The following is a 123,834-nucleotide window of genomic DNA, read 5'->3' as shown; positions in this document are numbered from 1 at the left end:
AATTTGTATCTATCTATCAACTTTAAAATACTTATATCAAATTGTCGGAATGAATATGTAGCAATAATGAAATGTCATTGCTAGCGAGAATGGCTTGCAATAACTCCCATACATGTCAAAGAAAGGTTGGGAATTAAAAGGTCTAAGAGTCCATGGTATTATAGTATTGTTGTTAACAAATGATGGCTAAAATTTACATCATGGTTCAGTACCATTGTCACACTTGTGCCGACTTTCACAAGACCTATCTTACAAAGTTGTGAGTATAAACAATGGGCAGTGTGTGCAAAGCATTTGTGAGCAACTTTTCTTGCAGCAGACTCTTATTTCAAATGAGTTCTTGAAACGAACACTCTGCTCTTGATCTCACACTTTGGACTTCATCTCATTGAGTTGCATAGCTCAACCATTTCGTTCTTATGGAATTTGTCACAATTCAAAATGAGGATAGATCTTTGCATATGTTTGTTCGCACTTCCGTAGGTAGAGAAGAGTTGTCAGAGATGGTGCTTGCTAGCCATTTTCAATTCACACTTGGGTCCATATCTGTCCATCAACACTTTGGTGATAATGGGTCTGATTTGACAATGGAGCTACAATACAAAGTCCATGACGACGGATACAAAATGTTTTACCTTGATGTGCAATTTGGTGATATTTTCACCGTGAAGGGAGAAAGATTCAAGCTTGATGACAATGAACTTCAAAAGACTCTAGTGCACGAAAACAAAAAAGATTTCTACTCTATTTGCAACAAAAATGATGAGGCAAGGAAACATGATTCAGCTGGCAACATTGAGAATGACAAACAACATAGTGTCATTGAGATTATTATGCAACTACCTATAAAGAATAGATTGCGTGAGGCCTATGAGAAGGTTGAAATGCACGTCATTGTGGATGAATTGCCTTTTACTTATGATGGTGATGTTTTCTTTGAGCTACCAGCTACTTCAATGAAACATCGCACAAAAGGTACGGAGTCAAAATTTCATGGTCATGTTTGGAGTGATCCTATTACAACAAATATAGTATTTCTTGGTGTGGTTCGTAGAAAGGAATGTGAGGTCACCTCCGTTGTATAAATGCAACTTGTGGTTATAAAAAAAGAATTGGGATAGAGAATGAGACACAATGGGATGGGAGATTGATTAGAGTGGCCCCAGCAAATGTGTCAATTGAATCATATGGCTCCTTATCATGTATACATTGTGGTCGTCCACCAATTTGCTTAGAGAGATGTTACTGTGAAATGTTACTCTGCATGCCAGAATGTAGAGATGGTGTGAATCTCACTCGTGCAGTCATACACCATGGCCATCATAATCATCCCATTGGAGATGGTTTGACTAGAAGAACAAAGGATGCCATTAAAACCAAAGTTTTTGAAATGGTGAGGGCTGGTGCTGCTGTATGCCGTAAAGGGATACAAAATATAATTGTCCAAGACATTATTCTGGAAACTTTATTGTCTAAAAAAGTGCAAGATGGGATTAAGACGTTGGATGTTGAGCTACAAGATTTCCTAAAACAATGTGAACCTTTGCTCGACAAAAGAAGGTAATTACCATAATATTTGTTATTGCATTGGTTTATTAGATTATGTCATTGACAATGAATATTGACCAACTTTATGTCTGTGTATAGATTATCAAGATGGATTGAGGAGGGTCAACGTGACTCTCGACCTATGTCAAATGGGCTAGATGGAATTTTATACTTGAAAAGACATTGTAGATATAATTATTGTCAAAGTGTAGTGTTTCCTGGACAATTGCAACATAGCTCATTCAGCAGGTGTCATGTATTTAAAATGTCTACCCAAGGTTCTGGTTCAGGGGTTGATTTGGTAAATAAAATGAGACTTGGAGGAGAATTGGGTCATTGTTGGGTGTTGTTTGACTTTGTGAAGCTAATGAAAGATTGGACTACCATGGCTTGCCATGTGTATAATCCTTTTATCCAAGAGTTGCAAACAATTGCAACTTGTGACGTCAAGGTGGAAGATACTGATGCACAAATTCTATTTAAGGATACTCTCAACAAAGTAATGGTTTCAGAAGGGTTTAACAATGATGAATTCAAAGGGTTCATGGCAGATGAGGCCCAATCCAACTGGAGAGCTGTACGTGCCACTTTCAATGGTGGCCCTGACAATATAATGGAAGGGAAAGAGCATTCTTGCCTTTTCCATTGGGAGCAAAGTCTTCATTCCCATGCAAAGGCATGTATAAAAGTTGGCAACTAAGAGGAATTTAAAATCCGATGTAGAAGCTGGAAGGATGCCTCTATAGAGCAAGCTGCAGAAGTCGAAATGAGAAGCCTAAGGGCATGGTGGAATGTAGGCCATGCAAGTGATTCAGACTTGCCATGGCTTGAAACTTGGTTTGCATGGTGGCATGCTAGGATTTCCCATTGGGGCCACTACATTATAGAGGTTGGTTTTGTATTTCTCTTGAATTTTTTTTTATCATGTTAATAATGTAATTTTGCCATTACAATATCTCTGCAATGCTTGGTTTGCAGAGTATGTTAGATAACGAGAAGTACTTAATACCTCGAACAAATCTAGCAGAGTCTATTCATGGTAGTTGGAGGGCTGGATTGAACCATGTCAAATATGTTGGTCTCTACAATGCCTCTATTAGTGACCTCTCAAATGCAATTTAGAAAGCTCTAGATACACATCTTTTTTTAAGGGATAGTTTATCGGAAGTGGGCCGAGTCTAGAGACCTTAAAAAAAAGATCTTCAAAATCTCAAATTGACATTAGTACCAAAATAGTTGTTGATCTAACAAGTAATGTTGCAAAGGAAATGGGTGTTGTATCTGAAGTATGTTTTAATGATGGAGATGAGAAGACTGTGCGAAGGAAAAGGCCAAAGTCAATGCCTTCAAATATATGTGAGGATGATAGTCACCGCCCTAAGTACAGTTATGCAAATAAGAAAAGATACATGTCTCCAAAATCTAGTACTAAATTTGCAACAGAGAGTTTTGAGGATGATGATTCCAAGAGTGTACAAGAATATGAAGTACATGATGCAAATTGGGCATTATGAAGAGTTCTTGTAACAAGCCAAGTCCGTTGCCAGGCTTGGCTTGGACAAGGAGAAAAATGTAACAAACTTGTCAATATAAAGGATCGTGAAAATCGACATGGAGTTGTTGAACCATCATTCTTTGGGAGGATTCAAACACCAATTGGAGTGCGCTCCCAAATGAATTGGTTTTGTGGAAATGATGTAACCCACACATGGAAGCCATCAACTAGAATTACAGGTATTCCAGGACCATCACCAGGAAGGTGGAAGGTTCAATCAGGAACATCCTTGATAAGTGTAGAGATTGCCAAGTTGACAAGCTCAGGGTTTGTCATATTAGGAGTGTCAACTTCGATGGTGGGTGCAAGTTGTGCTTCACCAATTCAAGCCCATGATGAAACAATAGTATTGCATGAAGATCGACCTTGGCGTCGAGATGGCAAAGCAATCAGATGGCGAAACAAAATCGAACCAAAGAAATGAAAGATAGAATTCAGAGGTCATTGGTCATGAAATGCATTGTTAAGGATGCAACAGTCGTGAAGGCCATGGAGCATGCTGAGTTCATTGTTTCTACAGAAGGATCAATGCAAAAAGGTATTGAATACAGGGTTGACATTTCTCCATTTCCTTCTTGCAATTGTGAAGACTTCATTGGACGATCATGCAAATTGGATGCCTACATTCCATGCAAACATATTTATTACATCTTCCTTTCATACCTTGGATTGGATAGCAGAAATAATATGTTTGTTCACCAAGCCACCTTGAGTAAAAAAGAGATATTCCAGGCATTGTCCCGCATGCCTTGAGGTTTAGTTTTTGGAGACTGTACTTTCGTGATGGTCAACACAAAATGGAAGGGCTATTATAATAATCCTTTTTCCATGAGGATTTTGAACCACAAAAATGGTATTTTTTTGAAGATTGAACCTTCATGATGTTGAATACAAAATGAAAAGATATCTATAATAATCCTTTTTTCCATGAAGATTTTGAACCACAAGAATAATGTTTTTGGAGCCTTTTCCATTTCTCCTTGTATAAAATTTTGGTTTGTTTCTCTACTTGTTGATAATTGTGGTAGGACGCTTTGTAGGAAACTTATTTGAAATAACATGAACTCAACACATCTAGTAGCAAAATACCAAACTATGAGTGTAAAATATTGACTTAAAATTTGGCTATATTTGTTACATTTCCTTTTGTACCTTGGATTGGATATAAGAAATCCTTTTTTCCATGAGTAATTTGAACCACAAGGATAGTGTGCTAATTATTCTCCACTTGATAATTGTGGTAGGACATTTTGAAGGATGATTTTACATCACAAAAGTTTGAACATGTCTTCTATGTGATAAATCATGTCTTCATTTTCATTTGCATAGGTTGAGAACTTATTTGAAATAATATGAACATGTATTGGAATATACAACAAATAACAAAATAGAAAATATTATGAGTGTATTTGACTTAAAATTGGGCTATATTATTTACATATTACTTATATGGATAGAAAAGATAATATTTTTTGTCACCAAGCTAACTTGAGTACAAAAGAGATCTTCACAGCATTATCTTGCATGCCTCAAGGCCTGGTTTTTGCAGATTGCACACTTTCATGATGTTGAACAAAATTTGAAAGGACTATTATAATAATACTTTTTGCGATGGAGATTTTGAACCACCAAAATAATGTTTTGGAGTCTTTTTCATCACTCCTTATGGAAACTTTGGGCTATTTCTATACTTGATACTTGATAATTGTGATAATTGTGATGGGACGCCTTGTAGGATGATTTTACAATCACAAAACTTTGAACATGACTTTTACGTGATAAATCATATCTTCATTTGTAGTGATGTAGGTTGGAAACATATTAAAATTGTCAATATAGAATAATTAGAAAACTATGAGTGGAAAACATTTTGACTTAAAATTAAGCTAGTGTAACAAAGATGCAGAATACTGAATTTTGCTAAGGTCGAACGTAATTTTTTTTTTTTTTTGTGGACTATACATCCCTTTTAATCAAAAAAGGGGTCTAGCAACTTCAAGATTTGTTTTTTGGTTATTGGTTATTGTGGTTTATTAGTTTACAAGGATAACCACTTCTTTTATTGAGCAATATGGACCCTTCATTTACAAAACGGTTTCATAATCATGGCATCATTTCATGAACTTCAAGAGTTAGAAAACTTATTTAGTCAGAAATGAGGATATCCATTTCTTTAGCAATATGACCCCTTTATTCACAAAAGGGGTCCATACACTTGGATTGTTTTCATAAACTTTGACACAAAAAAACTACATTCTGATCCAATTTGCTCAAATGCTCAGATAGTTTTGCTCAAAAATTAGAAATCTCCCATGATGACAGGTGATTAGCCCATAGACTAGGCTGCGACGGTGTTCAGAATGATAGATTGTGTCTAATTATTATGCCAAGAACGAACGCGATGATCTCTCCAAGCCAACCTTCAATTTTAATGATCTGCATGGGTGCGGTGCCCAGTGATAGGTGGCCAAGCTGCAACAAAAGCTTGCGCGATGATAAGTGGTCAGGCCGCTTAGGCCAGAGACTACACTGCACGAAGTAGTGCAGAGATGCTGTGTGTCGAGCTATGCGATGTTCATAATAAATAGATTGCGTCTCATTATTACGCTAGTACATCTTCATGACATCGGAAAAATTTCGACGAGAGCACGAGTCCGCTCAAAATTCAAATATTCACCCAAAAGTGCATCACGTCACGACCCCAAAATGACTCTAAAAATAGTTTCACAATTGGCTACACCCAAGCACACGTTGACCCACTAGGCAAACGTAGAAAACTTAAGAACAATAAAAATCATTGAGTTACAAACTTGATATGCATGTTGATACATTGCAAATGGTAGTTGAGTCCCACCTAGATGAGAACATGGATTTTCCTATTTTTTATTCTAGCTCAACCAGTGAAGAACATGGATCATATATTTTTTTCTTAATTCAAAAAAATGTCTTATAATTGACACTTTAATTAGCAAAGAGATAGAAAATGAGTAGAAAACTATGGTGCTAAACATGTATAGGCTAATTGGCTTATGTCATTGAGGGGAAAAAGGGGGAAAATAATGATGGCTATTTTGGATGCACTTTGGATGCTTTTCCCTTGGAGGAGCCTAATTCGGATGTTTTTCCTATGATGCATGACATAATGATCCAAGGGAAAATGAGACATGCTATAAAGGAAATGTCACGTCAATGGTTCTCAAGAGTGTGGGAAATAGCACCTTGAGGTCTAGAGCATGGAGTGCTATTTCCCACCTTCCTTCCATGACATAAGGCCCTAACATGCAAATATGAATAGGAACATATCATGAATTGCTTGTGATGAGCTTGTGATTAAGCTCATGCCACAAAAGAACAAAGCCACTATACGTACTCTTAGGCAAATAATACCTCTAGTGACATAAGCCCATCCAACCATGATTGATATGGCGACCGCACTTACAATGCCATAAAGGCCATTTTTGTTTGATGGTCTTATTTCTTCTGACTTGAAAGGCCATATGCAATCAAGATAAAGGTACCGAAACTATGCTTTCTAGCAATCACACTATAATGACATCATAGATTGGGGTAGGGGGAGTAGAGTAGAGCATAGTGTTAAATAAAATACATGGCCCATCGACATTTTGTTCAAGCTTTGTATTTTTAATCTTTGTTAAATCTTCGTGTTTTAACATCTCTCATCTTCTAGTGGCCGTTCTCGAATCTTGATAGCAAACAAGCTACGTCTGGATGATACAAATCCCCCACCCTATCACATAGTGATGAGCTTGAACATTCTATTTCTAAATGTGTCGTCTTCATGAATGAATTAATAAAGTAATGACCCTTGTGAAATGACTTCCTCTGTGATATAGTGGAAAACGGGGCTATAGTGATCTCTTCCCGAACCTTGCAAGTTCACAACAAACACAAATGCCTTCAAAGATTTGTCTTCCTATTGAGCCTTGTACACGATTGTTTGGACGAGAAAAAACATGATCAAGCTTCCCATGCGATTAAAGTCAGTCCAAATCTAGAGATTTGAGGACCTAATCGCCAGCAAGGACCTTCTACTTGGTAGTGAAGGGATGGTCACATAGCAGCTATGACTGGTTCCAAGCAAGGAATCAGCCAAGACATGTAGACAACCCTCAAAGCACTAAATGGTCAATTCCATGGCAATCTTCTCATCATCCACTCTCAAACACTCTAGTGGCACTACCCATGTAGTTGATCATTAACCCTCAAAGCACTAAATGGGTCGATTGCATGGCGTTCTAAGTATCATCCACTCTCAAACACTCTATGTATCACCCACTCTAAGTGGCACTATCCATGTAATATATCACCGACTGGCGCTAGCCATGTAGTAGATCGAGCTTAACGGTTAACTACTCAAAGGAGCTTCAAAAGGTAAGCTTGGTCTCCTTCGAAGGGGTGAGCACCATTGGGTTTCATCAGAGACTAGCTAACTGTTCTCGATAAGCACGTAACAACGCGTATACCACGCCAAAATTACAGACCTGAGATGTGCGTTGAAGATTGCTTGTACAACTGGCCACGGACGTTCCTCTCGATGCTTGAGACGCTGGCAGCCTGGCACGAGCAAACCGGTTTGCAAATTGCAGGCTAGCTGGGGGCGGAAGCTTGGATGGAGGAGAAGACGCTTGTAAGTTTGCAGGCCTTTCAAAACGGAGCATGCTGCAATTTGCAAATCACGAGACGTGTCATAGACTGAATCATGGGTACAGGCGTGCGGCTGAAGGAGTGTCACTTGCGTGATCGTTTGCATGGTGAAATTTTGCAAATCGCCAGACGGGTCCTACACTGCAAATCATGGCTTCAGGCCTGGGGCTGAAGAAGTGTGTCTTTGCATTTTTGCCCATGTGGGAGTCTTGTCAGATTGAGCCGTTTGTCTAATTGGGCGGAAATTGGAATTGCGTGGACAGCGAAAAGGAAGAACGTGTAGACAGTAGCGGTCCAGCAAATAGCCAACTTCCAAGGCCCAAGCGCGACAAAAAAGTGGCATAGATATAGAAACACTGCAGCAGAGAGAGCATGAACGATGAGACGACGCCAAATCTCTAAAATCGAGCTTTTCATGTTGCAACTTGCCACAAGATTGAAGACAGAATAAATGATGAGACGACTGGGAATTAGCTCGGATCGAACTGCACGCGCACAACGATGAAACCGACGAATGAGCCAACCTGAGCCATGAAAGAGCGAGTGGAACTGTCACCTGTGGATTCCGGAAGTGGGGGCTGGATCCAGCTCCAGTTCACGGGAGTCGGGAGAGACCAAAAGGCTGGAGCGTAAAAAAAGCAGGGCCCTGGGGAGTCGACTTTTGAGATAGAATTGGATGGTGATGATGATGATGTTGCGTGTGAGACTTGATGCCTGACTGATTTAAACGTTGGTCACGGGTCAGCTGATCCGAAATTCCGAATCCATGGCAGGGAAGAGCAGCAGCAGCAGCCACTATCGATAATATGTCATAACAGATGGATGGATGGATTGTCCATTGTAATTACGTACGTACATTGATTTTGGTATCAATGTAATCACAGGTGAACGGATTCTCAATGGTAAAGTTGAAATGATTTTGGTATCGATCTAAGTTGTATCGTCAGATTCGTCACGCCAGATAGTATCAAAAGTTGAACAAGACGTGCTGGACCTGGCAAATCTGCCAGCGCCTTGGCAGTGGGCGGCACGGCCCAGCAATCTTCTGTGATGGACCAGACGTAAAGAACTTAAGGGCCGATTGCAGGCTGGACCCTCTTCTGTGAAACCAAGCATGCAGTTCTTCACGTCTTGTTCATCTTCTTTCGGTAAAGCTGACGTAACGAATCTGACGATACAGATACCCGCAACGTAAGAAACTTACGACATGCTTTCTCGCAACGTTTCCTCGGCTTTTTGCCCGCGTCTATCTCGCTCAAATTTTTCTGCACCACCCAGCTGCCTGCAAAGTGCCTTCTGCCACCTTTTGTTTCATCCCCTCCACCTTCACTTCATTGCTTCTTCGCTTATTCTCCATCATACCGTTGCAGTATTCTCATGTCACCTACGTCCCTTCCCCAAGCTCGCCTTCACCCAGCATCCTCCCTCGGACTGCCCAAACCATACCTATCTTGTTGAATGACCCCCCTCCCCTCTTCATCCTCCAACAATGTAGCTTGCTTAAGCATCATCGACCCCTTCATCTATTGAGCAGCCTACACCGAGTGGCCCTTACTATCGTATACTTTTTTCTTCCCGCGAGTTCTCCCGCCGAAGCGACCGCCTTCGGCCTCGAAGCAATCCACAGCCGACTCCACACAAATCCACAAGCAGTCCTGAGTCGAGTCCACAAAATCGTACATCGAAAGTCGACTTTTCGATGGATGCTATCAAAGCCTCACAAGCTTTGATCAAGTAAGACTCGGGACTGCCAGGAGTGGGAATGGGTATTTTATGCTGCATCTGCATTGCTGGTTGCTCCTGGCCAACAGTCCTCCAAACTCAATGGAAATGTCGATGGGTAGCTGTAACTCTCTTGGGGATCTTCTGGGTTGCCTTTCTATTAAGGCCAGCGGATGGTAAAGATGCCATGTTCTCACGGCGCTCCGGTTTTAGTAGTTTTCATAGGACTGCCTCATCTTCTACTGAGCTCGTTGGTGGAGCGGCTGTTCCCGTCGAGCTGACTCTCGTCCATGCTGCTAGCCAAATTGGAGCAGGTTAAGACCTGGATCCTTTGTTCGTTACACGAGCGAGAAACTGAATGTACGCGTCCTCATGCACAAGACCAAGTTGCGTTGGATGCCATAGCTGCAGGAATCTCTTGTGATACGCCTGTGAAATATCACGATTCTATTGTGATGCTAAATCTCATGCCTGTCTTCTATTCGTCCGGAATGGCAATTTAAGCACTCAATATAGACAACTTTATAATGAGCCCCTATGAAAGTAATGAAAGCAGCGCTCTCACTACCAGCTAACATTGCTTTGAATAAGCTTAGGAGAAGAAGAGTCTGTCCTCTTCTAGAAAGGAAAGTGAAGACCGGTTTTCATGTGCAGTTTGCCTGGATGGAAGTCCACCAGGTTACCATTTAGATCGAGGCAGTGGTCCTGGTTTGAACAGATGGATAATCCACTTGCAAGTAAGAATGGCGTCCTTCGGAAACAATAAAAGTTTTGCTTCGGATGGTTTTGTTCAAGAAAAGGGGAGGATGGAGGGACACGTATAACAAAATGTCGCAATTGTTCTTCAACAAAGACTATATGTAGTGTATTTCGGTAGAATTCAGGCTTGTTCTTATCGATTCGTCTGCTTTGGCTCACGATGGTGCTTTATTGGATAGGAATGCTGAGAGGCGATTAACGTCACGCTTTGGTCGCTATCCTGCAAGTTTTTCGTCAGAGAAGTAAATCTGTTCATGCGTTTGAGGCAGGGTGGAGCATGGTGTGCGGATGACCTATCGTGTGCAGAACGCAGTCAAACGTCACTAGGCTCATCACATTATATGAACAGCTCGATATTTCAAGGGATTTTAAGCAGCTCACCTGTGGAGAATCCATGTTAGTCTCTGACCAGCAACCACTCTGTATCATCCGGTTGACTTCTTTATTGCACCCGATGGAAATATAAAACCATCTCCATTCCGTAAGCATTGAATTTATTTTTTTAACCATTTGAGCTAGGTACCCCAACATTACGCTCTCTGTTTGAAATGGCCTTGATGTCCATGGATGTCAATTGTGCATGTTTGAATAGCAGACTGGCGACACTCGTTGTCCATAAACTTCCTCGTCTACACGCAATCTCAGAATATAAACTAAGTAGCAGTTTTCTCTATGAATCTCTATATATGCAGATTTCTACAACTGGAATCGAGTCAAAATCAGGTACTGTGATGGAGGATCCTTTAGTGGAAACGTGGATTTGCCTACACAAGCACGGATCCCTGGAACAAATAGGGTTTGATGTTCTTTAGCCTCATACATTTGATTGAATTTAGATGTCTGTTTATGATATAATTGTTGAAATAGAGATTTGACTTTTTAGGATGTCAGAACGCTCTCTTGTCCCAGCTTCATAATCGTGCTCTGAATCTTACACGTATGCAGTTTCAACTCCTTTTTTATCGGGGACAAAGAATTTGGCTTGCAGTCATTGCAGATCTTCTTTTCAAAGGCATGACTCATGCCGTGCAGGTAAGCCAAAGAGGAAAAATAATTTGAACAAATATGCACTATTAAGTCTGTCGGTTGATAATCCTTGCAGCAAGGTAATCTGCCCAAGTACCTGGATGTTGTTTTTCTAGAGAATCTTCAAGATTGGACACTCTTGAACCAAAGCAGTGAATGTCATTAAAGCGATTAGGAACTGCTAGTTTGCTTTTGCAGCCAGTTTCAATACTACAAAGCTTGTTCCAAAGGACTGTCTGACCAGGCAACTGAATGTTATGTGTAGGCAATTCTTTCAGGTGAATCTGCTGGAGGTCTTGCTTCATTCATTCACTGCAATGCATTCAAAGAATTGCTGCCTGTACATACAGATGTGAGATGTATCAGTGATGGAGGGTTTTTTCTTGACATGTATAGAACTTGTCCTGTGCCTTGTAGCCTTATTTTCTGTATTGTGTATATGCACAGTCAATCACCTACACAAAGTCATCCGCTCAGCTATCTGCAGATGCCAGAGAGTCTCATAACTTATATATGTCTACTTGAATGATTCATTAAGATAAAAATTTCCATCATGGACATGCACATGGACAAAGATTTTTGATCTTTAGAACAACAAAAATTCTAAATTTGTATGATTGGACTTATTCTAGTCTTACAAAGGTATATTAACAAAATTTCCATCATGGACATGCACATGGACAGACCCCATGTATGTCTACCTATGTCGTGCACGCATGTGTGCACCTGTACGTATGTGTCAAAAGAAGTGGCTTTTGGTCTGTGAATGATATGATATAGTACCCGTTGAAAGATTTAAGTGTTATATCTAGCTCACGTCAGGGTACCCTGCACACACTTACAGAAACCTAGTGATGACCAAATAAGCCTAAAATAGTTAACAGGCCTATTTCAGTTGAAGAAGTGCGCTTTAAACCTGTTGCTATTATCTGATTTTGCAGCCTCATATCATACCAGCTCTTGGAGTGTCAATATTCTTACCATCAATCTGAAGACCCAAACCTCTGAATCAGACTGTTTTGTCAAAATAAGTGTCAAAATATTCTTACAGGGATTTCTGCTGAGGAAAGGCTATTTCAAATGATGAAACCTTTGAGAATTCTGGAAAACCTGTCTAACAGAAGACTTGACCCTAAGGAGAAATGCACAAGAATCCTTCTGCGGCTCCTGCTCAAGTTTCTTTGCTTTCTTTTGCTGAGGCGACATTCCTATTATTTTTGTGCAGGTGTGTTAGGGAGAGACAATAGCTACAAGTCGTTGTCTCCTGTTGGTGGTGGCATTTCACATGCAAAATGTTCATCCTGAATCTATTGGTCTGTGTGTGCCTCATGTGCCTACTCGACTTATATTTTACAAGTCAGACAAGTTGCAAATTAGGAAATTGGGAAGGTTTGCAGTTGCAAGCAAGGTTTGAGAAGGTGTTCAACACCGACAGGGTCAAGCTAGGCATGGACTGTGTTATAAATCCCAAGGTCATTAGGACCTGGCATTAATGCTCCATGCATTGGACTCTTTTAAAGGGGTGAGTTAGTATACCCACTGTATGAGTGCCATCGGACACCCGAGGGTAAGTTATATAAGTGAGCTGTGGGCTCATTTATAAGGATCGCTGGAGATGGACTCCTTGTGGGATACTGGGGCCTTGAGCAGGCCTATGTGTAGTTTGGCTGAACACGTGGATTGGTGGATTCCCATGGTATGGGACACGGCGGGTTGTGGTCATGGACGCAGTGGTGCTTGGCTGACCTCAAGCTCAGAGGGTGATTCTTTAAATTGGATCTATGGCTGGGAGGTGAGATTGCTAGCTCCCCCTATGCGATCTTCCAAAATCTGTAGTTGTTTTGTAGGTCTAGTCGTCAGAGTAGAACCTGGAATTACAGCCAAGCTTGGACCGGGCTAACCCTCGCCTTGGCTGGCCGTTTCAGATTGGTATCAAAGCCACTCTGTTGCTAGAATTTAGGCATTTCTCCTCGTTTGTCTAAGGACTTAACTATGTGTGATCAGGTCCATGTGAGAATTCTTCTCCCAGGTGTAGCAAAACCTTGAGGTGTTTCTAGAGGAATGAGGATTTGGTGCGTGCGCGCACAAATCTCCGTATGATGAAGTCATGGATTCGACTTGAGTCTAGAAAGAGAATTCTGGATACTAGTCTGTTTGAATCAGGTGGATCCGAGCTTCTTTTAGTTCATGAGCATAGGTCATCAACTGCATGGAAGACAGTCTGAGCCAAATTGTTGGCTTGGTCAGGCTATATGAACCAGTTCTGGGCTGTTTCGTCAGCTCAGTCTCGACATTTTTGAGCTGTTTGGCAGATTCACAGCCTGGATTGGCTGTAGCTGGTGACGGAGCAGCAGATTGCTGCTGGTTGCTGGGAGATCCATCTCTGGAGTATATTGAAATTCCTAGTGGGAAGGGTTGGTGAGCCTTGCAGTCTGTATGGAGGTTTTGACAGGCTGTACAGAGGTTCCGACAGCCTGTATGGAGGGCCTGACAGGTCCTGGAGGGTGTGACAAGCTTTACGGAGCTTCCGAGAGAATGTACGGATTTTCTGACATGCCGCATAGCAGTTCTGACGGTCCCTACGGACATTCTGAAAGGCTGTACAGAATATTTGACAGGCTGTATGGCAGTTCTGAGAGGCTGTGTGGCAACTTGTTATGCTCATGGGTAGACGCTGCTGCAGGTTCATGCTGGTGCCTGGCTTTTGGAGTTGTTACATGACATGGACACGCGTGCATGCTTTGCTGGCTGTGCATGTAAGGGCACAGCAGTGAAACGTGGCATGTGCAACAGCTTGCATGTCTGCTTTGGTGTCACATGCGTATGCAAAGTCTATTTTTGGTTACATGCATTGGTATTCTATAGCTTGAATGCTCAAGGCTGGAAGCCAGGCATATGGAAGGATGTGACATTTCAGTCCATATAGCACCTTTCCTAAAGTTCGCATGAACACGAAACTGTGTGTGGCACATGTCCAAACTACTTTGATAAAAGGACAAAATGGATCTTCCTTTTTGGAAAAGTCAAATTTACTTTTACACTCCAGTGGGCTTTAATTACTATGCCAGGTTTTATTTTTTTATTGTCTTTGGTGAAAAGCAAAGGTGGCCACCAAATGAGGAGGTTTGTGGCTTGCATAGAGACTTTTCTTGCCACAAATTCAAGGGATGGTCCATGCTTAGTTTGAGTGCATGGGACAAATCGGTCAGAGTTCACCCGTAAGTACGAGCTCCTCGCCAAGTCTTGAATATTCTTCAAGCACTCTTGTAGACAGATCCCTTGTATTTTGTCTTCCCTTACTCGCTAAGCGCTTCCGCTTGCCTTGCACTCAGTTTTCCTAGTCTAATTATTCAGTAAACAATTCTCTTGCTCTAGCCCTATGGTTTCATCTTCTAATCTCCCACATGTTCCAATGGAGGGTGTGCAGCCGTCTCTGAGCCATCCATGTCCCAGATCATGTCTCACTTCAAATACACGAGTCACATCTGCAACAGCAAAAGCAACAGCATCATTTACAACAGATTGTGATGCCCGCTGTGCCACAGGGGCATCCGCCATGCTCTCCTAGCTCCTATGTAGGGGTCTTCCACCAGTGGAGAGTGAACCATAAGATAGAGCGAGCTCATCCGGTTTTTAAACAAAAAAACCTTATGGGCCAAGCGTCAAAGTACAGGATGAAATTACCAGACAATTGTCATAATGTCTGTATGGGACGTACTTGTTCTAATAAATCTCCCAGGGATGCACGAGTTATTTTGGTGGGTAAAAAGGAGAGTACCATGTGTATGTGCGTGGATTGTAAAGGTTTCAATAAGGTGCTAGTGAAAAATAAATATCTTTTACCCAGGATGGCTGACCTCATAGATCGCTTACAGGAGGTAGATGTCCCTGAGATGGGGTTGTGTACACAGTACGGGTATTATGAGTTCTTGGTGCTACCATTTAGACTAACTAGTGTTCCCGCTAGATGATGAACGATATATTTTGTACATATCTAGGAAGTTTGTCATCATTTTTCTGATGACGTATTGGTGTACAACCATAGTTTATCCAACCATGTAGAGCTAGTTTTGACTATCCTTTGAAGAGAAGTTAGTATGCAAAGATCACTAAGTGTGAGTTCTTCAAGTGGCCACTGTTGACGATATCTGCATTGACCGTGCAAAGGTTCTGTATACTGTCATGGAAGTAAGATCCTTTCAAAGTTTCACTCAGCTTCTATGTTGACTTCCATCTGTGTGAGTATGAACGTAGTGCGTTGTCCCGGATGCGTCAATTTTACGAGCAAAAACCTATGAGAAGGTTTATCCGAGCGTGTTTTTCAAGAGATTTTTAAAAAAGTTTTTCTTTAGGAAACATGGTTTTTACACTTTTATTTTCACTAGAACTAGATCCCTTTATCATAAAAATATACAGACTAGTCACTCATTCATTTTTACACAACATAATTTTCTTATTTAGAGACATCCCTTTGTACCCCTGTTATTACCTTTAAAAAGTGTTGATTCCTTTAAGAAACATTCCTCATAATCACTCTCAATGTAATAATACTATGCATATATAATTACTTATTAACACATTTATATCATATGGCAATATCTTTTTAGTGTTTTTATAGCATATTTATAGACATGTTTCTAAAGAAGTTTAAATTACTATAAATAAGTATTAACTTGGGCTTATATATCACTCTCATAAAATACATGTAATATTTAATACTATATATGAAAGATTTTCCAAAATATAACTCCATAGATGTGCTCAAATGGGGTGTTCCGATCAATTTGAGTGGTTGAATGACTATATTTGGACATTGGATATGAAAGTTATGTCACTTTTAAAAGTGCTGTCCAAGGTAGTTTCGCCAGCGAAACTACCTTGGGAGACTTGCTTCAAAGGGGTTTCGCTGGCGAAACTACCTAGATGGCTTGTTTCAATGAGTTTTCTTTGAAGAAACTCTTTCATGAAGATAGGTTGAGAGAGGGTTTTCAATGTCACCCCCTATTAAGTAAAAGTTGTAAGAAGGATCATAAGGGAATTTTCATAGAGAAGTCTACTCTACATGTGGGTTTCTTCAAAAGCCATCCCATTATGCTCTCACCATTCCTACAGATTCACCTAAAGATTCTTGTATAAAATAGGCATTGGTATAATACTTTGCATATTTCTAAGTGAAACTATGTTTTCTTCTGATCGATTTTTGCCATATTTATGCATAGTTGGAAGCTTTTTTTTTCCTTCGCTCGGACGCTCGGAAGATTTCGCTCAGAAAATGCTCGTCCCCCGTTGTCCCTCTCCAAGCTTTTGAAGGGAGTAGAAAATGGAAGCCCTTACAAGCAGTCAGATATAGACCTGTTGTTTGAATGGATGCTGTGGATGCATGCTTTAAGGAAATGAAACATGCTGTGACTGTGGCCATTTTGCATATGGATCCACGCAAACGATTTGTGGTGAAATGAATTACAGTGAGTGTGCTATAAGGTGTAGCTTTGTTCGAGGATGTTCAACACACAGAAACTATCCGACAGATGAAAAGAAGCCTTTTTGTTGTAGTTCATGCATTGAAGAAGTGGAGGCATTATTTAAATGGCTTGGAATTTGTGGTTATGTGGATCACTTAAGTACTTCTGTAGTGCTTCAAACCTATGTGGCCATAAGGCTAGATGGTTTGAGCTAATGCAAGATTTGATTTTGAAATCTAGTACAGAAGGGGGGCCATTAATGTGGTGGCTGATGTGTTAAGTGGAATCGGTTTTGTGAGCTTTGAGCTTCACAAAGATCTGAATTGTTCTCTTAGATTCATTCAGATGTAAATGGCAACAGGTCCAGGTTGGGCATTGCACAGATGAATGAGGTTGCTCAACTTTAACTGGGAAAGACTTTCAAGATCAATATTCCATTCAAAAGGGTCTCTTGCGCCGGACATCGTGGCATCCAATGAATGTTGGCTTGGTCAAGCACGAGTTTTATTGGCCAAAGATGCGTCGAACAATATGTCCAAGAATGTCAGCAATGCCAAGTCAATAAAGCAAAACGCTTGGGATAAGGTGGCTTTTTACATCCATTGGAAATCTCAGATTAATATTTGAAAATCATTTCCATTGATTTTATGGTTGATTTGCACTCGAATTAAATGTGGACATGATTCCATATGGGTAGTCATGGATAGACTGATCAAGATGGCCAGTTTATTTCAACCAAGACAACAATTCTACTCCACAGCTGGCACAGGTGTTTGTGCAGAAAAAGTATAGTCTATATTGTCTTCTGGCTGAGATTTCAATGATCATGATCGAGTCATTTCTAGTGTGAAGAGCATGGATTCATTTGAACATCCAGAGTTAGATGGATAGAGGGAGCGAGCTAACAAAATTGTTGAGGATTTGCTTTGTGCATATGTCTCTCAAAAGCATTTTGATTAGGTTGGAGTATCTTCCCATGGCTCAGTTTGCAAAGCATATAGACACTGAGCTTAGTTCATTTGTTTTCATGTGCCTAAGCATCCGTGGACCATGGGTCTGCAAAACACAAGGGTATGAGCAGCTGCTGATTTTCTGCAATTGCATCAGCACAAGTTTTTCTTCACAGTTTGTGAAGGAAAACATTTGCAATGAGCTTGATAGAGCTCAAACTTTATGCAAGGTGAATTTTATAAGCTCTCAACTCGTTGTTGTGAACCTTTCAAGGTCATCTGTGTAATCAACAATGCCAGCGTATGAGTTGGAATTACCTCTTGATGTAAAGATATTTGGTTTTGCATGTAAGTAGCTTAAATGAGAAATCAGGCAAGGCTGATAACTTACTTCAGCAAAGGATCTGTCTGATTACAAGGTCTGTCAGTTGATATTCCTCATGAGCCAGAAACAATTCTATATTTTAGAGAAAGGTGGATCATAAATATGGTGGTCCCTGAACTTCTTATCAAATGGAAGGACAGCTCTATTGATGAGAACTCTTGGGTGTTTGTCATGTCTGCCAGCAGCAATTTCTTGCTTTATTCCTAGTATAGGTTATTTTGTGATGGAAGAAATGTCATCGCCCCAAGGTCACAACATGATGTGGCATTATTAGTGGAGTTAGGTCAAGCGTTGGACCCTTTAAACCGGGTCAATTGGCAATACCCAGTGTATGGGTGCCCTTAAGATAAGGATACCCCTAGGTAAGCTGATATATATAAGCTATTGGATCATTTACAGGGATCCCTCAAGATAGACCTTGTGCAGGACTATGCCTAGTTTGGCCAAACACCTGGACTAGTGAGCTCCCGTGATATAGGGTACGAGGGTTGTGGTCACGGATGTGGTGCGGTGCTTGGCTAATCTCAAGCTCATTGTGTGGTCCTCTATGTTGGATCTATAGCTGAAAGGTGAGCTTGCCAGCTCCCCCTATTTGATCTTTTATTCTATGGTGATGTCCTGGGCCACAACTCTCATTATGTTGCTTCCTATGTGTTATGGTGCAATCTCCTAAGATGTCCTTGAGAGGCCTTCCAATGCATGTATTGTTAAAATACATGGAAACTTGATTTTCTTGCTACTGCTGGTTATTTCAGGCAACTTGATGGGAAAAGCTTACCACACTGAAACTTTGCATACTGATTTGCTGGTTATTTACACCTCTAGTGGGTGCTGATGATGTTGGTGGGGATGTCATAGTAGCTGTTCCCTATGATTGAGCTTGTGGTTTCAACCTTATGAGATGGAAACTGTACTATGTTATGTTTTCAGAGGATGCCTTTGGGCATGTCCTGGATTCATCTAGACTGTGTACATGCTGATATATACATGCTTGAATTGGACCTGAAATGAGGTTTGCTCAAGGCAGATGATGACAACTGCAGCGTTTACTACTAGTCTCAAAGTTAAGCCTTGAAATAGGCTGCTATTATTGTTCTGATCAGGGTTATACCTCTTTATGACCCATGGTATGCCTGGAATTTCCTAGATTTTCTATTTAAAATTACTTCTATTAAGTATGAAAGAAAACTGCAGAGCAAGCTCAATAATGCGAAAGTACATCATGTCAAAAACATGAGAGAAATCCAAGCTCAAAAAGAGCAAGTAAATAACCAGGGATGAGGCTGAAAATGCCAAGTCAACCCTGAGAGAATCTGAGAAGAAAGGAGATCCCCTCCAAACTCTGTTCCTCCTAGTAGAGGCTGCTCTTGATGACCCCTGCATACTCGCCGAGATAGCCATCAAGGTATGTAGTCCAAATACTGGCCAAAGTTTGAAAGGGGTGAATCTGGGATCCATCCAATGCCACTATGCATCTGGCTCTCCAAGTATGCCAAGCTGCAATACTAGCTAGAATTCCCCAGGATGTGTCTACCGAAGCATGTGCAGCTCTGAAAGGAGTAAAAGCAACACTCAGTAGGGAACATGACTCAACTAAGTGTCGGTGAACCAAAAAAGCCCCATCTGAATCATGTCCCTTGAAAAAAACTTGAGGCCCTGCAAGAGAAAGCCAAGCATTGAACCCCAAGTCATGAAGAAGGGTGAAGTATGGAAAATTCATAATATCCCCGCAACACCCTTCTAGATCGTCCTCGCTCGTGTGCAAAATAAAGACAATGCTGAACTGTCTCAATTGGAGAATGGCAACGAGGATATGTTGGGTTAGCCTTAAACTTGGACCTTCACAGATTCACCGCCGCAATCCCTCCATGAATAGAAAGTCAAAAGAAAAGAGTAATTTTGATATTCCTGAGGGGTTTCCAGAGTCTCCTTCAAAAGTTTTTCTGCACATCTGTAGAAATGTGAAAGCTGTCCCAATAAGGAGATCTAGAGGGCCTCCAACCTCTACGACTAAGCTGAAATCTCTTTGCATTTCTAACCGTGTAACTCCAATCATAAGCTTTCTCAAAGTCAAGAAGTAGAATGGCCAGCCTTGTGCCACTGTGCATGGCCCAATCAGAAGCTTCCCAAGATGAGATGATGTTGTCAAATATGCTCCTATCATGTACAAAGCGCATATGTGAATCATGAATGAGGTCTAGAAGAATGGGCTGCAAACGAAGGCTGATTGCTTTCACCAAAATCTTGTACAGAGTGCCCAATAGAGTGATAGGTCTCCATTGGGACACTAAATTCCTGCAACCTCCTTGATGAATGGGACATGCCGTAAGGGAGTCAGGCATCTCACCGGGGTCCCAAATGCCCTGCAGGGCTGAGGTAATGTGATCCTGAATCTAATCCCAAAAAGCATTGAAAAAAGGAGTCAGTCCATTTGAACCTGGACACTTGCCCTTGTGAAGGACAGTAAGAGTAGTCCTGAATTCTGTATTGGTGAAATGTGCATCAAGTGAGACTCTCATATTGGGTCTCACCAACATAGGTATACACTGCCAAATAGCATCCATAGCATCATCTTTGGCTTGCGAGTCTGGATTAACTGTAAGAAGGGAGGTATAAAAATCTGTAGCAATATGCATGACAGCATCAGGATCTGTCTGTAGAATGTCGTCTAAGTCAATAAGCTGAGAGAAATTTTTTCTACTATGTCTGGGGAAGAGTAGAGAAGCAATGCTTATTGACTCTGCCTTCGATCTGAGTTTAAAATGACTCTTTGGCATGAAAGGCATACTTTGCTCTCTGATCTAATAGTGTCTGAAACTGAGCCCTTGCTGTAGCAAGGCGCTCTTGAACCCAAGCATCTGTAGGCCGTTTCTTCTCTCTGAAGGGCTGACGAATGCCAACCTCTCGCCTAAGAATCTCACATCTCCTAGTGTGAGCAACTGAGTGATAAAAATTAATAATATCAGTGAGGGCTAAAGCCACATGTGACGGGTGAGGTTGTCCATCCTGTATGTGAGAATCCCAAATCTGCAAAACAGCCTCCGTGAGACCCTCCTTTGCATAAAAGGCATCTAGAATCCTGATACTGGCAAAGTGTGCTCTCATCCGAGGCTATGAAACCATCAAAACAACCGGAAAATGGTATGAAGTGGACACCCTAGTGCTAATGCATACTTACCCACCTCTATCGAAAGCCCAATCATCCACATAAAATCTTTCAATCCGTGCATGGATAGGCATCAAACCCTCCTGTTTGACCAAGAAAATAGGAGTGAGTGTGGCTGAGTGTGAAAAGCATCATCATGCCAAGCATCTCTGCCACCAAACTGAAAAAGGAAGGCATTTCATGTTACTCTCTCCAAAAAGTGACTCCCACCTTCTCTGCGGCCTTTTTTATTTGAAGGCATATCAACCATGTTGAAATCTCCTCCAATAATCCAAGAATCCGCAATAGGACACGTCCCCTCTATTGCTTGGGGCGTACATGTTCAGCAAGCCAACCTTACATCCCCCAATAAAATAAACCACTGAGCTCTAGGGGGAACAATAACCCCATGTCCAACCACTGAGGGGAGCATTGCAGAAGAAACAGAAATGCAAGTACCTCCCTTGGTACCGAAAGCAGGCGACCAAAAAGTATGACGTGAAAGTAACTAGCCTGACTTAGCACAATCTTTGGCATCCAGTTTGTGTTCGTGAAGAAAGTATGTCTATAGAACCACGTGCTACACCTAGATGAAGCTAGTTGCGAATCAAGTACCTACGGCAGCTATGTGGCACACCACCTAGGCCCTGAACGTTCCTCCCCTGGTAACGAAAGCAGGCAACCAAAAAGTGTGACCTAAAAGTAACCAGCCTGATCTTTGGCGTCCAATTTGTATTCCTGAAGAAAGAGTATGTATATAGAACCACCGGCTATACTTGGATGAAGCTGGTTACGAACTAGCTACCTATGGGAGCGATGTGGCACACCACCTAGGCCCTAAACGTTTCAGTTGACAATCCTCATCGATGAGAAGAGGTCGGGTAAAAGACCTTACATGACCTGGTGGCGGAGAGAATCCTCTTTTGTGAAAAACCCCTCATGTGAAGTGGAGGAAAATCAATAGGGGAAAGAAGCCCACACCTGCAGAGGGGGAGGCTCTGTCTATATGAATCCTAATAACAGCCTCCCCCAAAGTGGAGGGAACAAACTACTCCATATCAAAATCTGCCATTTCTGTCTCAAAGCTGCAAAAGAGTTTCTGTGAGCCAAGTTTGGAACGGGAGTGTGAAGAATCCGTGCACTCAGTGGTGTGAAAGAGATAACCCCCTTAACTTTGTCAATAGAAGTAACATGGCGATGCGAAGAAGAAGGGGGCTGCTGAGGTGGAAGGTCAGGGGATTGACTATCAGTGTGACTGTCAGCTTTGACTCTCTCCACAGGTGAACCATGAGTGGGTAACCCCTCCTACTCTACAACTGGGGGAACATAGGTCACCACATCAGCATGAGAAACTATGAAAGGGATGTCACGTGCCTGCAAACATGAATGGTCAGTGGCACCAATGGTGTCGTCCTGTACAGAAATAGGAGTGACAACCCTCACTGGTACCCAACGGGGGATAACAGGAGTAGGACGTGCTGGTATTGACGGTCTTGGGCGAGTAGTTGGTGCCGAAGGTCCAGGACGATCTATCAGAGATCTGGTAGCATGTGTCAAAGGTGCGGGACGTGCAGTCTGTGCCGAAGAGGTGGTACGAGAATGAGCTGCACCAGAAGACCTTTTAGGTCTTTTCTTTTTCCTTGGGCAATCTCTGGCGAAATGCCCAGGAATCTTGCGAATCCTGCACTGGTCCTGTCTTCTTGCTACCTCTATTCTCTATGAAGAATGAGCCATCGGGGCACTGACGCATGATATGGTCATCCATCATGTTAGAGTCAGAAACAATGACCCTAACTCGTGGCACCCCATCAGATCTGACTGCCTCTGCTGTCGAAGAGGGCATGCCAGAGAGGGAGGGGATCTCTGTGACCAAAACGATCACGGTTCCAATAGAGGCAAGGAGTCGATGGTACACCTGTAGGAGGCCAGGGAATTTGATGAAAAGAGAGTGACCCGACTATCCTCTTCTAGAAGATCAAAGCCGAAAGAAAAGGGCATCAAGCAGAACTGCTAAAACTCCATGAGTATAAAACATGTGTCTCAACTGAGCCATGCGAGGCTGATGAGAACCCAACATAGGGGGAGAGGGCGGAGAGGCTAGGAAGGGGTAGGAGGAGAGGCCAGGGAGAGAGGGTGGAGAGTAGGGGGTAGGCGGAGAGGGTAGGGGTAGACGGAAAGGGAAGAGGGAGCAGTGGGGCTGAGAGGGGAGGCTGAGGGGGTTACGGAAAGGAGAGGAGAGGACTGGCGGAGGGGAGGAGCTGGGGCGAGTGGAGAGGGAGGGCTGTATGGCTGAGAGGAGAGGAGAGGGGCTGATGGGGTACGGAATGGAGAGGAGAGGGCAGGCGGAGGGGAGGAGCTGGGGCGAGAGGAGAGGGGGGACTGTATGGCTGAGAGGAGAGAGAGCTGAGTGAGGGGCTGAGAGATGAAGGCAGCTCATCGGTCGAGGAGGAGCAGCAGCTCACTGATTGACAATTTGCCACTGAATTTGTTTTGATTTCCTAGATTTTCATATTACAATCATTTAAAAATAATAAACAGTAAACACAAGTCCCATTATTTAAATCATGTCGTTCATATTCTTAAAAACAACTGGGCACTTACTTGTAAAGAGGCCATTTTCCCCTTTCTAAATCATACTTTTTTCATTGACTGTATGCAGACCAGACATTGATGGTATTTTTTTCTGTATGCAGACCAGACATTGATGGTATTTTTTCTGTGCGGTCTTATTTCGAAAAACTTGTAACACTGCAGGTAATATAATAATTTGCACTTTATCACACTCCATCCCACCCAAATAATCCCTTTCACCCTCTCTTAATTACTTTTTGTATGGCTCTTTTCTGACACAACACATTATCGTGAGTTGATCTCTCTCTCTCTCTCTCTCTCTCAGCAAGAATTCTCCCTTTCAATTAAAGTGTTATATTTTCTTTAGAACCAATCATTCACCATCATGTAAATCATAATATTATGTCCTAAAAATATTTGGTGTTTATTATGAAATTTCCAAAAGAACTGATCAATTAAAAAAACTTTTCACAAAAAGTATAAATAAAAGCTGCAGTATTGTAGCATACTAACTCCACGCACTACCAAATTTCAAAATGTTGAACAAAATATGAATACAAGAAATATATCATAATTTGAACAGCCCGGGATAACTTTTAAGTGCACCTTCAATGTTGTAGAATTGGGTGATTTTGCAGAATATAAGCAGCAGTCTTCAAAAAGGTTGCATTGCTAAAAGACGTCCTGGACAGGTAGATCCCCCCCCCCTCTCTCTCTCTCTCTCTCTCTCCTTTGCGTGCATATACAAATGCACACAAACATATCCTACCTTAGATGAAGACTTAAAGGTACAAAGGTGCGGATAGCAGAGTAGCTTCAATGCATTTAAAATAGAAACCAAATGAAATAAAAAAGAATAATGGAAGCGATATGGGTGGTCTTCAAGGGAGAAGCAAGGAAAAAGCTAGTTATGGGTGGTATTCAAGGAGGAAGGCTATATCATAAATGAAGCTTGCTATGCAACACAACTAATGTACAATAATAAGACTTTCTATTAAGGCCATGTATGATTTTTTTGATCCCATGGATGGATCATATCTAGTCTTCAATGGACAATAAAATTCAATGTAGAGTCAGATAGGGGAGGCATTGGGTCCTAAGAGAGCCCCAAATATAAAATGTTCTCTCTCTCTCTCTCTCTCTCTCTCTCTCTCACACACACACACACATGGAGACCACACCCCCCGCCACAATGAGAGACGTCTGGGCAGACATAGATACGACATATTTTTGTAGCTCACAGGAGAGCCACCATGGCACCTAGCTATGTATTCTGACTAAGATTTTGTATAGCTTCTAGTTTTGAGTTTTTTGAGTTGAGCTTGAGCATGAGTTACTTTGATATTGTACTTTGTCTCATAGGCTCGTGAGGCCTCCCGAAGACGGTAATACATCTTTCTTTCATTCATTCTTTTTCTCTGTGTGTGTGTGCTTGCGCGCGTACGCACACACGCCAAGATAGTCAAGCTGCTAGTATTTTGATAGGTGACATTACAATTTACAGGTCATTGGGATACTTTTTTGTTCAGTATGACAGGGCTATCCTTTGAGTGCTTTGCTCTATGCCATTGCTACTCATCCCAAGCTACAATACATTTTACTTGCTACGGGTGCCTTGCATGGTTTGGAGATTACTGGCAGCAAAGGTATGCCAAGCTACAATACATGGATCATTTACTTGCTACAGGTTCCTTGCATGGTTTGGAGATTACTGACAGCAAACCTTTGAGTGCACAAGCATATGCCGATGATTCCTTTTTTTTGCCTAGAAACACAAAAAGGGATCTTTCATGCCTCATGCGTGCTTTAACTTGGTATGGTCTGGCTGCTGGTCTGCATGTACATTTTCAGAAATCAAAACTTCTTCCTCTACATGACAAAGCTTGGCATCATATCTTATGGCTTGGATAAATAGTCTTGCCCACATAGCTTGTATGTCATCTTGGATACCCATTGGGCTGGTCTGTCACTCGAAGACAACAAATGGATTAGGTGCTCGGCATGCTTAAGAAGAATTGGAATATTGGAAGTTGGCAACTTGGCCATTACATATCTCTTATCGTATTGTTCAATCGATTCTGGTTGCATATATCTAGTTTTATTTTTCCCTTGATAATGTTTACCAAGAAGCATATCTCTTTCTTTATGTCCAATGTCATGGAGCTTTCACGCTTTCATCGGAAAGATCTTAGGTTGTTTTTTGTAGATCATATTTGCTCGCCTAAAATGCATGGGGATTAAATATTCTTTATATCCACATTAGCCATGGATATTTATGATGCAACATTGGATTTTGCACTTAGTCATGTATAGCTTTTGGTAGGTGGCAGCCCTTTCACTGGGATTTTCTTTTGGGACACATTGACGCTAGAGTAAATGGATGCCTTTTTGTTTCTCACATGCTTTTTGATTGGAAGCATATACTCTCCCATCCGAAATGGAATGATAGGGATACTCCTGTAGGTAACTCCTTGCGTGGTGAGAGCCTTCATTGGTCAAAGGTGTTCTCACCTCCATTGGCTTTGCAGGGACCCCATTGCTCTTATTTTCTTTGGACCAAAGGAATCTGTTTTGTGGATGTGATTGATGCAGTTGGTATGGTTATCTCTTTTTCTACAGCTGTCAGACAACTTGCTTGGGACAATATTATAGGCCTCTTTGGTCCTTATTATCACAGATGTTGCGTGATTATTTTCCCAAACCCCATCTTGAGATGCTGGAACACCTTAAAGATTGGGTTCTACAATTGAATGATCGTGTTTTTCCGTCCACTATGGTTGGCTGATATCACGGTTCCATCCGTATATAAGGACTTGTTGCCTCCCCCATGGGTTTCTTTTCATGCCAATTGCATTCGGTTTGTTCACACGCTTCTCTCGGTGGTGGTGCCAAAGATTGCAGTATATTTGAGATTCCAAACTTGCTCTTCGGCAAAGTTGTTCTTGTGGCGAGTTTTACTTGGAGCTCTCCAATTTGGACAGCTTCTGGCTCATCGTCATATTGCTCCTGCCACTTGTCAGTCTTCGCGAGAGTCTGTGCCCCATATCTTTTCGTATTTCCCTGAATCTTATGATTTCTTGTCGTTGCTAAGGCAAAGGCTTTAGGCTCGTTTTCTTTGTGCTTGTTTGGACAAGCATTTTTGGCTGTTTGGTTTTTATCCTATAAAGTAGGGCTATGATCTTTTCTTTTATTGGTTTCGTTTTTGGGAACTATGGACTCTATGGAAAGATCGTAACCATTCAGTTTTTGGTGATCCTACTCTAGGTGAGTATGAGTTCTTTCGGGCATCCTCAAAGCAATCATTTTATGATTTTCTACATGCGCAAGATTTAGATTATCTTGCCTTCGTGTCATATAATGCTATCTTTTGATGATTTGTAAGTGACTGTCCCTTTTCATGGGATTGTTCTATGTAATACAGGGACAAATAGATTTTACCCCAACAAAAAATGTGTGTGCGTGCACACTTTTGTGTCTGTGCGTGCGCATGCATTTATGCTTGTGAATCTAGGCGCTCGTATTTTGTTTCATGTGAAGGCATCACTATCGTTAGTGATGTACTTCATGATGATGCTACTTTATTGTGTTTTCCTTTGGCGGCCAAACAGTATGGCTTGGGCATGCATTATCGACCCCTCTGGCTTCATTCTTTTTTATGGTTGTCCAGGTTGGAGCTTACGTATCGTCTGATCGACTGGTCCTTATCGCCTGGGTTCTTCTTCCCCCCCCATTATGCCTGGCTGATATATCAGTGGCTGGTCTGTACAGGGTTTTGTTGCCTCCTCCTTGGATATCGCATCATGCGAATCATCTTTAGTCTTTGAATCGCAATGCTAAATGGTGGCTGGTGTTATTCCCTTCGGCCTTCTCTTGGCCTCTGTAGACATATTGCTCCTACTTTATGCCACAGATATTTGGCTCCCATGGAATCCTTGCTCCATCTTTTTCAGCTTTGTCCTATCACTCGTGACTTCCTGTTATTTCTTCAGGAGCACCTCTAGGCTGACTTTCCAACTGCTTCCTTTGGGAAGCTTTTTTGGATCTTTGGCATTCACCCACGGTGCACAGAGTAGATCTATTTTTCATGTGGGTTCGTTATTGGGCACTCTGCACTCTGTGAAAAGAGGAACCATGCAGTCTTTCGAGAGCCTACTTCTTCCATGTTCTCCTTTTTTCGGATGTCACTCAGGCAATCCTTTTGTGATTGCTTATCTGTCTTTCTTTTTTTCATGAAAGAGAGTTATTATAATATAATAAGTATGAAAAAAACCTGCAGAGCAAGCTCAATGCAGAAATACATCATGCTGGACATGAGAAAAAACACTCTAGAAGAGTAAGCAAAAACTCAAAAAGAATTGGAGAGAAACCAAAATGCCACCTCAACCTTGATGTTGTCTCTAAGAAAAAAGGGGAGCCCCTCCATTCCATGAGGAATATAACCCTCCTGGAAGAGGCTACTATGGAGGACCTTTCACACTCCAATGTAATTTCTTCTTGCTTATCTTCGAATCACGGGCACGGGCACTTGGTTTCTCCTCCCAGCCAACCTCGTTGGTAGCAAGCTCACAGATAGATTACGTAAAAGCTCATGCTTACCAATTCCCAATGAGCCCCAAAACTCCCTAGATGAATGTAGTATGCCACATGTCATAAATGTAGGGTTCTTACTTAATGCATTATTTACCCCTCTCTTGGGATATTTTTAAATACATTTGCCCCTAGGCACATTTAATGCATTAAAGTCCCTTAGCCTTAGATCCACCTAGTCTATTGCCTTGTCACCCACACCAAGGACCTTGACCTTATTCCTCTGTTATCTTTTACATGAAGCCCAAACAAATATAATACAAATATTGATCCTTTAAAGGAACATGCCGATTGACCCTTTCGAGATCATGTTACCTCGACTTGAGCGTAACATTCCTTCCCTCTTCAACATGAGCGTCCTCGATGATAAAGTCTGGGAACACTCTCCGTAACTGGTATACGGATTCCCAAGCAGCTTCTGATAGAGGTAGACTATGCCATGCAACCAACACCGTGGGTATCTTCGGGTTGCGTACTTGCATTGTTCCTCGGTCCAGGATTCCTGTTGGTTTGCGTCTTACATTATCCTCTATCTTCTGAAACAAAACAACACCTTCGATTAGTGAGTCACCTGTATGCAAAATTTTCTTTAAACGAGAAACATGAAACATTGCGTGCACCTTACAACCCTATGGCAATTCTAATTTATAGGCTACCTTGCCTATTCTTTTAACCATGGTCCACAATATCGAGGTGATAACTTAGCACACTCTCCTGCAGTCAAAGACTTAGAGTGCGAAGGAACTCTGAGAAAAACTTTTTCTCCTTCCTTAAATTCTTTAGTGGATCGATTTTCATCCGCATACGCCTTAGCTCTATCCATAGCTTGGCGGATGTTAGCTCTCGCAAGTGCTAGTATCTCCCGCATCTGAACCACAAAGTTCGCGGCACTAGGCACTTTCTGAGGTATTCCAACTATAGTTGGATTCGCTGGTCTATAACCATAGTTCAGCTCAAACGGACTGAACCCTGTAGAGGAATGTTTTCTATCATTGTAGGCAAACTCTAACAATGGCAACCACTTGTTCCATGTATGTTGCCTCAATGACACATATGCTCTAAGCATATCCTCTAAAATTTGGTTGATTCTTTCCGTCTGAGCATCCATTTCTGGATGATCCCCACTACTCATTCCCAACTCAGTCCTTAGTTTCTCAAACACCGCAGTCCAAAAATGACCGGTAAATTTGACATCCCTATCTGACACTATGGATTTGGATAATCCATGCAAACGAAATATATGTCATAAACAAATCCGCCACTTGCGGAGCACTAACAGACTCTCTAGTTGGAATGAAGTGAGCCATCTTGGTAAAACAATCAACCACCACAAGGATAGAATCATATCCACCTTGTGTCGTAGGCAGCCCTACAATAAAGTCCATGGAAATGCTCTCCCACTTACTTAGTGGTATCTCCAAGGGTTGTAAAAGTCCGGGTGGCTTCACCCGTTCTGCCTTAGTTACCTAACACGAAAAACAACGTGTCACATATTCATGAATATGCTTTTTCATCTTTGGCAAAAAAAAATCTCGTTTCACGAGATCATATGTCTTTTCGACTCCTGGATGTCTTGCACATGGGCTATCATGGTATTCTTGAATGACTCTTTGTCTAAGATCATTCTGGTTAGGTACTACTATCTTGCCATTTCTTTTTTAGCATACCATCACTTATGGCATATCTTGCATAAGTTTGGCCTTTTCTGAATGCCAGGTCATCCTTTTCCCCGGGTTTTAATACATGAGCCTTAGGCCATAGGCTCTAGACGAACTCGTCCACCTTTTGAGTTCCTCTTATCTCGGTCATTAGAGCACTCTCTTATACCGTGAAACTCATATTATGCATAATGCGTGACAATGTATTAGCAATTTATTATCCTTCCCTCTTCGGTAGCGGATCGTCAAATTAAACTCCTGCATGAGTTCTGCCCATCTAGCTTGGCGGCCTCTCAAGTCAGGTTGTTTACAAAAATATTTCAGAGTATCATGATCAATATCCACATAAAACTTTGATCCATACAAATAATGTCTCCATGTTTTCAAAGCATGGACAACAACATACAACTCTAATTCATGAGTTGGCCAATCTCATTGAGAGGGAGAAAGCTTCTTGCTTTCAAAGGCTACTGGCCTTCCCTCTTGAAGGAGAACTGCTCCTACCGCAATACCACTTGCATCGGTTTCAAGGAAAAATGGATTCTGGGGATCAACTACTTTTAACACTGGTCCTGTGACCACAGCTTGTTAAATTTATGGTGTTAAAACTTTCCTGTTGATTCTGTTCCCATATAAAATATACTTTATCTGAGGTCAGATCAGTCAATGGCGATACTATTTCGGAATATCCTTTGATATGCCTTCGATAAAATTGGACAAATCCCAAGAATGATCGCAAAGCGGTCAGACTCTGAGGGATTGGCCAAGTCAGTATCGCAGCCACTTTCTTTGGATCCATTTCTACGCCCTCAGGAGTAATTATGAACCCTAAATATTCAAGTCTTACCATACACATTATAGTTTTCTTTTTATTTACAAAAAGACTGGCTTTCCTCAAAGTATTAAACACTATTCTTAAGTGTTCATAATGCTCAGTAATACTCTTACTGAATACCCGAATATCGTCAATAAAGTGTACTACAAACTTTCCGATATACGGACATAGTAAATCGTTCATAAGGATGATGAATGTAGCTGGAGCGTTGGTAAGTCCAAAGGGCATTACCCAAAACTCATAATGTCCAAACCTGCTTCTAAAAGCGGTTTTATGCACATCCTCGGCTCTAATACGGATCTGATGGTAGCCACACTTAAGACCTATCTTACTGAAAATTACGGCCCCATTTAATGCATCTAGCAAATCATCGATCCGAGCCATCGGATACCTGTGCTTAGTAGTGATATTATTCAATGCTCTGTAATCTATACAAAGACGAAAAGTATCATCTTTCTTCTTCTTTAATATCACTGGTGAAGCAAAAGGTGAGAAACTTAGTTGAATCTGCTCCAACTTGAGGTATTCTTCCAGTTGTCTTCGCACTCGTCTCTTCAGTAAAACTCAATCTATAGGGAGGTCTATTTACAGGTTCTGCCCGTGAGATTACTTCAATCTTATGCTGAACATTCCACTCTGGAGGTAATCCATAAGATAGCTCATCCCTAAAACAATCAGAGAACTCCTCTGTTATTTGATCAGCCAGCTTGGCCATCTCTCCATTTTGAGCAACATCAGCACGAACCGAAGAATCATCAATTGGCTCTACCGATGCTGTACAAAGATGAGCTTTTTGAATTCTCATCACGGAAACCAACGGTCCTTGAGGTATATCCCTTTCACCTCGTAAGACATACAGCACATCATTCATCTTGAATTGATAAATGTGCTTTTTCCAATCTATGGCTAGATTCTTCCTAAAATGCCAAGCCTTACCCAGGGCTATGTCTGCATGAGCAAGCTTGGTCATTTCAAAATCAAGCTTCTCAGCATAGTCCTGAATTCGAAGCTCCAACTGGGTAACCCTTTGGTCCCATACTTCAGTTGAACTTCCATCTGCCATCTTGATTGTATATGCATAGTCAGATGGACTAGTTTTTAGAACCAGCCTCTTTACGAGCTTGGAGTTAATTACATTGTGCGTTGACGCTGAGTCAAACAACACAATGACCTGATGATTAGGTACTTGTCCTTTCATCTTAATTAACTCCTTATCACTAAAGACTGTATACCTCGTTGTTGTGGGCTTTGACATGATATTATCAGGTGCACTAGTTACTAACTTAGCAACAGACACACATAACAAAAAAGGTACTGACCTTTAAGAAGATCCCGCGAGCTGAATCTGCATCTGTTTTTCCTCTGGGACTTCCCTCCATTTCCACGTCGCATTCTGAGACCATCATCTCAGCCATCCGACGATCTTTGTTCCCGATTAATTTCCCTAGTCCTAAGCTAGCTGCAGGTTGACGAACAGAATCACGATATAATTAATTACAAACTAGCCCATGCTCACTGGCCCTTCCTGCGATGTCATGGAGTCCTGAAGGTAACCACCCGTAATCCTTGCATGATACCAAATTATAAGCCTGCAGCTGTACGCGATCCTGCTCTCTTGCAACAGTGCTGACCAACCGTTCCTACACCTGTGGTTTAGCTGTCTCGTCCTCTGTCACCAGCACTACGGTGACGTGCGTAAATTGTCAGTTGCACCATCACCTGCGGCAACTAATCCCGTGACCTCCTACGTGAACCGTACGCTCCTGCGACAGTTGCATCATCGCCTGCGGCAGCTATTCCCGTGACCACCCGATAGCCCTTGTCGCGCGCCGTTCATCCACGCTACCCATACTGTCCGTCGTCACACGCCCAATACAACTTGCTCGAATGGGACGACCTATGTCTTGTCTTGGTGCATCCTGAATTACAGACTCCCTTTCATATGCAACTCGTATACCAAACGTATGAACCCCATTATCCAGCCTGAGCGCTCTGATACCAAATTTCACACTCCAATCTAATTTCTTCTTGCTTATCGTCGAATCACGGGCACGGGCACTTGACTTCTCCTCCCAGCCAACCTCGTTGGTAGCAAGCTCACAGATAGATTACGTAAAAGCTCATGCTTACCAATTCCCAACGAGCCCCAAAACTCGCTAGATGAATCTAGTATGCCACATGTCATAAATGTAGGGTCCTTCCTTAATGCATTATTTACCCCTCACTTGGGGGATATCTTTAAAACAATTGCCCTAGGCACATTTAATGCATTAAAGTCCCTTAGCCTTAGATCCACCTAGTCTAGTGCCTTGTCACCCACACCAAGGACCTTGACCTTATTCCTTTTTTATCTTTTACATGAAGCCCAAACAAATATAATACAAATATTGATCCTTTAAAGGAAAATGCCGACTGACCCTTCCAAGGTCATGTTACCTCGACTTGAGCGTAATAGGACCCTTGCATGCTCGCACAACTGGCCATTAGAGTGTGAATGGTATCAGCCTAAATACTGGCCAAGGTATGAGAAGGGTGGACCTAAGATCCATCAATGGCCTCTGTGCATCTAGCCCTCCAGATCTGCCAAGCAGTAATACTACCTAGTATCCCCCAAGGCACTGGTCTATATCGAGAGATAGGCATGTCCTCCAGAGAGCAAGGCTTAACTAGGTGCTGTCGAATAGAAATGGCCCAAGAAGCAACCTACCACTCGTAGAACATCTGAGGACCTGATAACGTTTAAAGAGAGCCAAACCACTGATCCCCACGTGATGAAGAAATGAGAGGGGGAAAAGTGCTAAGAATCCTGGCAGCCCCCATCCAAATGGCTCTCGCATGTCTAACGACTTTGTTTCTGGCATGCATACAGTCATAATTCCCCATGATTTCGTGATCACATAATGAAGCAAAATCATCACATTCTTCCGTGTAGGAGTGTTTCCTAAAATATGCACACGTATGTGGACAGAAGACATGCGTGCAGGCACACACAAGTACATACACAGGCATGTACACAAATTATATTCACAATCATGCCCACTGCAAGCATGCACATGTGCACACATGGAACCAAACATGTAGCAAATGTAGGACATCAGAACGACAATTATGAAGGCATACATTCAGGCTGCGTGTTCGTCATATGTACCTTCCCATGTTTTAAACCATGACAAAAAGTTTCATCAAGCATAGAATAGCTGATAGTGACACAAAGATGAAAAGCACCCCATATGCTTGTGAAGGTTGACACTGCTGCAATCTGTGTACAGGATAAAGTATCTCTCTTATCACAGGACAATGATTGTATTTCCAAGTTCCTTTTTTAATGTTTTCAGCTGAGTTCACAAATTCATTTCTTCCCTGCTCTTTGACATCGCATACCTGTGCTTTTTTACGAGCTTGGAGTTAATTACATTGTGCGTTGATGCTGAGTCAAACAACACAATGACTTGATGATTAGCTACTTGTCCTTTCATCTTAATTAACTCCTTATCACTAAAGGTTGTATACCTCGTTGTTGTGGGCTTTGACAGGATATTATCAGGTGCACTAGTTACTAACTTAGCAACAGACACACATAACAAAAAAGGTACTGACCTTTAAGAAGATCCCGCGAGCTGAATCTGCATCTGTTCTGCTCTGGGACTTCCCTCCATTTCCACGTCGCATTCTGAGACCATCATCTCAGCCATCCGACGATCTTTGTTCCGTGGACAATCTTTCCACTGATGAGGCTGAAGGCAACCAAAACACAAGCCTTCTCTCCTCGCTTTTTTCCTTTGCTCTGGGTTTAAAGAGGACTTCAACCAAGCCCAGGCTGCCATTGGTGCTACTTTTCTTTTCATTCCAATGGTGGTACTTGATTTAGGAGTCTCAATTGGTTTCGCCTGCTTGGCTTGACCACTAGACTGTGAGGCACCCCCTTTGCTAATCCACTTCTTCTTAAACCCAGTTTTCGTCGGGTACCCATACTGAGTCCCAACCTGCACAAACCCACTTGGTCTGTTCCCTTTTGCATCTTCATAGTTCAGGGCTATGGCAATTTCTTCATCTAGTGTGTTCGCATACTTAGCCCGAACTTCCATCTTTATCCGATCATTCAATCCAAAGATAAAATCTTTTACTTGGATTGACTGAGGTAGGGGTTCATCAACCTTCATTACACTTTCTCTAAACTTATTAGTTTATTCTGCCACTGACAAATTTCTCTGACGAAGGTTTCGATACTGATTCCAAGCTCGGGATGCTTCATCAGGAGGTAGGAAGTGTTATCTAAATTCATTTTTAAATCCCTCTCAAGTAGTGGATGCTACTCCATCTTTCTGCTGTTTTATCCACCACCTATCCGCTGCCTCATTAAACATATGGGTGGCCTCGCGGATTTTCTTCATATCATTCCTGATTTCACAAATGGCGAAGGCCTTGTCCCATTTGTGTAACCAGGTCTCCGCTTTTCCCTATACTAGGGAAACTCCTGCAATCTAAGTTGACTCAAGCCCTTAAATCCAAAAGCATAATTTCGCTCCCAATCCAGCTCACATACCTCGAAGCTTTAAAAATTTAAACAAAAATTATAACAGAGGGAGGAAAAAGAAAATCGAAAGCCCCCTGGTCATTCAGGCAGCATCGAAAGATCATGTTGTTCTTGCTGTGGCTCAGCTACCCCCTCGTCAGAGATCCAATTTCTCCACGCAGCCCCAATGTCAATGATCTTTTGCCTCCAAAAAAATAACATGATCGTTTACCACGTTCGCATGTCTTTCAACCAGCATCGAATTCCACGTTGAAGGGCCTCCACGTAACGTAGATATCCCGATTAATTTCCCTAGTCCTAAGCTAGCTGCAGGTTGACGAACAGAATCACGATATAATTAATTACAAACTAGCCCATGCTCACTGGCCCTTCCTGCGATGTCATGGAGTCCTGAAGGTAACCACCCGTAATCCTTGCATGATACCAAATTATAAGCCTGCAGCTGTACGCGATCCTGCTCTCCTGCAACAGTGCTGACCAACCGTTCCTACACCTGTGGTTTAGCTGTCTCGTCCTCTGTCACCAGCACTACGGTGACATGTGTGAATTGTCAGTTGCACCATCACCTGCGGCAGCTAATCCCGTGACCTCCTACGTGAACCGTACGCTCCTGCGACAGTTGCATCATCGCCTGCGGCAGCTATTCCCGTGACCACCCGATAGCCCTTGTCGCGCGCCGTTCATCCACGCTACCCATACTGTCCGTCGTCACACACCCAATACAACTTGCTCGAATGGGACGGCCTACGTCTTATCTTGGTGCATGCTGAATTACAGACTCCCTTTCATATGCAACTCGTATACCAAACGTATGAATCCCATTATCCAGCCTGAGCGCTCTGATACCAAATTTCACACTCCAATCTAATTTCTTCTTGCTTATCGTCGAATCACGGGCACGGGCACTTGACTTCTCCTCCCAGCCAACCTCGTTGGTAGCAAGCTCACAGATAGATTACGTAAAAGCTCATGCTTACCAATTCCCAACGAGCCCCAAAACTCGCTAGATGAATCTAGTATGCCACATGTCATAAATGTAGGGTCCTTCCTTAATGCATTATTTACCCCTCACTTGGGGGATATCTTTAAAACATTTGCCCCTAGGCACATTTAATGCATTAAAGTCCCTTAGCCTTAGATCCACCTAGTCTAGTGCCTTGTCACCCACACCAAGGACCTTGACCTTATTCCTTTTTTATCTTTTACATGAAGCCCAAACAAATATAATACAAATATTGATCCTTTAAAGGAAAATGCCGACTGACCCTTCCAAGGTCATGTTACCTCGACTTGAGCGTAATAGGACCCTTGCATGCTCGTACAACTGGCCATTAGAGTGTGAATGGTATCAGCCCAAATACTGGCCAAGGTATGAGAAGGGTGGACCTAAGATCCATCAATGGCCTCTGTGCATCTAGCCCTCCAGATCTGCCAAGCAGTAATACTACCTAGTATCCCCCAAGGCACTGGTCTATATCGAGAGATAGGCACGTCCTCCAGAGAGCAAGGCTCAACTAGGTGCTGTTGAATAGAAATGGCCCAAGAAGCAACCTACCACTCGTAGAACATCTGAGGACCTGATAATGTCTAAAGAGAGCCAAACCACTGATCCCCACGTGATGAAGAAATGAGAGGGGAAAAAGTGCTAAGAATCCTGGCAGCCCCCATCCAAATGGCTCTCGCATGTCTAACGACTTTGTTTTTGGCATGCATACAGTCATAATTCCCCATGATTTCGTGATCACATAATGAAGCAAAATCATCACATTCTTCCGTGTAGGAGTGTTTCCCAAAATATGCACACGTATGTGGACAGAAGACATGCGTGCAGGCACACACAAGTACATACACAGGCATGTACACAAATTATATTCACAATCATGCCCACTGCAAGCATGCACATGTGCACACATGGAACCAAACATGTAGCAAATGTAGGACATCAGAACGACAATTATGAAGGCATACATTCAGGCTGCGTGTTCGTCATATGTACCTTCCCATGTTTTAAACCATGACAAAAAGTTTCATCAACAAGCATAGAATAGCTGATAGTGACACAAAGATGAAAAGCACCCCATATGCTCGTGAAGGTTGACACTGCTGCAATCTGTGTACAGGATAAAGTATCTCTCTTATCACAGGACAATGATTGTATTTCCAAGTTCCTTTTTTAATGTTTTCAGCTGAGTTCACAAATTCATTTCTTCCCTGCTCTTTGACATCGCATACCAGTGCTTCTTTCCACAATATTTCCTGGAGGATGTTACTGTTCCTATGTTTGTTATACAATCAGCATATGACACATACCAGGTGAAATTCTAACCTTTTGAAGATATTTTCTGTTTTGATGCCATCATTTTTTCAAATATTAAATATGCCTGCCTGTGTTCAATAAACTGAGATTTTGCTTTTGTCAGATTAGGGATGGACTTGTTCCATCAACTGAAGATCCATATGGTCTATGGACTCTGTGCAAAGAAAATCCAACCAGATGTTCTACACATGAGCTGAATATTTTACAAGGTCCTGCTAATATGTAGTTGCACGTTTAAATCATTTAATTTCATGTTGAACTATGTGATTTGTTCTTTCAAAGAACGTGTTGCAAACCCACCCTTGACTGTACGGAATGTTCTGTATAGAGCTCTGGATCATGGATTTTGTGGATGCAGGTTTTCGAAACAGTATGCTAGGTGCTCTACATCTGATTGAGAGCTTTGATAGCTGGGGCTTGTTTCTCATATCTTGTTTCTATCATACACAATCGCAAGGAGACTACTTGTGGAATGGGCCATCGAGAGTCGAAAACATCGTGCGTTCTCTCTCTCTCTCTCTCTCTCTCTCTCTCTCTCTCTCTCTCTCTCTCTCTCTGTCTCTGTGAAAGCCTGTGCTTATATTTTGCCCTATCTACTTCGTTATCTTTCACCTTAGAGTCTAAACCTCTGAAAATGAGCACTAACTTTGTGTACCTCTTATCACCATATAGTAGTGAGTGCATCATAATTTGCCAAATCTTCTCCCTGATTTATCTTTCTCTTCTTTTTTATTAAATTTTCTGAGTCGTGAAAGCATTCTCTATTCAAAGTGGGATTAAGTTAGTGGATGGGTATGTGCTTAGACAGAGTACTCTGAAGCAGCTTTATTGATTAAAATGAATCTGAAATTTTCTTTGATAATTCAAATTCCTTCACAATGTCAGCTAGGCACTTCTGTTTTTGTTTGTTTTAGATATGCTATCTATTGAAAAAAAAATTAATTGTTTATACAGAAAAGAAGTATCTATTAATGCTTGAAAAAAACAACCATACAAATCAGCAATCCGTGTGGCGCTGAAGGACCAAAAGGAGAAAACACTGGCTGTAAGAACCAGCCTGTTTTAAGAGAACCCAGTTCACTACAAAGGGAACCTCTGAAACAGGGGATAACAACCAAGGTGAGGGATTATACATCCAGCGAATAGCTCACTTTGTGAAGACACAGAAGACACGTGCAGGCCAAGCATTGCAGCAACACACCCGTTTCTTAGCGGTCGTCTGAGATCTTAATGCCTTGTGCTCTCATATGGCGCGAAGGGTGGATAATGCCTTGCCACATTGCAATGAGGGTGGCTGACAGGGGGAGCTGATTATGGACACCGTCTTCCAAATATTATCTGCCAGGGAAGAAAGAGGGCACTGCCAAGGAGGAGAAGTTGCATCCTGTAGCTCGATCCAAAAGACCCTCTGTTCTTGGATCTTGTAAGCTGGTGTAGCCGTGCTAATGGAGAAGGCGTGACCCCCCCTCAATTAGTCAAGCTGCCATACCCCAGGTGAATTCTCACTACATCCTCTTCAACCTCGCTATTAACAGAAGGGCCCCCTGCCAAATCCTCTGTGATACATGGCAGCTCGAGAGAGAGAGCAGGATCATCTTGATCACTATCTGGCACCTCACATCAACGTGCATCATCTCTAGCCATGGGATGATGGGCAGACCCAACCATCAAGAAAAAATAAGTAATCTTCGATGGCCAATGGCTGGTCCACAAGTGCGACCCAAATTTGGATGACCTTCGGGGTACTTGCTGCAAGATCTAATGTGACTCTCTCGAAGGCACTGAAGCTGCTGCTGCTAGCTGAAGGCGATGACCAATGCGTGTCGTCTATGAGAAGAAAGGCACCTCAACAATCCTCTCCGCATGCCCTACTTTGGAAGGCCAAAACCACTCGCTCGAATCCCATTGTACCTCATGGAGGTACTGGGCCTCCCACAACTAATGACGCTAGTATTAGGTTTCTTGATCCAAAGTGTTTGGTTCTAAGTCGATTTGCCTAAACAGCCCACTACTTTGATCCTCTTCCACTCAAGCAAGTCCAGGGCCCCATCCAAACTCTAGGTATCCGTTTGACTTTGTCTAAAGACCCCCCCCCCGCCCCCCCCCCCCTTCCCCCCGATCCCACACTGTGAAGCTCGAACTGGAAGGATCCAAGGGCTTTGTGCAAATATTGGATCCTTAGGGGCACCCTTGTGCTAGAGAGTTGATTCACTTTGTAACCCATTTGTTTGCTATGGCCTTCTTTTCTTGTGGAAGGTCACATGATTCCCAAGTGTTGTTTTTGTACAAAGCATTCATTTCCTCATTCATAGTACTTTGCCATCCCGGCTTGTCAACTACATCCTCGAAGTACACTGGCTCTCTTGTAGCCATGATGGTAGTCATAAGAGCATAATTGGTGGTTTCAATCTGAATTGCTTTGCCTTTTTGAGCATGTCTATCTGGTTGGTGGTCTGCTTTCTCTAGTAGACCATTTGAGTTGTTGCTCTTCTGGTGGATTCTTTGGCAATTCTTGCTCTTCTTCATTAACTATATTTGTAGGTGACTGAGTAATGGGTGTGTCTATCTCTTGTGTATTTGATGTTCTCCATTATGCTCGCCCTAAGGTATGTGGACCATATCGAACAAATTCCAAATATGGCACCATGGTGAATGATGAACAAGAAAGGCTCTTAGATGCAAGATTCATCTATGAGATATAGCATACCAATTGGGTTTCCCCCCTGGGTCTTCATCTGAATTTGCATCAATGTTATCTTTGCCAGATTCATCATAATCATCATTCTCTTGTTCTTCATCAGGATCGTTTCTGTCATCAGCCTTATCTTGATCATTCTCTTCATAGTCATCTCCATGAGAGTCGTCTTCGTCGCCATTGCTTTTGTCTTCTGGATCTGACATAGTGGAAAAACGACTCCGTGCTACGAAAGAATTGGTTGGGTCACTGTCCCACTACACCCAGCGAATGTGCATCCACTATCCCGGCATGAGCCCCTCTTGATCTCAAACCTCCGGATGCCATAGCAAGGACTAGTGCTCATACTTCTCTCGACATCAAGGGATGACCAAATAAGTCTCCTAGATAGTCGGTGCCAAACTCTATGTAGGCTCCTGATCAGCAATGAGACCTTACTAGGAAGGCAGACTTTTTAGAAGATCCACCAAAACGATTGTTGCCACGATCCTCCAATGCAAGGGGTGTTTTTTGAGAATATTTCTTCGGAAGCAAGAGCTTCTAGGGTTGTGAGCCTGTGGTGAGACCACACAGTAGTAGCTTACTCAAAAGGGCATCGCTCTGCTATGAATCTCCCTAAGTTTGGGACAAAGATCACCTTGTGCCAGGCAGCCTTGGCTCTAGTGTTTCTCATGCCATCCGATCTTGCCCACAACGAGTTGCACACCAAGTCGGTGAGTTGTCCCATGTATCTTATGTGAAAACACCAGCGCGAAGCCATGTACCAAGCCGTGGCCAAAAGAGCCTAGCTGGCCACTAGGGCCTGCCCCACTAGGGAAAATTTCTTGAGCTCCAATACAAGAGCTTGCATTGCACACTCTCGAATATCGAGGCAATTTGTTGCTCCGCTAAAACGTTGATGCCCATTTGGGAGACTAAGTCCCTCATTGTCTAACCTTGTGGGATCCAACGGAAGCGAAAATAGGCTTCCTAGTCCTCAATCTCCTGAACCTCCTCAATCGCCATGCCGAAGCGGACCGATTCGCAATCCTGGCCTCAGATGATGTCTAGGATGTTGCGCTCCTGAGCAATCTAAGTGTCATGGATGATGCGAGCAAGATGGAAATGCAGACGTAGCCTCAAGACCTTAGCTAAGATCTTGTAAGCGGTGTGCAAAAGGGTGACCAGATGCCACTGAAGGATATCTTCCCGTCTCTCCCTTTTGGGATCAGGTAGATCTAGTTGGTATCGAGTGACTGGGAGAGCATGAGGGAGTCAAAAATCTTCTGAAAGGCCAACCCCAAGGGAGTATGAGTGCACTCCCAAAGGCACCTGAAGAAGGCTGGGATTAGAACATCCTCTCTTGGGCACTTCTATAGTGGGAGCACCTTGAGGGCATGCACCAAGAGCTTCTCATCTGGCAATGGGGCATCCATCTGTTTGCTCGTGCCGTGAGGCCAAGGGTGAACTAACCTTTTTTCACTACTCTGGAGCTCCTAATGGCCCCCCTAGTGTAGAAATACCTATATAAGGCAGCCCTCACTTCCATGTTCTTCATCTCTGGAAGTTTAGCAAGCAATCTTGCCATGCCGCTAATTCTTGTAAAGGATTTGTGCTCAGCATTGAACCATGGTCATGAGGATACTTGCGAGTGAGATGACTAGCCATGATTATTCTAGTGGAGTAACCTTCATTTTAAAAAATTTGTAAGGGTGTACTTTAACTTGTAATTTACCCACTATAAATCAAATGCATTTGCAATCAACCTACCAGCAATTGGTATCTGGCTTCATAATGGATCCCTCTTTCAAGTTCAAAGTTATGCTTCCGGATTAGATAGTGAGCATGCATGGATTCTAGTTCTCAAGTTCCATGCATGTTACAACCCATCCCTTTGCTAAAATTATAACCCATCTATGTTTCATTCAATTGGTACTTCACATTGGGCATCTTAAGTGCTCTCATCCTCTTTTTTTGGTGCTTAATGTGGTTTTGAATTTTTACACGCTCTTAGAAAACACAACAGAAAGACATGGGTACTTATAGGCCTTGCTAGAACTAAATGGATCATCAAAGGTTTTTGCAACCTAAATCGATTCACGAATGAAACCAAAGCTTTGGATTATACAATATAGTTAGCTTAAGTGCTTACAAAAATCCCATTCAAATCCTATCTCACTTGGAAGTCATGGACACAACCCGCATTTTTTTTTAATTGAATAGAAGAACAAGATTCAACTTCTTTGAGTAGTGTTTGTTAACCGGTTTTACGTTGAAAATAATTGTTATGTTGTGAATGCCTCGAGAGGTAGTGGTACGAATAGTAGAGATTTAATGGCACGTTTAGAGACTATGATGATAATCTTAGATCATCCCCAACTAGTGCTTCACCTAGGGCAGCCCTGTGTTGTAGACTCCCGAAGAACGGGGTGCAAATCTCTGATGCATTGTTGCAAGAGGAGGAGGTTCAGCAAGCCATAGCGTGATCTCGTAGCAGCATGCCTTGCGCCCTTAGGATGGTTGGGCCGATAGGGTAGCAACAGAGATTCGGAGGAGTAGCAAGGAGCTACAGTCACAAGCATTTTAGAGGCGGCACTCACTTCATATAGAGGAGAGAGCAGTGCGGTGTGACCTGGCTTCCATAGAGAGACTTGAGGAGCAAGACCCAACCTTCTAGTGGCTTGCAAATAGGTATGAGAGCACATGCCTTGACCTTCAAGACACAGAGATGCGCCAAGTGGAGTTCTAGTACCACCACTCTAAGGCACCCTAGGTCAAGCAAGGGAATAGGATGGCCAAGCAGTTTTTTCATACCACTGACCTACAATAACAATATATACCTAGATGAATCCACTGACCCACAATAACAAGAATCGAGCTCCAGTGGGTGCTATGCGATGAAAGTGACCAGATTCGTTCAGACCCCGAGGAGATTCTGGAGCTGACCACATCCTTCTATCACCAACAATTCTAGCCAAAGGAGGAAAACCTCACAGGTTCTTGTAGCTTGAGCCTTCATGTGAGAACATACTCCTCCAGAGGTACATGATCCCCATGGTGTGCCCTACACTCCTATCCATCATTCCATTAAGGAAACGCCTAATCCACAAATGTTCGGTCAAAGGTCTATGAGGACCACTCATCCTCGGCTATTGTACAGAAAAAAGCCCAAGCCTGTGGACGGACCTTGCGGCCCAAGGCCCCCAACATATCCCCTTTCCAAGGTGAACAAAGATGACCGATATCTTTAGAGTGTGAGGATAGCTGGGAAGAATATCCATGTAGTTTCATGTCCAACTGTCCAAAAATACTCATACAAGAATTGCCTTGCAAAGGGAATTCTTGCTGATGTGAAGGAAGATAGCATGTGGGCTGCAGAGATTTGGGGGGTAGCTAATCTTGGGGGGTAGAAGGGGAGGTGTAGGAGGGAGTCAAAGAGAGAGTGCTAGCGGGGGAGGGGGTGGAAGAGGAGTGGAGGCCTCGGCAAGGCAAAAAGACCGCAACGGATGCTACTCATCAATGTAGATGTAAATTGTGCATTCCACATAGTATCACACTTCTAGAGTTTGTAACAAGACCGCAACTTACTCATCAATGTAGATTCCAAAAAGGGTGAGTGAGGGTGGGCAAGCATGCTTCACACCCATGGTGCTACCTCCCTCCTTGAACATACCCTATGTGTGCACATCATAAACGATGTCAACGTAGGAATATTAAATGCTCGAGTCCTAAATGGGGCATGGCAATGTCCTCTCCAAGATTTTCATCAAACAATTCTTAAAATGAATGCTATAAAAGGTTAAACAAAAAACAACCGATAAAGGAAGGTTAGGATAGAGGAGTGGCGGGACACATTCATGGCCTCAGCCCACCCGACCGGGTCCAAGCAAGCTTAGCCCTAGAAGGTGACCACATTCAAGATGTTACCATGTATACTCCAGTTGAGTTCCCCAGACACACTTAAGCATTAGTCCAGCAGTGTCTGGACCTCATTTCATTTCCTTCATCCCTTGGTACCATGGTGTCATAAGGGATGGTGGAGATGACAAGGCCTTCCAAAGGAGTATGGGAGTGATGGAATCTCAAGACTCTGGTCGATCCTTGGATGACCCGCACACCCTCCCCGAGGAGCTACTACTTAGAACTTGATGGAGGAGTCCTCAGACAAAGGGTTGAGATTCTAGGCTTACTAGGGTAATGCCTACACTGTAGACATATGGACCTGGTCACGCCCATGCTTTTTGAGTCTCTCATCCCCTAGGCCTACGCCCTCACTAGATCACCAATGGGATGGGAAAGGGAATAGGACCTGTCAAGATGCATGACATAGCCTCCTCAAATGCAAACCGCTTGGGTTTCCCCATCAAAGGAGATTCATTCGTACTAGAGTGGAAGGCAAGAAAAGCAACAAGAGACCAAAAAAGAATCACAGAGACAGGCCCATCACAGGTAGTAGCCGAGGGTGAGATCTCAAACAGAGTCCTCACAAGGAGAGAAATTACCCATTTAGAGCACCTAGTCTCTCCTAGAGTTCTTTGATCTTTCTTGGGAGGTGAAGCCACAAATTACAGATCAGGAATTGCCTGGTATAGTTTCAGTCAGCTATATGGTCAGCTCAAATGGTTGCTCCTACTTCCCCTACACATGATTCCGTGCTTCCTTTCCCCTTCCCAATTCTACCCTCAGCTCAGCCCTCTCCTCCTTCCTTGCATTCTCCCACACCAAAAGGAAAACAACACCTCCTCCTTTCATTACCTTGGTCACTCTCCCTCCTTCTAGTCTCATCATCGTCCCCCCCCTGCCCCCCCCCCCTCCTGAGCCTCCTCCCCTAACCCTCCCCTTTCCTGTCTCTCCTCTCTTGCAGAGCCCAACCCCAACTTCACCAAGCTTTCCCTCCCTTGGATTTGGCTCGGTCTCTTCTTTAGTTTCACAAAACTCTGGCCCTCTGTTTCTGTTTTCAAGGAAGAAGCCTTGCGTAAGTCAACCAATCCACTTTTGTTGATCAAAAGGTGAACTGAACTCTGTTTAGGGTCTCTAGGGATATGATTTTGACTGGCATGATTGTTTTGACCCTGTAAGCCCTTACTTAGATACCTATATTCAACCTGACCCTCGCGAATATATGCTGTCATGGGGTTTAGTGTCGAAACTATCATAACAAATCTACAAACTTCACTTCTTCACTTAAGATGAGAAACTGGCAGCCATCAAATAATTATTATCTCTAACTGGCTCCAATCTAAGCTAAGCCCACCATGAAGTAATCATAATTTTTTTTGTGAGATTTATGTGGAGATCAATCTATTTGATTGGGATCAATGGTCCATGACACTCAATTAGTCAAGATCTATGCAGCTTGGAGGCACAAGGTGAACGTTGAGAAGGTTTCAGGTTCTCTGGATCCATATGCAAGAAATCAGTGTGAGGATCATAAATACGATCTGAATATTTAGGTGAATAGATGGGAAGCTTAATCCAGTAATTAGAGTATAGGCATCCTAACTAAGTTACAGATTTGATTGCAAGCAAGAACTTTGAACTATGCAGATAGAGTCAGAGCCAGCAGACAGAGATTCAACGGATAATGGAGCATTGGACTGGGAGATGAATGCAGTAAGCAGAGGGCTGCCACATGGGCAGCAAGTACTGACTGTATGGCTGGAAGTATAGCCAGCATAAGGCTACGACAGGCCCCGAATTAGGGCTGGGAATAGCCTAGGATATGGAGCAGAGTGGCTGGGATCCATCCCAGCAGTAGGTGGCCTATAAAACGCCAGATATATGCCCTGGAATGGTCCAGTCAGGTATGAGAACTGCTAAGTAGATATCGACAGGTACATATTTGGTCGGCATTACAGTCCAGGCCAGTGGTGGAGTGCCACGTGGCAGAGTCGGAGTGGTCAGGATAGCAATACACAGACTGGTTGGCCAGTCTGTGGGTCTGGGTGGCAGCAGCAAGGTCGGCCTGGTGAGGACAGCAATACACAAACTGGCTGACCAGTCTGTGGGTCTGGTTGGCAGCAGGGAATCTGGTTGGCCAGACCTAATGGGCATTTGCACTATATAAAGGTCCCCATAGGGGGGTATTGGCATCAATTCAGAAGTGCCATGTTGTGTCCAGTTTGTTAGAATCCATGGCACGAGAGAGAGAGAGAGAGAGAGAGAGAGAGAGAGAGAGAGAGTAACATCCGCAGGAGGCATCGCGGGCCTATGGGACAAAGTGCAGAAAACGCCAAAAAGGGAAAAAAACTCATACAAGTCACAAAGGGCTGGAGCAAAGGGTGCGCTAAGGCCCTTGCCGAGTACTATACTATGCTGAAATAAAAAGAGCTCAATAGCTCAAGTGAAATCGAAAACAAAACATGTTGTATCATGTCATGTCATGTCATATCATGTGCTATCTGAAGTGGGAAGGAGAGAGCTGGAAACTGGAACTGGAACTCAGAGTCCGAAACCCGACACTGTGGTGGCTCGTCTATGAGCAGCGAAGGTATCCCCAATCTGCATGGTCTCCTCGATCTCTCGCCGCCTCACTTTGTGGTGGCAAAGGAGGGCGTGGTCTCCTCGATCTCTGAACCCGCTGAGCTATGTTTAGAGTGACCCCCATCTCGGGCAATCTCCTTTGAGGAAAGTTGTGATAGGTCGGACCTCAATCAAGTGTGCTCTGGTCATTCTCCGTGTCACAGGTAACCTCTGCAGTCCTCTCTCAGCAATCCACACCGCCCGCATATCAGCTATCCCTCCTCGTCCTCCCCACTGTGTCCTGACAAAAGCATAGAAATCTGTGAGATGTCGCTGTGTCTACCCAGCCTCTGTATCCTGTGGTCTGGTCCCCTCCTGCTGCTCCCTAATCTGTCGTAGCAAGGTCTCCCTGTGGCGGCGGATCTCAACTAGATAGAGCCCAATGCAAACCTGGTCAAGGAAGTGGATCAATCGCGATAGACAGTGGTATTGCCCCCGGATCTCATAGTAGGTTGGGCAAGCGCAGAGAAAAAGCTCCTTTGTCTCAATCTCTCCTAGTGTGCATAACATGCAGATCCGCTGCTCTTTGGGTATACGTGCTGCTCTCCCTGTCTCAATCCTCAGCTAATGAGAGGAAACCCTCATCTGCCCAATGGCGATCCTCAATGCGTGTGAGACTCCCTTGTCCTCGAGATACTAGGGTCTGATGATGAATCCCTCCTTCGAGACTCTCAGGAAATGGTCACGGTAGAACTGGGTCTTGGTGGGGAGCGCTTGATCTCCCCCCCTAGACGTATGTAGCTGAAGGAGGTCTAACTGCATGATACAGTTAGTCTTATCTCGTCGAATCGACTCAGGGAGGGGACCTGTCCATCTTAATCCGGTGTCTGGCAAACCATGTAGATATACGTGCATACCATGTGTCGGCCCCGCTCTCAGCTAGTCGTTGGGATGATTCCAAAGCCAGCCTTGGTAGTCTCCACTGGGGTAAGTCCTAGACTCTGTGAATGAAAGTCACTGTCTGGAAGATGGCATGAGTCTGTAGTGGTCATTGCAAACTCTAGCTGTACTATCTCATGCAGGACTGAGGGCGTGCTCCGAATCATCCTAGATTCCATAGTCACTTGTAGCCACTCAAATCTCCTCCACTCTGCTATCGGTAGGTCACATCCCTAGAAGGGTGCTGGGTACACGGTAGCCGGCGGCACTAGCGTATCGAAGAGCCAACACTTCGTCGGTGCATCTTGAAAGTGTGACTAGAATCACTGTCTCTCCAATGGGGCTAGAGCGCCTCCGTGTGAGCCATGCATGGGCTGCATGTGTCATAGTGAAAAGGGATCCTATGAAGACTGCTCCTAAATAGGTGTAAGAGTGGCTCGTCTCGATAAGTGAAGCTGAGTCAACGGAGCACTGTATGTGAGGTGTTGAAGACCATACCCTTGGTCTTCCCAAGGTTGACTGTTAGGTCTCTCTCTCTCTGCAAAACACCTCTAGGGCCTCGAAGTGTCTCTATAGCCCCTCTATAAGGACTATGTCAGCGGCGTATAGCAATATCTGTATCATGAGATCGGCCAGGGTGATCCTTCGCCTCCCAAGCGGTCTGTGTAGGAAGTGATCTCATCAATATAAAGCCCAAAGAGGGTCGGTGAGAGGGGGCAGCCCTGCTTCACTCTGATCGTGCTCTCGACCCAATCCAATAGACCACCTGGGGTGTGAACCCTGCCTATGAATGACTCATATAGGCTCATCACACCCCGTATCAGTGTCTCTAGAATCTGTAGCTCCGGTAGTCTCCTAATCATGCGGGACCGCAAGACAGTGTCAAAACCCTTCCCAAAGTCTACAAAGCATGTGTAGACCTTCTGGTGTTTGGACCTCGCCTCCTCAATGATAGTCCTCAAAGTGAAAATGTGATCTAGTGTAGAGTGTTGTCTCCAGAATCGTGCTTGCGCTACTAGCCGCTACCCCTGAGCCTCTGTGTGGTTGCTGAGCTCACTCTCTGAGATTGATCCATAAATCTTGGCCAGAGTATGGCCTATCATGAGGTGGTAGTTCCTAGTCTCCACAGGGTCTCCGGCTTTGTGTATCGGTACAATAGTGGTAGTGCTCCAAGTAGGTGGGAAACGTGGCACACAGTTGATTGAACATTTGTGCTAGGATCGGTGCTAGGATCTCCTGCCCATGTGCAAAGTGCTCGGTCCTTAGGCCCTCATGGTCATGCGCTCTCTGATTGTGTAATCTGCAAAGTGTTGCTCGTACATTCTGTGTGGTGAACAAGTATCAAGTAGTGGGCCTGAGCATAAAGGACATATTTGGTGGTGTCTGCACCTGGGCATCATAGGTCGGGAGCCCCTTGGCTAAGTGGCTCATGTACATTGGGTCAAGGACATGGTAAACGTGGGTCTAGATGTGTGCAGGTATTGGGGGGGGGGGGGGGGGGGGTTCTCCCTATGATGGTTGGCATAGTAGCAAAGATATGGAAGGCCAAGTATGAGTGGTCAGCTCCTAGTGGAGGGGGAGGTATGACAAAGTTGTGTATCCGTGAGACAAAATCTAGTGGGCCTAGTAGATAGATAGTCCACCGTACTAGATCCACCACTATGTGGGAAGTAGGTGAGTTCTCCTGATGATGGCCATCTTTGAAGACCATTATAAATGATCAGGTCGTGGTTGTCCCTAGCTCAAGCAAATGTCGTCCATATCCTGTCACCTGTGGGGCATCTGCAGAGTGTCTCAATATCCTGAGCTCAGTTGCATCTAGTTTTTGCACTATATCTAGATCTTTGTCATCGGTGAAGTCAAGTAGGCCAACTTGCTTATTTCCGGTCCGTGCATTGAAATCCTCTAGTAGGAGGGTGTCTCCCTCTCTGGAGAACTCCGTAATGTCATCTTGAATCATCTCATGGGCTATGTCCGTCTGTAGAGACTCTCGTGCATAGAATGACGTGTCTAGAATTCCCTTCCTCCTATGTTCTTGATAGGGGGGGGGGGGAAAGAAAGAAAGAAAGAAAGTGTATTATTGTCCACTAAAGGCCAAAATGGGCCCATGAGACATCAAGAACTCTGCTTACAAGATAGCACAAAATCAACGTGCCACAAAGAAGAGGCATCGTCGAATATCATCTAAGTGCTACGCAATACAATGCCAAATCCGAGCCTAAATACAAAGTAAGCTAGATGCAAGGAAACCGCCCCTGGGTGCAAAATGGGGGGATGAGTACAATATGTCAATGCAAAGATACAAGTCCATGTATCACGGAGTCTGATAACCAAAATAATACTGGAAATCCTGTCCATCGACTCTGCCTCCTGCTATGAGAGTACAAATCTGAGCAAAAGTGAGGTGAGCGGCTGGTAGGGCGAGATCTCCATGAGTAAGTCTCCTCCGAAAAGCTGCCATCATCCTGGATCGTCTGGAGATGAAGCGGCGAGTACGTCCCCTATGTAACAAGATCCTGCGGCGTCTACAAACCATCTCATATGTACATCCACAGGGTGGAGGCATGTGTCCTGTGTGAGCTCTGACCTCCTCGTGCTCCTCCTGATACCTGTCATCTGGTATAGCGTGTGTCTGAGCTCTATCGGGCTGGGCTCTATCACGCTCCGGTCTGTGCTGATGGTTTCTGAGGTAGTGTCGTCGAAGCATAGTGGCCTCCCTGACATAAAGAGCTAGGCAATGCTGATCCTCATAATCCATCACTCGTGAGAGAGGTCCAAAGCCATCCGTGAAGAGATAGTGGAATCTCCCTCTGATCTCATAATATAGCGAGCATCTGCAAATGAAGTGCTCCTCTGACTCCACCTCTCCCATGGTGCAACAAGGGCAGATCCTGGTCTCTCGGCCTGGACGCCGTCCATCCTCCATGCGTCGCATCCTACCAGCCTCTATCTCGAGCTGATGCGAAGAGACTCTAAGCTGGCCAAGGGCAATCCTCAGTGAGTGGGACATGTGGATACCTGTGTAGCCTGGTGGAATGACAAATCCATCCTCTGAGATCCGAAGGAAGTGGTCACGATATGTGGCCATCTTCGTCGGAAGCTGCGTGGGATAAATCCAAGTGCGGTACGTATGAAGCTGCAGCAAGTCTGCTCTCGTGACCTGACTAAGCTCGTGGCGAGTCAACTCGAGATGAGGGGCATCTATGCTGTATCGGAAGGGAGGCAGTCTATCCATGTCTAGTCCAAGAGATGTGAGCCACCTAGTGAGTCTGAAGTACCAGTAGTATCGGGCCCCAGATCGTGCCAACTCCATAGAAGATGCAAGTGCTAACCATGGCAACCGAGCTCTGCCTGCTACTGAGTCTCCAAACTCCCTAACCCTGTGCAAATACATGACCGACTGAAACGCTGCATCCAATGCAAGGGGAGTAGCTCCAAACTCTGCTAGCATGATCTCGTGCGGAACTGTAGCCTTGGCCCTAATGAGCCGAGAGAACATGATGATCTGTAACCTCTCTACTCGTCTCCAATCTGCAGCACCAAGGTCTCCTGCCCAGAAAGGAGCTGCATACATCGCAGCTGGTCTCACCAATGTGTCAAATAGCAGGGATTTCGTATCGGGATGCTGAAAGTGGGACTGAAAACACTGAAAGTGGGAGAGAGAGAGAGAGAGAGAGCTGTGATAACATTGAGAGATTGTTTTCCAGGAATGATAATAAACCCCTGAATTATAAATATTCTATAGGTTTAGGTTATAAAAACCCTAACCCAGAGCCATGGGGATTTGGGCGCAAGAGTGTAATCATGTTATACGAAAGAAGACAATGATGCCAACACCACACGAGTCTACACAACAACCACCCCTCTTGCTCTAACAGAGCTATGAAAGGCCTAATAAACCCATTTCTAGAAATAAGGCAAACAAAAAACAATCATTTCCTTGCAACGCCTTAGTGAATGAATTTGTCAAGCACCATAGCTTAGGCTAGGGGAGGCAAGGTCAAGCCTCGTATTGCACAACAAATTAGCCTTCACATCTTGTTAATTGAGTGTGGCTGCAAAAGGATTTTTGCATCATATCTATTGAGCTTCAACTCTGTATGGAGCAAGTATAGCTACCGGTTTGTTGGTGTTCATCTTGAATTTTTGCAATAGTTACATAGTAGATGTCGAGGTAGCTTCTTCCTAAATTCATTTGAATAGTTTCGCTGGGGATGTCCAAGTTGCTTCTCCCTAAGTTCATTTGAAAATGTGCAAGATAAGGCAAAACCTTGGGGCTGCGGTTGTTTGGAAATTCACCACGATACCTTCCACCATCCATAATGTTGTATAAGCAATTCAAGAGTTCGAATGGTGGTCATCTTGGCTATAGAAGAAAAGGATGCCTCATAGTTGATGCCATACTTGTGAGCATACCCTTGTTGCTCATACCCTGTTACTTTTATAGTCCTCTTTTTTATCCATCATAAGGTTTGAAAAATACAAAATCCAACAATCTGTGAGGCATTGAAAAAGGAGTGCTGGCTATCTTGGAGCCTACGTCTCAATGTCTCAACTCACTGCCTAGCATACACCAGAATTGAGCGCTAACAGTCGGGATAGGGAAGGGGTGGTGAGGGGGAGGGGGGGGGGAGAGGGGGTGGAGAGAGAAGGGAACAAGTATAAACAACCATTGATAACCAACGGTTATCTTTATTCGTGGAAATATAGGAGATTCTCGCTGATCTAGCTTGAACTGCTCACGCCTTTCAATGGTCTTCCTAGAACCCTTTGGACCCTATTCCTAGCTAGCTTGCAAAGTATAGATGATATCATGCGAAATACTGATGAGGATGGATGCAAGTTTACTTTTCTACCCCTTCCATCACAAAACTATTTTGTTTGAACCCAGATTTTCCAAGTCGTGATGCTGGTCATCTTCTCCCATATTCTTTCCTTTGGTAAAAGCCCTTTAGGCACCACCTAGTCAAAGGGTAGACCTCCAAGATAATTAATGACTTGCTCCCTAATGAAGGATCCTCCGCACCCTAGTGAGTATCTTGAGAGAGCACTAAATTCCCTAAGCCAAAGGGTAAGGCAATGTGCTATCGTCTCCAAGTTTCCCGCTGCATGATAGGTCCCATCTCTCCTCATTGACACTAACCAAGGCTGATGGTATCAACTAAAAGAAGTATGAGATCTTGCTCCATTGGAGGCTAGTCTGGAGGCGAGACCAAAATCTAGTAATGACCTCGATGGAAACCTACTACTCCAACCAATGGGGCTCTTGTGAAAGGCTCCAAGGCAAGGCATCCAGCCGCCATAGCCATCTGCCAATACAAGTGGTGTAAAAGCAAAACTCCACATCCACAATCCTATATGAATGCATGATCTTGGATAGCTAAAACTACTCACCGAAGTCCCAATAGATCTCTCAAAGCAATCAGCCCTTCTAGAGCCATAAGCGCCACCAAAGAAACTATGAATTGAAGGGTGTCTGCACCTCAAGGCTTGGGCCTACGATTTTACCCTCAAGGATGGCCTCGCTATCCAAAGAGCCAACCATCTTGCTTGGAGGCATCCTCGCTAAGCTAGATTTGTTTGATAACTTGATGTACCTCCTCCTCCTGAAAGGGAGTATCAAGGATACTCCGTGTGAGGAAGCCCCTGACGGTAGGGTTGCTGTAACTTTAGAACAATGGGGGAGTGATTGGCCATCGTTGCACCTTCTAGGATCCAATTGGAACCCTCCTAAGGGCAAAGCCCAATCTCCTACATAAAACTAGCTCAGTCTCTCCTGGAGATTCCATCCTGACAATCCCATCCAAAGGAAAGCCCCCTGGATCCTGAGCTCCCCCAAGCGTCACATCCTTGGATGGAGAAAATGAACTACTCACAAATGCCTCTTTCTTCCATGGGCATGCCAGAGAAGGAAGACCCCTCTGTTGTCCTTCTCAAACTCTAGATGGTGAAGTACCTTGTTCCCTACCTTGCTTCTTTTTGGAGAGAGGAGCAGGGGGGTTTACACTTCATAGGAGTGCTCGATTGCTTCCCTACGTACTGTCATCTACTCGCTGTTGATTTGTGTAATGCTGGTTTCTTCAATTTTGGGGTGGCATCCAAGCCATGCCATGAGGAGCTTGTGAAGTCGTGCCTTGCATTGGTGGGTGCTGGGGTGCCCCAGTCTCTGACACTGTCTTAAGAGTCCCACTACCTCCACCTGCTGAAGCGCTAGACCTCCAAAGAGAGTCTCCAAATAAAAACAAAAAATAAGGAACGAGGGGTCCATAACTACCATCAAAACTCCATCATCCACGAGGATTGAAGCCGGGCTTCAAGGCCATACCAAAGTTGGGATCTGATCGTGCATCTCCATGTCATCCATTGTGAAGCAGTGGTACTCAGGGATAAAGTAAACCAAGTGAGGTCCAATGTAGATGAGGAATTTGTGTAGAAGTGTCCAAGCTATCTCTAAAATGGATAGCAAGATCACAAAAACACCAAGTCCTAAATCATCACCTGTTGTCTGCCATCTCTTTCCAACGTACAGCTTGCTTGTACCGTTCGCAGACCTATCGTCTAGTAGGCAAAAGATCAGCAAGGCACCCAATGATTGCTTAGTCACTGAGCTCATGTACTGCACGCCCAACTTGGATTTGGTCCTCAAGTGAAGGCATTGTGTGATAAGTTGTGGGAGTCAAGGATGCTGCCATGCAAGCTGCTCTGGCTAGAATTTGAGAAGGTCCGCTTATCCACTACGACCTCCTGGGATTCGAAATGCTAGCTTTCAAGGAAAAGGGGGGGAGGGGGAAGCAGAGGGAAACGAAAGAAGAGAACTCCTGGGATTCGAAATGCTAGCTTTCAAGGAAAAGGGGGGGAGGGGGAAGCAGAGGGAAACGAAAGAAGAGAATGGGAAGGGAAAGAAAAGATAGGAAAGAGAGAAAGAAAGGAGATACGGGGATAAATGCTAAGGGGAAAATGAGGGGGATGTAAGAAGGGCCAAAAGGGCCTGGCCGAGGGTAGAGAAAGGTGAAGAGGAAGGGAGTGAGGAGAGAGAAGGGGATGAGGGTAGCCGCTAGGTAGAAGAGAGGAATGGAAGTGGAAGAAAAAGGGGTGGAGAAGGAGGCCACAAGGAAAGGCGCTAGCTGCTAGGCGTGTTGGAGACCCGTGAGCTCTTGGGTGACAGGCTGAAGAGGCTGGAAGAGAAGCGGAAGGAAAGGGAGTGCTGGTGAGAGGAGAGGGAAGGGGCAAACAAGGATAAAGAAGGGAGCTACGAGCTCGAGCAACACTCTATTAGTACTTGAAAGAACAATTGTAAAGATTAGACACGTGAGCACATGATGTAGGAGGAGACGGAAGTTCAAACAAGAATGGGGAAGGGAGCTAGGAGCTCGAGCAACACTCTATGAGTACTTGGAAGAATAATTTTGCCATGTGGAAGATGAGACAAGGGAGCAAATGATTGTGCTCAACAGTGCTGTCTTTTCTAACTTCTATGTAGTAGATCGATAGCTGTTGGGTGTGTGGGGGAGGGGAGAAGGATAGTGAGACATGACCTGGGACTTGGCAAGAGCATAACATAGCAATCTCCTCTGAGGAATCAGAGGGTTCACTCGTGTTTTTGTCATGAGTTCTTTTCTCTGCTCAAATAAGAGGCATACAAAGGTACCTAGGATACGAGGATTACTATGGCTGACCTCAAGGATTTGGGATTGATTGGTACTTTGCATGATCAATGATGGAAAGTGCACTCTAATGTTGGCTTAGACTGGGCGTGTGTGTGAATGACTGTTTCTAGACCAGTCCATGCTCCACTTTCAATGGCCAAATAATGAGCTCTTGTGCAAAGAAGTGTGATAGTATGCCTTTCCTTGGATGGCATGGGAATGGAAATATGTAATTTGATGTGAGTGCAATAGTACTTTAGTTTGTTATTATTTGCATCCTCTTCCCATTTTTTATGATGCATTAGAGAAAATTTGTGGCTTCTTTGCCGCCTGCCTTACTTACCCAGGTGCGAGCTGAACCAGACTGCCCTATGGTGGAGGTAAATAAAAAAATGATCATTTCTTAGAGCATATAGGTGTACCTCAGCTCGTGTCTGGATGAATAACTGCTCATCTGGCTGAATTTCATCAAAAGCATCAAGCCAACCACAAATAGAGAAGAGGCATCGTACACATCTGAAGTCGAATTGGATCTACCATGTGATTGGGTTGTAGGAGGTAGGCATAACCACAGACACTAGGAGTAGACTAGTTATATGGTTTTGACCCATACCATGTCTTGCAAGGGCCCCATATAGGACAACTATGGATGATGTATCCTGCTGTAATCATAGCTTTTACCCAAATCTTTCTTACCTTTTTTCCATTAGAGAAAAAAACTTCTGTTAAGGCTTGTAATCATAGCTTTTACCCAAATCTTTCTTACCTTTTTTCCATTAGAGAAAAAAGCTTCTGTTAAGGCTTTACAAACCAACCATACAAATGAGCAATCCGTGCGGTGCTGATTGTGGGAGAATCAAAGGAATGGAAACTGGCTGTTAACCAGTCTGTTTTCAGAGAACCCAGCTCATTGCCTAGGAATGTCTAGGCCAGGCCCGCTCGGTCGGCTGAAATTGATCGGTTGCACTAGAGACACTTTGCTTGTTGGGGGCTGTTTGGAAAAACGGGAGATGAGGGTAGCTGCCAAGGGGTGTGGTGGCCTTCCATTACCAGGGTGTCGTGGGTCACCCAGATGTTCCAAGCAACGATGCTAGACACCATCTCCTAAACATTGTTCTTTGGGGAAGAATCAAGATGCTGGCGAGAAGGGCGAGTCACATACTTTACCTCGATCGAGAAGACCCTCTGTCCCTAGATCCTAGAAGCTAGGGTGACTGTGTCAATGGAGAAGGCATGGCCCCCCTTATCAGCCAGGCTGCCATCTCACAAATCCTGCTGTGCATTCGAGCCACTATCCAGAGGGCCTCCACCAAATCCTTTGTGCTTGGGAGCAGCTCAAGGGATTGTGTCAAGGTCTCTATCCATCAGCAATGGCAGCTCCCATCAACATGCAACTTCTCTAGCCAAGGGCCAATGGGTAGACCCACATGGGCAACCATCCAGAAAAAATAATAACCCTCAATGAGCACGACTAAAATGTGGAGATGACCTCGTGGTGCATGTGTTCCTCAATCCAACGTCGCTCTCTCAAAAGGTTCTTTGTGGAGGTGATGATCGATATTGGGTGGTTCATGATATGTAATTTCTCTATATCACATGCATTTGAGGCCTAATTTAGAAGTCCCGTATCCGTGAATTTTCATGAATAAGACACACCCTTTTTCTATTAAATCTATGAATACCCCCTTTAAATGGTCTTCTTCTATATGTAGAAAATGTGAAGAAAAAACATTAAAAAAACCCCTCCTATTGATCCCACATGCTACGCTTACATATTTATGAGTGACCCCCTTGAGCTATTGATGCGTGTTGTGTATGAGAAAAAAGGCACCTCGCCACATCTCTCTGAGCGCCCTACTCTAGACGGCCCAAACCACTTTCCAAGATCCAACTATACCTCATTAAGGGGGCAACCCTCCCTCAACTAGTGGTGCCATCATAACTCCTCCAGCTCCGAAGTGACAGTGTTGGGGTCCCACTATTTGTGGGTCTTCATTGGGCATCTAGTTGGAGAAGCCTCCTTGGACCCAAGCCCAAAGCTTCCTTAGTTCTGGATAGCAAATAAGTGAGCAGTAGTAAATTCGACTTACTTTTATTCTAGTGACTAGACAAGACACATGCTAGTTATCCAAGTCAAGGAAATACCATGTCAATATCATTGCATGAAGTCAAAAGGATCTTCAAGAACAAAGGTACAATGGACTTTAGACTCTATCATTTTTGAAAGATTCAAGACAAGAACCATTATGCATAAGATCCAACCATGCAACTTGGCGTGGTAAAGAAAGAAGAACCCGCGAATGATCTCACTCTCCCTACCCCATCTACCTCCGAGGACATAATACCATATTGTCAATGGAGTACAGAACTTTAGCATGGTCTACCTGTATATAGATCAAACTTTTCTATTTTCTCTGTCTGTTAGACTAAAAATAACATATATGTCCAAGCTATTGATAATTATCAGGGCGATGCCATCATTTTTTGGGGCTTATTGTACAAGGTCCTCCTTTATACTTTTAGTTCATTTCATTTTGGTGGCTTCTTACATGCGTAAATTGCCAAGAGCACATTTGAAAGCTAGACATAGATATAGGCTAAAGAGCTTCTTCAACTTTGAAGAAATCCCCCCTCTTATTACCTTCTACAAGCTTCATGGTTGCCAAGCTTAACTTAAAACAATGTCACATACAAGTTCTTCCTACAACTCATAACTCAATAATGTCTAAAATAATCACCCAATTGTTGACCAATAGGCTTTCAATTCTTTGTTGCACCCAAGCTCAAAATTATAAGCATGGATCTTTCTTTGAAGTGATCGTGGATCTTGAGAGTAGACTCTTCTCCAACAAAAGGCACTGTCGTCACGAGCCCACATGAGGTTCAGGTGAAAACCCCAATTTGGATTGGACGTCTTAAACTTGGGCTTCGTTGAGAAAGGCATATTTATGTTACTTGCTAATACAAACCTTCAAAGAGCCAAAAACTTTTCAACAATTGCAGTGTGAGGATGAACTCCTTACGATTGTGTGGACGTCTCTATATTTCTCATGCCAACTAAACTATTGCGAATATGTAGTGATCCTATAAATCCTCTCTGTTCAGTGAACTTGGAACGTCTTGACCCTCCATATCATGTAACTCAACCTTTATCCGGATGCTTTGCAATATGAATATGCTAGAAGAAAATGGACTTTGTTTTGATGTATAATTGAATATTTTATTGTATTTTCGTCTCATGTGATTTTTGAGTCTCTACATTTGAAAGTTGGCATGGACATCTCTTTAAAAATGCCTTTTGGGATTGTTGTGTTGCAGTCTGTTGTGAAAGCGACAGGGGATTGGATAACCAATAGAGCAAATGGAAAGTATATCGATTGTGCATACCCATGTAATCCCACTTGTATAGGCGTACTATAGTTGGCCTTCAAAATGGCTCATTCATTCATTGGCTAGTTCTATTTTAATAATTTCCATTCATTTAGATGCACACATTCACAGGTAAATTGCCAAGTAGTTGTGAAGACGTAAGTGTGATAATAAAACAAAAACAAAGCACAAACTCACCCTTTTAAGACTCTTGTGATCTTGATAGGTAAACTATGAAGAAAAAATTAGAGTTTAAATAATACATTGAAATTGTCATAGTAACATGGGACTCTTGTGGAAGTGATTTTTTTTTTCCATTTACTTAAATAAAGAAAGTTCCCCCTCAGTGTATTCAACAAGAGTTAATATTAAATAAGTGTCTCACACAATGTGATGCAACCTTGAGTGTATCAAATATTAGTTTAAAGATATGGTTATTATATCCTATCAACCTCTCAAAGGCTATAAAGTATCATCACAAAAGAGTTCATACATCACTCTTCTAACATGTTGCTTTTGTAATTTGAAAGGAATTTCCAAAATTATTACCATTAGAGAAATCAAAATGATTGAAACCTTGAGCGTAATTCCTAGTGGCATACTTATGAGGCAAGGTAGCATACGAAAGAAAGTATGCTCCTTTTATTTTATCACAAAAATAAAGTTTGTTCACATTGTATTTTTAGCCTCGATTGCAATCAAACCACATTCATAAGAATCTTTGCAATCAAACCACATTCGGAAGTTAGTAGAACTATTTGCCTCCTTTTGGTAAATACATTTCCATGGTGTTCTTTAAATTTACTTTCTTACCTCCAAGACATCCATACTTCGTCCACAGCTGAGAAAGAAAATTTTGTAAGCATGTCTTCTATCTTATTTGAAGTCATTCATCAATTTCCTTTGCTCAAACCAACCTCCTCTCCTTTGTCTGGTTTAGCATCTAATTTTTTGTGGAGATCATTCTTAGATTCCATGCCCTTATGGATGTGGGCTCGCTATTATCCTATTGCCAAAACCTCTCAAAATGGCATTGGTTACATTGGGCAAGAATGACGAGTCCCTCCTCTTAATAGGTCGGCTCCTCCCAAGCATCTTGACATGACTCAAATGGTTGGTGTTATGGTAATGATCAAGCTTTAAGAGAAAGGAAGAACATAGATGAACCATCCATGTCATCCCTTGTTCCTTAGTATCCTATTATGAACTTTACAATGTTGAGCACTTGCTTATTAACTTAAACACATCATTGGTAGTTTTTATAAGTATATTTTGTTGTGTACTTGAAGGCCACTTATCAAGACCACTTATCAAAGGGCCTTACATTATGAAATCAAGAAGAATTTATTAAAAAAGTTACTTCTAAATCCAATTGTCATACCTAGAAGTTGCATGGTATGTTTTTTCACAACAAATGTATGCTAGGTTGCACTAACCTGAACCTAACCTTGCATATCTATAGAGCTACTACTTCATGTAGGTTGGCCATCTCCTAGGTATGTAGAAGTGCACCAAACATTCCAAATGATAGTTAACTATGGTGTCATACCTTTTCGTTGGAATTCACGACATATGTGTTAATGGCTCATATGATCTTTTCCTCTTTTGAAGGGAAGATATATTTGCATATAATTTTGTAGCCCATTTTCAAGTTGCTAAGCAATAGGTAGGGTAGCTAGTCGATGGCATTGGATTTAATAGTGGTTTAGCTTTTGCTTGTATTATTTGAGGGTTTAAGGTAATACTCAGTCTTTCATTTCTTTTGCTCGTTAACATTATTGAAATATTGGCTTCTAGAATCCTCACTCATTAAGTAGTTGTACCTATATTACTCAAAACCAACACTTGTGAGGCCAATTGATGAAACCTACACTTTTGGAGGTCATACATGTTTAAGTGACTAAAAAAAGGTACAATAGGAGGCAAGATAAGCACTACTCACTAAGTTACTCAAGACAAGCAATTTGTTGAAAGCATGTAGGAAGGACTTGCATGTTGAAAGCATGTAGAAAGGTCTTGCATGTCGAGAGCATGTAGAAAGAACTTGCACATCATAAATGTTGCGAAGATAGTCTAACTTGTGGAGAGAAAATCGTTTAGAGGCTATGCACTTAATGCCAAATATGTTTGACTCGTATTTCACTGCCAAAGGCACATGTTGCAATAGGGGCCAATTGATGCAATTGCAATCTGGCTTTCATGTGCAAAATGCAACCCCAATTTTGTAGGGTGAAGTTTTGCACACTAAATTGCCATCTTTAGCTTTGACATTAGTTCCTAGTGGCTTCATTGTAGAATCTAGAGCAATACGGCCCTTGAAAAGATGCTCTTCACAAGCCAAATCTATGAACTTTATTTCACACATAGAGCTCCCTTGCTTGTAATTAGATGTAATAAATGGCTAAAGTGAATTGGGCAATGAGCCCACATGAACAAAAAGGAGAGATCCATGGCAGTCCCATGTGTATAAGCACTTAGTCATGAGAAATGGGTGGGGTGCTTTGATCCTAAACACTCAACATGAATGCCCTAGTGCAAAGTGAAAAAGGATATTGCTCATGAGTGTGAGGCTCAAGGAAGTTCCATAGAGTGCAATGATGTATAACAAAGCCAAACGAGTACTTCTACATAGTCCAAGGTTTGGACAACAAAGAAGGATTTCATTAAGCTCAAGGCGATGGGTCCCACTACATGCCTATACTTGTAAGAGTAAACATTGGTAGGTGGATTAATCAAACTTGAAAACTTGAACTACTCTAAATTTAGAATTTATAGTTTAATTTTAGCTTACTTTTCTAAGGAGGCAGTTTATAACATGATATCGAATTACAAAATTACTCACAATATGTCCCTCGAATTGAAAACATGCATCAATTAGTGAAAAAGGGAGGAGGGGAAGGCTCCTGAATGGAAGGAAGAGTTGTAAAGATGAGAGTGATCAATGCAAACTTTTCTTTATTTATGAGGGAGGTGGCCTCCTCTCTCATTTATGGGGTTAAGAATTACAAACACTTTAGCAATAATTTTTTCACACAATCTCATGGTCTGGAGTGCAACTGGTTATGTACTAGTCTATTTTCAGAGAACCCAGCTCACTACCTTGAGAATGCCTAAAATTGGGGCCAATAGCTAGGGTGATCTATAAGAAATACCTTGCTCAATGAATACATAAAAGAAACTTGCAAGCCAAGCCTTGCAAAAGTGCTTAGTAGTTGTCCCTAATGTTCACATCTCACTCTCCCATATGGCATGCAAGGTGTAGATGATGTCTTGCCAAATGATAACGATGGTCGTTGCCAATGCAGCTTGGTTCACTAGGTTGTCACTGGTGACCCTGATGTCCCAAGCAATGACACTAGAAACCATCTCCCAAACACTCTCCTTTGGGGAAAAATCAAGATGTTGTCGAGAAGGGGGAGTTGCATATGGTACCTTGAATTGGAAAACCTTCTATTCCTAGATCTTGTAAGCTAATCATTTGAGAAGGCATGGGACCCCTTCATTAGCCATGCTACCATATCATAGGGGCACTATCCAGAGGTCCCCTTGCCAAATCCTCTATGCTAGGGGGCATCTCAAGAGACAGCGGTGTGGGATCGACTCATAGTCTCTATCTATGCAGGGATGATGGCACTTCCCATCAACATGCATCTGCTCTAGCCAAGGGCCAATGGGTATACCCACATGGCGAACTATCCAAAAGAAATGAATAATATTTTGTGGCTTGTTAGGATGACCAAAATGTGGAGATGACCTCTTGGGGCACCTCTTCCTTAATCCAATGTCCTCTCTCGAAGGGGTCTCTAGATGGCCGCCTCTAGCTAGAGGATGCATGTTGTGTCTAAGACCAAACCACTTACTAAGATCCCACTATACCTCATGCCCTCCCACAACTAGGGGTGCCACCATATTTGTTTGCCTCTAGCTAGAGGATCTATGTTGTGTCTAAGACCAAACCACTTACTAAGATCCCACTTTACCTCATGCCCTCCCACAACCAGGGGTGCCACCATATTTGTCTTACTCCAAAGTGACTAGCGTTGTGGTCCCATCCATCTCTGTTTCTCCCTCAGGCATTGCTTGGAGACATGCCCAAAGCTTACTAAGTTTAGACATAATTGGATTTCAAATAAGAGAGCAATAGTAAATTTGACCTATCTTATGCTTCTAGACACATGCTATGAGCTCCTGGGCCCATGCCCAAAGCTTACTAAGTTTAGACATAATTGGATTTCAAATAAGAGAGCAATAGTAAATTTGACCTATCTTATGCTACTAGACACATGCTATGCAATTACTCTATTCAGAGAATTCAAGGAAGTACCACGTCAATATCATTGGATGTAAGCAAAAGGATCTTGAGGCACAAAGGTACAATGGACTTTGGACTATCATTTTTGAGAGATTTAAGACAAGAACCATAATGCACAAAGTCCAACCATGCAACTTGGGGTGTTAAAGAAATAAGAACCAATGGATGATCCCTCACTCTCCTACCCCATCTACTTGCATCTTTGAAGAGGACATACCACCATATTGTCAATAGAGTAGCTCATAACTTCAGTGTGGTCTATTGGTATATAGATCAAACTTTTCTACTTTTGTTGTCTGTTAAACTAAAAATATCATAAATGTCTATGTTATTGATGATCATCAGTGCCATAACATCATTTTTTGGTGCTTATTATATAATCTCCTCCTTTATACTCTTAGTTTTTATGTAGCTCATTTCATATTGGTGGCTTCTTGCATACAAGTACAAGTATCCTATTTCCAGTAGACTCTCTTTTGCATTATACCTACCAAGAGCACATTTCAAAGACATAGATATAGGCTAAAGAGCCTCTTCAAAATTGACAAAAACATCTTTCCTATTACCTTCTACAAGCTTCATGGTTGCCAAGCTTCACTTTACATACAAAGTTCTTCCTTCAGCCCATAACTCAAAATAATCTCTAAAATAAAACCCAATGGCTGACTAGTAGGCTTTCAACTCTTTGCATCACTCCAAGCTCAAAATTATAAGCATGAATCTTTCTCTGAAGTCGTCATGGATCTTTAGAGAAGACTTTTCTCCAATAGAAGACACTGTCTTCATGAGACCACATGAGGTTGGTGTGGAAAAGCCAATTTTGATTGTATGTCTTAAACTTGGGCTGCAGTTGAAAGGCATATGAATGCTACTTGCCACGCATGAAAGACTTACAGACCTTGAAACCATTGCAATGTCCACATAAGTCTCTATACTTCTCATGCCATTAAAACTATTGTAAATGTATATTGATCCTACAAATACTCTCTGTTCAGTGGTATTGGAATGTCTTGAACCTCCATCTCACTTAACTCATATTTGGGTGCTTTGAAATATCACTTGCTAGAAGAGCATCATAATGGGCTTACCAATCCAATAGTTTTGATGTATAATAATTCCATATTTTATTGTATTTTAGTCTCATATGATTTTTGAGTCTTTACATTTGAAACTTAGCATGTACCTCTCTTTAAAAATGCCTTTTGGGATGGTTGTCCTACTGTCTATTGTGAAAGCGACAAAGGACTGAATAACCAATAGAGTAAATGGAAAGCATATCAATTGCGCATATTGGTGTAATCACACTCGTATAGATGTACTATAGTTGGCCTTCAAAATGGCTCATTCATTTAATTTATCATGTGGCTAGATCTAATTTAATAATTCCATGTACTCCATTGCTTCTCACTTGAATGAATTCAATATTATTTTCATCCAACTTCAAGCTCAAAAGATGAATTTTGATGTGGAGACTAAGGCAATATTTCTCTTGTGTTCATTGCCATCCTCATGGGATACCTTCCGTACAGCTGTCAGTAACTCTGTCCCTGGTGGAGTACTGAAGTTTAATGATGTTGTGGCTAGCTTGTTGGCTGAGGAGATTAGACGAAAGTCTATGGACGGCAACAAGAAAGATGTAGCCTTAAATGTGCAAAGGGGTGGACCACAATTCAGGGGGAAGTCCCAGGCACGGAACATTGAGTGTTACCATTGTGGAAAGAAGGGCCACATGAAAAAGGACAAGATGAAAAGAGAGCAAAAAGATAAGAAAAATAATGCAAATTGGGGTGCAAATAAGAAGGAAGAGAGTCCCAAGGAGGACATAGGAAGAATGAAGATCGAGGAGATCAATGCAGTCATCATCACTGATAATAGTGACAAGACATTCTCTTCACGTCTAGTCTACCTACAGACTTGCTTACCACTTCAAATGATGCATATTCTCAGGATTGGATTTTGGATTCTGGTGCTTCATTCCATGTAACTCCCCATAGGGAATGGTTCTCCACTTGTGACAATGGAAAGACAGGTTGTGTACATCTTGGAAATAACTATGCATGTGACATAGTGGGAGCAGGTGACATAAAGTTTTCTTTTGCAAATGGGTCTGTATTTGTTTTAAAAAATGTGAGACATGTACCAAAGTTGACCAAGAGTCTTATTTGAGCGGGTCTGCTAGATGATGCTGGTTTTCAGACCACCTTTGGTTTTCAGAGTTTGAAAATTCAGAAGGACTCTATGGTTTTGGTAAGAGGTGCCAATTGTGGGACATTGTATCCCTTACATGTATCAGGGCTGTCTGATCATGTTGTTGCAATAACCGGGCAGCCAAGTACTTCTTTGTGGCATTATTGGTTGGGGCACATGAGATTAAATGGAATGAAACTCTTATGCCATTTGGGTTATGTACCACATTTGAGTTTTTTTTACTTTGAATTTTGTGAGCATTGTCTCTATGGGAAGCAAACTAAATCAGCCCATAAGAGAAGGGGAAAGAAAGAGCTTGAAAAGCTTGACCTAGGGCATTCAGATGTATGTGGTCCCATGCCTACAGGGTCATTAGGCGAGGTCGAATACTATGTGATATTCATTAGTGATGTAACTAGGAAAGTGTGGGCTTATGCTATATCTTAAAAGAGCGATGTTTTCTAGGTATTTCAAAAATGACTGGCTTTGGTTGAAAATTAGTCAGGTAGACTGCCTACGGGCTGACAATGGTGGAGAGTATCTCTCATGACTTTCAGCATTTCTGTGATACATGTGGGATGAGCGTGGGATCAAGAGGGAGCTCACGTCCCCTTGTACTCCATAGAAATATCCAGTTGCAAAACATATGAACCACACCATTCAGGAAAGGTTGCAATGTATGCTTTCCAATGCAAGTCATCCTGGTGTTTTTTGGGCTGAGGTAATGAAGACTGCAGTACATGTGATCAATAAATCACCTAATAAGAGTTTGGATGGTGGTATTCCTGAAGAGGCATGGAGTGGCAAGAAGCCCTCTTACTCGCATTTGCATATATTTGGGTGTGAACCATATGCCTATGTGCCAAAAGAGCTTCGAAAGAAGCTAGAGCCTAAGTCTAGGAAATGCATCTTTCTAGGTTATGGTGAAATTGGAGAGCTGGGCTATCATCTTTGGGATCCAGAAGCAAAGAAGATCATACGAAGCCATGATGCGGTCTTGAATGAGAAGAAGATGCATAAGACACCCATGAGGATGTGAAAATGAGGAGATTCACTTTCTAGGATGTGAATCCACCCACATATGTAGATATGGAGCAAGCTGTCCATGCACCAAATGTGTAGGAAATGGTGCCACCATGTACTCCCATAGGTACACAATTAAGGGTAGATGATGGATCATCTATTAATAGAAATGATGAGCCAAATGTGGCTGATATGCAGGTAGGACAGCAAGCTGAAATGCGCTTGAGAAGATTAGCTAGAGTGTCTAGATTGCCTGAGAGATTTGTTCCAGAGGCAGACTATGTGATGCTTACTGATTGCGGGGAGCATTCTTGCTACAAAGAGGCTATGATGCACGAGGATCAATGCAAGGGGGAGTATGCTATGCAATCAGAGATGAATTCACTCATGAAGAATAAGACTTAGGACTTGAAGGTCAGAGGTGATGAAGTGCCTAAGTACAAGGCCCGTTTGGTTGCTAAAGGGTTTAAGCAAGAGAAGGGTGTGGACTTTGATGAGATCTTCTCTCCGGTTGTGAAGATGACTACACTTAGATGCGTCCTTGGACTTGTGGCAGCAAAGTATATGGAGCTTATGCAAATGGATGTCAAGACAACTTTCTTGCATGGGGATCTGCATGAGAAAATTTACATGGTACAGCTAGAAGGTTTTGAAGAAAAGTGCAAAGAGCATTTGGTTTACAAGTTGAAAAAGAGTCTCTACGGCCTTAAGCAAGCGCCTAGAGAATGGTATCAAAAGTTTGATGCTTTCAATCGGTCCTAGGATTTGAGAAGAAGTAATATTGATCACTGCTTCTACACTAAAAGGGCTAAGGATAATATCCTATACTGCTTGCACTTTATGTGGATGATATGCTATTGGCTAGCAAGAACACTTATGAGCTAGATGCATTGAAGGACAAGTCGCATGAGGCCTTTGACATGAAGGACTTGGGACCTACATGACTGAACTAGGAAACTCCTTTGGCTTTCACAGAAGGAGTATGTTACAAAGGTGTTGCAACGTTTCAATATGGAGGGGGGAAAGGTAGTAAGTACTCCATTGCCTCCATATGTGAAACTGAGTCAGGCATATAGTCCCAAATCAGATGAGGAGAGGGCCATGATGGCCAAGGTTCCTTATTCATTAGCGGTTGGGAGTCTTATGTATGCTATGATAGCTACTAGACCAGACATTGCATTTGCAGTGGGAGTTGTTAGCTGATATATGGCTAATCTAGGAAGGAGGCATTGGGAGGTAGTTAAGTGCATCATGAGGTACATGAAGGCCACCAAGGAGATGTGTATCCGCTTTGGCAGAGGAGAGATGCATGTACTTGGGTACACAGATTCAATCTATGCAAGCCATGTGGATAACAAGAGATCCACTTCTGGTTATGTGTTCATCTTTGTAGGTAGTGTAGTAACGTGGATGTCTCGCTCACAAAAGTGCATTGCTTTTTCTACCACAGAGGCCGAGAATGTTGCAGCTATAAAGGGTTGCAAGAGGCTATATGGCTTGATCGACTAGTGGAAGATTTGGGGATTCATACAGGAGTATTGACATTACATAGTGATTCCATGAGTGCTATTCAGCTAGCATGGAATCTGGTCTTTCATGCAAAGACCAAACACATTGAGGTGAGGTACCATTTCATCAGGGAGGTACTTGAGGACAAGCGCATAGAGCTTATCAAGGTTTATACAGATAATAAACTTGCAAATATGTTGACGAAGAGTCTACCTAGTCAACAGTTTGAGTATTGTCGTGTATTGATGGGTATTGGATAGTATGCTCAGTGGCTATTCTCCCTTAAAGGCACATTGGCCTTTAAGTGGGAGGTTGTGGGGGTTAAAGGCCATTGTGCCTTAACCTTGATTATGTACAATACTCAAACACATACATATATATATATATATATATATGAATGACATAGAAGATTAGGGTGTTCTACATCTACCAAAACTTGTGTGGCTCTCACTTTTGGCTCTCCCTCTCTCTCACCTTCCATTCTGCTTCCATTGTTGAGATCTCTTAGGTATTACAAGATTGTTCCAGTAGGGATTATTGATTGGGAAAGAAGTCTCCACTGGACCAAAAGCAAGTATCCGTAAGACTCGACTTATGCTTCTCCAAAGGCATTTCCATGGTTAGCGCCAGAATTGTATGCTAGTACAAATACATGTACAAATCCCACGGGCGCATGGGCACCAGAGTCAGATTGTTTTGTTGTTGGTTGGCTCTTTAGAGAAATTGCCAACTTTTGCATGGATGTTACAGAAGCTATTGGCAACAACTCAGTGAAGGGAGACGTTGCAGTCAAAATCTTGGTTAACTCTGTTGGGATATCTCAAGGTGTATGCCTCAGGCACACCTTATGTTTCTATGTGTGAGTGCTAGAGGCACAGTTAGGTGCCCACAAGCACAGTTAGGTGGTGGAAAAGCCACATAGGATGATTGAGTGAATCTAGGAGCAGATTGAGGAGATGATTGTGGAGCTTTGAGGTCATCAGTGATGTCAGTGACCTTGTATGAGGTGCCTACTTAAGGACCTCTTTCTTCTTCATTCTATAAGCAAGTATTCTGATTTTGTGTCCACTCTACTCTTTCCTTTCAGTATTCCAACATGGTATCAGAGCCCTTTGATCCCCCTTGAGCCCATTTCTGCCACATCATCATCTTCTTCTTCATCTTCTTCTTCTCCATTTTCCTCTTTCTTCCCAAAATCTTTGAGAGCTTGGTTCTCCATCTACAAACAGCCATTGCCCAAACCCTCTGAGCTGGAAACTCCTCTAGTATGGGCGAACTTCCACCTACAAGCAATTGAAGAAAAAACGTCTGTGGTGGCTGCCATTCTCCAAACAGCGAATTTCTTCTGTTGCTCAATACTCCCTGCATACTCCGCCATTGCCTGAGCCCTCTTAGGAGTAGATGGGCGACCTTAAGACGAAGATTTTGAGCCATTTTTCAAGTCATTTGGTTCAGTAACGAGGGAGAAATCGTCAAAACTCAGTTTCAGCCTGTAGCAACTCTCCCGGGCAAAAGTGCGCACCATTTCGTCCAACCTCTGTGCTGGACCTTCTCTGGTATATGAGCTTTCTTTTGCTTCAGAAAGCCCTCTTTTCCTTGCTTTGAAGAGTGAGCTACAAGCCCTCCAAGTTCAGCTTTTCAGTTTTGACAGTTTTGGACAAGTTTTTGAAGATGATGCTACATAAAATGCTACTCTAGCATTTCTGGTTTTTTGAAGCTTTCAATAACTTCAGTACAAGTGTGGATTCAGTTTTGTTTTGACTTGCTAGACCTGGTTTTGATTGGAAAATGTTTATTTCATCCACTTCTATGAAGCATGTAAAAAGTAGCATCATTGTTTGAAAACTAGTCACTACTATTTGCTACAACAAGTGGCTATACTTTGGAAGTATTGCAGTTCTTTTTGCCTTGTAAGAGAGATAGACACTGCCCAATATCTGGGTTAGACCCTCTCATGGCTACTTTATATAATCTTGAGAAGTTCAATGGAAAGGGGTTCCATACATGGCAAATGAAGGTAAAATTTGCATTAATGCGGGAGAACTTATGGGGACTTGTCAAACCTTCTCCTACCGCTTCTTCTACGGCCTCAAATGCTGGGGAATCTTCAGCTCCGACACGACCGGCAAGGGATCCACCAAGAGAAGAAAAAGCATATGGTATAATTGCTTTAGCTTTGGGTGATGATTACATACATCATATATCTGACTTGGAGTCTCCATCGGAAGCATGGTAGAAGCTAGATTTGATTTTTGGTGCAAGCTCTCATATTTCTAAACTATCACTTAAAATCTCTTTCTTTGAATTAAAGATGGCAAGTGATACTACTTTAGCTGCCCATGTCAACTATATGCGGAGTCTTATGACTCAGTTAGCTTCTATCAACTCTCCTATCACCCCTGATGATGCTATGGCAGTACTACTTAAGAGTATGCCTGAAAGCTTTGATCACATTGTAAGCACTTTGAAGAATCTTCCCAATCCAAACCTTGAAGGCATTATCTCAGCTCTCCAAGAAGAAGAAAGACATATGGAGTTAAGGAAAGGCAATGACACTGCTTATGTTATGAAATTCCAGAAGGGCAAGTATTCTCCTTGCAATCACTGTGGAAAGACAAATCACCTTTCAAAGGACTGCTTCAAAGTTAATCCATGTAAGCACTGTGGCAAAAACAACCATAGTGAGAAGTTCTGCAGAGACAAAGCAAAGACAGAAAATGCAAATCTACTTACAGTGAATTTGCCTCCACAAGATGAGGCATCCCATGAAGATTATGCATTTTAAATCATCTCTATGTATGCTCCAGATCACTCTTTTTATGTCAAGGTACTCAGCCTGGATAGTCCTCCAAAATGAATGAAAATAAACTATTGTGTGTTGTGTGTTTTGTAAACACCTCTGGTCACCTTATGATGTAGGCCATGTGTATGTTTTGTTCCATGGTACCTCCTGCAGACATTGTGTGCATGTACATGTAGGAGAGATAACCATTGGAAGGTCTGTTTGTATCCCTTTCTGTTTACCTTACACCCAAGGAAACCCTTGCTAGCATGAGAACCTAGCCATAGATTTATCCTTGACCACCATGAGATGGCATGAGAAACTATGAGACTAGATGTATCCTTGACATAGCCTGAGGCATCTCCTTGAGGGGGGGTTTGTTGGGATATCTCAAGGTGTATGCCTCAGGCACACCTTATGTTTCTATGTGTGAGTGCTAGAGGCACAGTTAGGTGCCCACAAGCACAGTTAGGTGGTGGAAAAGCCACATAGGATGATTGAGTGAATCTAGGAGCAGATTGAGGAGATGATTGTGGAGCTTTGAGGTCATCAGTGATGTCAGTGACCTTGTATGAGGTGCCTACTTAAGGACCTCTTTCTTCTTCATTCTATAAGCAAGTATTCTGATTTTGTGTCCACTCTACTCTTTCCTTTCAGTATTCCAACAAACTCTAGGAACTCACTATGCAAGATTGATCCAAGGGAGCGAGCTACCATGGAAGTAATTTTGACAAAAATGCATCGTTTTAATGTAAACGAGGATGTGGCAATGTGACCCATTGAGGAAATGAAGACATGTTGTTGAACATAAATTGCATTTTTTTTTTGCTTGACCCATATGACTATAATTTTGATTGCATAATTTGTAGTGTCATTGGATTGTACATATGGATTTAAAAATGTTCCTATAACATGTATCTTCAACTGGATTGTAATAATTTGCAAGAGTTTGCTTGTTTATTTGTTCAATTTAATCAATCATGGTCAATCCACAATTAAAATAGTTAGATAAATTTTCACATCTTGTATTTTGAATAATTCTGTTACAATTAAATGTTTCAACACCATGTCGCTTCATTCGTTATCAACATGGTTATTAGATCTTCACTCACTCTCTCTCGCCATGGCATCATCATTGCAACGGTCAATGCAAGCTGCATAGGAGTCAAGTCCAAAATGTGAGGGTGAAGAGAGCAATGAAACATATAATGGATGTGGCTGATGCTACCCTCCTACCAACAAGGAAAGAAGAGGCTCATGCGATTGCTAACGCAAGACTCTTCCATGATACGAACGGTTGGTAGTATGACTGCATCAACACCATGGTCTTTTGAGACATAGCAATAATTTGGGATTGCAGTGATGCCTCACATGGATGGCGGCCTATCAAAAACAGTCGCCATGAAGCTATGAGGGAGAATGCACATTATATTCATTGCATGATCAAATCAAAGAAGCCTCACAGTAGGGCCGTGCCACTAACAAGGAAAGAAGAGGCTGATGCTACCCTCCTACCAACAAGGAAACAAGAGGCTCGTGCAATTGCTAACGCAAGACTCTTCCATGATGCGAACGGTTGGTAATATGACTGCATCAACACCATGGTCTTTTGAGACATAGCAGTAATTTGGGATTATTTATAACTTCATCAATGGCTTGCACACAACACTCCACCACCTGCTATTTGCAATGTCATGATGTGCATGTCAAAGAAATTGGAAGGAATTGCATATTGCATACAAGAATTGGAATGAATTGCATATTACATACAAGAAATTGGAATTAATTGCATATTACATACAAGAAATTGGAATGAATTTCAGATTACATACAAGAGCTGCATTTAAGAATAATTGTATTTTAAATGACTTGCCTTTTAGAAGAATTGCAACATTTCATTTAATGACAAAAAAGAAGTGTGAATTGCAATATCTCATTTGCATTTTCCCTCCAATTGCAACATTAATCAGACACATTGATGTACATCACAACAACACCTCTTCTTTCGAGTTGCTAGAATTTGGTTCAAGATGTGTAAGTATAGGGGCATCATGGAAGGGACCTGGGATCTGTGTGTACCCACTTGGCATATCACAGTCATTGCACACCCCTTTTACATCATCCAGCACTCTACTATTTGGATAAAGGTATACCAACTTCTCTGATCTCTTTAATGTCAAGCGGGTCCTTGTGACAAAATGCACAAACTTGTAATTACTCCAGTTTCGTTCATTAGAGGAGTTGCTATAATGTTGTGACAATACCTTCATGGCCAAGGCTTGCAAATGAGGCATGGATGCTCAACACTCTTTCATCGATTGCTCACTCGGGGATCTAAGACCCCTGGTTCTTTCTTCAATTACAAGTTGAGACTGGTGGCATGCGACTATGTCATCCACAATCGTGTCTGCACTTGCAAATCTTTCACCACCCAAAATGGCTACTGCTCTTTCCACTCTCGACACTCTACACTTTTCGATCTGTCTTTGAGGATTGCCTAGGAAGTGTTCGCGCATTCAAGTACCTAAACCCCTGTACTCTTTGTGGCAGATTTTACTCCACTTTGTGGTAGTTAGGAGCATAACATAATCATGTGCTTTTGCATAGTTTTGTCCTCATTTCTCTAGAGCCATGTTCACGTCTATATACACATATCAACAGATCAATAATGTGCAAAGGTTTGACAAGCACAAATTTTCTTTCTCAATACGTATCAAATTTATTTGTCCTGCCTTGATCAAATTTATTTGATAGTACATCTTGCATGAAAACAATCATTTCACTCAGTCTTATTATGCCAATGCTCTTTAAGTGTGCTAGACATCGAGACTGAGAAACCATCCAATCATCTTGCCCCCTCTTGACATAATTGGATGGTTATAGACGTGGTAATCTACCTATGGACATAGGTGTGGGATGGCAAATTGCCTTTTCCCACGTCTCGCTCTCTCTCAAGTAAGCATCTATTTGCACTATGATCATTTGTGACATCATGCTCTCTACGTGAACGTTGGTATTTCACACATGCTAGTGCAGTTTCTAGCAATGCTTACATCTACATGACAGCTCTCTCATGCACAATGACTACTTTCCAACCATATGATAGAACTATCTCGAAGATTGAAAAGCATTTGATCACGTTACAAACAGTCTTAAATATCCGGACTCAGTGTACGTATCATCAAACATGATTTGCATTCCCATTGTCCAAATCAATGTCATATTACTTTGGAATAGATGCACATGTTAAACATTCACTCATTTACATCTTTAGCCTATGCACAGGGTACTCTACTTTCTGCATAGTAAATGTGTCGTAGGATGGTAGTAAGAGATTCGACACTTGGTCCCTCACATCTCTTTATTTGTTTTTCTTCATCGCTAATCAAATGTTTTATTATCCTCAAGGAAGATCCTGTGAAGACTTGGTTGCAAAATTTGCACATCCACTTCTGACGACCTAACATTGTGAAAAAATTGTGTGGTTTTGCAACATTTTGCCCTCGTCCATGAGCCTCATTCTACGATTGATGTTGTCCTACCCTATCTTCTCTGTCCGCCATGATTGTTGTCCATGTAAAAGAGATAAACCATCTCAGATCATTAATATTTTTTTCAGCAATTCAAGACAATGTCATTAATATGTCATCGAAAAACAATGTAAGTGTGCTAGACCTTGAGACAGAGCTACCATCCAATCGCCTTACCCCCTTCCGACATAATTGGATGGTTATAGATGTGGTAATTTCCTATGGAAATAGGCGTGGGATGGCAAGTTGCCTTTTTCCACATCTTGCTCTCTCAAGAAAGCATCTATCAGCACGATGATCATTTGCGATATCATGCTCTGTACGTGAATGTCGGATTTCACACATTGCCATTCCCAAGGATGTACTAGTTACATTTGAAGTGGATCCCAATGGTATCTTGAACGTAAGGGATGAGGACAAAGGTATAGGAAAATCCAAGAAGATGACCATTACAAATGACAAGGGTAGGTTGAGGCAAGAAGAAGTCGACAGAATGCTATAAGAGGATGAGGAGTTTGTAGAGGAAGGAAAGAAAGATTGGGAGAGAGTAGATGCCCAAAATAGCCTTGTTTAAAACATGAAGAACACCATCAACAACAGGATGGACTGTATAACAAAATCAAGAAGTAAAGAATTGTGTATTAAAGAGTGCTCTAGATTGGTTGGATGATAAACAAAGCGCAAAGAAGGAAGTTTTTGAGAAGAAATTGAAAGAGGTTAAGGTTGTGTGCAACACAATAATTTCCAAAGTCTAGCAACAAACAGGTGGAGCAGCTCAAAATTATTTATTTAAAAAAAAAAAACAGGTGGAGCAGCTCCTGAAAGTGAAGATGAAGATGAAGATGATGATTTGCATGGGAATTATTAAATTTTGTGGGAGACAGTCTGTTGAATAAGTGTTTTTGATCACTCTCCCACTGTCTTTATTACTCTCTACACAGTGAAGACTAGTAATGCAAACACGAATGCAAATGGAAATATGAGAAGTCTTATCAATCCACCTAATGTGGCCGTGCCTACTGAGTGAAGTTCTTTTCTTGATGAAAATATTGGTGAGTGGTCTACAGAAAGAGCATTTTCAAAGATCGACGAAGACGGACTGATTCACTGCCATTTTGTGATGATTCATGAAAATCCCTCAAAGTAGATAAACCTTTGCAAGTAAGAGATGGAGAATGTGAGAGTGCGGGCATATACTCCATGGCTTGCCATGGGCTTCCTACTAGTAGTTCTGGAAGGAGGGCATGATGCCCTATAACTTGATTGGTGTCCATTGCACCCTCCATTGGCATGTTAAGTAATTCACAGGTAGTGCTTTACTTCATCAATGCTTCAAGTCTTGTGGTCTCCTCGGGTTCCCCTTCTCAAACCAAGGGCTATGCCATGCTGTAAACTCCTTTCTTACCCTGGAGCTATGAGAAGTAGTATCACTTCTCTTAACTCCATTCTTCCAATCTCCGTATCTTCTAGTTTCCTTCGGGTATTCTCTTCCTTCTAAATGTTTGCAAGGCAGTATGCCTCCAGCCAAGGAGATATGACTTTTGCTAAGCTCCGTGTTGGGCTCACACATCTTGGGCCACCTCCCTCTATCATATGGTGTTTGAATCATTACTGCCCTAATTGGTATTTTGATATGGTGTATCTATTTTTCTTAGATTGATGCATGCAATCACCCATGTTGCAAGGTAAATCCTTTAGTATACTTTATTACCCTTCATATATTTCACTTGTTCCTCGTTAACTAGTGACTCTTGGTCTACGTTCTAATTCTTTATTTGCTTCCTCTCCTATCGATGTCACCCACTGAATTCACCTATAGATACTCCTTGGCACCCATGGTGGTCCAAGTTTTTGGTCACTCCCCGCTTATGGGTATTGTCCAAGGTATATAAAGAGAATTTTCCATCACATAGACTTTTGTTTATTTCCATAGTCGTTTCAAGAATATTCGACACCTTAATAGAGTATCATACATTTAAATAGTGTAATGTTTCAATAATTGCCTTTCATGCAAAACATATATATATATATTCCTACCCAAGGGATTTTACATATATAAATACATCCACCATCTACAAGAGATCCAAGTAAAGGGGAAGGGGGAATATTTTATACACCCTCCCTAAGTACCTCTTATTATGCATAAGTTAAGGGCAGGTAAAGTCGATGTATAAGGTTATCTATATATTGATTAAGGGAGGCCATTCAAAATTTTTTTATTATATTTCTCTTCTAATAAATAGATTTATTCCAAAAGTTGGTCTCTTTTCTTCTAGATGTAAATTCAATATGCCCATAATGTCATAACCTTACATAGGATAAATGGGTATCTCCCATAGACCCATGTCCATATATATATTATGACAGTATATCTATCTATCTATCTATCTATCTACAATTCTATAATTATGTATACACATAAGTATAGTTCAGGTCACTTAGTCCTTATTATGTTTTCAATTAACAATCCCTCAAAGTATCAAACATCTATGTCAATTATCCTTTTTGGTGTAGGTATGTCCCCTTAGTGTCATCCAATCTCTATTTCTAAAGGTAGTAGTGCATTACAATCATGTGGTAAAATTAGGGGATTACTTCATTTCCCTAAGTCACCGTTATCCATATCCTTTCTAGGCTCTGCTAGACAAACCCCTTACAAGGGGATGTGTGTGTGTGTGTGTGTGTGTGTGTGTGTGTGCGTGCGCACGTGTGCATGTGTGTGCACGTGCAACGCTCGCACGTGTGTGTGCATGTGTGTGTGTGTGTGCAATGCGTGCATGTGTGTGTGCACGCGCGTGCAACGCTCGCGTGCACGCACCTGTGCAAGTTATCACCAATCAAATCATCATCAAATTCATTCAAGTTAGAGGAGAATATGGAATCTTAGAACCAAAGGTGATCCCAACATATGAAATTTCTAGATTACTTCTCAAAAAAGACCAAGTAGTTGTAAGTATTATGGCATTCAAGAACATTGGTACCAAAATGGAGAAACAAAAAGATCCATTAGAAATCAAGTAAAATTACAATCGCTAACCATTTATATATATTCCAGTGATGAGTTGGTACAATTCTCAAAAGAGCAATCATATGTAGAAGATTCTTATTTAATTACAATTAGAGTTAAAGATAAATAATCATCTACCACAATAATGTCAGATGAACTCAAAGGGCATAACTAGTTCACCGAAGTATGGACAGATGAAAACTAAATCATGCTTACTTAGTGTTTGAAATCATGCTTATTTAGTGTCAATGCATTCGAAAACTATTAAGATAGTTCTATATGCATGATCATAAGGCACTTGCAAGATTGTAAAGTGCAATCTCAAATTGTCAATACATGAGGATCCAAGGGTCACAAATCCTCATTAGAATTGAAAATTATTAGAAACTCTCATCTACTTAAGAATGACAAGGATAGACATACCATATGCAACAGGTGCTTCTTGATCGATTTATGGAAAAGATCCAAAAGCATGTAGCAAAGAAATTACTTGGTACTTGGATGGAACATAGGATTATGAGCCAAGATATCACAAATCAAATATGTAACTTTTTTTGGGTTTACAATTGCAAAATAGCCAAGAAGTTTTGATAAAATTTTGACAAGTAGATTCCTATGTAGCCTTGGATCAGGTGTACCCTCATGGAAAACAAAACAAAGATTGAACTTTAACACTATCATCAACAAAAGCTAAATACAAAGGTTTCCTCTTGAAGAAACATGATGAGCATCGGTAGTGGAGAGGAGAGGGATTACGAAGGCTCAAAATGAAATGGGCCTTAAAAAATCAAGAGTGAATTATTCATGAGCTCATAGATCATCTTTTAGAAATCCACAGATGACTCCTTGAGTCTCTCCATCATACCAAGCAAACTCACCCCACACATCAAACCTCACACATACATATAAATGAGAATTTACATCTTTTTAAGGGATGCTCGCCATACATGCGGATTTGCCTTTATCTTGTTGTACTTGGATAAGGCTTGTACTTCAAGAGCCCCTCAAGCGTTATCCTAGTACACACCTCCATGGATTAATCTATGCCTATGACATAGTTTCAATGGAGTGTAGTGACTAGTACAATTCTTGGAGTAGGGTTGGTTTACACAAAAATACAAACACAAACAAGTTAGACCTTCAAAATGCCCTCAAGGGATTGTCTCGTACTGTGTCAAGGCTCATGGTTTCTCATGCCTATTTTTCCAACCAAGGATATATCCAAGGCTCTAGTTTCACGTCCGAGTTATGGGATCCTCTTTGGTGTAAGAACAACACGAAAGAAAGGGATTCAATTTGTATATTCGAGTAGGGAATCCAAACATAACACATAACACAAACACATTTTCCATTCTTTTTGGGATTTTCCAGGGCAAGAGTACTCATTAAACTATAGGCTTTGAAAGTCCAATCATCTAGAGTACTCAACAAACTTAATAAGACAAAAAGAAATATAGGCTTTCAAAGGAATAATTTTCATAGGCATTCAGAGCCTACTCTCAGCTTATTAGCATTGCCCTGCAAGCAGTGCTTTTCTAACACTTTTGTCTCTCCAGTTATTAGCACTGCCTTCCAAGCAGTGCTATCGTTACACTTTTCTTAAAAAAGTGTCCCACACCATTTTTCGCCACGTGGCCCCTTTCTATTTTGGTTCTTTCTCTCTCCTCATAGACTCACTCACACACACTTCTCTCTCTCTCTCTCTCTCTCTCTCTCTCTCTCTCTCTCTCTCACGAAGTTTGCAAATCCTTCGAATTTTCCTATACACAAGCTTCCATCATAGGTGTTGCAAATTATTCATTCATTCATCTTGACAATTGTTTTCCTTTGACAAAACCAATTGAAGGTAGTGCTCACGAGTACTTGTACTCACTTGTTTTAGGCCAAATTTCCCCACTTTCTATTTTGAGTGATATCTCTCTCTCTTTTGCCTTCACTTCCCAAATCAACTTTCTCTCTCTCTCTCTCTCTTCCCAAATCAACTCTTTCCTTCTTAAGGGCAGTGCTCGCGAGTATTTGTATTCGCTTGTTTAACTCAGAATGAAGGGCAGAATCTGTCACCGTTTTGCTGTCCTTCAAATAAGACCGGATGCAAACTCTCTGCACACCATATAAGCCTGAGCACAATCCAATAGTAACATGGTGGAACTCGGAGATTGAATAATGAAGCTCCACAAAGGGGTGGTAGGCTTCAAAAAATTATCTCCCCTCGCAAATTCAGCAATAGCCTTCTACGAATTTTCAAAATACAAGGTCGCAACCTCCCTTAGCTCTATGCCCAGCTAGGTTGGTACTAGCAGCAGCAACACAAGTCCTCTTCTAATGCAGTCATCTCTCGTGCCCCATTGTGAAGCTCATGAACTTGCAAAATCACAACGACGAGCTGCTAAGAAAGTTGCTCAATCGATCTGAATCATCCACTGATTTGCATATTAAACCCCCTCCGCTTTAAAGATCACCTAGTGGTAGCCAAAGTTAAAAGGGATCCAACAGTTACAATGCTTTTTTGGCGGGAAAAAGAGTCAGAACAGACTGAATGTCAATCAGTGGAGACCTTTAACGATGTGAACCATGTGTACAAAATATTGACAAAGCTGTTGGCCAATAGGGTGGAGTACATCCTTGGTAGGATGGCAATGCAATTTGCAAGCAAAGCAACACCTTGTGATCTAGAACGATTCATTGTCGCGCATGGTATATTCATAGAGGCAAAGGAAAAACTTTATGACCCATCTATATTTAATGCTACACTCTATTTATGAACGGATAGACGAGTACAGAGTCTTGATAAAAGAGATAATATTCAATTTCTTGAAGCGAAGTATGCGGACATCTGCTTGTAGTATGAATTCATCTTAAAATCGAACGATTCGATAGCCTGCAAGCTCTAGCAGCAATAGCTATCACCAAAGACCTCAGGTGACCCTTGAGAATGCCTTAAGTAGGCTTGCTATTATATCATACGTGAGCTCATAGATGAGCATCTAGAGATTCACAGATTCCAACACCTCTCGAGTGGAAATCACTGGCAGCAGAAGGTGAAAATGGTGTTTCATGATAAGTAGTATTGATACTTATATCATAAACAAGATTGCACAAGTGCACTGGGCACTGCCTCCTAGTCCTAGTAAGTGGGCACTTTTGGATGCTAAGGAGAAAGCAAACGATTTATTTAGTAAATTGGGCTATCAAAAGGCAAGTTTAGCCTGGAGCTTCAAGCATTGTAGAATGATGATCTCTATGAAAGATGGTTCAAAATGCCCTAATCAATTAGCCTTTTTTTAAAAAGTTGCAAGTGGAAACTCACCAAGGAGCACTACCTCTTAGGAGGCATTGCTAATAACAATACCTCAGCATTTTGAAAGGAATACACCCAAATCTACCACAATACCAAAATTAACACAAAATACAATTCCTCCAAGGCCAAGGATATGTTCTCAATACAGAGGTGCATCACCTCACCAAAAAATAAATCTAAAGCGAAGAAAATAGACCTAGCTAACTACATGGCATGAAAATGTCTTCTTAAGGTTTACAATATCAACATGATATTCACGCAACATAACTATCTATTGCCACCTTAGTGAAACATTGTATATATGGTTACCCATAAATGAAAGGTAAGCTAAGCTTTACACAATGAAACCTTCATATCTATTTGACCAAAAAAAAGGTTAAAACGTTGGGAATTGTTAAAACAATACTGGTTGTATACATTAAAAGTATGGAAAGATTTACCGCAATTTAGAAGACAATGGTTGATATGAAACAAGGAAATATATTGTTTGCCCATAATCAACATACATTGAGACACTAATCAAGAATGGGAGCACATTACAAACCATTAGATAAGGTTCAACATGACTCAACATTCACCTTTACTTAATGCTCAAGCACGAATTCCTACACAATATTTCAAAGTCATTAACACAGTCCTACGAATGGTAATGAAGTTTTACCATTAAGCATTAATATATCACATCACTTAAAGAATAAGCATTGCATCAAAGATGCCATTAAGATAATGGTAAAGCAACAACATTCCCATCATAATACTAAACTCAATGTGGAATTGATAATGAAAACAATGAGGCAATGATCAGTCATATAAGCCAATTCGATTAACATAGTAAGAAGACATTACGACAATACAATAACACAATGGTTCTAATGCCTTATGTCCAATAAGTGGACTCCCATTAATTTGAAAGCAAATTATGAAGCAGAATCCAACCCAACAAGGCAAATCATAGTTCTGTTAGAGATGAACCCTATTCATAGCATTGCTCTTGCCTTGTATCTTAACGCAAAATTGTCCCATGAAACTAGCCTCCTCAACGACCTTTTTGAACCCTCACGAAGAAGTTACATGAGTAGGTCGTACATGGGGTCCAAACTTGCATCAATACAATTATATTAGTCAACCTCTGTTAGTATTACATTTGACAAGCAAATTCACGTAAATATCATTTCTTTGACCATCCTTAATGATGGGATATCTCAAGTTGTATGCCCCAGGCACACCTTGGTTTCTATGTGTGTGTGCTAGAGGCACAGTTAGGTGCCCATAAGCATTGTTAGGTGGTGGTAGATGCCACATAGGATGATTGAGAGATTCTAGGAGCTGATTGAGGAGATGATTGTGTATGATGGGATATCTCAAGGTGTATGCCCCAGGCACACTTGGTTTCTATGTATGTGTGCTAGAGGCACAGTTAGGTGCCCATAAGCACTGTTAGGTGGTGGTAGATGCCACATAGGATGATTGAGAGATTCTAGGAGCTAATTGAGGAGATGATTGTGGAGCTTGGTGGCTCATGTAGAGGTCCCTACATATGGACCTCACCTTTCTTCATTCCATAAGCAAGCAAGCAAGCATTCTCATTTCGTGTTCAGCTTCATGCTTTCCTTTCAATTCTTCAACATGGTATCAGAGCACTATGATCCTCCTTGAGCCCATTTATGCCATGTCATCATCTTCTTCTTCTTCATCTTCACCATTTCTTCCCCAAACTTGTGAGAGCTGGTTCTCCCTCGTCTTTCCGCCATTCTCCAAATCCTCTGAGCTGTAGACTCCTTGTGTATGGGCAAACTTCCACGTCAGAGGAATTAGAGAATGCTGCCCACGAAACTGCGCAAGTCATCTTTCTCCTGACGCCTTTTCTTGCAATGCGACTTACTGGAGCAGCCATTCCAAAATTCCTCTGAGCCAAGCTTGCACAACAGTATGAGCTAGCTCCTGTCCAGATTTGAAGGGAAATGGTCCACCAGGGAGGGAGAAACAGCAAAAAAACCAGTCGACTTTCAAGTTGCTGGCTATGGTGACGCGGCATTTCGCCTCTCCTCCTCAGTGGCTCTTCTCTAGTATATCAGCTTTGTTTCTACCTAGAAAGTTCTCTTTTCTTTGCTTTGAAGAGTGAGATATAAGCCCTCCAAGTTCAGGCCTCTGTTTTGGACAGTTTTGACAATGTTGTGAGTTTGATGCTACATTAGATGCTACTTTATAGCATTTCTGATGTTTTAAAGTGTTGAATAGCATCAGTACAACTGTGGCTACAACTTTCCTTTAAGTTGCTATACCTGGATTTGCTTGGAATACTTTCATTTAGCCACCTCTCTGAAGCATGCAAGTGGAAGCATCATTTCCATTATGATTTGTAGTATGGAATTCGGTTACAAGTCTTTGCTACTCTAAATGCTTGTATTTTGAAGCTCTTCAACTCTTTCTAGCCTTGTAAGAGAGTAGACACTGCCCATTTTGGGTTAGACCCTCTCATGGCTACCTTCTTAAATATGGATAAGTTTAATGGTAAAGTTTGCATTGATGAGGGAAAACCTCTTGGGGCTTGTCAAACCTGCTTCAACTTCTTCTTTAACAGCCTCTAATGCTGGAGAATCCTCAGCTCCTACACACCCGGCACGAGATCTTACTAGAGAGGAGAAAGCCTATGGCATCATTGCTCTTGGCTTAGGAGATGACTATATTCATCACATTTCTGATTTGGAGTCTCCTTCTGAAGCTTGGCAGAAGCTTGATATTATTTTTGGTGCTAGCTCTCACATCTCAAAATTGTCACTTAAGATTGCTTTCTTTGAATTAAAGATGGCTAGTGGCACTCCTTTGGTTGCCCATGTCAAACACATGCGGAGTCTCATGACTCAACTTGCTTCTATCAACTCTCCAATCACTACAGATGATGCAATGGCTGAAGATTATGATCATGTTGTTACCACATTGAAAAATCTTCCTAATCCTACTCTTGAAGGTCTTATTACTGCTCTTCAAGAAGAAGAAAGGCACATGGAACTCCAGAGAAGCAATGACACAGCTTATGCCATAAAAACTCAAAAGGGCAAGTTTTCACCTTGCAAACATTGTGGAAAGACTAATCACCTCTCAAAAGATTGCTTCAAGATCAATCCTTACAAACATTGTGGCAAAAACAATCACCATGAAAAGTATTGTAAGGCCAAAAAGGAAGCAACTACAAAACTAGAAACTGCCAATCTACTTTCAATTGATGTGCCTCCACAAGATGAGGCCTCCTATGAAGATTATGCTTTTTGAACCATCTCCATATATGCTCCAGATCTCTCTTTTTATGTTGAGTCAAGGTACTCAACCTGGATAGTCCTTCAAAATGAATGAAATAAACTATTATGTGTTTTATAAACACCTCTGGTCACCATATGATGTAGGCCATGTGTATGTGTTTTGCTTCATGGTACCTCCTGCAGACATTGTGTGCATGTACATGCAGGGAAGATAACAATTGGAAGGTCTTTTGTATCCCTTTTGTTTACTTCACACCCTTGGGAACCCCTTGCTAGCATGAGATCCTAGCCATAGATTTATTCTTGACCACCATGAGATGGCATGAGAAACTATGAGACTAGATGTATCCTTGACATAGCCTGAGGCATTCCCTTGAGGGGAGGTATGATGGAATATCTCAAGGTGTATGCCCCAAGCACACCTTGGTTTCTATGTGTGTGTGCTAGAGGCACAGTTAGGTGCCCATAAGCACTGTTAGGTGGTGGTAGATGCCACATAGGATAATTGAGAGATTCTAGGAGCTGATTGAGGAGATGATTGTGGAGCTTGATGGCTCACGTAGAGGTGCCTACATATGGACCCCACCTTTCTTCATTCCAAAAGCAAGCAAGCAAGCATTCTCATTTCGTGTTCAGCTTCATGCTTTCCTTTCAATTCTTCAACACTTAATGCATTTTAAACAGTCATTTGTGAACACGTGCCTACAAGGGCCTTCGCATACTCATTTTAATCACCCCCTTTTCTTGCATTTATTTACATGCATAACAATCCCTTGGCTACTATGAAAACCTGAATCGCCTCAAATACCCACCCAAAGTAGAATCAAACACCTTTATCACATTTGGTGCTACTTGGAAGACCATGGATGATGACTACATAGCTCAATGCGAAATTGGCATAGATGCACAGCCATTATTGTCCAAGGCAGAAGAGCATTGACAATCATGGGTGCACAAGTTTCTTGCAAGACATGGCAAACATGTATGCAGTAAGGAGCTTGGTGCGTCATAGACTACATATTATCATTTCCATGGTCAACATCCTGTTGAGCCGGGAAACATGTGACGTCACCAAATGCAATACTCACAACTCATTCTACTTTTAAGGCATCCCTTAAGTTTGAACTCCCAAAAACACTTTGTGTTTGCAGTGTATAACTGACTCCTGATCAAATACATGATGTGTCACCTGTGGCTTACAAAACACGCTGTTGGCTGCATGCTGAAGCAGCAGGCTGTGAGTTGTGGGACCAGGAGCTCAGCTAGAACCTTTGAATTGCGAGGAAAAAGATATAGGTAAAAAAGCGAGAACAAAGGCAGCATAGCAATGTACACATAAAGGTTTTTTGTTCTTTTAAATATGTGGTCAGCCCCATGAAGCAGCTGTATGATCCATATGTCAATACAGGAAATGCCTGTGCAACCACTAAAATAACCAAGGAAAATGGTTTATTCTTTTAAAAAACCCCCATTATGAATGTACATGCACCTGAACCTTTATTGTGATGAAGCACAAAGATTACAAGCTTATTAATCAATACACGAGTTTTTCAACAACAAAGGAGATGGGCAAGCTACAGCACATTAGGTTGACTATTACAGCCTCTCTTGAATGCTTTATAATCTGTAAGGAATCCGCAATAGTCTGTAAGGAATCCGCAATAGAGTGAATACAAATTCAGTAGCTTGATGCACAGTATAGAACTTGTTTTCAATCCCTTGAGCTTTAAAATCTATTCTCTTCTAAAGCAAGTATCTATAATATAATCAAGCGTTTCTTCTGTCCTCAGCCCACACATGGGAAACAGGACGCACTATAGATTGATTTGAAACCCAGGTTTCTTAGTAGAGCTGAGGATGCCTTACTTGCAAAAAAAGCAAGATGTTTCGACAATGTCGAACCCAAATTTCGTCAGTACAGCACCCCCCCCCCTTTTTCAAGTGCCCACTGTCCCCTTTACTTGAATCACTGCAAATTGCATGTAAATTTAATTATGACAATCCTGGAGGAAATTCATAAAACCCAGCCACCAAGGCCCATACCACCCGTGTCATCAAGCCCACCATCATGCCTGTGATGCCCTTGGCCATGATCATGACTGCAATGACCATGCTCATGGTCATGATTGTAATCACCATGTTCAGGATCAATGGCATTGTGACTATGCCCATGGTCGTGATAATCATTGCCACCATCATCTCTGCTTGCCATCTGTGCAAACATCTCTTGTATATGCTGAGGTATAGGTTCATCTAAAGCATGGTGCTCTGTTTTAGGTAAGGAGGATATGAAACCATGGATGCCTTCAGCAATCTCTGGGGCAGCACCTTCCTGAATGTTGCAAACAGTAGCCATCAGTAAATGGGAGCCAGTACTGTATGCAAAAGAACTAAATGGTTTCAAAAGAAAAACAAGTTACTGATTACCATTGCTTTATCAGGACCGGAAGTGGGAATCAGAACTGACTCTAGATTTGAGTTTTAGACGATACATCTGCTCCCTAGATCTTTTTTTATATTGCAATTATTTTTCCATGTGGCTCACACATTTATTCATACGTAGTTCCTCGGGATTTGTCACCTTTGATATCTTACGTCATTCTAATTCCACATTAAAGTTTGCCCCTTTGATGTCGCTTCCAATTTACAGGATATTCTTCAAACCTTTAAAAGATCCAAAGGTTCTGTACGTCACAGAAAAGACACCTGATGTCTCTCTTTAAAGATGAAGGGCACTATCAAATTTTGGAGAGGTCTGTTGGAAAGGTCACCTCCCCATCTGTAAGCCCCCAAATGAGGAGAGCATGGGGGAGGGAGATCTAGGGCAGCATATGCCCAAAGAAGAGAAAGAGAGAGAGGGGGGGCTGCCACATGGGCAGCACCTCACAAAAACTTGTGCAGGAGCTGAAGGCTGCAACACGTGGCTAGTTAAGGCTGAGAAGCACCTATTTGCTGCAGGTCTGAAGGGCCAGATAAAAGGTGCTGGAGGACAGAGAGAAGAGCAGGAGTGGTGGCCATGGCAGACCAGCCACCTGGCCTTGGAACTGCCCAAGGGAGGGGCCTTACATAGGGCTCCCTTGGGGCCCTAAAAGTCGGCCAATCAGGCCTGCAAGTAGGCCAGAAAGAAAGAGATAAAGGGGGAAGGCGGGGGGGGGGGGGCATGTAATGAAGGTGGGAAAAAGATGGATTTTAAGGGGGAAATAGATGGGAGAATAGTAGGGGAAATGTGGGAACTGTGGGGGACTATATAAGTCAACCCAAAAGGATTGTAAGGGGCTATTGATTTGACGTCTAATCCACTTCTCCTTGCTTCCTTCATCACTTGTGTACTTCCAGTCTTGTTCTCTCTACTTCCCTCCCCTATTCCTTCTCTATCTCCCCCTGCCTTCCGTGGCTTTCTCTCACTTCCCCATTCACCTTCACTACATTGGTATCAGAGCTCCGCTCTCTGGCACCTTGCTTCCGTTGGCTTCACCAACCCTGCATTATAGCAATCAGTACGTTAAGACGCCTACAGTACGTTAAGACGCCTACAGACGCAGCAAGGTACAATCAGCTCGTAGGCTGACAGACGCAGCAAGGTACCACCAGCTCGTAGGCTGACAGACGCAAGGCCAACGATACCAGTTGCTACGTGCCTATCTAAGCCTATCCTCGCGTATTCCACAAGCTTTTAAGTTGATGCACAAGCCCACGACCAGTTTGGAGAGCCGAGAAGAGTCCACGACAAATGTTTTCGGAGAGCTCCTCCTCAGCTAGGGCATCCCGTAAAGAAGCAGCCCTGCAAACCCAACAGGCCCAAGCTACAAGTCGTCGTCCGTGGCATCTCGACCTCGGTGGCATCTTGCTCATGGCATCGCCGTCCGTGAGCATCTCTGTCACTTCAGCGTCCCTTTCCTTTTCGTCACTCCAATGCTCCTACGCCTTTGCCTTGCTCCGCCTGGCCGCCATGCTTCTGTCGCCCTTTCTCTCCGCCCTCTCACCAGGCCGCCGTCGTCTATCATGCCTACAACGCAACCACACAAAAAAAAAACCTTAGTCTTTCCTAAGGTTCCGTTAGCTAGGGTTTAGGGGGGTTGGTTAGCTACTTGGGTTTGGTTGGTTAGGTTAGTTTAGGTCTGGTTAGGTCTAGCTAGTTAGTGGATTGGGTTACTTTGGCTAGGTTTAGTTAGGTTAGTGATTGGGTAAGGTTAGGTTTAGTCAGTTTGGCTTAGTACTAACTAAGGTTAAGGGTTGGCTTAGGTTGGTCTAAGACAGTGTCCTAACAGTCCTAAAGGTCTAGGCTAGAACTCTACTAACTACCCTAGGTGTCTTAGTTGTCCTAAGCTTCCCAAAAAAAAAAAAAAAAAAACCTCTTTTAGGGTACTCCTACAGCCCTATTCTGGGCCTTTCTTAGCCACCTTCGTGGCTCATTTTGAGCCCCGTTTCCAGCCTCTTCACCGAGCTTTCTTCGAACCTCTTCAACGACTGCTACTGACACCTCTCCAGCCTCTACATCGAGCCTTCGACACTCGGCACATTTTCCTCGTGTCACTCATGGCACCCAGGCGTGCACCCCGGTCGGATGAGTCATCTCAGCACGGTGACGATGTTGCTCAGAAGGAGCAGATGCCGGTCTCAGAGGGTGCATCTCCTTCACAGCCAGTTTCTGCTATGCCTACCGACACACAGTTTCTAGATGCATTGGCCTCGATGCTTCAGGGGGCTTTTCAGCAGATGGGTCAACAGTTGGGGCAGCAGCTCACCACTGCTCTGGCTATGCACGAAACAGCTATCACCCAGATGGGTAAGAACATTGGGCAACAGATCACTACCGCCATCAGTATGCACGATAAGGGTAAGCAGCCCGCACCCCAGCACGGGGAACGCAGCCAAAGATGTGAAAGATAAAATCTCTGTGCATAAGTTTAAGGGTGACACTCGCACTCCCAATGAGTTGGAGGAGTGGCTCACGAAGCTTGAAGATTATTTCCGCTTCTACCCTAAGAATGATGAGGAGAGGATCATTTTTGCTGGCATGCATTTACAGGATTATGCACATACATGGTGGCGTTACATGCGAGAGTCACCTCAGAAGCCTACCACCTGGAAACAGTTCAAGAAGCTTATGGTCACGACCTTCGTCTCGGCCCTGATCCTTGAACAGTACCTTGCTGAATTCTATGCACTATCACAGACAGGTACAGTCCAAGAGTACTTGCAGCGTTTTTGGAGACTTTCTTTGTTTGCACAGGATATTTCTGAGAAAGGGAAGTTGCTGCATTTTATACAAGGCTTAAATCCCTCTCTAGCTGCTGATGTGAGAGCTCACAATCCTCTAACCATTGAGCGAGCAGCCCAGCTTGCTGAGGTGTTTGAGCCAAAATATGCTGGCAAGTACAAGCATGTGTCACATAGCTTCTATGGTACTGCTTATGATGCTGACAGGAAGACAAATTCTGCTGATTGGATTGATAAGAAACCAGCAGCTGCTTCCTTCCCACGATATCCAACGATTTCTGGAAGTAAGATGCCATATGCAAAGCCATACAGGCCCATGGATGCAAAGACAGGTGTCAAACCCAGTGCTGGTTTTGACAAATCAGAAGTTTAGCAACATTCCAGAGCCATAATGGACAGTAGGAAGAAGGCAAATTTATGCTTTAGGTGTGGAGAGAAATGGACACCTGAGCACCGAGATGTGTGCAAAATGAAGAATGTCAGCTCAGCCAAACTCAGCATGATAATTGAATTATCTGATGATGATGAAGTGGCTGATGTAGCAGACCCCCATGATGTCTCTCATGAGGAATTGACAGGAGCTCATGATGCAGATGAGTCTCCTGACACAGATGCCACAAAGGGGACTATTTTTCCTTTTGATCCGGGTGGGGCTATTGAGCAAACCACTCATGTGATGCATGAGATTGATATTCAGCCTACATGTAGCAGGAAAGGCCGTAAGCCAACACTCTCTGTGTTGGAGCATCAACCTACAATGCCTTTTCATGTCAGAGGTGATGCTAATGGTAATGTTCATGTGGATGATGAACAGATTTATTGGGATGCCCAGTCTACACTGTATACCATCTCACTACATGCCTTGATGGGTGCCAAAAGTGCTGACACAATCAGGTTGAAGGGAATGATTAATGGCAGATCTGTCCATGTATTGGTAGACAGTGGTAGCACTCACAGTTCCATTAATTGTAGAACATTGCAAAGATTGGGATTAGTTGCTACAGAGATAGACCATGGTCTGAAAGTGGAGATCGCGAATGGACAGCACATGATCAGCAGACATTGTTGCCAGGATGCCAGGATCAAGTTTTCTGATCATTATGAGTTTGCAGGTGATCTTTTGGCATTGGATATGGGACCCATAGATGCTGTCCTGGGTTGTGATTGGCTGAAATCCCGAATGCTTTATCTCTTGAGTTTTGCCACAAGGGTAGAACTGTTACATTGCAGGGCATTGTGAATCAGAAATTGCAGGTCATTTCAGCAAGGCAGCTAGCCAGGGAGCTCAAGAACGAAAGTGCCATTTATGCATTGAATGTCTCTGTACCTCAGGAGGGTGGTATTCCCCATGTGGATAATTGTGAAATGCAGAAATTGCTCTTAGAATTTGGGGATGTGTTTGCTGATATGCCATCTCAGTTGCCCCCAAAAAGAGATGTTGATCATGCCATAGTCCTGGAACATGGTAGTAAACCAATAAACAAGGCCCCGTACCGACTCTCTAAGGTTGAACGGGAAGAAGTGGCAACACAAGTGCGAGATTTGCTTGAGAAAAACTTCATTGCTCATAGCACCTCGCCATTTGCATCTCCAGTACTCCTGGTGAAGAAGAAGGATGGCTCTTTTCGTATGTGCATTGATTACAGAGAATTGAATAAGACCACCATTAAGAACAGGTTTCCTATTCCCAGGATTGATGACCTGCTGGATGAACTCAAGGGTGCTCAGTATTTCACGAAGATTGATTTGAGGTCAGGTTACCATCAGATCAGGATGAAAGAGGGTGATGAGCATAAGACTGCCTTTCGTACAGAAAGAGGATTATATGAGTTCAAGGTGATGCCTTTTGGTTTGACTAATGCACCAGCCACCTTCCAGGCACTCATGAACAAGATCTTACACCACCTTCTTTTCAAATGTGTGCTGGTATTTTTCGATGACATTCTCATTTATAGTATGGATGCACAGGAACACATTGACCATGTCCGACAAGTGCTAGAAATCTTGAGGATGCATCAGCTTTATGCCAAGGCCAGCAAGTGCACATTTATGGCAGAGGAGGTTGAATATCTTGGTCATGTTGTAAGCAAGCACGAAATCAGGGTAGACCCAGCTAAGGTGAAATGCATTAAGGAGTGGCCGCAGCCACAAAATACCACGCAGCTCAGAGGTTTCTTGGGTCTTGCTTCTTTTTACAGGAGATTCATTAGGCACTTCGCCAAAAGGGCTGCCCCTCTCACTGATTTGCTGAAAAAGGATGCCTTCCAATGGTCAGAAGCAGCACAACTCAGCTTTGATAACCTCAAGGATGCCCTTAGCAATGCACCTATATTGGTGTGCCTTGATTTCTCACGGTCTTTCATTATTAAGACGGATGCCAGTGGCAAAGGTTTAGGGGCTGTCCTAAAACAAGAGCATGGTGTGATTGCTTTTGAGAGCAGGAAGTTTAATGCCAGAGAAATGAATTATCATGTTTATGATCAAGAGATGCTGGCAATCTTGCATGCTTTTGCAAAATGGCACCACTACCTGTACGGTAGCAAGATTAAGGTCAAAACGGATCACAGGACACTCAAGTACTTCTTAACGCAGCCTAATTTATCCATGAAGCAGAAGAGATGGCTGGCTGCAGTTCAGTCCTATGATTTTGACATTGAATATAGAAAGGGGAAAGAGAATGTGGTTGCTGATGCCTTGTCCAGGATGTGGTCATGCAAACTGTCTGCCATTTCCACGCTTCATCAGGAGTGGATACTTGGGATTCAGGAGGAATACATGCAAAATTCTGATGCAGCTCCTATTTTTGTGGAGTTACAGAGTCCGTCCAGCCAAGGACATGTTCGATTTCAGCTCCGCAACGGACTGTTATGGTGCAGGGACAGAATTTATCTTGTGCCAGACTCCAAGTACAGGTTGATGGTATTACAGGAAATGCACTCATCCCCTATGTCAGGGCATACGGGTATCACAAAAACATATGAAAAAGTCAAGGAGAGCTTTATTTGGGATGGTTTGTGGCGAGATGTGGTTAAGTTTGTCAGTGAATGTTTGCCCTGGACAGCCGGTTACCCGCAGGCCTTCTGCAACCGCTACCCATTCCTGAAGGCAAATGGACTCACATTGCCATGGACTTCATTACAGGCTTGCCTTCTACAGATAAGGGTTGGGATAGCATATTTGTGGTGGTTGACAGGATGACTAAGCAGGCCCATTTCATACCGACTAGGACTCGGTACTCCGCTTCACAGGTTGCCTGGCAATTCATTGAGTATGTGTTCAAGCACCATGGTTTTCCTCAAGAGATTGTCAGTGACAGGGATGCTAAATTTATGGGTCACTTTTGGCAGGAGTTATTCACTGCAGTTGGTACTTTCCTTGCGCCTAGTACTGCTTATCATCCACAGACGGATGGACAATCAGAGAGGGTGAACAAGTGGTTGGAGGAGTATCTAAGGCATTACTGTCATGACACGCAGAAGTCTTGGGACAAATGGTTACCATTGGCTGAATTTTGCTACAACAGCACCAAACACCTCTCTATTGGCATGAGTCCATTCAAGGCTATGTATGGATGCAAAGTGGGAATGCCTTCCAGGGTTGCAGACTTGGCTGTGAAAAATCAGCAAGCAAGGAATGATTTGGAGAGTATGAATGCCCTTCTGCAGTTGGCTAAGAGGAATATGCACGATGCCCAAGCCAAGCAGAAGAAGTATGCGGATGAACAAAGGAGGTACTTATCTTTTGAAGAAGGGGATTATGTGCATTTACGTCTCCATAAGAATCGATATTCCTCGCTCAAAGGTAATACCAACACAAAGCTTGCCCACAGGTATTATGGCCCCTACAAAATCATCCGCAAAGTTGGGCAGGTAGCATATCAGTTGGAACTACCCAGTACCTCCAAGATCCATAATGTTTTCCATGTATCCTTGCTGAAACCACATGTCGGACAGCATGTCCAGGTTCTTCCTGAGTTGCCTCCTATGGATGAAGAGGGCCACATAATCTATGTGCCGGAGCAAATCAAGGGCTTCAGAGATCATGTACTCAGGAACAAAGCCTACACAGAATACCTCATCAAATGGAAAGGTTTAACGGAAGATGAGAATTCTTGGCAACCTGAGAGCATTGTGCAGGACTACCCCTATCTCCTACAGAGCTGATCAGTTTCTGTTGTATCCTTCTCATCCAGGGCAGCCTCTTGGAAATTTTGAGGGCAAAATTCTTTTGGAAGGGATGGCTGTTATGAAGGTGGGAAAAAGATGGATTTTAAGGGGGAAATAGATGGGAGAATAGTAGGGGAAATGTGGGAACTGTGGGGGACTATATAAGTCAACCCAAAAGGATTGTAAGGGGCTATTGATTTGACGTCTAATCCACTTCTCCTTGCTTCCTTCATCACTTGTGTACTTCCAGTCTTGTTCTCTCTACTTCCCTCCCCTATTCCTTCTCTCTCTCCCCCTGCCTTCCGTGGCTTTCTCTCACTTCCCCATTCACCTTCACTACAGGGCAGGTCTCCTGGCACACACAACAAGGAGGCTGGGCCCCCATTATATGCAGCCAGCTCACAGCCCAAGATATAGGGCCTGATGGGGGCAGTTTTAGACAGGCTGAGTCAGCCAGAAGGGGCATCCTGGTCAGTCCATTTCTTGGGGCCTTGGAGCCTATAAAAGGAGGCCACTGATCCTCATTCACTCATCCAGCAGCCAGCAGATTTTTGGGAGCAGCAGGAGCACAGGAGACACATTCTCAGGCCTACATCCAGGAGGAATCGACGTCCCATTAGTGCTGCAGACTGAGCTCATCTAGGGCTGGAACCTAGTCTGTCTTCTAGGGCAGCCAGGTGCAGATGTCTTTGGACGGAGAGTCTACATACATTTGAGGTAGAGCATGCGGACTCAGTGATCCAAAGATATCCGGAAGATAGTAGAAGTACCTTGGGGTAAGATCGGAGGACCACAGCCTAGTGGGACTCTGGATCTATCTTTTGCATTGTGTCCATAGCTTTGGATGGAAATATACTGTTTTGGAGATTTCTATATCTGGCTGGTTCATTGTCTATTTTCTAGTCTGCACATCTATTTGAAGCACAGAAAGTTAAGAAGTTTGTGATTCCATACACACCACACACACTGTGTGAACTCTTGGGCAAGAGTTCAGTTGGTCGATTTCTAACACTGTCAAACTCATTTTGGTGACCATTTGAGGTGCCTCTCAGAGCAAGTGCCAATATGCTCGAAGGCCTCTTCAGATCTAGTTTTCTCCTGGACAGCAAAGGCAACATAAAATCTAAAGATTGTACCTTCAGCACATGGCATTATACTCTTGGAAAGTCAGTTGGCCTCCAAAATCCTTATTAGGTGTCTTATAAAAATACCAACCGTACTTGCTCCCTGAATGTATCTGTGTGATATGCACGAGTGCATGGGCATGTACACTCACACGCATGCAAGTGCAAACCTATGCACATGTGGGCATCTACAAGTGTGCATGCACAAACACACATCCATGTATGCATGCAAACATACAAACACCATCGTCCATGACCAGCCCCATCAACAGCCACAGAGGTTGATCTTTCGGCAGGAGCTTCAAAGAGCTTGTGTAGGCTGCTTGGTATTCATGAGAATATCCTCATATATAGGCACATGGTTACACAACTATGACCTCACCTATGGATCATCATGAGGAATCTTGGTCTATGACTCTCTCCTTAATTATCTTAATCATACCAAACCCAATCATATCTAGCTGAGAGCTCATACATACACACACCCATAGTCACACACACAAGCACATATACAAGCACACACAAAGCCACACATATGAAGCTCCATGTCCCCAACAAACCCCCCTTCAAAGCGAAGGTGGGAAATGCCTGAGTGACCCTAACAAGTTTGTGTATTTCAAGCACGATGGCTAAGGAACATGAACATGTATCCTACAACTGACTCAAGGGTTTATGATGATCATGGCTCAGGCTTGTAGGCATGGCTCAAAAGATCATATATACCTAGATGATTTCTAACACTGTCAAACTCATTTTGGTGACCATTTGAGGTGCCTCTCACATTTCTAACACTGACGTCATCACCACCCAGCAGTGGGTGTAGATCATTGTATCAAAACATGCTCTCACACATACAAATCCACACACCCACACATACTTGAGCATCCATTTATACAAAGTCTTCGTACTCAATTTCTGTCGGCACTCTGGAGGTGAAGGCTAGCGCTAAAGGAGAAGGCTAATCAAAAAGTAGTCCAAATCTCTTCATTCAAGCTACAGCTGCTTGTGAAGTCTAAACGATTTCATTTTAGTCTCTCCCAAACAAGCATCTAAATCGTATAGCACAATATAGTGTAGAAATTTCAGAGGTCAAGTCTTGACTTGGGAATCACAAACAACCTCCATTAGCATAACTCAAAGCACCCCCCTTTGCACAAAGCAAGGGTATGATACAAGAACAAACAGAGCCTTTTATAGAACTAAGGTAACACAAAACAGTTATTCCATTCATGCTAAGGGATGACAAGGTGGAATACTCACCACAAATTACATATATTTGGAAGACCCAACCAATCATCTTCATTCTCTAAAGGAGAAGAATCTTCAATTACCATGGCTATAAAAGCTCTTTCTTGTGTCACCGTTGATTCTTCCGCTTCCTCCATTGTTTCTTATGCTTCCTCTTCAAATACCAAGTTGGCATGTGTTTTGTCCTGCTCTTGTGCCATCTTCTTTTAGCACTTATCTTCTCTATGGCCAAGTTTCTTACAGAATTGGTACTTGATGCAAATAGTTCCCTTCTTTCCTTTCCAATTGTTGACTGCCATTGCTTTGTCGATGCTGTAGACCTTGTCAATTCTTTTCTTGAGCCTTCAATCTTCCTCTATGATGAGTGTTGTCATATCTCCAAAAGAGTTTCTCTTGCTGTTCGAAGATGAGTCATAATCTCGGAGTACTAAGAAAATTCCTCTACTAGACAAAAGAACTTTGTTCTTGTCGTTTTCATCTACCTTTACACCTAGCATCGTGAGTTCTTAAAGATTGATCCTATGTTGCTGAGATGTTCACCCAAAGTATCAGCTTGTCCCGTACTTCCTTTCAATTCATATCAAAGTCCAAGTGGTGTACAAGATCATCACTTAATCCCAAAGCCTATGATGGCTAAAGCCTTGCCATCTTTTTCCTCCCAAATCCGTTGGAGGTCTCTCTCGTCTTCATTGTCTTCGCGATTCTTGTCCTTTCCATTAACAACACTCCGGACACAGTCTTTCATTAGTAGCAACTGAATTTTTGTTTCCCAAGTATGGAAAGTTGTCAAGTTAAGCCTTTCAAAGGGTGAAGTTTTGTTAGCCTCCATAGACAATTATATGTCATTGCCTAAGGATACACAGCTGAACATAGATGGTTACTGCCCACAAGATGTAGTGAGAACTCAAAACAACCTATTGTCAAAATGCAAGGAACTAGAATCCATGGGAAGGTCTTTCCAACTGAAATCCAGTGGTGGCAGTGTCCAATCCCTTACAATATGCGCAATGGAGTAAGGGAGGGAGCGGTTAATGGAGTATGGTACTACCACTAGTCCGTGCTAGGCACAAAATACCCCCAAAAAAAAAGATAGGTACCCCTAGAAACCCATCTGTCTCAGGAAAGAATCTAAAGCTCTGATACCAATGTAGCGGGAGATAGACTATCCTCACTCTCTCTCCTGCTCACTAACTACGCAAAGTGATGCTGTGAATGTGAGTGAGAGAATCAAAGGCAGAGAATATAACTGAAATGTATGAATGCTGGAACCCTCAACTGCCAAACTGGAAAGAAACTAGACTACCTAGAGAGGAGGTGAATCCTCACTAGATCCCTGTAGAGGCTGAGGCACCCTGCTGGTCTGCTGCGGGGAAGCCTGTCTACTGCTGCACTGAAGGCTTGGAAGACCTAAGGTGGGATGAGAAATGAAGGCCAAGGGGGCTGCTTTTATAGGCCCCCCTTGGGCCTCAAACTGTCTGACCAGGCATATTTCTGCCCACCGACCAGACTGCTCTTGTTTACCGACCTGCTGCTGCTGACTTGGCAGCCAACCTGCTGACATCATCGCTGATGTGATGCCTTGCTGATGCACCTGCCGTATGTTTTGCTGATTTGGCTGCTGCTTGCATGGCAGTCCATGTAGCAGCTGGCTAACATGGCTGCCTGCGTGGTAGTCTGCGTGGCTGCTGCGTGCTGACTGGGCAGCCCACGTGGCAGCAGTCCAGCATGCCAAGGGCTGAGGATGCCCGTGACATGTGGCAGGCATACGCGGGATATGACAGCCCGCGTGTGCGTTGTCAGACCCTGACTTGATGACGGTCCTGTTCGTGGCACCTGATTGGTGGTGGCTCTTTGTGATTGGTCGCATGTAACTGATTTGTACTGTGTGTTGCAATCAATGCTCTGTGACAAGTGTTCACCTTGGTCAAGTCAAAGGTGTTAGGACCAAGGAGGGGTGTTGAAATGTAGGGTCTCGTGTGGTCCTAACACCCCCCATGGGCACCTTGGACTAAGTGGATATAATGAAACATAGAGGCTAAAGGGGCTGGAGCCTGGATGGCCTTGGCCTTGACAAATGGCAATTAGAATTGGAGTAATCCCTTAAGCATACGGGACACCTAATTCATCTAACATATATAGCCTGAGCGATACCCCTCCTCACATCCCTCCCGGGACCTTTTGGGAGGTGAGGCCATGTGCGCAGCTATGGAGCGGGGAGTGGGAACCCTGCACCCAGCACACCTCCCATGGTGACACATGGCACACTACCAATTCAAACACTTACTCCTCTCAACCCCTCCTCTTCTCAGCCCCTTCTCTCAGACCCCTATTCCTCTCAACCCCTCTTCCCTCCTCTCCTCTTAGTCCCATCCCCCTCCTCTTCTAAGTTGTCAAAGCGCCGCCCCCCCCCCCTTCCCCCCCTTTTTTTTGCTGCATTTTGTTGCATCTCTCTACCCCTCTCTTTCATCCCCTCTTTGAATGGCTCCCCATGTGGCATTGAGGTGAACAATAAGTCTCCTTGGTGGTTGGAGGTCGACCCCCTCGCCGAGGCGCCAAGTCAACAAAGTGAAAGTAAAGCACCCAAAACTGGAGGCGCAGACCAAGTGCAGGTTTAATTATTGGGAGTGAAGGGGCAAGGCATCTCCCCTTGCCTTTCAGTTCCAGCAGCAGACCTCGCAGGCTTGAAAGCACTTGCAAAGAGGTTGACACTATCGGATGATGAGCTGTGATTCTTTTGATTCTTGAGGTTGAGCATCCCCTGCCCCAGGTGCAGCAAGTTCTTTGCTATGTAGTAGCACACCTGCTTCTACTTCTAAATCTATTTCTCCGTGAGTAGAGCAAACATCCACACATACAGGTGGAGCTACCACTTCGCCAGCCCCAAGAGCTGTACACCTAGCCTTGTGGCCTCATGACATCCTAGGAGGTGGGTACAAGTAGATGCAACATTGGGCCATTTCTTTTATGGAGTAGATGTACCCACGGAATAAGCCCTCAATCCTTACTTCATTGATATGGTGGTGGACATTGCAGCCCTTGGACCATCATACACTCCTCCCTCGTGTGAGACCCTACGCACCACAATTTTGGAGACAAAAAAATTCACCATAGAGCAGGCTTTGAGTCTCATTAAGACATATGGCTGAGATGTGGTGTCACAGTGATGGGAGACCGATGGAGTGACAATAGGAGCTGCTCTATTCATGGCATCACTGCATATTCTAGAAGAGCTAGTATCACCTGAGACAGATGAAGAGCAAAGTCTCTCCACAGCATGCTGTAAAGGCTCAAATGCAAAATATCAAATACATATCAGACTGTTGTAATGCCTGAATGTTTGCCCTGAAAGCAAACTCTCATTGAGGCACCTACAAGCACCTGTGTAATCCTGTACTGTCCCCTTCTGAACACCAGCATCCATCTGACCATGAGACCCCAGGGCCTTCCATGGAATCCACCCTCGTGTTAGTGTCAACAGCCACGCACCTGGAAGGTACCAAGCGCTCCATGCTCTCCTTCACCTTCACAAAGGCATCTGACTTCTCGTTGACCCACATCTCTATGTCAGACATCCTCACTGTGATTTTTGGATCAATATATTTGATCTCAGTAACACTTGGTGATATCACCAGGAACAACTCTTTGATTACCACATTTGCTTTGGCCTCTCCCTCTAAATCTGAGTCAGACTCCTTTTTGTTTTTCTGATCCGCCTTTTTCTTTCTGTACTCCTTTGCAAAATGTCCTGGCATATCATAGTAGAAGCACTTCTTCTTCTACTTCCTTTTAGAAGTCCCCTCGTCGTCAGAGTCGTCTTTCTTGGACTTGCCACTGTTGAGGCTTGCCCTTTCCTTTGCCAACGGAATCCTTCGCCAGCATCGCCTTGTCGTCTTTGTCCTCGTTGTAGAGCTTCTCCCGAGCTTCCTCCTGTAGCAGTAATGGACCCAACTCCTCAAACGTCAACGGTTTGGTCCTCTGCCCTACTATCACAGCCGTAACAAAGCTCTTGAAACTCCGAGGCAGTCTCCTCAGTACCATCAAGGCCAAATGGCATGAGTCTGTCTTTTGACCAACTGCTGCCAACTGATCCCTCACCACCTTGACCTTCGTCAAATGGCTATGTACCGTATCTCCTTCTTCCATATCAAGATTGTAGAGTTGATGCTGAAGAAACAAAATCCGGGAGGTGTTGTCCGTCTCGTACAGATCTTTCAGGGTGTCCCACGCCTCTACTGATGTCTCGGCCAGCTGGATATGTGGAAGAACGGAGTCCGCCATAGTCCCTATGATTATTGCCAGGGCATGGGCATCTCTAACTTCCCAAGCTTCAAGCTCCTCTTTGCCTACTGCCATGACTATCTCCCCTTTCCTGTCCACCATGTCCTCCGGTTTCGACTCCACTCTCGTGGTCAGCTTCCACAACTTCCGAGCCAACTAAATGACTCCGGATCTTCACTTTCCAGATCGGGTTAAGGACACCTACAAGCACATTCACTTTCCAAAAACTATACTCAATTGTACCTCCTGGTGGATAACCGGCTCAACCTATTCAATCATACTGGCTTATTAGCACTACATAGAATTTGATAAAATCCACTTAATAAGTACAACACTGTCTGTAAGTAGGAATAGCTGACAGCTTGGTACTCTGGTTTAAAGCTACGTCAAGTCAGGCTATTCCATATCCCTGTGGTTAGACAGATTAGTCGTCTAAGACACAGACACCAGGATGCCTCTAACCATCGTACAGGTCTTTAACATAAATATGACTGAGTGCTCCACTATTGGCTTGAAAAAGGATCTAGCCTCGTATCAAACAATTTTCAAATAAGTGAGACAACATCCTTGCGATTCACGTGTTTGTACTCCTATTATCCCAGATAAAATTTCTAACTGAGTCAATGTTGGAAAGCATAGAACATCGTGCCATAACAATTTTCAGCATGTATGGTTTAATCGTGATTCAGTTTCAGTCTGATCTAAAGAACATAAGACCTAAGGACTGACTTCTGCACGAGTTCATTAACAGTTAGAAAAATGTGCATCTTACCTGAGGCCAACGACCGCCATGATGGCTCAAATATGATGCAGCACGTAAGTCAGATGCAAGCTTTTCACCGAATTCCTGCCAATGTTTGCCAGAGTTGGCTGACCAGACCACTTGCATCGGTACCTGTCTAAGCCCTTCCAAGGTGGCAGCCACATCAAAAGTCAAATTCATTCTGTCCCAGGTCTGCAAAGTTGCCTTCAGTCCATTGTTTTTTCTAAGCAAAAAGGCATGAGATTCTGCTTCGGCCTGTGTAAGACGTGTGACACAACATCCACGAAGAAGAATCCACTGCAAAATGGAAGACCACGTCATCATAAACCCTACCCCTGGTACACCCAAAAGCCCAACAGGAAAGCTCGGATTGCCAGGAAGCGCATCAATTAAGGTGATGCTTCTAACACGAGAAGGATTCCGAATCGCCCAAGCTGAACCAGCCTCCACAGATGTATCATGGAGCACAATGTGCACAGGAGTTGAAACCAACAGATTCAACACTTGAGCCATACTGCCACTAAGATCTTCTGCAAGATACTTCAATCTCGGTAGTTCCATTTGGGTTCCAGTAGGTTCGTAGTCAGGGAGAGCCCCTGTCACGAAAAGTTGTTCGAACCTCCAAAAGAGGCCTTTCTCAGAAATCTCTTCGTATATTCCTCTAACCTTGTCAAAGAATCCCCATCGTCCATCGACAGGCTTTTCGGAAAGACCAGCTCCAGGAAAATCGATTGCGATCACATGTAAACCATGGGATGCCAGGCGCGGGACGATGTGCCGGTAGAGAAAAGAGCTCGCTCCTAATCCGTGCACAAGTACCACAGATTCTCCACCAACAGGACCTTCTTCTCTGACAAAGACCTTGGTGGGTTGCCTGTCCTCCCCGAGCTCAATCTTCAACAATTTGCCTTTTGTCAGATGTTCCCGCACGGCATTCGGCATCGCGAAATACTCGGTTTGTTCATCGACCGGTAGCATGGCGGAGACGACAACAAAAACAAGGGTGACCAGGGAGACGACAGCGACGAAGTAAGCCCAGAAGACAAACACGGTGGTGCTTTGCTGCAGCCCCTTCTTCTCCGAATCGCTAGAGAGAAGCTTCTCAGATGCAGCAATGGAAGAGGCTCCGCCATTGTGAGCGTCGTCTGGGGAGTCTGGTGTGACTGGAGAGGGATGGGAGTCGTCTTGAGGCCTCTTCTGCTCCATGATTTTGTTGTCCAAGGGGCCATCCGCTTCGATGCGGCTTCTCCCTCTTCGCGTCAAGGTCTCCGCCATGAGCTAAGAGGAGAAATTTCTGCTTCTCGATGCGCTTTCTGCTTCTCTATGCAAGCTGTCAATGCCAGAATCTGGCGAGTCTTGTCAAGGTTTTAGCCATGCATTCAAATCACAAAATTTTGCCTACACACAAAAGATCGTTGCAGAGGCAGCTCACAATCACACAGGAATGTCTGCTCAGCAACAACAGCAGTGGTGACACACACTACACCCCTCTCTCTGCCTTTGGAGTTCGCCCACCTCAGCTCACTGCCGGCTTTCTGGCTGTGCCTTCGGAATTCGCGCACCTCAGCTCGCTGCCCGCGTTCGATTTCGTAAAAGCAGCTCCCCGCGCGCGATTCTGGAGATGGATGGAGCTGCTGAGTCTAGCATTCCAACCTCGGCAAGAGTTATGTCCCCATGTGTGGCAGCTCTGGCCAAACTGTACCTTGAAGCCAGCTCCCCCTCCCCCTGTCAACCAATGGGAGAGGATCTTTCCTCCCAGCATCCAATGCTCGACTGGAGCTTGGGTTGGCATTTGACTACCAGGGAGCCCTACTGAGCCAGCTCTCAAGCTCCATGGGGCTGCAAATAAGCCCTCTAATGGATTCTTTCACAAGGCCAAATTAAATCTGAGAGAGAGAGAGAGAGAGAGAGAGAGAGGTTGCTTGTCGTTGAAGCGTGGCAATTGGCTATAAGAGAGTCCACAATAGGCGAGAATCTACTCAATCTACAACTGGACAGAACATAATAGTGCCGAGCAAAACACGTCTCGTCAAACACAAGAAATATTAAATTAGCCAGGCATTCTTGCTTGATGATTTCTCCAACAATGGGCACCTATAGATCAATGCTAGTTTTGCCAGTAAATTGACTTGAGTTTTTGGGATCAATCTAGGTGATGCGTGAAACTAAAAGGAAGAAGTGACACGAGGGAGGAATGAGCTTGCAAGCTGCATGTATGCGGCTCTTGTAATGGTCAAAGGTCATAGACCTACTGATGGAAAGAATTTGAGAAGTTTGTTTTGACAAGCAGTGTTATAAGTAAGGGGTATCAAAATAGCATGCTTTTTCAATAGTCTTGGGCATCACTTGTGATTATTTCCTATTTGTGGGGTTACAGGATTTCTTTGTGCTTGGTCTCGATGTCTTAGTGGAACCCCGATGCTTGCGAATTTTGTAGCAATCCTATAGAACTAAGCTTGATAGTACTAAGTGGAACATCAATAATGAGAAGCAATGTGAGCTATCTTGAGCTGCATTCAAAAGATTGTCCCAAGTTATGCAACTCGAAATATGCTCTATGGAGTTTGGTGCCTATGCTTATCATTGATGAGGCAAATGTGTTACAAAATTGGGTTAATGAGCTCAAACAGAATGCACTGCTCAGCTATCTCAAGTTTTTTTTGTTAAAACCACCAAGTAGGACTATTTAGCCAACGTAATCCTAGCAATTTCTAAGTATTTCTTATAGTTTTGGCTCGCAAAGCGGATAGGTGCATCTAGGTTTTCGAAGCAAGCCATTGGGACTTCCCTAATTCAAAGGCATTTCAGTTCTTCAACCATTTCAATGCTGGGGGAAACAGGGTTGCAATAAGGCATCTTCATCTCGAAGCAATCCATTGGGACTTCCCTAATTCAAAGGCATTTCAGTGCTGAGGGAAACGGGGTTGCAAGAAGGCATCTTCATCGACATATCACCACTCACAAATGTAAAACTTCCAAAAACAATCTTTATGTTGTTGTCAATGTGTGTGAGTACTCTCCGTAGAAAAAACGAAATAAATGTTTATTTGTGTGTGTTATAGTTGGGTGCCCTGCTCGAAAAAATTGATGTAATGGTTGTTACCTAATTCCTTACGTTGTCTCTGGTTTGAGAATTGATAGCGTTAGATTTATCCTTGACCCAAAATACTAGCATGAGAAACCATGAGCATAGATGTAATCTTGACATAGTATTATCCGAGTATAAAAGGGACATATATAACATTGATAAATGTATATCTATATACATTTATCAATGTTAAGGGGACATACATACATGGACACATGTATGTATGTATGTATGTTTACATTATATATACATTTATCAATGTTATGGGGATATACATTGATAAATGTATATCTATATACATTAGATATACATTGATAAATGTTCTAGATATGCATTTATCAATGTTATGGGGACATATTCTCTCAACTCAACTTTATTCCTATTTGTTTTGGTCCATGGAGGCTGATTAACCTATGTTTGTCCATAGTTTAATATATTATATGCATAGGCTAATCTTTTAAGCTTATGTCTAAGAGGGTTGCATATTATATCAAGAGGGGGATTCGAACCCATAATATTTTATTTCACACATTGGAGCTCTACCACTAAGCTATACAGTAGTATGGCATCCCTAAAGATAAATATAATGTTATAAATGGTCCCTCCTCCCCCTCCATGTCCCTTCCTCTTTAACACCCCCTTCATAACCCCCTCTCCCCAATCTCACCTCACATGGCTCCTTCTTTTTATTTAAGAAAAACAAGCCAGCTTATATTGCTAGGGTGGTTAGCCCAAAAAGAAAAGACCAAGTACAAAATTTGGCCAGCTAAAAGGATAGACTGCCCACGGCCCACACTATAAAGCAGTAATATAGGATCTATAAAATTGAAGTTACATAAAAAAGACATGAGACCCCAATAACGCATCCCACTTCGAAGCCACTATGCCCAAATCCAAATCAGAACCTTCACCTCCTTCAAAACAGCTTGCCCCATGAGGCCAAGCGGCAGTGATTGATGAAAGACCAAAGAGTTGCGGGCCACCCCTATATAGCACACTGAATATGCTATATACCACACATTATATGGAATATGGCACATTGAATATATAGTACACCGAATATGCTATTTAGCACATTATATATGTCGTGTTAGAAATTATATAACACACTGAATATGGTATATAGTGCACTGTAGCTATACAACACAATCTGTATGCTATGTAGTACACTCCGGCATATAGCACATTATATAGCATATTATATTCTATAGTAGATGTCATTGCTATATTGCAGATTTTATGCTATATAGTAGCTGCTATTCATACGATATAGCATGTGTGATATGAAGCATATAGGATGTGATGCATAGTAGTTTATTGCACACAACACACAAAAGAAAACAATCAGTGTTCATATTTTCAATAGATAGTAGCAACAAACATATGACAGATCACTTACCTAGGACACTCGTCAAGGTCCATCAGATGCGTCCCTGTCAATTTGACGATGACATTCTTGTTTGGTGACACTCTTGTTTACTCTATCTTAAATATGATGATGAGTTCCTTTAATTCAAATCTCAACATATCATTATGGAATTTCCTTTTGCAAAGATTGATAGACGAATTTTCTTCCATCTCCATCATTTAAAATCCTGTTTAACTATTGAGTAAAGATTCCTAGAGATTATGTTCAATGCTTTAGGAATGGAAATATCATCTTTGTTCAATGTTATCGCAATAACATAATTTGTATGCTTTGCTTAATAAAAGGTTCCATGTTTGATTTGTGATTTCTTTAGTTCTCACAATGAGCTCTTTAGTACAAAAACAACAAAAATTTTGTCAATGCATTCCTCCCTAACTCTTGTTAAATACATTCATCCTTCAATAATTTTGCACCTGTGTTTCTTGCAAAAACACGTGATAATTGCAAAATGTTGTTCTCTAACTTTTATGTAGCATTTATTAAATGCCTTCGTCCTTCAATATAGCTTCCATGATTTTCGACCTGTGTTTCTTGTAAAAACCATGTGATAATTGCAAAATGTTGTCCACTATCATTTATGTAGCATCTTTCTTCTTTGCATCAATATCAAAACTGTCCAGACTCTCAATCAATCTCTTTGGTTTCTTTTGCTCCTATTTCTTGGAAGTGTCATAATTCCTTATGACCTATAATTCTAAATAAAGCACATTGCCCTCATTGTAGCACTGGATATTTAGGCTGAGCTCATTGCAAAGTTCCATATTATGGTTGGAGGGAAGTTGGGAGGAGCACTATTGAGAGAGCAACAAGAGAGTGAGCAAGAAAAACTAACCTCATTGTAGTAAAGAGAAAGATATGCAAGAAAACAAGTTGCTAGAAGAGAGAGAAAAAAAGAAAGAAAGATGTATTAATGTTTGCGGAAGACCTCACGGGCCTATAGGACAAGGTACAAAGTACACTAAAAGGATGATCTCATACAAGCCTCAGTGGGCTGGAGCTAAGGGCGCACTAAGGCCCTTGCTGGGTGTACTGATAAATTGAAAAACTGATAAACTAATAAGCTAATAGACTGATAACTTGATAACCATGGATGATTTTTTCAAGTTAGGTTCATTAAGATGATAAACTTTCATATTGGTCTAGAGAGTTTGTATGCCCTAATAAAAATAAATATTTAAAGCATTTACCAAGATTTGAAACTTTTATGCAAAAAAATTTAAAATCTTGCCAGGATTTAGATTTTTCCCACAATTCAAAAGAAAAAATATATAAATTTACTACATTCTATCAATATTGTTAAACTAAAAAAACAATCTCCATTAAATTTTGCCAGTATTTTATATTAATATATAAACATAGCTTCGATAAAAACATCCATGCTAATAACTCTACAGAGCTAAATAGCTCGAGCAAAATCAGATATAACCCGAAGACTAGTAACTATCTGAGAGCTGTAGTATGCTAAGATCTGAGACTCAGGCTCGGAAGCTAAAGCTTGGCACCATGGTGGCTCGCCTATGAGAAGTGAAAATATCTCGGATCTGCGTCTGTCAGGATGTGCCATGCTGTGGTGGCAGAGGGGGACATGGTCTCCTCGATCTTTGAACCCACTGGGCTATGTTTAGAGTGACCTCTCGCCTCGGGTGGTCTACTTTGACGAAAGCTGTGATAGAACAGATCTCAATAGAGTGTGCTTTGGTCACTCTCCATGCTGCAAGTAGTCTCTGCATTCCTCTCTCAATAATCTAGGTTGCTCGCATGTCAGCTATCTCCTCCCGTTCCATCCTAATGTGTCCTGGAGCTGACTCAAATGCATAGAAGTCTCAAGGGCTACCTGCCAGACTCATGTCTATTTTGTGTTGGATCAAATAGCTACCTTAGAGATGCCTCCACACTCTCATCAAGCTCCACATTCATGGCGAGCCGTTCCCTATGAGAGGGGTTACTTTGAAGATCCATTGGTGATACTACTACCAATATCCTCTTGTGTGGGGCATGTTCCTCAAAAGTCCCTCCTAGAGCACGAGCTTGCAAGGCTTCTCCATGCATCTCTAGGGGGAGAACACTGTCTTTCGGGTGACCCTACCTTAGGTATTCCATGTTGTGTCTATGATGTGATGTTGTGCTCTATCAACCTCTCTGTCCTATGGCTTGATCGCCTCCTGTTGCGCTCTGATATGTCATAGTAGGGTCTCCTTGTGTCGGCACATCTTAAGTAGATATAGCCCAATGCAAACCTGATCTTAGAAGTGGATCAATCGTGAGAGTGGACCAAAGCTGCTCCCCTCCTAGTAGAGGCAATCATATCGTCCCCTAATCTCATAATAGGCAGGGCAAACACATAGGAAATGCTCCTCTGTCTCAGTCACTCCTAGTGTGCAAAGCATACATAGCCGCTACTCCCTATGTATGCCTCCTACTCTCCCCGTCTCAATCCTCAACTAATGACATGAAACACGGATTTGTCCAATGGCAATCCTCAGTGCATGTGAGACTCTTCTGTCCTCTAGATACTAGGGTTTGATGATGAATCCCTCCTCTGATACTCTTAGGAAGTGGTCACGGTAGAATTGGGACTTGGTGGGGAGCTCTTGGTCTCCCCCCCAAGTCCAAGACCTATGGAGTTGAAGGAGAGCTAGCCATATGATACGGTTGATCTCATCCCACGGGATCGATTTCAAGGGGTGTGTCCATGCTGTATTGAGAAGAGGGGAGCTTGTCCATCTGGATGCCATGCCTGGCAAACCATGTGGATATCTGTGCATACCATGTGTCTGCTCTGCTCTCTGCTAGTCGTCTGGACGACTCCAAGGCTAGTCTTGGTAATCTCCATCGAGGCAAGTCCCAGACTCTGTGGATGAAAGTCACTGTCTGAAAGATGGCATCAATCTATAGGGAAGTCATGGCGAACTCTACCTGTACTATCTCATGTGGAACTAAGGGCTTACTTCGAATCATCTTGGACCCCATAGTCACTCGTAGCCGCTCAAATTTCCTCCACTCAGTCTTTGGTAAGCCACATCCCCAAAAGAGTGCTGCATACATGGCCGTTGGTCGCACTAGTGTGTCAAAGAGCTAGCTCTTCCTTGGTGGGTCCTGAGAGAGAGAGGGAGAGAGAGAGAGAGAGAGAGAGAGAGAGAGAGAGAGAGAGAGAGAGAGAGAGAGAGAGAGAGAGTCTGCTGAGTGACTTGAAAGGGAAAGGGAAAGAGAGCATAATAAAGAAAGAACATGTGCCTTTAGAGTGGATGAAGCACATTGCCTTTGGTTGGTAGGCATACTAATGAGAGAGGAAGAAGAGAGTGAGCAATACAAATTGAGCTTGTAGCAAAAAGAAAGTTGTGTAGACAAAAGAAGATGGTAGAAGATTAAGGGGGAAGAGAGAGAGAGAGAGAGAGAGAGAGAGATTGGTAGGCATACTAATGAGAGAGGAAGAAGAGAGTGAGCAAGACAAATTGAGCTTGTAGCAAAAAGAAAGTTGTGTAGACAAAAGAAGATGGTAGAAGAGTAAGGGGGAAGAGAGAGAGAGAGAGAGAGAGAGAGAGAGAGAGAGAGAGAGAGAGAGAGAGAGAGAATTGGTAGGCATACTAATGAGAGAGGAAGAAGAGAGTGAGCAAGAGAAATTGAGCTTGTAGCAAAAAGAAAGTTGTGTAGACAAAAGAAGATGGTAGAAGAGTAAGGGGGAAGAGAGAGAGAGAGAGAGAGAGAGAGAGAGAGAGAGAGAGAGAGAGAGGGAGAGAGAGAGAGAGAGGGAGAGGGAGAGGGAGAGAGGGAGAGGGAGAGGGAGAGGGAGAGGGAGAGGGGGAGAGAGAGAGAGAGAGAGAGAGAGAGAGAGAGAGAGAGAGAGAAAGAGAGAGAGAGAGAGTTGAGTGAGCTCAAATGATAAAGAGAACACAATAAAGTCTATTGCATTTAAATCATAAAAACTAATGTCCACGGTCTGTGCGTAGTCATTGCACATAGCTTCATATTTGAATTTCAGAGTAGATGTTTGAGACACTACTATTTTGGACACCTTTGTATGTTTTCACCCACCGATAATTCAAATCCCTATCTAGGGTTGAGGACCTTCATGGGGTGCAACTGTAAAGCTCAAAACCCATTATTGTCAAAGATAAATACAAAATTGTGTAAGCATGTATCCCATTCTAAACCTTGCGCTTCCAATAAAGCACCAACATTTCCTTTTACCTAATGCACCCAATAGCTCAATCTAATTTGGTGCCCCCAATGACAAAAGAGCCACATTGTTGATGAGGATCGAAGGAACAACCGAGTTAAGGTTGAATTTGATGATATCGTAGAGGCTTGGGAGGTCCCCAAAATTGTGAAGCACGTCTAGCAAAAAATATGCAAAAATGATATGAGCCTATCCATTCATCACGTAGCCTATGATGATGCCACTCTTCGAACAGTGGCTAGACATTAATACGATTATGTTGTATGTGCTAATGCTACTCAAAATAGTTGGCTTTGCACAAATGCATCTTTATGTGCAATTGTGATGATACATTGTTGTCATTATACAAGGAGTGAATGTATTGTTAGCCATTATCTCTATTAGTGCTACTTACAAACATAAGCACCCAAGCATTCAGGGGACCTAGCCATCACCAAGCCAAATGGAAGATGAGGATGGAGACAATCACCTTCTTTGGTTCCATAACCAGTCATAACCTCATTTTAGCATGTGCTATCATAGCATAAGAGCAAAGGGGGGAAATATGTAATTGAACATCCAATAAATTCCTCTATCATAGATGTCCATACTATCTACAACAAAGATAGGATTTAAAACCTATTCTAAATGTGAATAATGTAAAATGCGATATTTCTTATGATCCATCTACCTCCTTATTCCAAGGTTCGACAAGAGCGGTTTGAATTATTGACAAATATGAGCTATATAGGGGCAATTTTTAGAGGTGTTCTTAAAACTCACATCCCTATGTCTAGTTCTACTATCCACATAATTAATGCCCAATTCATGAAGGGTTGGATTCCAAGTGTGTGTTGGGTGGATGTATTGTCTCTCTTCTCATTAGATTGGACAAATATGGCATGCCATGTCCAAAACTAATGGCGGTGTGGGTAGTTCTAGACTTTTGTCTAAAATATGTCTGCATATGTGTGGCTATAATGTTTGCATCAAGTCCCCTCCTCTTCACAAAAAAATATTAGTCCTAGTACCTAGTGGTTAGGGTCTACCAATCCTACTTTCATTCACCTATCACCCCCCACCAAGACCACCCACGTATGGGGTAGTGCCTCCTTTGCCAGTAAATCCTTTGGTACCACAAATGGTGCTTATCGATGAAGCTATAAGGATCCTAGTACAAGCATTAGGAAGGGGGCCCACACCGCCAACTTTTACTGAAAGGGATACTAACCCTTTGAGGAGTAAGCCGGTCATGATCTTGAAGCTTATCAGAAAATTCTTAGGTGAAGGAGAACTGGTGTGTTCCATGTTGAGAGATTTGAGAAAATCTGTGAATTCTTTGGGGACATTCGAGACCTAGACAAAGTGAATGCCTTAAGACTGAGCCTCGATGGCAAGGCAGGCCAATGGTATAGGGCTTTGAATCTTGAAGAGAAAATTAATTGGGATACACAGCAAAAATAGTGTATAGTGGGGTTTGCCCCCAGTGGACCCAAATGGAGCCCTATTAATCAACCATATGAGGCCAAACATAAGGAGATTGAGTCCCTTTGTGATTATATCACCATGATCAAGCACTTGAACTTCATGATCATCTCTTTGCAATAAATCCCATGTCGTCTGGGTTGTGTAACAAGACTTTTGTACACTAGGGAGACAATATAAAGGAGAAGGCTCAAGGAGAGAAGACCAATTCGACTTCATCAAAGGTATCTCAAACCTTAGAGATCATTAACTCAAGTGGAGCTATCGAAACAACCCCACCCACCACGGGCATGAATATGGAAGAATTGGCTACCAACCTACTGAATCATATGCGCCAACAATTGAAGGGAAGAATGGGCCAATTCGGCACTCACTTGCACTCATCACTATTTATTACTAGGTTTGTCTCAAGGGTAGGCATAACTTTGGAAACGTGTGGATAGTCCTCCCCATGGTCAAAATCTCAAGAGTCATACATAACCCTTGTTAGTAGTCCACAAAAAACTAGCATACACTAGGTGATTAGGGCTAACTCTGGTCCAAGAGTCCTCAAGTCAGCATATGCATGTTAGCACGCTGAGATTCTTTAAGCATGCAAGGGAAGGACATAAGTCCAAACCTCACTGTGTCAATTTAGCCTTGAGTCATTCTTCTAATCATCATAGTAAATTGTGTAGATCCAAATGTAAAATTAGTCTAAGTTAAAGTCAGTGAAATGTCAAGAAATGTCCCAAAAAAAGCTCCAAGCTATCAAAAGCCTCCAAAAAATAGCCATCTAGGAAAAACATTGAATTAAGGCAAATTTAGCACACGCTGAATTACTAATTCAACATGTGCTAAATTGCCAATTCAACGCCCCATGGAAATAACAATTCAATGCCAAGATGAAATACTAATTCAATGCACGTTCAATTAGGGCTAATTCAGCTAGCGGTGAATTAGCTAATTCGATATAACCTCCCCCTTGGGCCAAAAATGCTGAATTAGTAGTTTGAACAAGACTCAGCCAAACTTTTCCTAGAATCTCTGCCAGCTTTCTCAGCCTCCAAACAACAAATGTTTTTACACTCCTCATGTCCTCCAGCTCCAACAAATTTCTCAGTGACCTCTTTTTCATCTAACACTCCTTTGACAACATGGAATCCAACACCTCCTTTGGTGGCACCGCCAGCCTTACCACTCACTCCTTCCATTGCTACAGCTCCTTTTGCCTCTACAGACCCGTCTTCATCCGTAACTCCCTCCATCTTTCTCTCTGTTTCGGGCCACATGACCTAAGAAGAGCTAAATCTAGACCCCGAGCCTCAACAACAATCGCAAGAATTGAGAATAGCCCACCACATGCCTTTCCAAGAGAAGGAAGATAGCCTCAATGGTGGCCTCCCCTTAAAACATTCAGTCACCATGTGCACCACTTCACCTTTGAACTGCCAATGGATGGAAGCACTAGGTGGTGTCATGGTGCACTCCCTTTTCAGATACAAACTCAATCTGAATTTCTGGCTCTTCTACCACAATAATACACCCTGTTACTAGGCATTGTAGGCCCCTTAAGTCATGCCACACCTCGAGGAAATAGTTCTCAGCTTGGTAGCAGATTAGCTCTTGTGCTTCCTTAACCTTACGCTAGTGGCCTAGTTCATTGACCAGTTGGACAACAGAATCAGTGTTACCCATCAAGTCAATGATGAGTGCTAGAGCGTTCCAGTATTGATGCCATCTCGACATGTATTTGGTCTCCCTATAATGATAGATCTTGTTGTCAAACAACGTGGTCGGGAACCAAAATTGAGCAAGATTATCGAATGGGATGGCATGAAGCACAAAGCGAGGATTCCATTTGATGACCCCGCCTATGTCAAACCTGCTCGTGTCCTCCAGTTCTTAACAAAGGTGGATATGTCCAACCACCACAACATTATCTTGCCAAATCTTCTCCTCCAATTGTCCGACCCCATCCAATTCAAATCCAACTAGGTGGACTATTTTTATACGGAATTCTGACAATAGTGTGCTAAGTGAGGGGGCCAAAAATTGGAAATCCAATGACGATTATGGCCCTTATCGATCATATCTTGCACAAAGAATGGCCTCTTGGCACCTTTAGGGCAGCGGATTGGAATCCAAGGCCTCTCTAAGCCAATCCTGCAGCACCTAGGGGCAACTAGGACACAATCACACAGTGCCAAGATGAATTAGGGAAGGAACAAGAGAGAGTCAAAGATGTGGCCTGTGGGCAGACATCATGATCGAACACCACAAGGATAAGGTGACAATCCCCACCCTGGGTCTTCAAATCTTCCTCTCAACCTCTCAGGTGGGAAGTAGAAGCCACCACCAAGTGCCCACGCCCCCAATCATGACCTTTAAAGTTCTAGCACAACAACACAAACAACATCTAATGGATGCCCTCCACGATTAGCTAGATCCAAACATGTTGTTTAACTTTGACAAACCTTTTGGCCTTGGACCTCAAGCTCGATGGAACAATGTTGCACGGAGCTCGATGAAAGTTCCAAGGCTTATAGAAATAATGCCAAGTGGGCTCATACAACCCAACAAAAACATATAAAAGCCCTGCATGTTGAACTGCATGCCAACATGAATGCTCCCTACAACTACAACATCAACTCAAGGAGGCTCTCTACTTGCCTCAAGAGGAGCCAGAAATTGAAAGTCAGGGAGAAGAAGAATATGACTGAGGGCCTTGTGGGTGTCCGTAGATTTAGGCACTAATGAACTAGAACCAGGCATGATAGAGGACACACTCCATTTCCATGTAAATATCCTTACAAATAGTCCACAAGCATCACGCAATGCAAGCACAAACAGTCCACAAGCATCACACAAGTGGCTCCTACAGTGTTGCAATTATTGTGAATACACAAGAGACGAAGGGGGAGGAGGGAGGGGAGAGGAGAGGGGAAGAGACAAGGGGAAGGGAAAGTCAAAAGGCAAGAGAAGGTGAAGGGGGATGAGTGGCATTCACAAGAGGTAAGAGCATGAAGGAAATAAGACACAACTCATGAAGGAAGAGAGAGCTTGTGAACCACCAAAACTTGCATACAACAACTAAACCAAAGTTGAATTTTGAGCCTTTTATACATGTCATTAGGACCAGTTAGTACTAATATGACACCCATTGAATTTACTCCTACGCAGGCCCAAACCATTTTGCAGCCTGTGCTCTTCTCGGAAGAGCCCCTTCCACCACAACAACCAACACCATTTTCCAATCAACGGGGATGATCAGTCCACCAAAGACATTCCTACATCGGATCCTCAGTGGTACCGGTGCCTCCATAAATGCTGGCCCTTCAAAGATACCACCGATTTAAGTATATGGAAGGGAAAGCTGCACAGATTTGATCTAAAGGCATTCAATATTATGAAGGTTTGAGCCCTCACGGCCTTCATCGAAAAACTTTTTTGACCATGGCGAGCCTTGATAGGCATATAATAAGAAACCAAACTGGAAATATCCCCAAGGATATGGAGTCGGCTCCCCCAATGGCCCACAAAGAGGCTTCCTACAATGACCCACTTGATAGAGGCTAGCAGCAAGATGGAGGAGATCAAGGACACCATCTCAAAGGCATGGTGGGAGGTGACTAGGCCATAGATGCCACAAACCCTCTACACTGGTTAGGGTAACTCTCCAAGATAGGATTCCTCCTGTCTTTTGCCTATTGCAAGAACACAATGATCCCTACCTAATTTTCTTCAGCATGTCGGCTTGAGTTGAATCACTCTGGTTAGAGTGAGGGGATAGTGATCCTTGGGTTGATAAGGGTTTCTACTTTGTAGAGTGCCATACGATCAAAGTAGTTGGCCCTTTTGAGTGGACTTGTAGCATTGATCCCAAATCTTTTCTATATGAATAGGCTTACTCTAGGTGGCACCTCTACTTATGGGAGGGTAACCCTTAGGAGAGTGGTTCGGGACAGCTTGGGTAGAGATAACTCAGTGTAGGTGGGGATATATCCATATTCTCCTACACCACCCATGTTAATAGATGGATTCAAATGGATGTGATGGCATGGACTTCCTCACGTGAGTAGCCTAGCTAGAGTAGCAAGTGCCCTGCATGAGGTCCTTGTGGACCCACCTTTGAACTAGTCTTTGTCCCCTATTTCTTTTGGCTACTAGCTCATTGAGGGATACTAGTAAAACCATGGATGGTGCATATGAAAGTAGATAGATTCTGTCACTACTATTACATCAAAGACCTTGAGACAATAGATCACTGCCTATGGAATTGTCATGGGGATTAGAGGATCTGGCATGCTCCATCAAGATGGTGACCAAGAGGTGACGCACCCACCCAGACTTCAATTAGGGCATGACAACTTGGTTGACAAAGGGATGACATGCTTTCCCATTGAGATGCTCTCTTTTTCCTACAAGATAGATGGTATGAGATAATAAGGTATTAATTAAAGGACTTAAGAAATTGTAATCATGACCGTTGTACTGATTGCAATCTCAAGAAGCTAGTCAAAAGTTCTATGATCACAAACTTAGCTTTACTCCTATGAATTGTCATAAGATCATTGGTGAATAATTAGTGTCATCTTATAGACCATTATTAAAGCAAGCTCTTTGCATGGTGGTATAATTAATTGATGCATCATTGAGTTGTCTATTGACATTACCATGATTGAGTCATCTATTAGCATTGGAAAAACAAAATGAATAATTTTTTAACGCTCACTTAGCTGTGTGCATATGAAACTCAAATTTCCTATTTGGGGACTATCAAAATTGCTACTATATCGAGTACCTTTTTATCATTTCAAAGGCTTGATACATTCCTCTATAAATGTGGATTCCACCAATAGATTGTACAAGTGGTCTTGCAATTATTGCATATCAAAAATGAATCTTATGTAATATCTTGCATGACCCATGAAAATTTTCACATCTTTTGCACTGAATAGGGGCTAGTAGGGGTGGTAAGGCCAATATTACTTTGATTTTACCCATGTAAGTTCCAATTATATGCCTAGAGACTATGTGTACTAGGACAACTCCATGCATTACAAGATTGCTTACCCATGGCACTCGAGAATGCCTTAGGGATCGTCAACTCACTACCCCAGCACAATCCGAAGCCTTTATAACAAGAGCTTATTACCTTGTATGAACAACTTGCATGGGCTATCACTTGCTTCTATGACACAGGCATAAAGCGAAAGAAACATGTGCACAATAATTCATGCACTCATGTGCACAAATAAACAAAACTACTAGGAAGAAACTTGGAGTCATGCTCAAGAAAGCACTCCCAATACACAAGCAATAGCAAACTCAAGCGAACACACATGATGCAACATAGTAGTAGTAATACAATAGCATTCCTTGCCAAAGAGAGGCAGGCACACTCCAATAGTTGGGGCTTGCATAAGAAAATTTACTACTCTATTGCCTGGGGCATCAAACCCTTTAATAAGAATACCTATCAAAATCTTAAGTATTAGATGAATTTAAAAATATGCCATGAGTAGAAATTAGTCAAATTAGCATGATTGTGTTCTACACTAAAAGAGCTTGAAATTTAGGTAGCACATGAAAAGGTTACATTAATATGAAAGGAGATGGGTTTCCATATTTTAGTGTATTTTTTGTTTTACCCCCCCTCATCCAAAGACCCCCCCCTTGGGCCTCACATATTATTAAAAATATGTACAAATCTTAAAATCTTGCATATTTCTCAAGTTATATACCTTATATTTTGTGGGAGGGGGGACATGATATTTTTAGATTTTTCCCTTGCATATTTGAAAATTTTAAAGGAAATCCATGCATATTCTATATGACCTTGTTCCCCCAAACTCTGGATTTTGGAGGGTAGTAACATATACATATTGAGTTGGCGCCCCAAGCTCTACTGACATATCTAGTCCCACCTAATAACCCATGTATTTCATCATCTTCCCCTAGGAGTTCAATACAAGTTAGAGCCAGTGCCCCATCATTGCATCTTAGAGCCTATTGTTTACTACTAGGTGACTCATCAACTATTGATCTTGGCTGCCACTAGAAGCCCAAACATGACATTCTCTAGGGAGATCCAAATCCTCTTTAGGCTCTTGAGTGAATAGGGTTGTATCATCTACAAAAGTTGACTCCAATAGCTCCTCTTCTTGGTAGATTGGGAGGTGCATATTCACTAGGGCATTCGAATTGAAAGGTGCATACCCACCCAGGCCAGCCACCTAAAAGTGAGGAATTGTTTTTACACCTTTGCCATGAAAAGAAGTAGTTTGGGGCTAGGGGAAGCCTTGTTGGATTGAGCAAAAGAGAGTGAAATCCTCCCTTGTGTGTCCCCCTATGAGAACCCCATTGGAGCTTCCTACATAAATAGTGAAAATCCCCTAGATGCCATTGGTGTAAGAAGCCTAGCCTCTATATGGTGCCCTTTAAGAAATCCCAATCCACCCTATCATATACCTCCAAGAAAGCCCAGTCCATCTTGTCATACACCTTCTCAAAATCCAGGAGGAGGAAAGCGAGAGGCTCGGCCTCCTATCGTGCATAATACATTGGCTCTCCCAAAAGGTGAAGATGTTGTCGAAGATGCTCTCAATCAATCTAAATGTCTTGGATGATGCTAGGGAGACGTGGACTCAAGTAGAAGACATTGGCTAAGATTTGTAGGCTGTATCCAAAATTGTGATCAAGCGACATTTGAGGATGTTACCCCCTTGAAACATTAGGCATATCTAACATCAAGCTAGTGACGACGAAGGGAGTGAAGGCTCCCCCCCTAAGCTTGTCCCCCTTGAATTCTAGGTTGCTGGTCTCCTCAAACTCTAAATTGTTGAAGTCGCATCCCCAACAATCCAAAATTTCATTTATAAAAGACTCTCTATTAGCTGCCTCCAAAAGGGTGCTCTCCACTAATCGGCAAGTGGGTACATAAATTTTGACGATCCCTATTCAAGTATCCCCCATCCACACTATGTAACCTGCTATGATCTCACCCTGATCGTACACCTCTGGGAATAGGACTTGCCCCACTAAGATGCAAACTCCCGTATTACATCCCACTCTATCGAGAACTAAATATTCCTTTCCTGGAGAAGGCACCTCCATCTGATATCCTTGGTTGTGAACATGTGCTCTTGAAGCATGCTAATAGCCATCGGTCGCCCAAGAAGGGAGCTTACAACCCTTGATGGCAGTAAGATTAAGTATTATGTATGTTGACATGCTTGATCATGGAGACCATGGACATTGTAACTCACCAAACTCCAACTCATGGAAATGATGGGGATGGTGAACAAGGACTTTCAATGGATGGAATCCTATCTGAGTGAGTGGATTAGTTCTAGGCCCACCTTGAGGGCTAGAGGCATCAACAAAGTGGTCACGACTCCAAATTCAAAAGCTAGTGCAACACCTAGCCAAGATTCTCACCGTGCAACTACATCCACATCTATCACTAGGGAAAGCAATCTAAAAGGTGATACTGTGACCCTCTGCTCACCATAGTTCCCAACCTGTCCACCCTTGTCACTCCATCATCTCCATTATTTGGACCTTTAGTATGAGGTCAAAGAGTATTGGAGTTTATCATGCCCATCATTTGGACCTTCAACTTGTGGTCAAAGAGAGCTGAAGTCCACTGTAACTATCTCCCATGACCGCAAAGTTGAAACCTTAGAACGGGTGGGTGGAGCTACCCACTATTCCAGTGGTATCCCGCTTCAAGGGATGCAACATCAATATTGAGATCTTTAGGGTAAGAGGATAATACTTGGGTAGCTACATGTATCTAGTGCCCTCGGCACTAGAACTTCTAGGAGTGGCTCATCACTTGGGCCAGGCATGCACCCTAGAAGATGGAACAATATTGTTGAGCCCAGGGAAGACAGTGGGCTAAGGCAAGGAAGGGTTCAAAGAGTCTGGGCAGGGATCTAAGAGGGAGGGGAGGTGGATGGGGGGAAGACGAAGGAACTTGAGCCTACAGAACATGATTAGGAAATGGAGAGCTGAGGGGGTGGCAAGGCCTAGGATGTGGTTGGGTGACGAGGGTGATCGCACTCAGCAGGGGAGGAGCTGAGGGTGACAAAGAGGGGTAGGAGTAGGTTGATCTGCTATCTGGTAGAGAAGGGAGGAAAAGAGAGAGCAATTAACATGGGAAATTAGGGGGGCGAGGCAAAAGGTCATGTGAAGGGGGAGTAGTGAAGAAGGAAGTGAAGGATGGGTGGTGGTGGTCAAAAAGACGGGGAGGATAGGAAGGAGAGAGGGAATTCTAGTTATGGCCATGAACTTGCATGATCCTGTGTTGACGGAAGACACCCTGGTTCTTGAGGCACCACCTCTCATGGAAATCAAAGAACTCCTCCCTCTCTAGGCTCGAGATGAGGCACCTACAATTTCCCTCTCTACGAAGATGCCTTTGGCTGATTTGCTGTCCTCCCTTCTTGTTGTCACCTACAGGCCCATCTTCTCTAATTCTTTGTTGCGTGATTTTTTCGACTTCCTTTCCCTCCACTCTAGTACAAAGCCCCTCCCATAGGCGACCCAAATGACTAAGGAGGCCGTGCCTCTTGATTGGGTGGGGGGCGAATTTTGCTCTTGCTGATGGTCTTCGACTTCTTGGGGGTGCGAGAAAGGATGGATTAAAAGCATAGGTAAGCACCGACCAAGTGGCTTGTTTGTTTGCAACATGCACTACCTTAGTAGGCCTGAAACCTTAACTTGCTGCCCACCAAGTACTCTAGAAGTACCTCCTCTAGTAGTTTTGTGGCATCTACAATCAATCGTACCTTTGGGACTCCATCAGTATCGACGCTACTATGGTCAATGTCTCAAGGACAATAATGAAATAAGCCCTAATAGAAGACAATCTATAATCCTTAGGGAGGCTTGAGAAGCATAGAGTAATGGGATACCTCAATAAGTGATGCGGCATCTCCATATCATCCAATGTGAAGCCATGGTACTATAGATGAAGAAAACTAGTCCAAAGTAAACTATGCTATACTGCACTAAGGCCCGAGCACAGATGGTGACATGCTAGATGTGGCTAAACTCCTCTAGACCCAATCTCAAACTTGTTGTTTGGTGTGGGTAAGGAAACCAATGCACCCCACATGGCTTACTTTCTGTACTTGTTTCTTCTCTTTTGGGGAGAGGAATATGTGGATGGTTGACGGGTGTCGAGCTGCTGCCTTGTGAACCCTCTTGTCCAAAATAAAAAGTCGCCTTCTGAATCCCAACCCCTTTGTCACACAAACCTATTGTCCACTAGCAAGAGAAAGACGAGGGAAAAGGAAAAGGGAAAATTTTGGGGAGGAAGGGGAAGACGGGAAGGGAAAGGGTAAAAAATAGAATAAAAGAAAAGGTTACCAATTTGTGCTTTGAGGAGGCATGATGGAATGGCAAAGTTTGGAGGCGAAGGCCCTAAAATGGGTGAAAATAATGGGCTATCAGTAGCCCTAAAAGCAGAATCAAATGCCCTTGCAACTCTTAGAAGGGCTAAGGGCAGCAAGGGTGGACAAAGTGAAAGGGGGCAAGAGCCCCTTGTACGGAAGACTAGTATGGGATGGCACAGGCCCCCAAAAATGGCTAAGATCCATGGCTAGGAAGGGAGGGGGACACTAGAGGAAAGGAGGTGAGCAAGAAGAGAGAGGAGTGGGAGGGAAAGAGATGCAAGAAGATGGAGGACGGGCTCGCAAGGAGACAACAAAACAAGTAGCAAGAAACCCTCTCTTTCTAGAGCATCATGTCACACCACTTCTATAACATCTTACCCTTTCTTATATGTGTGGCAAGTATCTCCCCTCCCTTTTCAGAAGCTATGAAACCAATCATTTGACTAGACATTGGCAAATTTGGATGCAAATGTGGATGATTTGAATGGGATACTAGTATGACGACACAATATTTCTTTGGAGCTTTGTTTGGGCAGAATAATATGTAGTATATAAATTGATAAAAGGTATTACATTACAAGTCCAAGATCTCCATATATTGAGTCTTTTCAAGTAACCTTTAACAGCAAAACCAACAAAAAGCTTGAGTTGGTAAGCCACTGAACTGAGTTGCATTCCATCAAAAGGGTCATCAAAAGACACAGGATTAATGACCAATGGGTTAAATCTCAAAAAATCTGGAACACCTCAGAGAGGCAGTGCTTCAGAAAGGTTCTTCTTTGACAATTGGTCCTATAGCAGGAGCATTGGTTGTAGCAGCAATAGCTTGATCACTAGGAGTATTGGGTGCAACAACACCATTCTCAGGGGCATTAGATGTAGCAGTAACATTCTTAGGAGTGTTGAAGGGGAGGGAGGGGGGATAGCAATTCCTTGCCCTCAACTTGTAAAAGCTCTAGTTTCATTCTGCAGTTAATCAAGAGAGTTGTTGAAGACCTGGCTTATTGAGTCTTTCTTGTTCATGTATCATCAAGAAGCAAAGGCCAATTTTGGGTTAGTATCAACTTGGTTGAAGTGATAATTATTTCTAGAAATCCATATATTCCACAAGGCACAAGTTGTAATCTATGACCAGTATTCATGTTTAGTTTAGGTAGCCCTAGTAAAACTGCTTTCCCATTTAAAGGCTCTCCTATGTTAATCTGCACAAACTTCCAGACTCTTCTAGCTTGAGGGCAAGCCACAAAGAGGTGAAAGATGTCCTCCTTGCAACCTCTGCACCTCTTGCAAAAGCCATCCCCTTTGCCTATTAGTGAGCTCTTAGAGTTAATCCATACTACCATGTGGAGTATGAGACAAAGAAGGGTAGAGTGTTTTTTAGGTATGGATATGAGCCAAATATTGGCAAATCTTGCTTTCCACTTATCTTTGATGTCCTGCATCCTCCATCTAGAATTCAACACCCTAAAGATTTCTTCAATTTAGGAGGAGGGGGTGGGAATAGGAAAGAAATGAAAGCTGCCTATCCAGCTGAACTCCTTGTTGTATTTAAGGGAAAACCCCCCTCTCTACTACTTTTCCCCATTCCATAGCTCTATCCCTCCCATAACAGGAGGCGTTAGACAAAGCAAGTTCCCTTCTTATTTCTGGCCATGTTTTCCACCTTAAATTTGTCCTGGTGTCCCCAGTTGTGTAATCCCTTTTTGAATAAGAGTCTAACCAATTCAAATTCATTATCTGCAAGAGGCTTGTATTTTTGTATCACAGAGACCCACATGGAGTCAAGTGTCATAAAGTTACCCTTTCTAGAAAACACAATCTGACACTTTATCTCTTCAAAAGTCTTCCATAATGATTTTCATAAAGGACTTCCCTTTGAGAAGCAGGGTTCTGTACTGCACGAAGCAGACAAGAGGTGCAAGTTCTTCCACTTGGGGCCTCTAACAAATTTGATCTGGTTAACAATTCTAAGGAGAAGCTGGGACCAATATTTGTTAGGGTTTAGGATTGCTTAATGATCCAAGAAGTTGACAATTTCTTATCAGCTTGATCTATATCCACCACCCCCATACCTCCCTCTTCTTTGCGAGTTGTGCAGAAGGACCACCTTACCTTTGAGATCTTGGTGTCACCTCCCCACAAAAAATATCTACACATTTTGATGTATTTGTCTAGCCCATCTTGGAAAGGGGACCAGTAGGAAAGGTTAAAAATCACTATAGGTTGATGTAGTGATTAAGAACCATTTTGTCCCAGCAAGGTTGTCTTGAAACCTCTCCATTTATCCAATTTCTTTCTGAATCTTTCTAAAAAGCAATCCAACCTTTGTTTTATTGTAATGTCAAATCCCAAGGAAATACCTAGAAGTCTGCAAACTACGCTTGATCTTGTAGCATCTTTTAGTGTCAAGGGCTGGTCTTACAAAAAACATCTAAGTAGCCCATGACCCCTTGAATGTCATGAATAGTGTTTTTGGATGTGCTCGTGAAGCTATTGGCCTAAGGGGAGCTCAATACCATTAATTGAACCTTCCTCTACTTGCTTGTGGAGCAACCATCCAAGGGCATCAAATAGCATAAAGCAATGGAGCCAGTTAGCACTCTTGTCTAATGGATCTTCAGCTTATGTCATTTCCCCATTAAGCTGACCTTGGCTGAGGCATTAGTGAGAAGAAATCTAGCCTATGAAACAAATATTGCTCCTAGTCCCATGCCTTATGAGGACTGGATGAGAAAATCCCATACAAGCCTATCATAAGCTTTATCAAAGTCTACCGATATCTTGTCTTGTATCCTTTGCATACTCACACCCTTTCTAAATATTGATGATTGCTTCAAGTGCCTTTATAAATCCTTTCTATTCTTAAAGAATCCAAGTATCCATTCTTTTTACACTTTGAGAGTGAGAGCCTTGGCAAAAATCTTGTAGCTACAATTGAAAAATTGTAAGGGGTCTCCAGTCCTTGATTTCCTCCTCCTTTAGGAATCTATTCTTTGAAATTTCAATCATACAATTTCCACCCTCTTTGACATGTAGCATCTAAGAGCCAAAACTGTAGAAGAAAACACTAATTTCTAGCATTCTCTACTCCTTGGTTAAATGAAATGAAGCTAGTCAATCATATAGAACTAGTCTCTTCATTTTGTAATTGTTATGTGTGGCGAAGTTCAATTATGATCACAATTAAATGTTTTATTGATGTGCATGGTTTATTAGCATTACCTTCTTAGAAGTAGTGCTATTGTGGAGGATTGAAACCCTTTTGTGAATTTCCAAGTGCATTTTTTAAAAAATTAACCAAGTTGTATGTTTCAAATTGCCATTTATGGAGACCATCCTACATAACTTCCCCTTTAATAGCCCAACTTCCTTTAAAAAATAGGTTGTGTTCTCTTTGAAATCCAATAGCGCTTCCTTTACCACCATATTAGGAGGCAATGCCCACACATACATGTACACTCTTGTTGTGAAATCTTTACCCTCTAATTTTAGAAGGCCGATAATAACTTCCTGGCTACCATATCCTTGTTGGAGAGAGAGTGGATCTTATGATCCACAAGAAATTTTGGTGAGGTAACAAACTTCTTTATTGCATTTTTAAATACCTCGAATTGAGGGAAGTTTTAATTAGTCATCTTTTAGTGACTATCTCTGATGCTGGCAAAAGCGAATTGTTGTGGTATAATGATTAATTCCTTGAAGATTAAGGTAGTAGTGTTGGCAAGTTAACATACACAGATTTAGAAGTTGACATATCTACGAGGGTGATGAACCAAT

At 42.7% G+C, this 123,834-nt stretch overlaps 2 protein-coding genes across 5 annotated transcripts; one reads left to right on the top strand and one right to left on the bottom strand.

Moving 5' to 3' along the window:
• Nucleotides 1–9,104: 9,104 nt before the first annotated feature.
• LOC147899661 (pectin acetylesterase 8-like) lies at nucleotides 9,105–59,001 on the top strand. Of its 3 annotated transcripts, none has more exons than XM_087378361.1 (12): nucleotides 9,105–9,804; nucleotides 10,145–10,227; nucleotides 10,519–10,645; nucleotides 10,942–11,045; nucleotides 11,195–11,281; nucleotides 11,541–11,665; nucleotides 23,911–23,971; nucleotides 24,427–24,480; nucleotides 37,638–37,715; nucleotides 37,823–37,928; nucleotides 38,078–38,217; nucleotides 58,759–59,001. In XM_087378361.1, the coding sequence occupies exons 1-12, from the start codon at nucleotides 9,531–9,533 to the stop codon at nucleotides 58,858–58,860; spliced, it is 1,341 nt and encodes a 446-aa protein (XP_087234487.1). In that variant the 5' UTR covers nucleotides 9,105–9,530; the 3' UTR covers nucleotides 58,861–59,001. The 3 variants fall into 3 exon arrangements, with proteins under 3 accessions (XP_087234487.1, XP_087234489.1, XP_087234488.1); XM_087378363.1 differs by lacking the exon at nucleotides 58,759–59,001 and adding an exon at nucleotides 58,197–58,470; XM_087378362.1 differs by lacking the exon at nucleotides 24,427–24,480.
• Nucleotides 59,002–85,351: 26,350 nt separating this feature from the next.
• On the bottom strand, nucleotides 85,352–102,329 carry AXR4 (alpha/beta-Hydrolases superfamily protein). 2 transcript variants are annotated; one of them, XM_087378098.1, is made up of 3 exons: nucleotides 102,029–102,329; nucleotides 100,523–101,993; nucleotides 85,352–86,046 (listed from the first exon to the last, which is right to left on the bottom strand). In XM_087378098.1, exons 2-3 carry the CDS (start codon nucleotides 101,786–101,788, stop codon nucleotides 85,729–85,731), a joined length of 1,584 nt encoding a protein of 527 aa, XP_087234224.1. In that variant the 5' UTR covers nucleotides 101,789–101,993; nucleotides 102,029–102,329; the 3' UTR covers nucleotides 85,352–85,728. The 2 variants fall into 2 exon arrangements, with proteins under 2 accessions (XP_087234224.1, XP_087234223.1); XM_087378097.1 differs by having other exon boundaries at nucleotides 100,523–102,329.
• Between the last annotated feature and the right edge of the window lie 21,505 nt (nucleotides 102,330–123,834).

Source organism: Dipteris shenzhenensis, chromosome 8 (genome assembly GCF_047967505.1).
Source record: "Dipteris shenzhenensis isolate YYH24624 ecotype China chromosome 8, Dip_SZ_1.0, whole genome shotgun sequence".
In the NCBI taxonomy this organism is placed as follows: Eukaryota; Viridiplantae; Streptophyta; class Polypodiopsida; order Gleicheniales; family Dipteridaceae; genus Dipteris; species Dipteris shenzhenensis.
This window is presented reverse-complemented; position numbering and strand designations above follow the sequence as displayed.

Bases quoted from the DNA above. Each gene is read 5' to 3' on its own strand.
- AXR4 (XM_087378097.1), bottom strand. From the start codon at position 101,788: ATGGCGGAGACCTTGACGCGAAGAGGGAGAAGCCGCATCGAAGCGGAT. The intron at 86,047-100,522 runs GTAAGATGCACA...TGCAACATTCAG, and splicing joins ATGGCGGTCGTTGGCCTCAG to GAAGGTGCTGCCCCAGAGAT.
- LOC147899661 (XM_087378361.1), top strand. From the start codon at position 9,531: ATGGGTATTTTATGCTGCATCTGCATTGCTGGTTGCTCCTGGCCAACA. The intron at 23,972-24,426 runs GTAATATAATAA...GTGATTTTGCAG, and splicing joins AAAAACTTGTAACACTGCAG to AATATAAGCAGCAGTCTTCA. The intron at 37,716-37,822 runs GTGAAATTCTAA...TGCTTTTGTCAG, and splicing joins CAGCATATGACACATACCAG to ATTAGGGATGGACTTGTTCC.